Below are 143,269 nucleotides of genomic sequence, written 5' to 3'. Positions count from 1 at the left end.
ATCATCAGACAAATCATAAAGAAAACTGTCTGTTCATATTCAATGGAATATTAGAAAACTGTCTGTTCATATTCAATGGAATATTATACAGACATTAAAAAGAATGAAATCATGTCATTTACAAGAAAACAGATGGCTCCTCCTGTTAAGTGAAATAAGCCATGCTTCTCATGTGTAAAATCTAGACTTTTTTAAAGGTCGTGAAATCAGAATACTCTCCAGAGACAGGAAGGAGACCAACAGGAGGGGGAAGGGGACCACAAGAGGGTGGGTACTGAGAGGATGGATATGATCAAAGTGTCTGGCATATATGCATAAGAATGTAATAATGAAACCCATTGTTTTGTACAATGAATGCACACTAATGAAAAAAAAAGAGATGTTAATGATTGATAGGGACACCTGGGAGGTGCCAGGCCACATGCATGAAACTCCCTGTACTCTGCTCAGTATTTTTTCTTGTAAAGACAGAATTGCTACAAAAACTAAAATTTATTATTAGGAAAAGACCCTCCATTCAAAACCTCCATTCCTGGAGCCTCAGCATCCTCGAGAGACTAGTTGGGCCTTTTCTTTCTTTAGATAGAGGAAGGACAGGATGATTGAGGCCCTATAAATACCTTAAGCTTTCAAAAATAAATAATTATAAGTGTGCTCATCCCAACAGTCCCAATACTCATTGAGCACCACCACGCTGCCCACCTGCATCTGCATCCTCTGGCTCCTGTGCCCACAGACCGGGCTGGAGCGACTCACAAGTTCACAGTTCTCTTTTCCTCCCTCCTCCTTCTTTTTCTGAGGCCACACAAAGGTGAAGGACTTCCTAGTGGTGGGAACCCCTGCTCATTACCTTCCCCCTCTACATTTCCGGGCCCAAGACTTTTTTCAACGGAGGTTAATCTGATTAGAGCAGAGGTGCTAATATCTTAAATGAATGCCATTAAGGAGCAGCAGATAACATCTGCATGTAAACCTGGCCTCTGAGAGGCCAGCAGCTGGAATGTCAAGCATCTGGCTGGCTCAGAGCTGGGGGAGGGGCTTATCCCAGGCTTCTGGGAGTCTCCTGCTGTCCCCACAATAATCCCTTCTTTAGAGCAGCAGTGTGCGGAGTGCAATGTGATTCAATAATGACTCTTTGGAGTGTTTCTGTGTTAGACACAGGGCTCTCTGCATCCATCATATCACTTCACTTTTCTGGTGACCCAGTAAGGGACTGTAGTCTCCATTCTGCAGGGGAGGTCTTTAACCTTGAGTTTGCTGAGAGACTCATTCAGGGGAAAAATTCAAACTTAGTTTGAATCTTGCTCTAATCCTTTTCCTTTCTAATCGGCACCCCACCCCCATCTCTCTCTCCCTCAGCGGAGGAGTTTATATGAGGTAGGGTTTCCATCACTGCTGGTGACAGCAGTGCTTGGGGCCCCGGTACAGCTATTCCTCTGCCAGACCTGGTCTCCTTCCTCTCCTCCCCTCTCTCACTTCCTGGCCCTGCATAGATAAATCACAAAGCAGAGAGCTTTAGCCCTCAAAGATCGTTACATGGAGCCACCCATCCTTGGGCGTCATGTGGGATCTGGTGGTTGGCTGAGTGAGGGGGGACATGGCCACACTCAAGAGCAAGACTGAGAATAACTCACCAGTACTTTCCACGCACACATGGATGGCCTGCAAGAGAACTGAGGCCAGAATGCTAGATATGATGGAGATGGAGTCCCTGCCCTCAGAAGCTCGGCACACACCGGGAAAGGAAGAAGAGGGCTGGAGAGGGGGAGAAGCGAGGCTACTGACTACTGACAAGGCTATTTGTTTTGTCCAAAGACCACCATGGATTCTGATGCTGAGCCCCTTTGGCTGACAACACAGACAGTCTTTCCACCACTGTGCTAGCTTTGAATATGGTAGACTTTTGTCAGTGCACACACGAGTCAGCCCTGTCCTTTACCCTACCAGAGTCAACTAAGCTTTGTGTTTCAATCTTCCACATTTGTGATCTTCCACATTGCTGTCCGCTGCCGGTCCAGGAAGAAATCGACCAACATACCATTTAATGCAGTCAGCTGTTCCATAAACAAAGGGATGCTTGGAACTGATGCTTGGAATTGGAAATCTATTCCTGTCCTTACTCAGTAATTTATTTGACCAGCGTATATTGATTGAGTCCTAACTTCGTGCCCGGGAATACTCCAAGCTGTGCAGAACAAGACAGATGACCGTCCTGTTTCAAACCTCTCTTTCCAGTTGGGTAGTAGACCCTATCTTGCTAAGTAGGTGGGACGTTTGTGTAATATGGAGTGACCTCAAGTGCTAGACAGATAAAGAGAGCTAGGTTAGAGAAAGGCAAGAACATTCTCTGAGAATATAAATCTGATAAAGAGAGCTATGGCTAACAGGTGCTCCAGCCTTGTCAACAACCCCTTTCCCACACAGCACTGTTGGATCATTTGAAAATAAGTTCAATGGAGCCAGGTGGTGGTGGCATACACCTTTACTCTCAGCAATCGGGAGGCAGAGGCAGGTGAATCTGAGTTTGAGGCCTGCCTGGTCTATAGAATGAGTTCCAGGACAGCTAGGGATACACAACACAGTGAAACCGTGTCTCAAAAAAACAAAGTGGGGGAAAAAGAAGAAAAGAAAAGAAGTTCAATGGCAAATCCAGATGCCAGGAGAAATGAAGGCTTTACAAGTGATCTAACCACAGCCACGATGGTGGGGCTCAGACTGTGAGTCCTCACACCCTCACGCTGTGCAGGGTGCAGTTTAAGAATTGGACATCAGCCCTGGTTCAAAACCTCTCTGTCACTTGTGAATTGTAGGAAGAGGGGACGTTTGGAAATTCATTTTAGTTTTCACTTTCTTTAGTTGGAATCCAGAGAGAATACATATCTATCTGAAAATGGAATCTTAAGTTGTGAAGTTTAAAAACAGAAAGTATTTGTGAAGGACTTGGACCCAACATTTGACACTCAACAAGCACTTCAAGTATATGGTGACCATGGCCACTTGTGTAAGAAAAAGAACACACTTAGAGGTGTCTCAGTAGGTATTTTTTCCTTAGGACTTGCTGTGTAACCAAGGATGACTTTAAGCAGAAGACCCTCTTGCCTCTAACTCCCAAGTGCTAGGGTTACAGGTATGCTCCAGCATGCCTGGTTTATGCTGTATAAGAGACTGAGCACAGGGCTATTGTCCACATCTATGTGTGCTACACTCATATGGGACTGGTGGAGCATAGTGTTTGTTGAACCCAACATTGCCATATGCTGTAAATCATGTGGTCTGCTACTTGTTAGTGTTAGTGTCACAAGTCATCAAGGAGTTTTTCACTCATAGCCTCTCACTGACCAAAATGTCATTCTGTGACAAAGGGGTATACTATTACTAATTTTTGTTACCAACAGTTGAAACTGACCAAGCATGTCACCTAACCTTGTTATCTGTCTGCCCAAGACAGATCAAACCTTTCTATCTTTTAGACTTTTCTGTTTCTCAAGTGTTCTCAGAGGAAGGGGATGGGAGCAATCCCCCAGCTGCATACCCTCTGCACTCAGCCTTTCAGAAGGTCACACTGGCTTCATGAGAGGAGCAGGCTCCTGGTCCACAGCTTCCTGCTGCCTCTAGTTTACTCAGTGTCCGGTATGAAAATCCTCCTCTTCTTTCTGAGCTTGGTGCAGACATTGCCACAGTGTCTTATGAGCAGACATGCCATGGCAGCTTCCCTTGGTCGATGCTGTGAGAAGTTCAGCTTTGGAAGACTTTTTTTTTTTTCTACCACAGATTATAGTCCATCAGGACCTTCTGAGTGCTATGAGCCTTTCAGGGGAGCTAGCCTGCTACTCTCAAGTCATGCCCTGGATGTTATTGATACAGTGTGGTCAAGAACTCATGGACCTTCAGCTTTTATATCAACCACAATACATAAATCCCAATGAGGGCCAATGCTAGGGAGTCTGCCTGGACCAGTCAGGGAAGGATTCACCACCTGTTTAGACGTACGATGGCCTCTAGGGATGTGGCTCGAGGGTAGAACTTGCCTGGCCTACATGAAGCTCTGGTTTGATTCCTGAGAAAATACATCAAACAACCTGGAAAAAAAACAAAAAGGGCTGGTCCAGGGGTCTACCTCTGAGGGCAGCTTCCAGTGAAGCCAACATGTGTCTCTCTTCTTTCCTTCTGTGGATCCTTAAATACAGAGGAATTCACTTGTTATCTTATCCTTGCCCCTACAGAGTCACTGGAAGTTGGATAATCTAGAGATGCCTTGAAAATGCCACCATGTAGTTGAATAAGTCACTCCCAATTGGGGAAACCTTAGACAGCAAAGTGCAGGGCTCTGTGGAAATATAGGTACCAGGAGCTGCTGGTTGCTCCCTCAGCATCCAGCTTCCTTTTTCTATTCAAATGATACCTGTGCAGTATGACCAATTAAGAACCCAACAAGAATTCTGCACCCCTGTGTTCTCCAGAAGACAGGAGTTCCAGCTAACCTGGACCACTATGATATGATAAAGTTTCTAGGGTGTGCCTTCCAGTAAAGCTCTTTGCTGGGAGGCACTGAATGCTCTGTGATGGCCAGAGCCTGAGGAAGTAGCCTTCATGCCAAGGTACACCAGAGGGAGGGCTCAGATCAGCCTTAGCAGCCTGCCTTTGGGCTTCTTGTTTCATGAGAGAAAATACCTGTTGTCATACTGGGTACATCCCATCTTGTTTAAACTACTGTTTGAGCAGAAATGCATGCTACCTCCAACTGGCATCATGTTTATGAAGAAACATGAGTCACCCAGGTGGGTAGATACGAGGGTGTGTGCAAGTTATCACAGGCAAGCTAGAGGAAACTAGCTTGAAGAGATTCTGGGGTGGAGGGGGATAGTGGAGGGATCAGCCTGGGGAGAAAGGACTCTTGAGAGAAAGCAGGACATATTTCTGCAACTGGAAGTCCAGTGTAGGCAGAGTTATGGGAGTCCACCAGAGAAGACCACTCAAGACTGTCTATAGCCAATTGTAGGTCTTTATTACAGCCAACTGTAACTACACTAGGTATCTGGGACCCAAGTGTAGCATGGAGCATTTAGAGCAAGGAGCTTTTAAAGGCAAAATTCACATTCTGTTATTTCACTCAGCAGCTGTACAGGGAGGTTTTGTACAAGCAAGCAGTTTCACAGAAGCTAAGCTAAGTGACTGGAAGGGGAGGTTTATACAAACAGGCAATTTAAGAGAGGCCAAGATAAATTAGCTGAGGCATCTGGACCATGGGTTCCTAGAATAAAGCTGGGTGATTTTCCATCAGGGAGGTAAAAGTTCTAGTTAATTGTAAAATGTCCTCAGCAAGACTGTAAGACAAGAGAAACTGCACTGTCTTGCCCTGTCACATTAGGATACCCAGCCTTGGCAGGTGTTGGTGAGAAATGGATGGGAAGGCAGACTGACTTGTGCGAGGCAGGCCTTGGTAGATTGTTAGGGATGTCGGACATTTTCCTGTGAGCGACAGGAAGCCAGAGGAGAGTGAAAAGCAGATAAAACCATGATTAATTTAGCACTTAGCTTCAGTTTTGTGAAACACTTATGGTCTTATTCCCAGGAATATGTCCCCTGATAACATTGAGGATGGAATAAAAGAACATATATAAGAACTTAAAAAACAAAGCATTACAGACACAAGGTATTGTGTTTTCTATAACTGATAATGAAGCTCTGTCTTCAACATCTCAAAACACCCATAACTGGGTTTTTTTAAGGCAAAAACCCTGGCTGGTAAGTTCCAACAGGCTAGGCTCAGCCACAGCCACGAAGAGTCCCAGAATGTCAATTAAAGATAACAACCATAGTGAAAAGCAGAAAGATATCTATTCTCTGCAGCCATATTAGGAAGATGAACCAACAGAGGCATCCTGTGACCCCCAAATCAGACCTGAGGGTAATTTTAAATAGAGGGCAAGCGGTATATGTAGCTATAAACACTCCTGGTTAAGGTGGTCCCAAGGGGCACTGCAAAGTGGTCTTAAGAAGTCATAACTAGGGGCTGGAGAGATGGCTCAATGGTTAAGAGCACCAACTGCACTTCCAGAGGACCCAGGTTCAATTTCCAGCACCCACATGGCAGCTCACAACTGTCTATAACTCCAGTTCCAGGGGACCTGACACCCTCATACAGACATACACACAGATACAAATACAATTCTCCAATACAGAATTGCCCTCGTGTATACCAACCCTCATTATCTATCCTGTGAGGTTTTGTTCTCTCTGGAATCCAAGGTGACTGAAGAGGACAATGACTTAGCTGTGTCTTCAGCCTTATAGGGATGGGTTAGGTTGATAGGGTGTAGCAGGAGTGTGAGCCCCTGTGAAGGAGTTGGATATACAGTGTGGACAAAGAAGCCAGGCTTTCGTAGGCTTGAGGCTACCCTGTGGACTTCAGCAAAAGCAGCAGCATCTGTGTGAAGATTCCCAACCCACCCAACACTGCAGCACCATGGCTCTGGTCTTAAGACATATTCTGAGGCAGGCAGGCTTTCCAAGGAGTTCCATGGAACTGGTGTGGCGGCTCTGCAATTCCTGCCTCAGGAGACTGTTTGCTGAGGACACAGGCTGTGAACCCTAAACAAATGATCCTGCATGAGGGAGCTGATCTCATCTTCTCCAGACAGAAAAGCCCACTGCCTTCTCCTGCCCCTTACTTTCCAGCAGATATAGCACAGTGTGGTTCTAGGGTGTGAAGGAAATGACCACCCTCAATCCTACATCCAGAATATACTGCACTGGGAAATGTTCACATAGGATCATGTGCTAAACACTTGGTCCCCGCTGGGTGGCGCTATTTGAGGTGTTGTGGAACCTTTAGTGAGACCTGACTACTAACAGGTGGTTCACTGGAGGTGAGTCTTTAAAGGTTATAGCCTGACCCTGTTTCTGGTCCTTATTTTTTGTTTGTTTGTTTTTTGTTTTTGTTTTGTTTTGGGGGTTTTGTTTTTGTTTTTGTTTTTTTGCTTCTCTGTCATCAAGATGTACAGAACCCCAGCTGCACACTCTTGCCACCACGACTTCCACCATCATGTCCCCTGAACCACGAGCCAGAAAAAAGCTTTCTTCCTTTAATTGCTTCTGTCTGGTTTTTGGTCACAGCAATGAGAAAAGTGGTTGACACTGGTTCTCACTTGAAGTTCCAACTATGGAGCTCTGCTATAACTTCTCCTGTTAACCTTCCTCTTGTTATACACGCTTCCTGTACATCAGCATTTGTGCATCGACTGCCCAATTGAATTATGAGCCACTTGGGTTTTAGTTGATTATAGGTATATTCAAGTTGTCAGCCAAGATCAGCTGTCACACACGCCCTGAGGCTTCAAGCAATTAGAATTTCATTAGGCTTCGTACAACTGGTTGGGAGGGGTGGCTGGATACTCGGCATCCCACGACGTTCTGTGCCCCTTATATAAAAGAAGGTCAAAGTTCAACAAGGCCAGCCATACTGATCGCTTACAAACAGGCACAGCTGATCTGATGAAGATGGAGGCAGTTTGGCTCCGAGGCTAGCCCTAAACAACAACACATTACTTCAAGTCTCACCACAGACATGCAAAGATGTTTATAGAAGAAATCATTTGCCTGTGGACACAACACCACAGTTCTCACTGCAAGGAAAATACGAGAGAATTTATTCTGAGCCAAATATGTGTGAGCATGTCCTGGGAGCATGGGTTCAAGCTGCTCCAAGTGACACATTCTGAACAGACTTGACCTTTTCATAGTCACAGAACAAAGACAGTCAATGCATTCACCACACATATTAGCAGAGACATCAGGTGGTCTGGTTAGTGGAAGGTAGAGGTCTACTAATAACGTATTTAATTAATACACTCTAAAGGTTTTATGTGACAGTCAAAAGGTCAGATGAAGAGGGAGCTGTAAAAAAGACTAAAGACATCCCAACACAGTCTTGGTTTCTGATCTGTGTCACACCTACTTTCCCCAGTCACAAAGCTCTAATCAGTCCCTAGAATCTTCAACTCAGGTATGGCTTTCCCAAGGCACTATGGTTATGTGCCCAAAGATACACACTGTTTTAAGAATGGAAGTAGAACCTGAACAATGGCCTAACATCAAAGACTAGTCCTCTGCTGGGCTGTCCTTTAATTCTATAGAGTATGCCTATATACTCAGGAATCTGTCTGCCCTTCATCCCATGGGAGTCAAATGCATGAACAGCCATGTTCTCAGACCAGCTTACACTGTTCCATATCATAAACCAATAGGTGACAGCCATCTGCAAGAAGATTCACTGAGTATGTTGGAGAGGGGGACCCTCCTCTCTGCACATGTATAGGAAGTCAGCAGTAGACACTTAGTGGATTTTCACCAGGGAGATTCCCTGGGAACTTCTTAAAAGAAACAGACAAAGATTAAAGGGATTTCTTGAGGCCTTTACGAAGGGTGGCCTTTGAGCATTCCCTTACAGAGAGCAGAGGCCCATCTTTCAAGTGACATTGTTTAGACAGTGACTCACCTCTGTGATGGAAGGGGTCCTAGGGTTGACTCTCCTTTGACTCTCCCACCATTGCATGCTCTTTAAATCACTGCAGAGGAGACAGCTTGGTGTCAGTGTGGGGAGGGGAGTAGAGAGAGAGGGCAGGGGTTCAGGTCTGCTGATCCATCAACCCCATCCTTTCTGCCTCTGGGCTGTTTACACGGCACTCCATCTAGGCTGCCTCAAATAACACTTGCTTTTCTTTAGGGGAGGCATTTTTTTCTTATACCAACATACAAAAAAGCTCCCCCATCCCTCTCCTCCAGGGCACACCTAAAAGATGGCATGGGGAAGAAGGGACTTCTGGCAGGTGAATCCAGTGCCCACAAAAAAGTGACTGCTTTCTCTTGAGGCTTTCCAAGGCATTTCCTATCATCACCATACTGCTTGTGAGTTTATCTCCAATAAATAAATATGGTGGGAGGTGAGTCTTGGGCCACCTCCAGGGGTGAGAACTACCAATGCAAAGCACAGGAGTGACAGACAAGGTGGTTGACAGGTGCAGATTCCATGACACTTCAAATAATCTCTAATCCCAGACACCAGGGGCCTGTCTAGGGAGTCTCTTAGGGAAGATGTCCTTCAAGATCTTACTCATGAATGAGAGCAGATTCAGGCACTTCACTTAGTGGCAACCAAGTCTGAGAATGTGCCATACAGAAAGGTGCATGCCTTAGAAATTCAACCTGACCAATAGGGACTACAGCACAAGTAAGCCAACTGGTCAACCCCATGCTACCACCATACCCGATCTTGGCTCTGTCCTCTGCACTAGCCACTCCTTCACTCACCAACCTCATCCCACCCCTTTCAAGAGTGTTTTGGGGTGGGAGTTGCACATGTACTTTAACATGACCTTGAAAAAAGCAGCTGAAGGGAGATCTACTGCCTGCCTTGAGAGAATGAGACTCTTACATAATTAAAGGCTCTGAATCCCTCATCACAGATGTAAATTCACTATTCTCATCACTATTATAAGTCAGTACTTAGGGAAACAGCTGTGCTGTAAACCCTTTAATATAACAGGAGCCTGTCTCCCTGAGGACATCTTGCCTTTGGGTAGCAACTGGTGTGGATAAATGGGAGATGCTTATAGGGACAGCTCTGGTCCTGTCTCACATGCCTGAAATAAGTGAGAATCTGGCTTCCAGGTTCCATCAGGCATCCTTTATGACCCTCTTTTGTGGGAGTCTGTGACCCTCCATGATCTCCCTTGGTTGGAAGACCCTTGGAATCCAAGGCAGTATCAAAGTTAGGTATCTGCTTTACTAAAAACAGCTCAGTGTCTGCCATAGTGCAATCAAAGTTGGGAGGGCAGTTTGATGACCAAAAAGATTTGCTTCTGATATGAGCCTATCTACTCTCAACACCAGCTCTAGCCAGGAGCTAGCAAAACAGAAGTGGGAGTCCAAGCTTGGTAGAGATGTGAATTTAATTCATACTACTCCACGATTCATCTTCCTACTTCCTAAATAAGAGCACCAAGGGCCAGACAGGGAAATCACCTGTGTGGCTGAGTCTGAAGACAGAGCTTCCACACAAGAACTGCCTGGGCCCTGCTTTCCTTTGCTGTATACTCCTTACATATCCATGGGAAACAGGCTACTCTACCCTAAGGATGCCAGCTGGTGGGTTATGATCCACAGGGCTTCTCTCCCCAATGTCCTCCTTTTGAACCCCACAAACTAGCAGGAATCTGTGCCCGGCAAATGAATTCCAATTTATCTTACACAATCAGTGTTGAAAGTCTACCACAGCTGATTCTTTCATCCATGTAGTTTGAGGAACATCTGATTCAGAGAGACACAGGATATAATCTCACTATGGACATCTGACAAAGCTACAGGAGATGCCACCCTGGGGCCACATGCTGCCACACCTCAAGTTCCCTGATCTTCAAGACTCCTTCTCCCTCTAAATGGTACCCCCTCTAAAGGTTAAGCAGGTGACAGGAGCCACCATTATAGCCAGAGCATTTAGATTAGAGAGGAAGTTTCCTCACAAATTACTGAATTCCTTAGTCACTAGGCAGTTTGCATAAAGTCTGCTCGAAAATATAAATCCTCACTCTCCTTAGAAGAGCCTCGAAGTAGACAAACTGAGGCCCTTTAGCTGGGAGGACTAAGGAGTCATAGCTTACCAAGTGAAGAAGGACTGAGATACAGTCTGAGGCCCCACATCACACTTGACCCAGGTCCTTGGCAGAGAGGCCAGATCAAAGCCTATAATGTTTCTGAAAGCAGTCAGTCCTTGTTGGCAAGGTAGAGGCCAAGGATCAATCACCCTTTGGCTCTGGAGAAGTACAAGGCATCATAGAGGAACACCAATTGGGAGGAAGACAGACTGATGAGTCTCACAGTCTCCAGACAAAACTTACATCAATCAATGAATGTCAAGGCATGTGAGATTGAAGTCAAAGCCACTGTGGGTGAATACAAGGGAAAAAAAATTACTCTCCCTCCATCTCTCCCTATGCATGGATTTTATTTTCACCATTTCTAGTCTGGCCCAACTACACGATGAAGGTGGTGAGGGTATATTATGCCATCCCACAGATAAGGAAGTTGGGGCTAGAAGTTGGGGGGCAGAGAGGCTGAAGGCACACATCTGGAAAGCTACACAGCTGGCTCTTCTGACCCCAGACACAGGTTAATGGCTTTCTTGCAGCAGTCCCACTTACAGTGTCCTTATCTGCTCTCTGCTGCTGTGACAAAATGCCATGATCAAAAAACCAACTTGCGAAGGAAAGACGGTATTTTGTTTAAACTTCCATGTCCATCATCTAGGGAAATAAGGGCAGGAGCTCAAGCAGGAACCTGGAGGCAAGACCTAAAGCAGAGACCATGGAACAACTTTGTTTACTGGCTTGCTCCAGGCTCACACTCAACTACCTTTTTTTATACCTCCAAGACCATTCACTCAAGGGTGGCCCCGCCCACATGGGCTGGACCCTCCCACATCCATCATTAATCAAGAAACCGCCCCCACAGACTTGCCTAGAGGCCAGTCTGATGGAGGTAATTCCTCGGCTGAGGTTCCCTCCTGCCAGATGGCTCTAGCTTGTGTCACCATGACAAAAAGGGAGCAACACATCTCAGCCACTGCACCCTTCATTTCCTTCAGTCATTGCTTGGGACATTGATGAGGCACGTTCGAAACAAAGGAAGCCACAGATTTTCTTCTTCCTCTTCCTCCTCCTGCTCTTCTTCTTCACCTCCATCCATCTTTTTCTCATTAACTCAATCATTTAGAATTCAGTCATGGTTCTCTGCCCTTCCTAAAGAGGGCCCCACCTGTAAACTAGACTCCCAGTTTCTACCCATTTAGTGCCTAAGAGTTAGGATTAAAAGTCCAAACCGGCACTCGGGAGGCAGAGGCAGGCGGATCTCTGTGAGTTCGAGGCCAGCCTGGTCTACAGCGCTAGATCCAGGAAAGGCGCAAAGCTACACAGAGAAACCCTGTCTCGAAAAAACCAAAAAAAAAAAAAAAGTCCAAACCGGACTCAACCATGGAGTCCAAGAGTGGCAAGTGCTGCCAGGGGAATAAATACATCAGGGGCCAGCACATCAGGACCTGCCAGGGCTGGGGACTGCAATTTTAAATTGTGTGTACAAGGGAGGCCTGTTGAGAAGGCATGTGAGCAAAGACCTGACCAAGAAGGTATAGCGTGGCATGTGATAGCCAGGACAGCTCATTTCAGAATCAGGGACAAAGACAAAGGCTCCTGGGTAGGGATGCTGTCTTGTCGGGTAATGCCAAAGATAAATTTGTTTTGTAAAAAATATTTGTTGGGTTAAGCTGTCTAATATTTTCAATGCCAAAAAAAAAAAGAGGAACAAACTTAAAAACTTACAATTGGCATGTGAGCGAAAGTCAGGGTCAGGGGTTCCCTGAGATCTACAGCACTGCTAGAGTGGGTAGGGGAGCTAGCGAGGGTGGCAGAGGCAGGCATTGCATGTGTTAAATCTCGGGGGGGGGGGTGCTGCTGGTGGTGGTGGGCTTTTTTTTTTTTTTTTTTTTTTAAGATTTATTTATTTATTATGTATACAGCATGTATGTCTGCAGGCCAGAAGAGGGCACCAGATCTCATTACAGATGGTTGTGAGCCACCATGTGGTTGCTGGGAATTGAACTCAGGACCTCTGGAAGAGCAGTCAGTGCTCTTAACCTCTGAGCCATCTCTCCAGCCCGGTGGTGGGCTTTTTAAACATTTATTTAGTGTGTGTTCACAGATATATGTGTGCATGTTCTTGTCTCTTGTAGGAAATCAGGAAGTTCATTGGCACCTGCTCCATTTGGTCTCCAAAAAAATTCTACCACAGGTGTGTTATCCCCATTTGCCTTAGTTTTCAGACTGTTTATTTTTAAGACACGGTCTCAAGTAGTCCAGGCTGGCTTGAACTCAGAGCCCCTTAAACTCCTGATCTTCCTGCCTCCTACACCCATGCACTCACACACACACCAAAACAAAAATACACCACCAACAACAACAACCAAATAACTGGCTTCCTATTGTCAGAATGATGTCAGAAGATGAACCTAGTGTCTCCCTTGGGTCACTGCTCTGCTCTTTAGCTTTGTAAGCTGTGGCACCTGGGGCTCATCGCTCCCACCCTGCAGATCCCCGTCACCTGGCATCCTATACCGTGAGGCCAAAACACCTGCTCTTCTCTTTGCAAAATGTTCTGCCTGTAAGGGCCCTCAAACCTCAGGAATATTACATCAGCATCCCTTTCTGTCCTCACTATCTCAGACCTCAGTGAGAAAGGACCCATGTGGCCAGCATGCCAGGCCACGGCCTTGGGAGTGCAGTTCTCCCTCTGGTGACTAAGCCCGGTGACTAGATCCTGCTTGCCCTCCTGGCTCTTTCTGCAGGGGGTTTTCCCAGGAATCACCTGCTTGCTGGGAGATACTCAAGGGGGGAGGGTGTGGCCACCTCCTACAGAAAGTTTAAAGATTAGTGGGACTGACTCAGTCTGCCTCTTATTATTGTCCTGGACCTGCGTCACTAAAAAGGTCAATGATGGAACAGAACCCAAGACTGAATTTGTTTATTCCAAATTTGCTGATTACTCTTCATTAATTTAATTATATTTCTCTCTATGGGTTTTAATTGGATCTGTAATTGCCTTTTCATTGCTTACCATCAGTAGAATTATATCCAGCATGGCAGTTGACTTAGACCCTTCTGTGATACAGCTCTATGCCTAGCCATTCACCCTATCCACAAAGATAAATAAACAGCAATATCCCGGCGACCACAGCTGGCCTCCTCACTGGCTCCTCCCACCGAGCATCCTTGCAGTTCTGTGGTTAGTGTCTGAGGGTCCCACTTTGGATTGCTAGGACTTTCTTCCCGGCTAGTCCCACCCTCATGCTCTAAACTACCTGCTCTGCTGTTCCCTCGAGCAGCAAGTGTATATACAGGCAAAGGAGGAGAGCTAGAGAGACTTCATTCTGCTCTCCTCCACGAGCCCCCGAGCTCTTGACTTGTGGAAAACTGAGCCCCAGAAGCAGAGAGTGAGAAGTAGAAGCTGGAGGTTAGGCGATGTCACGATTAGGTTCTAATGGGGAATCTGGAGCATGTCTTTATTAATGGTGCTTATCACTTTCATATGGTTATTTTAAAACTAAAGAACAGATCAAGAAAATGATTATTAGGTAATAATTAAGGAAAATACTGTTGAGATATAGAGGGAAGTTGGCAAAATATAAATGAATGTACAGATCAAATACAGTAAAATACTGAAGGCCTTACGTGATGCTTAATCAAGTCAAATGTATTGTTGGAATATTGGGGGGATTACAGCTCAATAATAAGGTGTTTGCTAGTGTGTTTGTGAATGTACACACACATACAGAGAGAGAGTGGGGGGGGGGAGAATTGAAATAGTTATCTTCTTCTTTTTTTTTTTTTTTTTTTTTTTTTTTTTTTTTTTTTTGGTTTTTCGAGACGGGGTTTCTCTGTGCAGTTTTGGTGCCTGTCCTAGATCTTGCTCATAGCCCAGGCTGACCTTGAACTCACAGAGATCCGTCTGACTCTGCCTCGCAAGTGCTGGGATTAAAGGTGTGCACCACCACCGCCCGGCTCTTCTTCTAAACTTCAGTGTTTCAGTGCTGGAGGCATGGAACCAGTGCTCAGGGTGAGCACTCTTCCACTGAGCCATGTCCCTAAACTCCCAGTGGTAAACCCCAGCCCCACAATGGCAGATCCAGTTCACTTTGAAGCTACATGCCCTGTGCTCTGGTTTGAATGTGGAATGTTCCCCATGAGCTCATGTGTTTGACCACAGGCCTCTAGCCGGTTGTGCTGTTTTGGAAGGTCGTGGCATGTGTAGGAGGTGGAGCCTCACTGGATGAAGTGGGTCTCTGGGGGGTCAGCCTTGAGGTTTCATAGCCTAGCCCCGCTTCCTGTCCTCTCTCTACTTCCGGAATGTGGCTGCAATGTGACCAGTGGCCTCACGCCACTGTTGCCAGGCCTTCCCTGTCGTGATGGACCACATCCCTTCTTAAGTCAAAATAAGCCCTGGCTTTCCCAAGTTGCTCTGGTCAGGCTTTTTGTCTGTTTGTTTGTTTGTTTTTGTTTTTGTTTGTTTGGTTGGTTGGTTTTTCCAGACAGGGTTTCTCTGTGTGGCTTTGGAGTCTTTCCTGGAACTCACTCTGTAGAGCCCAAGCTGGCCTCAAAATCACAGAGATCTGCCTGGCTCTGCCTCCCGAGTACTGGGATTAAAGGCATGTGTCACCATGCCTGGCTGTTTCCAATGTGGCCTTGAACTCACAGAGATCCGTCTGACTCTGCCTCGCAAGTGCTGGGATTAAAGGCGTGCGCCACCACCGCCTGGCTTCTGGTCAGGAATTTTGCCATAGCAAAAAGAAAAGTAACCAACACACCCATCCACATTACTATTGCCATTTTACACAACTATTTCAGCCCCATGAGGAGGCAAGATAATGTACGTGTGGAGCTGTCCCAGACAATACTGCTTCTTACCACTCCTTCTCTCGAAAAGGCCCACGGAGCACCCCTGTGCATCCTGCCACAGCAGATCGCTGCATTGGGCCCTGGAGAGGCCACAGGGCTAGCTAGGGCTAAGTGTAGACTGTTCCAATCCTCTCAAGCCAGCAAAACAGCAGCAGATGAAGGCTAACTGTCTCTTTTAACGGGCTAGAATGTTAATGCTGTTTCCAAAACTCACCTATTAAAATGAGGAGTTGACTGGGAGGAAACACACACTTACAAAGTCATAGCTGATAAACAGAAAATCCATTTATGTTATTATACACTTAGAAGATGAGCCCTGACCTGCTGGGTAGAGACAAGTAATTGTAAAGAAACTGCTCCTAATGGAGACCGGCACAGGCTCCAACACCATTCCAGCACTTACCGGGCCTCCTCATGGCTCCGGAACGTGTAATAAGGTGCACTTGCCCGATTTATTTAATAAAAGTAATTCCTGCTCATTATTCCTCTTATTATCATTGGTGGTGATAATGACAGGATGTTTGAACATGTTGCTTTTGCTCTGGGACTGGCCAGGGGGGTTAGTTTTTACCCTACTGTTGGTGACTCATCTAATAGTGAAGACCAGTGAACTAACTGGTAGGCGTGGGGTGGACGGGAACAGTGCCTCCTGGACAGGTAGTGGGGCGTCAGGGCTACAGGCGTGTTCCATCACCATCGATGTCACACCTCAGCAGCGTAGTCCTCTCAGCTCCCCTGAGGTGTGGGGGCCAGAAAACATAGATGGATCACGCATGCTCCCACACAGGTTACCATCTGTGCTACTGAACTTGTCCCTGGTATTACAAAGTTCCCAGACAGCCTCTTTCTGTGCCCTGCAGGCTCCATGGTGGCTTCTTCACTAGATTTTGAAGAGAACAAGTTGACAGATCCAGCCACAACAGAGAAGGCAAATTTCTTGTTTAGGGCATTGTCATAGAGAGAGGAAAAGGTGGCAAGACCCTTGGGTGTTGGAAGCTAATACTCTCCCTGTAGGAACAGACTTGAGCTTTCTTGATCTAAATACTATAACTGGGGCTAGGGAAGCGGCTTGGTGGTAGGGTACTAGGATGTACAAGGCTCTGGGCTCCATTCTCAGCACCAGCTGAATGAATGAGTGAATGATCCCACAGTACCCAAGAGTGGACAGCCAACCCTCCTACCTGACACACATCTCCTCACCTGACACACATCTCCTCACCTGACACACATCTCCTCACTTCTCCTCACTTCTCTGATAGGACACCTGTGCAAATGTCCTCATCTTGAACAAAAGGGGCCCAACACTGGAATGGGTTGGAGAAAAGTAGACTCTATCCTTGGTCTGGTTTTGTAACTCATGCTGGTACTAGGGATGGGTCGTGTGGGTCGAATTTTCCTCAGCTGTAGGAGTGTGCACACTGATACCAAGCACACAGTCGTGTGAAGACAGGCTAGTGCAGCGCTTTGTGCTAAGCTGCTAACATACAGCACACCATGCATTCAGCTACAGATGGTGGCTGCCTTTGTGCCGCCCTGGGCCACACCTGCTGCCACTGTGTTTCTCATTACTGTTCCATTGACATGGGCACTAAGGGCTCTCATTACCCTTCACTCTTACTCCTGAGAAATTCTCCTTTCCACATTCTATGGATGGCAGAACATGAGTGTATTGGAGGCAGGTGTGGTAGTGCACATCTTTAGTCCGAGGACTCAAGAGACACAGGCAGGCTGATCTTAAAACCAGTCTGGTCAACACAGCAAGTTCCAGGCCAGCTAGGGCCACACAGAGCAGCCCTGTCTTTAAAAAAAAAAAAAAAAGCATCAGAATATTCTTGTTTATTTCCTTCCAAGGAACTTAAAGATTGGTCTGACCTAAAATATAATTTCACTATGTCTAATAATGGCACAGAAAACAAGTATAATTATTCCCATTAGATGGTGAAACAGAGGCTCAGAGAGGTTGAAGGAATTACTGAAAACCACACAATGAGCCAAAGCTCTTACTCAGGTTGTCCTGGATGGGTACACCCCAGAACACTGCTCATTATTGTTGGGTCGCTCAACAAAACAGTTCTCTCTGGAGTTGAGCCTTATTGCTCGGCACAACGTTGATGCTTTCTACAGTTTATAAAGCACTTATAACCCCCTCCCTAACCTCACACAGTATTACCACCTGCATCACGGGTAGTACTGCCATTGTCATCAACTTGTCCTTGAGGAAACTGACATTTTGAAAAGCTCCATGACCTTCCCAAGGTCATGGTGTTCTGTAGTTGGGATCGTGGCAGTTCTCATGTGTTAGAGACTTGGTTCTTCAGGGAGGCACTGTTGGGAGATGGTGAAACCGTTAAGAAGTGAAGCCTGGTAGAAGTATTTTAGGTCATTGGGGGGTGTCCTTGGAGGATTGAGGGACCCTTCAAGCCCCTCCTATCTTTCATTCCTTGACTCTGTACATGGTGAGATTTGTTCTAGACATACCCACTCTATGTGCTGCCTCACCACTCATGGGACCTCTGAAACCACGACCACAAAGCTCTCTTTTTCTCTGAGTTGATAATCTCAGGTGTTGATCATAGTGTTGGGAAGCTGTCTGCTTAGTTGGATTTGTTTGTTTGTTGTATTTTGAGACAGGGCCTCTCTGGCTGTCCTGGAACTAGCTCTATCGACCAGGCTGGCCTCGAACTCACAGAGAGCTGCTTGCCTCGATCTCCTGAGTGCTAGGATTGAAGACGTGTACCACCACTACCTGGCTTAGTTTTTATTGTCAACTTGACACTACCTAGGGAAAAGGGAACCTCAAGTGAAGAATTGCTTCAATTAGATTGACATGCTGTTATGTCTATGGAGCATTGTTTTGATTGACGATTGACATAAGAAGGCCCACACCATTGTGGGCAGCACCATACCTAGGCAGGTGGGTCTGGGTCATACAAGAAAGCTAGCTGAGGGGCTGGAGAGTTGGTTCAGTGGTTCAGATTGTTGGTCTTGCAGAGAACCCAAATTCCTTTCCTGGAACCCATGTAGGGGCTCACAATTATTTTCTAGTTTTTAAAAATTAAAAAAAAATACATTTTATTCACAACTATCCTTAACTTGGGTTCCAGGGGGTCTAACATCCCCTTCTGACCTCTGCAGGCATGAAAACTAGAATATGAAGCCATTAAATAGAGCCCCGGTCAGTGTGGCTCCACATAATGTCCTTGTTGCTGTTATTGTGTTGATACTATAGCCCAGCTGACCTGTGTTGGGGAATATTTGTATGTTGTCTGAAAATGTGTCATGGTGATTGGTTTAGTAAAGAGCTGGATGGCCAATAGCTAGGCAAGAAGAGGTTAGGCATGACTTCTGGGGACAGAGAGGAAAAAGAAAGGCAGAATTGCCAGCCAGACATGGAGTGGAAACAGGAGGTGCAAAAATGGAAGACAGGTAAAAGCTACATGGTAGAACATAGATTAATAAAAAACATGAGTTAATTTAAGTTATAAGAGCTAGTGGGCAAGGCAGGCGGATCTCTGTGAGTTTGAAGCCAGCCTGAGCTACAGAGTGAGTTCCAGGAAAGGCTCAAAAACTACACAGAGAAACCCTGTCTTAAAAAAACAAAAAAAGGGGGGAGCTAGTGGGTCAAGCCTAAGCTAAGGCTGAGCTTTTATAATCAATAATAAGTCTCCATGTAGTTATTTGTGAGCTGGTGACCTGAAGGAAAGTCCAATTACAGACCTGAAATCTGTTATGTAGCCCAGGCTTGCCTCAAACTTAAGATGCTTCTCCTGCTACAGTCTCCAAAGCATCAGTGTTATAGGCATGAGCCACAATGTCCAGCTTCCAAATGCTGTTCTATCACTGGATTTCCTGAACATGTAAAGATTGTATGAGTAGTTTGCTCCAAGTCTGCTTTCTCCAGCCCCACAGTCCTCACTCACTGCCCCTGAGGCTGTTTTTCATCCTGTTGTTTCTGGTGCTCAGAGTCTTGCTCACAGTTGTTCCTTCCTCAGTTAACACCTTCTTTCCAGGCCTCCAAGGACCAGGTATCCTTGGTCTTCAACTTTACCTGTATAGTCTTGACACTCTGCAGGCCAGAGATGTGAGCCTTGCATTTATAGGTTTCTATTTTATCACCTGGCTTTAAAACTCAACCACCCAGGGAGGATAATCCAAGGTTTACAAGCCCTGAAGCTTATGTAGTTGGGAGACCATGTACAGCAAAGAAAGAACACAGTTAAGTGAGGGCTTGGAGGAAAGCCCATGGAGTGAGAGTTCTTTGGTTTCACACCATCACAGCAGAAAGGATGAAGCTGTGACTCCCTCTCTATGCATATGAAGATCCAAGTCCGGTCTGGTCACCCCTCTGTAAGTCCATCTGGGCTTGATGTGGAGCGTTGGTTCCACAGACTTAGCTCCCTTGACTCTCAGGGCATTAGAGTCACAGAGCCTTGTCTCCACTGTACATGTCAACTCCACCCTGCTGAATTGTTTGTGGCTTAACTTGTACTTCTTTCAGCACAGGAGTCTTGGTGATGGAACCCAAGACTTTGTGTATGCTAGGTAAGCACTCTTCCACTGAGGTACACCCCCAGCCTAGGAACCCAGCTTTCTATTTCGTGAAAGAACCCCCACTGAGCCCAACCCAATGCTGAGTTTGTGAATGTTTTATGGATGCATAGATGTTTGAACAAATGAATGAATAAAGAGTGCCCATTCAATTGCTGCTTGTGGAATTTATGGAGAAAATTTAATGGTCCTTATAATGACCATTTATTGGTTGCCTGTTATGATGCAGTCAACCCTCCTGCCTCACTGGTGTTCACAGCAGCCTTGCAGAGTGGGTGTCATTATCTCTAATTGATAGCTGAGGAAATGGAGGCTCTTAATGGTTAAGTCATTTGCCCAAGGTCAAGTAGTCAGTCAGGGGCAGGGCCAGATCCATTCCTTTTCACTTGAAACTCTATCTTAGAGACAAAGAACAGGACCCCTCCCCAACGGGGGAAATGCAGCCTGGACCTGCTCTCCGTGTGCCTCAACTGTGAGTGAGGAGGTGCAGAGAGTCCCTACTGCCCCCACAGGCCTCCTCCTGTCTCCCCTGTTGCCAAGGAACTTTAAACATGCCCTATCCATGCAACTCACTAGCCAGATGGGTACAGACAGTGAGCAAAGTCCTTCCAGTGGGTCTGCAATGGGCAGTAGGATTAGCCAAAAGTCAGCTTGGCAAGTAGAATAAGCTGGCTGAAGGATCTGGAGTGTTGATGGTAACACTTAGGAAGCCTGCCTGGGCCAGAGCAGAGGGAGGAGGCACCTCAGATGCCTTCGCTTTCTACCAGACACTGTTGCAGATAGGGAGAAGAATGATGCCCTTTGTGGTCTCTTTGGACCAACAAGACTCTGTGATCATAGAGGAATGTGAGGATGGATGCCAGCTTCCCACCGAGGGCGCGTAATGACAAAGTCTCTCTTGGGCAATTTTTAGTTGATGAAAATATGATGGTGCTTTAAAGAGGTTTCAAGAGCCTGGGGCGGAAGATGCTTTGATAACAGACGAAGAGGTGCTCAAAGGCCCACACCTCCCGATCTCCTTGAAGTCTGTCAGAGCAATTCCCATTTTACAGAGAGAAAACTGGAGGCTGGCATCTTGGAAACTAAAAATTCAGGGTTTATTCTGTATTTGGCCTGATATGGGATCTCACTGAGTACAAGAAGTGTCTAGAAAGCAGTCATGTGGAATCTCACCTTGTGCACTGTAATTCAATTGAAAGAGTTGTTTTTTTTTTTTTTTAGAATGTCTCCTCATCACCTGACATGATTGCACTCAGCCCACTCCCCTTTCCTAAGTCCTTGAATTCTGAGGCCCAAAGACTATTGAATCAACACAGTGGCAAATCACTTCTAACCTGGGAAGAGCAGCAAGATGAAAAGAGTCTTCTGCTCGGGGTAGGCTAGGCACAACTTCTCTACTCTATCGAGGCTGTGGTTCTGAATTCCAGGGTCTAGAATTCTTCAAGTCAATCTATCCTTAGAAGCTAGGCTTGGAGCACTAGACACAAATGCACTTTGAGTTTCCTCTGACACAGGTGGGGAGCAGGTGGGTGGGGAATACCGCCCCTTTGCTCAGATTCCACAGTGCACAGTTAAGAGGCAACTGCCATCACACAGCAAGGGTGCTGAGGGCCTGGTTTCTGACCAACTGATCCAATGGACTACACCATCCATGGCTTCACAGACAGACACCAGTCCAGGCTTCTGAGAATCACTTGTCTGATCCCTAATACAAAGAGGACCAGGATACCTAAGGACTCTGGCTAATTCCGGCTCATTTCTTGCCCATTCTACTCTTAGCCACATCTTCTTGTGCTCTCCACATTCCTCCCCCGTGCCCACAAGAAAGGGCAAAGGTTTCTCTGTGTAGCCCTGGCTGTACCGGAACTCACTCTGTGGATCAGGCTAGCCTCAAACTCATAGATTTACCTGCTTCTGTCTCACAAGTGCTGGGATTAAAGGCATGTGTCACCACCACCCATCTGCCCTCCACGCTCTTCAGAAGACTTTTCTGAACTCTGTGAAAGATCTCAAACATCTCCAAGGTCTGTAGCTTTGGCCTGGATAGGTTTAGCTTCTTAAGGCTAGAAAGTCTTTGCATATCCTTCGATTCATTTCCTTGTCTCTGGGTGGCCACATCTGGAGCCTTCCAGGTCACTCAGCTACTTTCTTGCTTCTATATCCACATCTGAAAGGCCATGTGAATCTTTTCGTCAAACCAACTAGCCATCTCCAAGTCTCATTATATCCCATGGTATTCCATCCCATGGTAGCTTGGAGCAGACATAAGTAGTGACTCAGTGGCTCACATTTTCCTCCCTGGTTTAGTAGGCTCAAAAAGCTCAATCCTTTTGACTGCAGATGAGCCATTTCTCCTGGTCCCTTGGAGAATTACTTCCTCCAAGTCCACCAGCCCTGGTTGTATGTTCTGCTCTTTCAACAGTCGCTTGTAAGGTCTTACTAAATCCTCTGAGCAGGTGGTTCATTTTTCCCAACAACGTCTATTCACCTGAAGGAAGAAGGCCAGGCCTTAGTTTCCAGCCATTCGTGATGCCTACCACTGAGCCCAGCAAACAGTGACAATCCCCACAGCTGAGTTAGGAGTGCCTGCTCTGACCCAGACTCTGTCAAAGGAATCTTAAATAAATTAGTTTAGCTTGACAAGAATCCGAGGGGGCAGGGGACAACCCAGGTCTGACTCTGGCTTCATGTAACACCATGCCAACTTTCCCTCTTAGGCATGTTCCCACCATGGTTTCACTGATACTGTTTGATGCAGCCAAGGGGCTTCGTCAGCACCAAGCAGATGCCTGCACCGTGTTGCCTGAACATTTAGCTTCTGAGCCTGTGAACCGAACAAACTATTTTTTCCTTTATACAGATCTAGCCTTGGGTATTTCCTGCAGGAACAGATGGATGGGTGGCTGTAGTTGAATTTTTGGGTCCTGCCCGGCCCACAGTTAGGACAAATTTCTCTCATCTGCCAGTCCCGAAGTTGCTCAGACCCAACCAAGTAAACACATAGAGACTTATATTACTTATGAACTGTATGGCCGTGGCAGGCTTTTTGTTATTTAGTTTTTATATTTTAAATTAAGTTATTTTTATTAATCTGTAAGTTGTCATGTGGCTTGTGGCTTACCGGTATCTTTGTATGTTTTTTTTTTTTTTTTTTTTTTTTTTTTTTTTCGTTTTTCGAGACAGGGTTTCTCTGTGTAGCTTTGCGCCTTTCCTGGGACTCGCTTGGTAGCCCAGGCTGGCCTCGAACTCACAGAGATCCACCTGGCTCTGCCTCCCGAGTGCTGGGATTAAAGGCGTGCGCCACCACCGCCCGGCCTTGTATGTTGTTTTTTATCATGGTGGCTGGCAGCATTTTTTTTTTTACTCCAGTCTTTTACTTTTCAGAATTCTTCTCTCTTTGTGTTCCACCTATACTTTTTGTCTGGCAATCAGTGTTTTACTTATTAACCAATTAGAGCAACACATTTAACCTACAGAACATCCCACAGCAGGTGGCTGTAAGCATTTATACACCCTGAGCAGTAGATGGCTGGCTGGTGAGCCCCAGGAACCCTCTAGTCTCCTTGTCCTCAGTGCGGGGATTGCAAGCCCACACCACCACACCGGTGCAGTTATTGAATACAGTTTCTGCGGACAGAACTCAAATTCCATGCTGGTGCGGAAGGCACTTACCCAGTTACGCCATGCCCCAGCCTTTGGTTTTCTTTTTAACACTAGAGCAAACAGAGAAGTCCCTCCTCCTGCCAATCCTGCCATCTCCTTACTCATCCAAGTTACAGACGCATGGAGATGGGTTTTGGTTCCCTGTCTTACTCTATTGGTCCATGCATTCACATGATGACATTGCCATGCTGTCTAAATTTCTCAGTGGGTATGACAGTGGTCTTTCCAGTTTCTGCTTGCCCCTCAACCCATCAAGGACACTGTTTCGCTCTAGAATCTTATATACTTATGATGGGTTTCCTTTCTCCTCAACCTACCCAAGTCAAGGTCTCATACTTGCCTGTCTGTCTGTAGATCTGTCTGTTTTTCAAGATGGTAATCATGCAGCCCATGCTGGCCTCAGACTATGTATCCAAGACTAGACTTAAATTATTATTATTATTACTATTATAATTAGTTTATGTGTATGAATGTTCACCTGCATGTGTGTGTGCATACCACAAGCATGTCTGGTACCCATGGAAATTCATTGGATCTCCTAGAGCTTGAGCTACAGATGGGTGTAAACCACCATGCAGGGGCTTAGAATGGAACCCAGGTATTCTGCAAAGGCAACAAGTACTCTTAGGCACTGAGCGGTCTCTCCGGCCCCAGGCCTTGAACCCTCGACTCTCCTACCTCCACCTCCTCGGTGCTGGGGTGACAAGTATGCACTGCCTTGCTTAGCCACGTTCTGATGCTAGTCACCCTCAGTCTGCACACAGCAGGAGTTGGCAGGCCATGAACCAGATTTCAACAGGTGACACTCATTTTGCCTGGCTTATTCTCCAGTGGCTGGTGCCCAGGAAACAATACCTGTGTTCCTGCCGCCTGGCACTATCACCAGTGATTTCCGTTGCCTTTGTACACTCTCAATGTGTAGAGTCCCAACTATGTAGAGTCTCCTTCTACAGTCTCATTATAACCCAAAGACACATTGCAACAGAAACAGGGGAGCCACAGCCTTCAGGGCTTCCCTGACTTGCTGATGCCTCCCTATCTGACCCAGCTCGAGCTATAGAACCGACTCTCAGAGCTATGCTTGGCTCTTTGTAAACCCACTGGTAATGTCTGGGCTTAATGAACACTCCCCAGAGGGATTTGTAGATACACATGGGAAACAGAGCTCTGAGTGATGCTAAAGTTAAAAGCTGAGTTGTTTTCAACTCAGCAACCAAGGTATCTTAAAGTTAATGCAGGGTTGGGACCCATAAAAAGAGGTCATGGGACAAGAGTCTTTAGATAGGGGTTCCCAGTTGCCTGGAGGGACTGCTACACTCAGGGTAGGGTGGGGGTAACCAGTGAAAACCATTCTATGTCATGGAAGAGCCAAGGAGTTTCTAGAAACAGTGGTGTCTGACCTTCAATGTGTTGTTTTTTTTCCTTTCCTGTGCCACCAGCCAGTCATCCCAACCCTTGGGAAAGTCTGGTGAGCACAATAGCCTTGTGTTAGTGATGCTCTAGGGTGGGGGTTGGGGGCAGCTCTGAACTCCAGACAAGAGAGGGATGGGGAGAAACAGCTGCTCCGGGGCACTGGTGGGGTGGGGAGCGGAGCAAGATGTGAGAATCAAGATTTCTATAAGGGTAAAATTTAGGAGACAAATGTGGCCTTGAGAATAGAGAGCCCCAGCGGATTCCTGGGAAGCTGACAGGGCTTCACACACCACTCTGGGCTTGGCCCTGGGATGATGTTCGGCCTGGATCATTTGACTGTGAAGGCCAGAGAGTGGTACCAGAGGAGTTGGCATGGATGAGGTGGCCACAAGCATTTATGATGCCTCCTTGAGTCTGGTCTGAGCCCCGCCCCCAGGTCCCAGTTGCTTTTTTGAGAGAAGTGGAGGCAGTTGAGTTGGTAGATAGATAGATAGATAGATAGATAGATAGATAGATAGATAGATAGCTGTGCCACCACTTCCAGATTGATGGAGACTTTTGTTCGTTTTTGTCTCTCTGCTGTTACACGCAACACCATAATCAACACTAATGTACGAGGATCTAAGCTCCTGCTTTTGATTAGAAGTGGAACTGGCAGGTCCGTAATAATTGTTACTGTTTGAATGCGAAGTGCAACCCCCTCCAATCCTATCTCATGTATTCAGTATGTGCCCCCATGTTGATAATACTCTTTGGAGCGGTTCTGGAAATTTGGAAGGTGGTGGCCTGTCAAGGGTAGACCATCTCCAGTCACTTGCTGGATCACTCTCTCCCTGTCCTGGCCCACCATGACAGAACTGCCCTGCTACTCTGTCTCCCCGACCACAATGGACTGAACACGCTGTTTCTGTGAACCATAAGAAGCCTTGCCTCCCGTAAGTGATCTGTGCCAGCTAATCTGGTCAAACAGTAGGAAAACAACACTGCAGGCCCTCGGTATTCGGCTTTTGGGGGAACCACGTAGTGACATGTCTCCATAGCAACAGTACCATTCTAGTCTAGAGCAGTGCCCAAGTCTCCCAGTTCTCTACCACCTCCAATATCAGTGGTTTTCAGTGTGGGGTTGTTGTTCTCCACAACAGCTGTTACAAGGGGGCAAAGCAGCTCAAGGGCCAGTGCCGTCGAGCATCTCTGCAAGTGTTTGCTGACCCTCTGTCTATACTGACCCTCTGTCTATACTGACCCTCTGTCTATACTGACCCTCTGTCTATACTGACCCTCTGTCTATACTGACCCTCTGTCTATACTCCTCGGACCCTTGGCTAAGCTTTACATTTGTCTTTACTTATGGTTGTGTGTATGACATTGGGGGTGGTGTATGTCCACGGCACACTTGTAGAAGTCGGAGGACAGCGTTGTGGACTCAGGCTCTCCTTCCACCCTTGTGTGGGCTCTGGAGATTGAACTCAGATAGGGTTGTGTGGCAAGTGCTTTCAGCCGCTTGTGCCAACTTGTTGGCACATTGTCAAGTTTTTGATGGAGCTGTTTGATTGTTTGCCATTGAGCTGTGGGTGTTCTTTACATACTCTAGATAGTAAGTCTCTATTGGATGTATCATTTCCTAGTTTTCTCCAATTCTGTGTGATTTTTAAATTTCTCAGAAAAATTTTTAATTATGTGCTTGCAGATATGACTGTGTGCAGGTGCCTATGGGTGCCAGAAGACGGTGCTAGAGCCCCCAGAGTTGGAGTTACAGGTAGTTGTGAGCTGCATGATGGGGACACTGGAAACCAAACGTGGGTCCTCTGCAAGAACACAGATGGGCCATTGAGACAGCTCTTAATCACTGGCCTTCTTTCCAGCCCTGTGTGTGGTTTTGTTTTGTAGTTTCATCCTCTTGAAAATGTGTTTTGATATACAAAAGCTTTTAATTTGTATATATCAGTTTATCTTTTCTTAAAATTATGCTTTCAGGGTCAAAAATCACTGCTAAAACCAATGTCATAGAATGTCCTTTGGTATTTCCTCCAAAAAGATTTTTTATTTTTCACTTTTATGTTTTGGTTGCCTGGGTCCTTATGAGTCAGTCTATAGGAAGTTAGTGAGTTTTCCTGCTTTAAAATGGTTACAATCTTAATAGGGCTCATCTGAATCTCTGGTTTGATTTGGGCAATCTCTTCATATTAACAATATTATCTCCCAGTCTATGAATGTGGCATGCCTTCCATTTTTCATGTCTTCTTTAAGATCTGTCAGTGATATTTTCTAGTTTTTATGTAAAGATCATTCAGATGTTTAAGTGAATTTATCCTTACCTTTCAGTTGCTATGGATTGCTGAGTTATCTTGGAAGATTGTTAACTTTATGGAACGGAACTGTTTTTGTGAGTTGGCTAAGTTTGGTTGTTGACTGTAACATTTTCTAGTGGACTATCACACCGTATATAAACAGTTACAAAAAAAATCATCTTTTTCTCCTTTTTTGGGTAGAGCTTCCAATATTGTAAAGAGGACATATATATGTGTCATGTTCCCAATCCAAAGAATGAATTTCTTGTTTTAGCAGACATAGGATTTTCTTTCCACCCTCCCATCAGAAATGGAACTTAAAACTTAAAATTCATCTAGAAAAAAATTGGGGTGAAAATTCACAATAACAAGTAAAGGACTAATGTTAGATTTTCCCCTTGGGATAATCTTTAGACTGTTAGGTCTTGTAGGAAGCTTGAGAATCATTTCATCTAAAAGCCCAGAAGGTAATGCTGCTTGTTTAAGTACACAAAGCCAACTGGATAAGAAGCCAGGACTAAACCAGAGTTTCATCAAATGATATTTACATTAAAACACACACACACACACACACACACACACACACACACACACACACACACACACACAAATAAATGAATGTAAAACACAGGACCTTGCAGCTCTGTAGCTGAGAGAAGGTTGTAAGAGAAGGGGAGAAGAACAGAGCAGGGTGACGGAAAGGAGAGCTTGACTGGTCCTCACACCTCACAGTTTGGTAAGCCTGCACCCAGAAACGAATTCAAGTACACAATCTCTACCTATAAGATCTCAACTTCATTCATTCATTCATTCACTCCGAAAATATAGAGACCTACTATGTGCCTGGTGCTGGGAACCCAACACAGGGAGACTGGCAAGGCTCCTGATCTCGGGGGCTAGCATGCTGGGGCAGCTTACTCCCAACCCCATCTTTGATGCTATTTTTTTTTTAATTCTCCATGGGATGAAGCTAGACATGGGAATGGTCAGCTGAGGCCAGAGAGCCTTGCTAAGGGCAGACCATGGGAAGACAAGCGATGGGAGCTGACAATGACTCTGGGGAGTCCTTCAGGGATGAAAAGTCTTTGATGTCCCCCAAAGTTAGCAGAGAGTCAGTGCTGAGGAGTGACTGGGAGGGTGGGAATGGGGTGGGGTGGGGTGGGGGAGCCCTTTGGCTCTGTCTCCACATTAGGAAGTGTTACAGATCCTTCTCTAGCCCTGAGCCCTCTACTAATTTTCAGCCTTGGCTGGAAAACCGGCTTGTTTTTCAAAAAGGCCTAGTATGGCCTGAAGGGCAAGAAAACTAGGCTGGGTTGCAGAGTCCAGTCCTCTGTGAGACAAGCACAGAATCTCAGGCTGGCCACAGCCTTGGGTTATGTCTTTCTTTCTTTTTTTTTTTTTTGGTTTTTCGAGACAGGGTTTCTCTGTGTAGCTTTGCGCCTTTCCTGGAACTCACTTTGTAGACCAGGCTGGCCTCGAACTCACAGAGATCCGCCTGGCTCTGCCTCCCAAGTGCTGGGATTAAAGGCGTGCGCCACCACCGCCCGGCGGGTTATGTCTTTCTTATGACTAGATTGCCCCGCTCTGCCTGCCTCTGCCTCCTACTCTACCCCCAGCCTCAGCCTTGGGAGAGACTTTCCACCTTGGGGTTCAAGGGAAGGCCAGAGGCCGGAGGTAGACGACGTGGGTTTTAGCCTTATCTCTTTGTTTAGCTTATTTTATGTCCCTGGGATGGGGAGGTCACTTTATAGTTCTTTTATTTTTGTTTGTTTTTGTGTGTATGAATGCTTTTCCTGCACATATGTTTGTCTCGTGTATGCCTGGTGCCTGCTGTGGAGGTCAGAAGAGGACATCAGAGTTACAGGAGGTTATCGGCCGCCATATGGATGCTGGGAATTGAACCTGGTTCCTCTGCAGGAGCAGCCAGTGTCCTTAACTGCTGAGCCATTGTTCCAGTACACTTTATAGTTCTTTATAGTTCCTGCCCTGAGCTCTTTTGTATGAAAGAGGAGAAGTGATATTGGTTATGGTGTTTAATTTTGTTTGTCTACTTGGCTGGATTGAAAGACACCTTGACAGTCTCTAGGATGTGCTTCTGTATCTATCAGGGTGTTTCCCGAGATGATTGGTCCATGGGTTGTGGGCTCAGTGGGGGGAGTCTCAACCTAAATGTGAGTGGCACCATCTGGATGGCACCAGCAGGAGGGGAAAGGGATGCCTACTTGCACCCCAAGCTTGATTCCCCTGGAGCAGGTGTCTTGGCCCCTGCCTTCACTCATGGACATCCCACTTCAGCTTCATCAGCCTTTGAATGTGGTGACTCTCTGGAGAGTGTGGTCTTGTACCCAGTGACTCTCTAGAGAGTGTGGTCTTGTACCCAGTGATTCTCTAGAGAAAGAGTGTGGTCTTGTACTCAGTGACTCTCTAGAGAGTGTGGTCTTGTACCCAGTGACTCTCTAGAGAGTGTGGTCTTGTACCCAGTGACTCTCTAGAGAGTGTGGTCTTGTACCCAGTGACTCTCTAGAGAGTGTGGTCTTGTACCCAGTGACTCTCTAGAGAGTGTGGTCTTGTACCCAGTGACTCTCTGGAGAGTGTGGTCTTGTACCCAGTGACTCTCTAGAGAAAGAGTGTGGTCTTGTACCCAGTGACTCTCTAGAGAAAGAGTGTGGTCTTGTACCCAGTGACTCTCTAGAGAGTGTGTGTGGTCTTGTACCCAGTGACTCTCTGGAGAGTGTGGTCTTGTACCCAGTGACTCTCTAGAGAAAGAGTGTGGTCTTGTACCCAGTGACTCTCTAGAGAAAGAGTGTGGTCTTGTACCCAGTGACTCTCTAGAGAGTGTGGTCTTGTACCCAGTGACTCTCTAGAGAGTGTGGTCTTGTACCCAGTGACTCTCTCTCTCGAGAGTGTGGTCTTGTACCCAGTGACTCTCTCTCTCTCGAGACTGTGGTCTTGTACCCAGTGACTCTCTCTCTAGAGAGTGTGGTCTTATACCCAGTGACTCTCTGGAGAGTGTGGTCTTGTACCCAGTGACTCTCTAGAGAGTGTGGTCTTGTACCCAGTGACTCTCTAGAGAGTGTGGTCTTGTACCCAGTGACTCTCTGGAGAGTGTGGTCTTGTACCCAGTGACTCTCTAGAGAGTGTGGTCTTGTACCCAGTGACTCTCTGGAGAGTGTGGTCTTGTACCCAGTGACTCTCTCTCTAGAGAGTGTGGTCTTGTACCCAGTGACTCTCTAGAGAGATCCTAAGTCTTCAGCCTTAGTTTGAGGTGGCATCCTGGGTCCCTTTTATTCTCAGGATCCCAGTTTCTTGTACAGAAGAGTTGGTTTTCTTGTTCTAGAGCCTGCAGACAGCCATCATGGGGATAGCCCGGCATCTGACTGTGAAAGCCATTCTAGGAAGCTTCTTTACTATGATCCTTATAGTTTTGTTCCCCTAGAGAACGGAAGTACTTTACAGTAGGCATCAAAACTCCAAATCTCAGTGGCTTCAGATGAGGGAAATTTTTCATTCAAGTCCACCTGACGTTAATGATGGGAGGTGCTCAAAGGAATGTGCTCACCTAGGAGCTTATCACATTTGTGCTATCCAAGTGGAAACATCCGGAAGGACACAGAAGTATGAACCTGGACTTAGGAGAAACATTGGGTTGGACACTCTGATGGTTAATCTTTTTGTTTGTTTGTTTGTTTGTTTGTTTTATTTTGTTTTGAGACAAGTTTTCTCTGTGTAACAGTCCTGACTGTCTTGGAACCTACTTTGTAAACCAGGTTCGCCTGGAACTCACAAAAATCCACTTGCCTCTGCTTTCCAAGTGCCGGGATTAAAGTCATATGCCAATACACCATGCTCTGATTTGTAGCTGAAGTTTTCCTGTGTCCCGGCTGGCTGGCAGCTTGGGACAAATCTCTCACTTGCCAGTCCTGCAGCCACTCAGATCCAAGTAAACACACAGAGACTTATATTAATTATAACTGATCGGCCGTTAGCTCAGGCCTACCACTGATCAGCTCTTACACTTAAACTCAGCCCATTTCTATTAATCTATATGTCGCCACATTTTCTGTGGCTTTACCTGTGTGCCATTACATGCTGCTCCCTGGAGGGTGGGCTGGCACCTCCTCACTCAGCCTTCCTCTTCCCAGAATTCTCCTTATCTGCTTATCCTGCCTATACTTCCTGCCTGGCTACTAGCCAATCAGAGTTTTATTAAACCAGTGTACAAAGGCACTATCCCACAGCATCTGATGGTTAATTTGATTGTCACTTGAGAGGATTTGGACTCACCAGGAGACATCTCTGAATGTGCTTGTAGAAAGGTTTCCAGGGAGGTTTAGCTGAGGAAGGAAAGGCACCAAAATACAGGCAGCACCATTCTGTGTGCTGAAGTCCTGGACTGGATAAAAAGGAGAGCAGGGGTTGATGAGCAGCATCGTCTCTGCTTCTTGACTGTGAATGCAGCGGAACCAGACACTCTTCCACTTCCGTCTCGATGCTTCCCTACCGTGACAGACTGTACCTCTTCAAACCATGAACCAGAAGAAACCCTCCTCCCTCAAGCTGCTTCTGCCAGATGATTTATCACAGTAATGAGAAAAGTAACAAACACAGAGTCAGACCCAGACAACCTTGGGATCAAACACAACTGCTCACATGCACTGTGGTCACGTCTGCAGAGGCCACCAGATCCCGCCCAGCCCCAGACCACGACCCCCACTAATACATAAATCTTCATTAGTCCAGGATAATCACAGACAACCACATTTTTGCCAGTGTTTAAGCACTAGACAATGACCTGGCAGGAGAAACTAGAAGGACATTCTAAAACAGATATCTTCACTCTTAAAAGGAGAAGCTTCCTTTGGTCCACTTCTACTCGCGGCTCTGTGAGGAGGCATGACCTGAAGTTGTTGCAGCCATCTTGTGACCATGAGACAACAAGCCCAAGAATGAAACCCAAGCTGCTAAAGATGGCAGGAAGGCAGAGTGCAAACCAGGTCACCATGATACCACCACACCACCAACTGATGTTCTTGTTTAAGCCATCTTTCTTTCTTTTCCTTCCTTCCTTCCTTCATTTCTTCCTTCCTTCCTCCCTCCCTCCCTCTCTCTCTCTCTCTCTCTCTCTCTCTCTCTCTCTCTCTTTCTTTCTTTTTTTTTTTTTTTGGTTTTTCAAGACAGGGTTTCTCAGTGTAGCCTTGGCTATACTCTGTAGACCAGGTTGGCCTCGAACTGACTGAGATTCACCTGCCTCTGCCTCCCCAGTGCTGGGATTAAAGGCATGCCCCGAATTTCAGACAATCTTACCCATTACTCTAAGACTTGCTGCAGAACCTACAGTTAGTCTAACTGAGATTTACCTATCTGAGCTTTCTCACAGTACCCAGCAGAGATACCATCACCCCCTAAACAGCAGGAAACAATTCTAAGAAAATGATGCCCCTTCTCCCTAAGGTTTCATATTTCTCAGGGTTATGGATGGTGGTTATAGGGTTGGGGGTGGAAGAAAATATTAAACTCAGTATTCTCCTTAAGAAAAGAAAAAGTGTCTCAAAAAAAAAAAAAGAGAAAAGAAGAAATGGAATGGATAGGTATAAGATATTATGGTATATTATTGTACTAGTAAACAAATTTAGTAAAATAGCAGCCTTAAATAATTTGCACTGTAATTTGCACTGTTATGGATTCTTATATGTTGATACAAATGTAAACTATTTTTATATTCCTGTTTAAGATAATTTGTATTGATGCAAATACAGAACTATATTTTTTATAATGTACATATATTTCTACTATTATTTGAAATATTTGTATATTGATGCAATGTAAATTTATATGTCATACTTTATGTATGTTCTACTTCTGTTTAGGATATTCGGTATATTGATTTATATTTAAGATTATTGTCATATTGCATATTGCACTATACATTCCTACCTCTGTTATAAATATCTTGTGTATTGTCACAATTTTGAAGTCATCGTTCTTTACCATACACTTGCTTATAGACTGTTTACCTTGTTTACATGAAGACTTAGTCCTTAGGTTATTTAGGTAGATAAGACTTACAGATTTATAGTCACCTATGCTTGTCATCTCTATAGTTACATTAGTTAGGTTATCCAGATTTACAGATACATAGGTCGGATGGACAGGTAACCTTCAAACACTTCATAGACCTAGAGAATATGGCATTTAAATAACTTAGAATTCTGTTGACCTGAGACACAATTGCTCCTGGCAGCACCAATTTGATCCTGAGAGAATGTTGGGCTTCTAAGACATTTCCATTTGGAAGTTTGTCTTCTTGGCACAAAATGGCCTACTGGGCAAAGAACTGCCCTTGCCTCAACTGCTGACAGTATGAATGTTGTCCTTTCTGGACAAGCGAGACACAAGGAAAAGTGACTACTGAACTCTGCCAAGACAGGGTAAGATGGTCTTTCAGAATTCCTGCTTCTGAAAATGGTCTGTCAGATACTCTAGGCCTGTAGCCAATTTGTATGCACCAACAATGCTGAGAAACATTAGGTGACTGTCCAGGCTACCAGCTGTCTCTGTTTACTCTTGCAGGATTCCCAAAAGTTGCTTGCATCCATCTTCCATTTCTCAGGTATCATTATATTCCTCCTCAGGTCTTTGATGGGATTGAAGACTAGCAGTTATAGTTACAACTTAATACTTAATATGTTCTATCTAAGATAATATATATATATTCGGTAACTGTCATGCCTACAAGGCTGAGAGAGGACCCTGAAGACCCAAGATTCGGATGTGCCGCCTCTCTTGGTTCCTGGACCCTGGACGCTGGAGGTAGACGGAGCAGAGTTCTCCAGAGAACACTGCTGGACTGCGCTACGTCTTTCCCAGACCCTGCAACCTACCTATCCCTTCATTTGTAAGTTATGCCACTAAATAAACCTCCCTTTTAACTATGTGGAGTGGCCTTAATAATTTCACCAATATCTGCCACTGCCCAGCATTTAACCCATTTTCTGCTGCTACAAGTATCTACTCCAGTCACCATTGTATTAGTTACTTCAGCGCTGTGAGGAAACACGGCTAAAAGCAACTTGGGGGTTACTTGGCTTACAGGTTACAGTCTGTTATCAGGGGAAGCCAAGGCAGGCACCAGGAGGTGGGAACTAGGGCAGAGACCCTGGAGGAGCATGGCTTACTGACTCGCTCTCCAGGCTCACGCCCAAATACCTTTTTCATTTCTTCCAGGGGTGTGATGGTCCACACTGGGGATCCTCCCACACCAATCAAGAAAATGGGCCCCTAGGACCTGCCCATGAGCCAGTCTTCAGTCAAGGTTCCCTCTTCCCAGGTCACTCTAATTTGTGCCAAGAAGATAAACTCTAACCAGCGACGGTGACTAATAATAACCATGCAGGGGAAGCATGTAGAATGTACCAGAATGGGCCAACTGAGGTAAGAAGCAGCAGCAAAGCCTAACAGCGTGGAGCGAGAGAAGAAACGGGAAAGAGCAAAGGAGAAAGGCAGGGCCAGGGAGAGAATTAGAACTGACTGCGTCAGGCAGGGAAGGGAATGAAGCTGGTCAACAAGAAGGGCCTGGAGAGCAGAAGGAAAGTGTGGTGAAATCACACTGAGTTCTGCGACAATGGAGTGGTGCAGGGGCACGTGTGATGTGACTGTGTTCATTCCTCAGTCCCTTGTGGCCACTCTAGGGTCACGAGGATGACCCGAGAGCTGCCCGCTTGGTGCTTGCGGGGCGGTGGAGTGCACAGAAGGTGCCCCGTTGTCGGACCCGGTTCCAGACACCTGGTTCTGCCCCTATCTCCTGCAGACAGGACATGAGACAGCTCCCTTTATCACTTGGAGAAAGCCACTTCACTGTGCTCTTGTTCCCAACCCAGGGAGCAGCCCCGGCTTCCTTCTCTCCCATCGTCCTTCCACGCTCCCGGCTGCTCTGCTATGTCGTTGATGCTGAGCATCCTCACCGTTGACCCCAAGGTTCCCTGATCATGGGGGCCCTTCTTCTTCCTCCCGTCATCTCTTCCTACACTTAGAGATGGACACCTCTTCCACGAAGCCCTCCCCAGCCTGCCAGGCAGAGACTATTGCTAGCCCTTCGCCTCCCGCCGCCGGCTTGACTCCAGCAGCTGTTTGTGTGAGCGCTGAGGAGGAAGTGTTAGAGTATGGTCCGGGAAGATGAATCCGTAGACCCCGTCATAAATAAGCCCACTCCATGAATGGGGCCCAGAGCCTGCAGCACCTGTGAGACAGACTGCAGAGGCAGGCACGGTGGGAAGAGGACTGAGGTGACCTCCCCTCCACCCCAGCTCAGCCCCTCTTCCTTTCTCCCATGGTTCCAGAGGAGATAACCTTGACAAAGCTGGCTGGGGAAGTCCCAGACACCGTCTGTGCCCGGCCCTCTCCGGTCGGTCGAGCTGTGTACTGCCACCTCCTGAGTACGGGTGAGCTCACAGACACACACCCCCCACACACACCATCCCCACTCTGTCTCTGTCCCTCCTGCTGGCCTCTGTCCTGGGCTCCAGGCCCAGGGTCTGGCCACTCCATCCCGTCTCCCTTTCTCCTGCTCTATCTGCCATTGTTTCTTTCTCTGTCTGCCTGGCTGGCTCAGATGCTGTCCTTGCCCTTTTTGCCTCTCTTCCGCACTCCCAGTCTCCTTGACTAAAGCGAAGAGCCTGCCAAGAACACAGAAGCCTTCCCAGAGCCAAATACCCCCAGAGCGGACGAGGCTGGAGGGTGCACTGTTCTGTAGAGAACCCACAAATGGGCTGCAGACCGGGCTAGAACTCGGAGGGAACATCCATCAGGATCAGAGAAACTTGGGCTGTGGTCTTAAACTGGTGGCTTCAATGCTGTGATCACGTACCCTTATCAGTTAAAAAAAAAAAAGACTCAGCTGAGCATGGTGTCTCACATCTTTAATCCCAGTACTCAGCGATGGAAGGTTCGTCACAAGTTCAAAGCCAGCCTGGTCTACATAGGGAGTTCCAGACCAGTTGGGGCTATGTGGTGAGACCCTGTCTCAAAAGAGCAAGTCCAAACCAAACAGACAGACAGAGAACCATCTCAATACATGCATAGCTAGCTACATATTTATAAAACTATCATTGTGGCAGTGTGCTAGCTGCCACCCAACGGCCCAATTCCCTTCTTCACATCGTAATTACCCCCAAATGTCACACACAGTGAACAACGCATGTTCCACAGCCTCCACCAGAGGCTATTCGAATGAGGTTCTGGACAGCGGGGGGTGAGCAGAAATAGGATGTGAATGCTTGAATCTGCCCTTCTAGCTGGGCCCTGCTTCTGGAGCGTATGCATTGATGACAAGCCACCTCCAACTCTGTAGAGGAGGCCAAATCCAGCAACAGAGGGAGAATAAGAGAGGAGGAGCTTGAGTCCCTGGGTGACTGATGGAGCAAAGACTTCACAGTAGCCTGGTCACAGGCGTCTGGACACTTCTGTCTGACTCGGGTCCCGCTTTCACACCCCCAGCCTGTGTTTTAGCTCTTCTGCCTCTTTACAAGAGTATCATCCGCAGCACAGAGCACAGGGAAAGACTGACCATGCCAAAGGCAGCACTGGGCTGTGGACGCGGCTCAGTGGTTAAAGCACTTGTTGAAGTTCAGATCCCTAGAACACACCGAACTGTGGGATGGCCATGACAGCCCACCTGCAACCCCAGTGCTCAGAAGATGGAAATGGGATGCCTGAGCAAGTTGGTTCTGGTGAGGTCTGAGTTGACTTGAGAGACCTAACCTCAGTGATTTCTAACATGAACCTTGGGCCTCCACAACATCCATAAGCCTGTGCATGTGCACCCACACAAGTGCAAACGTGCATGCTCACCCACCCACACATGTGACCATGCATACATGTACCTACATCAGACACACACACAGATGAGAGAGATTTAAAAAATAAAGAATGGTATTTTGTGACATTTTGTTTTACAGTAAGTTTCTGTTTACAAGGTTTTAAGGATAGTCCAGGGGATTCCCATATGTCCTGAACCCAGTTTTCTCTGTTAACTCCTCCTGTAACTGTGGTATATTGTTACAATTAATGAACCAGTGTCCATATACTCATAACGAAAGCCCTTGTCTTACGGCTATATTCTTTAAATAGTTATTTAACTGGACATGGCGGCTCTTCCTTGTAATCCCAGATTTTGGGAGGCTGAGGCAGGACTGCTGTGAGTTCAAGGCCAGCCTGGGTCACAGTGAAACTTGTCTCAAAATCAAATCAAGAAGGAATCAGTAGAAGCTTGCTTTTCCCCCTCCAGCCTCCATGCATGTTGATCACCCTCCATGGCATGTTCGGAGACCATGGTTTTGATGATCAAGCCCTGTACCGAGTCTTAATGGTCTGCTTAGAGCTACAGAGCACAAGGTTGAGACACTATGGGGCGGGGGGTATGGGGTGAAAGGAGGGTGAACTTCCACATGCCAGTCCAAAGTATCTGATTCCTGAGCAGGTGCAGGGGGCTGGAGTGGCTGGTGTCACCAGGGAGGGGCACAGAAAGCTTCTTGGAAGGGATGCTGGGGAAGGCAGGTGTCGCTAAGAGGCAGCTGGTGTGGAGCCTGTCTGGCTTGTCCGAGGTGGAGTCTAGCACATGTACCTAATCGAGGCTGCCAGGAAAGAAGGAAGGCAAGAGGTGGGTGGCAAGACTCGACTCTAATGGGCCGAGAAGCATCATGGAACAAGGCTCAGGGGCAGGATGATGGGCCCTCAACATCTGCTCTGAGACCTGGGTACTTTCCTAGTGTAGAGCTCTTCTCTGTTCTCAAAGCCGACCATTCTGTCTGCCCTGCAGGACTCTGTGTGGGGTTTTCCTTGATGCCTGGGAGCCTGTGGATCTGGAGGACAGCCATCATGTTGGAGAAAACTCACAAGAACCCTTGTCTTGCCAGGCCAGACCATGCAGTCAGAGCTCTTGGGAGAATCCAGACCTCAACCGCCCCTTCCTGTTAGCTTCATTCACATCCTGATTCCTGGCAAAGAGCAATCCTGGGAGTTCCTGCTGCCCCTGCAGGGGATGCCTGCGGCTGAGTGAGACCTCTGGAACCGGGCTGGATCTCTAACATCACCTTTGCAGCATCTCTGGAATCCTCACTCTAAGCACACACCACACCCCAAACAGCCGTGACTTGATACTCTTGGACATGACACTTCTTATTTCCACTCCTGTGCTCAAATCCTGTGCTCAAATCTTCCTATGCATAGGAATGCCATCCTCCTACCTCTCCTCATCAGTGTCCTCATGTCCCCCCAGTTTGGAATCAAGTCTTATCTTCTACAACCGTTATTGACTCCTCCCCACCTGCCCGGAGGTGATGATGATCCCCTATATATTCTCCAATGTCATGTCCTTATTGGTTTTGTATAAGTTTGTATGCCCCAGGAGACCTCATGTTGTGAGGGCACCATGGATGCTGACCTCTGTATTTTCCCTCTCCTTCAGCCAGGTTTCACCTGCCACATCTGATTCCCACGAAACCTGCTGTGATAGGGAAAAATGGTCAGCAGCACTCTGTTGGGGCTGGAAGAGTGACTGTGTATGGCAGTTCACTTTTGGAATGAGAACAGTTCCAAATGGACATCTTTCCTCTAGTTTGATGAGACCACTGACACACAGGGAAGTGCTGTTGGATCTTGGAAGCCAGGAGACTAAGTAGGGACCATATAAATTGGTTTTTCAGTCTGTGGAAGCTTTTAGATCAAGGAAGAGGGAGCTGCTTAAATATCAGGCTGGTGAGACAGGGCTGAGGTCCCAGAGGTCTAAATGTGAAAACAGAGTAAAGATCTCACAGGTGGCTTGTGGCTTGATGGATGCTGGAGAGAGAGACAGAGACAGAGACAGAGACACAGAGAGACACAGAGCACAAAGAGAGGCAGAGAGAGAGAGAGAGACCAAGTCATCAGCCTCTTCCCTCTCCCTCTCATTCTGTATGGCACCACCCTGCTTTCTCCTGTGCTCACAAAAGATAGGCAGTAATGACAGAGTACAGGGCCTTCCATGGGCATCAGACCTTCCCTTTGTGGAGTCTTTGAAATCCCTTAAAGACAGAGCCCAAGTCTACTGAACTTCATCTTTAATCTAGGTGGGACTAAAACACAGAAAGCCACCACACTTGATAAGGCATCTCTGACAGAACACTGAGTGTCTGGAACTGTTTCCCCCATGGGAAAGTCTCCTTGTAGCAGCAGATCAGGAGGACTTTTGTCACACTCAGGGGCTCAGTCCAGGATCGGTGCCTCTCACCTGTTTACCCCTTCTTCCTTGGAATGGTCTCTAGAGATGTTCCCTCGCCCCCTCACCACCCTAGAGAAAGTTTCAGAACTTCAGCAGAGCTCATTCCCATCAACAGCCTTCTCCCACTGAGCTCCATGGTACCCACCCCCACCCCCCATTTCCTCAGAATACCACTGGGATCCTGGGATGGAAGGCTCTTGGCAGCTTCCCGGTTTTCCCAGGCAGCCCCTCATCCCCCGACTCTGAGCACTGGCAACCTTTGCCCCATGCAACCATGACCCGTGGGTCTGAAACCAGGCTCTCTCATTATCCAAAGGGGCGGTGCATAGGCTTCTGGGAAGTGGCTGGGCCCCTTGTTCTTGCTCCCATTCCTATGAATGACTTCCTGCAGACTTTGGGCAAAAACCATAGATGAACCTGAGTTGGCACTGTGGCTGCCCTGAGAAGATGCAATCACTGCTTCTGACGGAAGAACTGGCTCTCAAAACACAAACTCAGAAAGTACCCCAACCCACTTCTGTTTGTCTTTAGGGGACATGTGGTTTTGCTTTTAACTTATCCTGCAGCTGACTTTAATAGGTACTAAAGCCCACCTATCCCAGGCAGTGATGGAGAGAAGACGGTACTCCCCAAGACTCACTGTAGAGAAGTTGGGAAACATATCCCATCCAGGTGTGGTGGCACATGCCTCCAACCCCAGCATATGAGGATGAAAGCGAGGATGTAAGAGAGTCATGAGCAGAAGGGCAGCCTAGACTTTACACACACACACACACACACACACACACACACACACACACACACACACACACACGCGTTGGAAGGGACTTTCCAGGCCCCCTCAGCAGCTCTGAAAGTCCATGTAAGGATTCCCCCCAAGTGCTTCTGTGCAGCACTGACTCAGTGTGTCATCTCTGAATGTATCATTATCATTTTAATGACTTGTTTCCCTCATTGACATAAAAGCTAGAAGAAATGCGGGCCTTTACATCCCTGCTCATAAACTCTGCATTAATGACTCACTAGTTAGTTGTACTAACTAACCTGTGATGAATGCCCCAAGGTGAGTAGTTCAGATGATGTCTCCGACCTGGGGTTCAAGTCCTGACTCTCTAGCTGTGTGACCTACCTTCCCCGTAGAAGTGGGAGCAAGAGGTGCCTTGCCAAGAGAGGGTCTTTGTGCTTATCCAGAATGATTCCCCCAAATATCCCATGTGTAAAGTCAAAATAAGACATGGCCAATCTCAACTTCTGGGCAAAACTCTCCAGGATCCCAGAAACCAGCTCAGAACCTGTCGCCTCTTCCTGCTGAGGAAAGCCAAGTGCAGCCACCATCCCACTAGAGTGAGCATCCTCAGCTGGAAAACGAGCCAATAACAACTCATCATTATTTAAGCTAATAAGGTGGCTGTTTGAAGCCCCCATCCTCTGAAAAATCTATTTCGCACAGAGGTGAGCATCCAGTTCTATAAATGCAGATAATGACAAATAACTTGATCACTGCCCTGGAGAGGCTCACAGATCCACAGAGGAGACAGAGGACGTCATACAAGGACTGTCTGATCCAACTGAAGAGAGGAGAGCATGCAGCGGAGGACAGAGCATTCACTGTGACAGAGGAGGGAATGATGGCCGATGGTCATGCTCTGTTTCAGGGTATCCAGGGCAATTTCAGAGAGGAGCTTGAGCAAGCATGCAGGGCCTGAGTGTATAAGGAGGACCGATGCCTAAGCAGGCATGTGAGAGCCACAGATGGAAGGCTTACTCTGCCGTGGGGGCCAGGGGAAGGAACGGAGCATTGGAACTGTGCCGCTCCCTCAAGTTGCAGGAGTAGCTAGGACAGGAAAGTGGGAAGCAATAGGCAGTGAGGCTGCAAGATCCAGAAAGGCTGTGAGTTCTAGGGCGAGCAAAGCTTGGCTTCTCATCCTGATTCCTGACCAGCTGCTCCAGCAAGTCCCTTGACCTCCTCAAGGACCGCGTGGAAGGAACTTGTCACCATAGAAAGGATCATCCTGGCGCAGCAGCTCAGGCAAACAGTGCAGAGGGGCCCAGCCTCACTTGGAAACAGCAGGAATACAAAGCAAAGGAGAGAGGCACAGGTTCAGGCTCCTGAGCCTGGGGGCTAAGCAGAGGTTTCAGCTGGGTGAAGGATGGTGACAGGGATGGACAGTGGAGCCTTTACCTAGTAGAACTGTAAAGGGCTTTGGCATGAGAGTTAAAAGCAAAGGAGCATGCATAGTTACGTACACGACAGAAGCTCACAGTTGGTACTCTGGTTAACACTGAGTTTTCCATTGGGAAGAAACCTCATTCCTCTTCTCTGTCAGGGTGAGGAGGCTGAGGCTCTGGGATGGCGCGACTGTGATCACCTCAAACTCATGGCGTTGGAGACTTAGCCTCCAAGTTTGTATTTGGGGGTGTGGTCTTGCAGAGGGGATATGATTAGGATGGGGTGAGGTCCTGAGGGTCATCTCTTTGGCCTGAGCTAGCTAGCTGGCTCTCGAAATAAACCTCCATCCTCTATGAGGTGCCCAGCCTGGGACATTCCATCACAGCACCAAGAAGCAGACTATGAGCCAGGTTTGGGGTTCCTGCTTGTAATCTCAGCACTTGGGAGGCCGAGGCAAGAGGAGAGCCGTGCCTTTGAGGCCATCTCGGGTTGTACAAAGTGAGGTCCTGTCGAAGGAAGGAGGCAGAGGGCTAGAATAACACCAACAAAGAGACCAGACTAAACAGTCTTCCAAAATCATGGAAAAGGGAGAAAGGTCGAAACAAATACTGTAGTTATGCATGATGGTACGTGCTGAGGCAGGAGGACTGCAAGTTTGGGGCCCATATGGGCTCCATGGCAAGAGCCTGTCTCAAAGCCACGACAAAAGAAGCAAGGGCCACATGTCCAATAGGGAAAAGAAGCCACCATCACTAGTCCAATAGCTGTGTGTGGACACCTAGTTTTAAAACCATGCTGTGTGGTTGGAACTGGACTTAAAGTGTGTGCTACAGATGGTGACACGGGCCCCTTTATAAAAAGGCCACTTGAGGTTAGAAGCCAGGCCAGAGGGGGACAGGAGGATAAAGCCTTCCTGAGGGCTAACCAAGAGTGCGAAAGTGGCCACAGTCACCCCCCCAAGACTTCTCTGTGGCCTCATTCCTGGATGCCACCCTTTTGATTCAGGTGGTCAGGGAAAAGGGAGGCCTGAGCGAACAGAACACAGTAGGTGTTCACTGGAGAGACTGGAAAAGTCTCTGGAGAAGGAGCCCCACATGTACATCCAGGGGGCTAGAGGGAGAGGCACTGTGGGGATGAGAAGACAGGCTCTGGTATGGGTACGGCTTAACTTTGTACATCAGAAGTGCTGGGGTGACCCATGGTCTTGTCATAGAATGCTAGCAGGGTAAGGGGCCTCCTCCACAGAAGAGGCAGCCAGGGCCTGCCAGGCCCAACCCACTCCCTTCTGGTTTGGGTGGAGGGTGTGTACCTTCTGCCCTGCCTGATGGCCCCAGACCTCTCCGGCATCCCACCCACAGGCTTTCCAAACCTCATCCAGCCCCCCACGAATTGTCTAAGCCGGGAGCAGGCGGCTGCCCCTGGGCCCAGCGCAGGCTGGCTGGAGCAAGGCTCCGACCACCTCCAGCTCCCTACCCTGCAGCTGTCGCTCCCCCTCCATGCCCATGTGGCCCACACCATGTGGCACAGGGCTGCCCCCACCCCTAGCCAGCCTGGTTCAGTAGGCATGGATGGCTCCAGTTTCCACAGAAACTCTGCCCTTCCTGGGGCTTGGTGCAGGCCCGCCAAGAGGGTGGTGGGTGGTTTGTGTGGGCCGAAGGCTCAGCCGGCCATGTTCCACTCAGAGTTCCAACTGCTGCTGGCTTTGGAAGCCCCTCTCCTCCCACGCCTTCTGGCAGGGCACTGTCCCGACAACCGCAGAGGCAGAGCCTGGCAGCAGTCACAGCTACGTGTCCCTTTATCCTTGCAAACAACTTTCCAAACTTTATCTCATTTGGTTCTCTATGAAACAGGCAGACTAATTAAGATTAACCTTTTGGGGACCAAGGTATATCGTTCAACGGTAGTGCGCTTGCCTAGCACACATAAGGACCCTCCTCTCTCACCAAGAAAGCCACAGGAGGAGCCAAGAAGGGATGTGGTGTCCTGTGGTTGCTCAACTAGGGTGGACACCTCAGAAGCTTCCCCCAGCCACACTGTTGCCACTACCACATAACCCTAGCATATGTCCAGTGACTGGTGCAAAACGTGTCTTTAAGAGGCTGAAGACGGGGTTGGTGATTTAGTTCAGGGGTAGAGCGCTTGTCTAGCAAGCGCAAGGCCCTGGGTTCGATCCTCAGCTCCAGAAAAAAAAGATGCTGAACATGTAGCTCAGTGGTAGGGAAAATTGCCTACCATGTACACAGCCCTGGGGTCCATCCCCAGCACTGCAAAATTTAAGCAAATAACCAAAAACTGTAATAACAGAAATTCTTTTAAAAAAAAAAAGTCTTCATTATCAACAGGAAAACCCCACAAAGGAAGATGTTTTGTCTGTGACTTTCCACAAAGCCAACAAGAAGCTTCAAAACTAAGGTGAAGGACAGCCACGCATGGCGACACGTCTGTAACCCCAGAACTGGGAGGCAGAGATGCGAAGACCAGGAGTTCAAAGTCTTTTATAGCCATATATTGAGTTCCAGGCTAGCCTCAGCTATATGAGGCTCTACCTCAAATTTAAAAAAAAAAGATAAAAATAACCAAGATGAAGAAGAGCTGTCAATAACAGCTCAGCGGGTAAAGGTGCTTAACCCTCCGAAAGCCTAGTGATGGAGTTCGGTCTCCAGAAACCACGTAAAGGTAGAAGGAGAGGACCAACCCCACAGTCATCTATTGACCTCCACATATGCTGTGGCAAGCATACACACACACACACACACACACACACACACACACACACACACACACACAGAACTAATATAACAATAACAATTTTAAAGAGGATGGAGACATTCAGAAGACGGCGGAAGGTGTGATAGATGTGTGGGTGGCATGAAAGTCTCCAGCTTTTACTCCGTAGACCTCTTCATGGTCCTGGTAAAGACTTAGTGACCCTACCCTAGTCTGCTTGCAATGAGAAAAATCCTCCTGCACAGCCCATGGCCACCCACCCTGAGTAGACTGGGTACAAACTGTGGAAATGCCACTGCCTCCATGCAGCTGAGTCCCTAAATTCCCCCAGATACAACCTGTCTGAGCGATCATCTGCAAATCTCTAGGGTGGCTGGTACCTGGAGCATCTGTCCTGTCTCCGGACTCAGGTTGCTTCTCCTCCGGGATGTTTCAAAGGTCTCTTGTTTGGGTATGGGTGAAGGAGGGCAGGCATGGTGCCAATGCGCAGGAAATGAGCCCTGCCCCCATGCCTGTCATTTCCCTTTCTTCCCTCTCCTCTGCCCCTCCCCCTCCTCCCTCCGATGCCCCCACCCTTGAGACTTTGAGTCAGATATTTTCACTGCAGTGAGTATGTGTTTGATTTCTTCTGTGAGCCTCCGGGCTTCTCCTTGAGGTCCCAACAAGGCAAATCCTATAAGGAAGGATTTCACGGAGCTCTGAGGGTCTGAGGGCCGGGGGAACCTTTTCTCCCCTTCTCTCCGCTCTGACCTTTCTGTTCCCACATGAGGCAGAACCACGAAGGGGCTCAAGTTGGACTGAGCTGTCAGCAAACTTTAGCAAGTAGCGTGGGAATCGGATGGCATGAAATCGACACATTCAGAAAAACGTGTTTGCTTCAGGGGTTCACAGAAGGCTGGATGGTAATGAGGAAGTTCTTAAATGAAGCCTCCACCCTGAGCTGGATGTGGCAGCCCACACCTGTAATACTAGCACCCGAGAGGCTGAAGCAGGAGGATTGCTATGAGTTCTAGTGTGAAACACTGTCTTCAGAAAAAAAAAAAAAAAGTCAGATATGGTGGTCCATACCTTGGACCCCAGCTCTCAGGAAGTAGAAGCAAAGGATTGCCCACAAGTTCGGGGCTAACCTGGTCTACAAACCAAGTTCCAGGCTAGGGAACAGTAGGTTAGGGTTGGGATAGTAAGGTAGCTTAGCAGGTAAAAGTGATTGACTCCAAGTCTGACAACCTGAGTTCATCTTCCAGGACCTGCAATAGAGAAGGAAAGAACTCCCTCACTCAAGTTGACCCCGGACACATAAGCACACGAACACATACTTGAGCATGCACGTGTGCACACACACTTAAAAAGTTAATTTTTAAAATTCAAACGTAAATAAAGGAAAACATAAGGCAAGCTCCATTGGCTTAGGAGCTCCTATCTGGAAACTGGGAGGCAGAGAGCCAGGAATCCTCTGTGCAGCCCCCTTGCCATGTGCTCAGAGGTGTCGTTTTTTACCCAAGAAGCCAGGGAAGATCCAGACAATGGGGATTTGAGTTCTGACTCCTCCAGTAGCCAACACGCTTCAGTCACCTTGCACACAGACTTGGGAAGCCACTGCGGGCGAGCACCACGCTGTCTCCAGCTGTTTCTCCACTTGAAAGTCTAGGGTGGTGACACAGACTTTCACAGGACCGTGTTGCAGACAGGGAGCTGGGGACTCTGTCTCAGAGCCTGGGAGACTCCACTTCCAGAGTGGAGGGCGGGAGGCTCCAGTCTGGGCACTGGCGTCCCTCTGAAGGATGAGTCAAGAGGCAAGAGCCAGCTCCAGTGACACCCTGTGCCCTCCAACCAGGACAAACAGCAGATGGGAAAGCAAGGCTGGGACTTTGATGCCTGAGCAGGGCCATCTTCAGACCAACTTTCCCAGGCCCGGCGAATAGGGAGGCTGAAGAAAGAAGCGGGGTCTCCTAGACTCCGAGACAGTCCCCAGCAGGCCCAGCTCAGAAAGGGCACAGCCTTCAAGATTCACAAGGATTGCGATTGTTTGAAATCATCCTAACATTTCATCTTCCCAAGACCTTGTTCATTTACCAGGGTTCTTAAACCCCTTTTGTTCACAGGCTTGTGTGGAGCACAGAAAAGGGTCTATCTAATATCTGAGCCCAGCTGTTCGGCAACCGAAGGACTTGGGGGGAAGTCCTTTAAAAGGGGGAAGAGGGGAAATACGAGGACGCAGCCTGGGGATGTGGCAGGCGCCGCCGCCTGAAGGCCTCACAGGCCCCAGCTGCCTCGCAAGACTGTGCTGTTTGGGGAGTGTGAGAAAAAGAATCAGCTGGCTGACAGCAAGGCCTCTGCCAGGTCCTGCGAATGCACAGCCCAGGCAGAGCCTGAGAGCTGGCCTCCTCCTGACTGTGGGGTTCCTGGCAGCGGCACCCCAGGCCCTGCCAAGCCCCTAAAAATGTCTGAAGTAGGTGTGACGCCTTGAGGAGCTCTTATGAAGAGCTAGTGTGGTGGGAGGTGGGGGTGAGGGAGGGGGAGGACGGGGGGGGGGGGGAGGATAGGGGGGTGAGAGTCCAAGGTGGGGTCTAGTGGAAAACTTTGTCCATCCCAGGGCACAGGAGACCAGCAAGCCTTTTCTAAAGAGGGCATTGATTGCTGTGAAAACACAGGACAGTTTTCAGGGCCAGCAGGGCCCGGCCAACATGGGGACCATGCAGTGCAGGCCACTGGCCGTGAGGGATGAGGACAGACTGGTCCAGAGTCTAGCCTGTCTTCTCAGCTCTGGGTTAGACCTGTGGGAGTGCACAGGCACAGGTATAGGAAAACATATGTGTGTTTATGAAGTGTCTAAAGTAGAAAAGGCTTTAAATGTCATTTTACGTCACACTTAGAGACAATCTCAAACATCACAATGTTTCGACAGCAGCGCTTCTGTATTACAGAAATGGTGACCTTCTGAACAAGAAGTGCTTGAGTGTAATACGAGTGCTGTGTGACCTTCAGAGAATTATTCAGCCTCTCTGTGCCAAGGACTTCCCATCTGTGTGATGAGACTAGAGGTCCTTCATAGCAGCGTTATGAAGGCCACGTGAGCTGTGATTGATGAAGTATTTAGGAAAGGCTTGGAACTTAACCAGTCCCAAATATTAGAAGCTATAATTTTAAAAGGCGGGGTCCGTAATGAAATTTTGTAGCCATAGAGGAGCCAAGTCAGGAAACTTGGATGGTCTCGGCTTGGCCATGACTGGGTCTTGTAACACCAACTCAGTGTCCTCTGTTAGAGGTAAATGATACTTGTTCCCACTATGAGACATGCACATTCTAGGCAAGGAAACTTTGGAAGTACAGTCACTTAGAAGCCGGCCATGTAAGGGACTCATGTACACGTGCTCACCTGCAGTACCAGAAACCAGAGGCTAAGGCAAAAAGATTGCCTTAGGCTAGAGGCCAGCCTGGGCTGCAGTGTGAAACCCTGTCTCAAAATCAGCAGCAGCAAAGGCACTTCTGAACGCCATCCACAAATATCCTTGATTTGCAGCTCCGTGCATTCGACAGGCATTCTGAGACCAACACTTGGACTTCGAACACCAGCTACTCCTCCTACTTGGTAAGCTGTGTGTGCAGACAGACAGACAGAGAGGAGAGGAGGGGAGACAGGGAGAGTAGGCGGGGAGGCTCCATCAGGGCAAGTCAACGAGATTGAAGAACTATTTCAATCTATTGAAGAACTATTTCTCATCGTAGCTAGCCATTGACCCTGCATGTGGAGCAGCCAGAGACAAACTCCAGCGTTTGGGTCGGCTTTAAAGGCATCTGGGCTGGAAAGGAACCAGGATTCAGAATAGATGACCTTGGGGGCCAAGTGAGGGAGCATGGATGTGGGGACTCACTCCTGTAATCCTATCCCAGCACTTGGAGGCTGAGGCAGGAGGACTGCTGTAAGTTTGAGGCCAGCCTGGGCTACAAAGTAAGATCTATCCAAAATCAAACAAACAAACAAAAACCCCCACAACAATCGAGACAGAAAAAAAAAATGGGGCTGGAGAAATGGTTCAGTGGTTAGAGAGCTGGCTGACAGGACCTAGAGTTGAGTCCCAGCACCCACATATCAAGGTGGGCACCTCAGAAATGTTAGTTCTCTGGCTCCAAGGGATGCCATGCTGTCTTCTGGCCTCTGCCTATGCACCTGAACACACCCACTCACACATAGACACAATCACACAGACACACTCATACACAGACACACTCATACACAGACACACACACAGACACACTCACATACAGATACACTCGCACACAGACACACTCACACACAGACACACTCACACAGACACACTCACAGACACACTCACATACAGATACACACACACAGACACACTCACACAGACACACTCACAGACACACTCACATACAGATACACTCGCACACAGACACACTCGCACACAGACACACTCACACACAGACACACTCACATACAGATACACTCGCACACAGATACACTCACACACAGACACACTTACATACAGATACATTCACACACAGACTCACACACAGACACACACACTCACACACAGACACACTTACACACAGACACACTCACAGATACACTCACACACAGACACACACATAGATACACTCACAACACTCACACACACACACACACACACACACACACACACTCTCTCTCTCTCTCAAAAATAAAAAAATCTAAATTTTTAATGAAAAAGCACAAAATGGGGGGTGGGTACCAAGTAGGTAGGAAACCTGAGAGTGCAGAGAACGTGGAAACTGGACTGTGGGCTGCAGACAAACTGCTCCAGTTCTTTATGGCATCCCCATCCTTATCTCAAGAAGGTGAGACTCAAATGCCTTTTGACATTCACATGATGTGACGGGGGGATTTCCAGGGGCCAAGTATGTCTTGACAGACTTTCTGGACAGATTATCACTTCTGAGGGATGAACTCATTCCAATGCACCAGTAGTTCACCCTTGTTATGGAACCAGTTGGAGAGAAGCCCCATGCTAAGCAGAATGCCTGTCTGAGCTGTGTCTTTTTCCTGCTATTTGTATGGAGCCTCAGATTTTAGTTTTCATGGTAAAAGACCAACCAAGATAAATGCATTCAGAGCTTGGAAATTTCTCCCAAACTCTACTCTCATGAACTGTGTGTGGATTTGTGGAGAGCATAACCAGTCCATCATATTTCTTTTAGCCAAGGCAGGAGATTCCTCTTGAAGTGGGAGTCTCTTTAGTACAGAGTAAGACAGGCAGCCTTCCTCAGGGTACTGCAGATCTGAGGTCACCAAAGCAATAGCTCTTGCCATTGGGACTGGACGGATGGACACAGTTGGAAAAATCAAGTTGAACACTGATGCTTTGGGACCTTCCAGCAATGAAATCTCAGTACCAGTGGGTGCATTGTCCTGTGCATTGGAGGACAGCACAAAGAGGAGCTCCATCAATAATGTTAATGGGCTCCATCAGTAAATCACGGTTTCATTGAAATGGGTTGTCTCTCAGTATTCCACAGCACCGACTGCTTCTCAAGACTTGGGGCTGGGCATGAAGGCATTCATCCGTAGTCCCAGCTTTCATGAAGAGGTGGCCGGAGGAGCACTTGAACCTGGGAGTTCAAGGCTAGACTGGACATCATAGACTCTGTATGAGAAAAGGGACAGCCTCCCTGGCACTGAAATCACAGGCATGTGTCACCACACCCAGCTAGCCCAGCTAGCCTCAGTTTCTTTCTTCATAAAATGGAAATTGTGATTTAAAAAAAAAAAGGCTCACCACAAAGCTAGGAGAATGCAAGGATTAGTGTGAGCTGCTTGCTGTAGCACTAGGGAGGTGGAGGGGTCAATACATTCTGATCATTATCATCCACCTTGGGTCTCCAAGTCCCAATGTACAGCTGATGTACATGGGTATTTACCTATTAGTGGTTGGGGGTCAGGAGGAGGGGCAGGTCCTGGTCTGTGTCCTGGAAGGCCTCTGTGCACTGGCCAGCATCACTGACAGGTGCTGTCCTGCTGAGAGGTCTCTGTAGTCCCCAGTTTGCGGGTCACGTTCCCCTCCTATCACCACCCTCCCTCTGCATGGACAGTGAACACTCTGGCGTTGTTGCTCCCAGCCATTGACTTCTCCTTGGCCTGTGATTGGCACCCCGAGATTCCAGAGCAATCCAGGCATCCCAGCTATGTCAGCGTGACTCAGCCAGTGCGTGTCTGACATCCACATGGCCCTGTAGAGGGTTGGCTCCTAAGGAAGGTTATTTGGAACAGGGCTGAATGCTTGATGGCTGCCTGTTCTCTTTATCGGGTCAAGCTATTAAAGGTGCTTCTGATGTTTTGTAGAATTAATGAGATAAATAGAGTGTGGAAATCTGTCCATTGGTGAGAAGATGCTTATGGACATGGATAAAGTAACCAATGAAAGTAGGTGGGTCCTTCCCACTCCTGCAAAACCTTGAGTTTCTTCCACCCAAATCCAAAACAAAAACAGTTCCCCTAAAAGAAGCCTTGATGCTGTCATGGTAACAGCTCCAGCAAAACTTGGGGCTGCTGGGAAACCTCAATGGACTCAAAGCAGGGAGCTACCCGACCCATCCTTAAATTCTCTACCCCACCTTCAGCACCCATCTCATGGACACTTCTTTTTCAGATAAACCTAAGTCTCTCCAGGGTGCTTGTAAAGTTCAACCTTCCCACATCCCTCTGTTTCCATGGACCTCAAGGTGTTGTGCTGATGAGGTTCTTGGGTGTCTGAGCACACTGTATGCTTTTCCACTTTCGTTCCTGGTCTTGCTCAGCTTTCCCTCAAAACATCTTCCATTTCTCCCCTCATCCAGCCAAATGGTCCCACTGAGCTCAGTGCAGTGCCAGCACACTGCCATGCAGACAGACAGACAACCTGTCCCCTGAAGTCTAGTTTCAGGTGACACCTCCTTATGCAGGCTTCTTAGTCACCCACTCACTTGGACCCCTCAGTCTCCCTCTTCCTGTCTCCCCACAGCATCTAGTGTGCTGGTCAGTTTTGTGTCAACTTGACACAAGTTAAAGTCATGAGAGGAGGGAGCCTCAATCAAGAAGATGCCTCCCTAAGATCAGGCTATAGGCAGGCCTATAGAACATCTTCTTCTTCTTCTTTTTTTTTTTTTTTTTTTTTTTTTCGAGACAGGGTTTCTCTGTGTAGCTTTGCGCCTTTCCTGGGACTCACTTGGTAGCCCAGGCTGGCCTCGAACTCACAGAGATCCGCCTGGCTCTGCCTCCCAAGTGCTGGGATTAAAGGCGTGCGCCACCACCGCCCGGCTAGAACATCTTCTTAATTAGTGATTGATTGGCCCACTGAGGTGGTGCCATCCCTGGGCTGGTGGTTCTGGGGTCTAAAAGAAAGCAGGCTGAGCAAGCCATGGGGAACAAGCCAGTAAGCAGCACCCCTCCATGGCCTCTGCATCGGCCCCTGCCTCCAGGTTCCTGCCCTGCTTGACTTCCTGTCCTGACTTCCTTCAATGATGAACAGTAATAATAAAATGTGAGCCAAATAAAAACCTTTCCTTCCCAACTTACTTTTTGATCATGGTGTTTCATCATAGCAAGAGAAACCCTAACTAAGATATCCAGTCACATTCTATTTCCCTCTACATGATACTAAAGTCACAATTACGTATTTGCTATCTTTACTCCCCTACGGACTGTAAAGCTTTTGGAGACAGGTAGTGATGGCCAATCATGGCTGATTTGACTGGATTTAAAATCACCTAGGAAACACACTTCCGGGTTGTATCTGTGAGGGTGTTTCCGTAAAGGTTTAACTGTGAAGAGAAGACCTGCCCTGAATGTGATGGCCTGTCTCACGGGCTGTGGTCCTGGACCAAATGAAAGGATAAAGCAGAAAGTGGGCTTATGCTAGAGCTCCTATCTCTGCTTCCTGGTCCTCCAAGAAGTGAGCAAGCAGCCCCACCCTGCTGCCACCATGTTCTTCCAGCCATGATGGACTGTCCCCTCAAACTGTGAGCACAAATTAACCCTGTGATGCTTTAACCAGGCTCTTTAAGCAAAGAGAAAAGTAACTAATCCACGACCTGAAGGTGTTCACGTTCTCTCTTGGACCATTTAATAAGTTGAATAAAGACCATGAGCTCTTTCTCTACCCACAGACCCTCAGATGCACAAGGAAGCAAGTGCTGGAGGCTTGTTGGAATTGTATTTATAAAAAAAAAAAAATCAGAGTGAGGGCCCTCAAATGTCTATGAAATCCAAGAACTTGTTATGTGGGAGGGCCCCCAACTGTCCACAAAATCCAAGAAGTTGTTACGTGGGAGGGCCCCCAACTGTCCACCAAGTCCAAGAAGTTGCTATGACACTTTCTCAATATTGAGAAACATCCCACACGGAATGAACGAAACACAGAAAGATGTCAAGAGCTATTGCTCACTTCGAAATGCCAATTTGCAGAATACATTTGGCAAGATCTCCTTTAGGTTTTTAAACTCTTATACTCAAAAACCAAGAGCCATACAGGTCCCTCTGATGTGATTGAGAAAGCAGTGGGTTATCTGAAAATGTTGGGAGAGTAAGATATCATCAAGAGTGAATCACACATACCTTAAGCATTTTATTTGAAGTTAATGTACATTTATTTACCAACTTCTTGATGCTAAGCCAAAGCCTATTTTTAAGTCTGGGCCGACTGATTAGAGCCCTAGATCATCTTTCATGTGTAAGCCACATTCATGAGGCATTGTGTAAGAGTTATAGTTTAATTTTCTTTAAAGCAGAATTACTTGAATATATGGAGATAACAATTGTTTACTCTTATAACCCAGGCTGGCCTTGAACTCATTACGTAGAGAAAGATGACCTTAAACTCATGATGGCACATATGACTGGATCTTATATTACAACATGTGAAAGCTGCATAATCTGCCTAGGTTTAATAACCTCTCTAGATACCAGTCTTAGTTACAGTTTTCCTCACTGTGACCAAAACACCCAAAAGAAATAGTCTAAAGGGGCTGGGCATGGTGACCCATACCTTTAATTGCAGCACCCAGATTTCAGACTATCACAGTGGGGAGCACGGGGTAAAGTGGTTCTGTCCGTGGCAGCAGCAACACATGGCAGAGGCTGTTCACACAGTGCAAACCAGGAAGCAGTGTGCTCAGGGTGGAACCAGAGCTGAATAAAACCTTCAAAGGCCCTAGTGACCCACTTCCGTCAGCCAGACCCCACCTCGGTGGCTCCATAACCCTCCAAGTAGTGACACAAACTGGGGATCAAGTATTCAGAACGTATCTGGAGGGAGGGCATTTGAGCCTGAAAGCATAACAGCACTGATTCCTAATCCTAGACATGGGGCAAAGTAACAGCATTCATAGGGACCAGGGGGTGTTTCTTAATGGGACAACACATACTTAACATGTAGAAGGCTGTAACAAGAATTTTAAAAGGTGTTATAATAAAAAACCTAGAGCCAGATATTGGGGTGAAAGCTGAAAGATCAGAGAAACAGAACAAGCCAGCCACGTTCTTACCTCTACAAAATCCTCAGCCTCAAAAGAGAGACTTCCTATTTATTCATGTCTTATATACCTTTCTGTGCCCTGACATCTTACTTCCTGGGATGAAAGGCATCTATGCTTCCCAAGCAAAGGCATGAGATCTCAAGTGCTGGCATTAAAGGTGTGTGCCACCACTGCCTGGCTCTGTTTATCTCTTGTAGCCCAGTGTGGTCTTGTACTCACAAAATTCGTGTTACAGAGGTTTGGGGTTCTAATTCCTGGTCCAAAGATATGGTGTGGGGTGGCGGTAGTGGTGGTGGTGATGGTGGTGGTGATGTGTGTGTGTGTGTGTTTACAGTGTGTGTGGTGTGTGTATGGGGGGATGTTGGTGGTGTGTAGTGGTGTGTGTGTGTGTGTGTGTGTGTCTGCATCTACAGGCATGTCATGCCCACAGGTGGCCGAGAGGAGAAAGATGGTGCACACATACAATGCATGATGTGTTGTAAGGCTGATCTACTGTGGATTTAACTTTGTCACCACAGAACAGTGGGAAGATAAAGCAGCAGTCGTGAGCCACCAGACCTCAGGCACCTCCTCTTTCTTCCTCAAGGATGCTCCAACTCCACAGGCTCCAGGGGGAAAGGGCCCTTGCCATACCATCTAAGAACAGGAGAACATGCTGGGCGGTGTGTCTGCAGGCAAGGGCAGCACGTCCCAGCTTAGCTGGCTAGTTTCTGCTCCCAAGGCTCTTGTGAGCTAAAGGGGAAGGGTTGGATCTACATGGGAAAGTATTCACAGAAATGGGGATGATGATACATACAGAGGATCAATCTTCAGTTGCAATGTATCTTTCAATCCTAACACAGTAGCTGAAGCCACCCTAATATTTCTTCAGCTCAGCCAGGGAAATTCTACATGTGGGGACCGTAGGAGACACTTAAGTGAGCCTTGGGTTCCAGCACCTCTGGCTTTCTCATCTCTGCCTCACGGCATGGAGTAGGCCCACTTTGTTTTCGTACTGGCTTCCTTCTAGTTAAAAAGGAAAGTGGTTTGGGAATTCCAGGCCTCCCATGGGAATTGCACCATCGAAACCCTGCAAGCCTCTTTGGAAGAGTCAGGTTCACAGACTAAACTCTGACTGTAGCTCTGTGGTAAGACAGAAGGGATTCCGTTGACCAGCTTGGGCCAGTGTGAACTGGCTCCTTCATCTGTGGAGGCCTGCTTCCCTGGGCTCTGTGCTACCTTTCTTTTTTATTTGTTTTTCCAGAGTTTCTCTGTGTAACCCTGGCTGCCCTGGAACTCACAGAGATCCTCCTGCTTCTGCCTCCCAAGTGCTGGGATCAAAAACTAACGCCCAACTCATGCTGTGTTTCTTTATATAGATTATCACACTGATCACCAAAAGCCTATGTGCTGAGAGAGGTGCTACTGAGTGTCTTTTCTTTATGACTGAGGAAACTCTGACCCAGAGAGGTTAAGCAACTTTACTAAGCATAGCTTTATAACATTTATCCAGAGTCAGCCAAGGCATCGGTCCCAGGGAAGGTCCTGACATGTTGAGCAGACTCTGAGGGGCTTGAGCTGGTCCCTGAGCAAGGGAAGCATGAGACCAACGGGGCTCCAAGGAGGGGATCATGGTGCAGCAGAAATGACAATATTGGGAACAGACTAAGTTTTCTGCGGATGGTTGTTACAGAGGTGAGGCGTTGCCCCCAAAGGCTTGTTTACAAGATGATGATGCTATTTTGGAAGGTTCTGGAAACTTTAGGAGCCAAGGAAGCCACTGAGAGCATGGTCCCTCTTCGCTTCCTGTGTGCCATGAGGTATGTAAATAGCCCCCTGCTCCAAAGGCTCCCATCACCCTGACGTTCTCCTGGCCAACCATGAGCCAAAATGAACCTTCCCCTTTTAAGTTATTCCATCCATTTGTTCCCACAGAAACACTAAGTCCAGAGGTGAGTTAAGACATCAGTGGAGTGAATCAGAGGCCTGTGGAAGAAACAAAAGAGCAAAATGGGCTGAGGATTGGATCCTGGGGAGCAATAAAAGTTGAGCCAAATCCCAGAGAAGTAGGAAATACAGGGAAAGCAAAGCCATGAATGCTCAAAGATGACACTTTTAGGAAGGATCCTCTGGCTCCTTTCCCACTAACAGTTCCAGAAATGAGAGAGGACTGCTACAGGCTTCCTAAGAACACAACAATAAAGACGGCTCTTTGCTGTTGCCCCCTCCAACTGGATGGGACGGTGGAGCCATAATGAGCACCTACAGCATTACTTAGATTCCCCTCACACCCTGAGCCTGGGTTCAGTCCCTTTAATGGCTCCTGTGGCCCTGACAGATGTGTGCAGACAAACAGGGGATGGTGGAGATGCTCACTTGAAGATCTTGCCTTTATTGAAGACTTTGCCACGTGCTGGAAGGTGTTTTCCCAAGAGAAGTGCTCTAGAACCCGGGCCTGGGGCTCCTTGCTGCCGGGATCCAGTTTCTGCATGTCTGAGACTCATCTACCTGCCAGTCTGGACTCAGCTGGAAAGGAAGCATGTGGTCAGATCCCGGCAACTGCTTCACACCTGTTCCACTTCCAGCTCAAACAAATGGCACCAGGCCCCAGGGCTCACACTGTTGTGAACAGAACTTCCTCTGCACAGTCCAGAGGTGGGCCCCATGTTCACTGATCCACTCTAAGACCTGAACCCCTTCCTTGCCCCACCCTCAAGAGATCAGTTATTTCCCCAGTTATCTGGGATCTTTCTTACCAGAAAGACAAGCCTCCTGCTTCAGAAGACTTTCCAAATGAAGCTGCTGTTATTGGTTCCAAAAGGAACACTGGCAACGGTATTATTCCCCAATTGCTAGAACATTCTTGGGAAGAGATAAAGGGAGAATATTTAGTTTCTGGATGAGAGTGTAAGTGGACATTTCCTGTCCTGACTGCCTGGTCCCAAATAACCACTCAGAGGCTTAATATTACTTATAAATGCACAGCCGATAGCTCAGGCTTGTTACTAGCTAACTCACACATTTAAATTAACCCCTATTTCTATTTATGCTTTGCCACGTAGCTGTGCCTTTGTTAGCATGGTACATTCATCTCCTGTTCTCTCCGCATCTAGCTGACAACTCCTGATCTTCTCCTTCCCATCATCTTTAGTTTGGGCACCCCACCTATAGTTCCTGCCTGGCTACTGGCCAATCAGCATTTTATTAAACCAATTTGAGTGAGAAGTCTTTACAGTGTACAAGAGGATTATTCCACAGCATGGGAGTCACCCACTTGATCTCTTTCGTCCCTCCAGAACCTGTCCCTCTTCTTACCTATCTATGATGAGGGTACCACTCATGAAGGTCTAGATGGGTGAGTTTTTCAGAAAAGTGGCACTCTGCACACCACAGGGACCAGCCATCCTTATCAAAGCGATCTCCAAATATGCAGCATCCACAGAGATGGTGTGGTGGTTTGAATAGAAATGGCCCCCATAGACTCATGTATTTAAATGCTTGGCCCATAGGGAGTGGCACTATCAGGAGGTGTGGCCTTGTTGGAGGAAGTGTGTCACTGTGGGGGTGGGCTCTGAGGTCTCCGATGCTCAAGCTAGGCCTAGTGTGGCATTCACTTCTGCTGCCTGTGGGTCAAGATGTGGAACTATCAGTTCCTTCTCTAGCATCTTGTCTAACTGTGCACTGCCATGCTCCCCACCGTGACGATAATGGACTAAACATGAACTGTAAGCCAGATCCAGTGAAATGTTTTCCTTTATAAGAGTTGCCATGGTCATGGTGTCTCTTCACAGCAATGAAATCCTAACCAAGACAGAAAACATCCCCACTGGAACACTTATGCTTAAACTCATCCAACATGAAGGTGAAGAGGGGGTCCAGCCCTTTGGCTCAGTAGCCAGTGCCAGCTCACATTCATCCATCTCCTCCTCAGAGACTGGCACATCTGCCCCTTTCTCCTCTTTCTGCTCTGCCTGGGGCTCCTGCTCTTCCTTCTAATGGGGTACCCTTTTTAGACAGGCTTGCTGCAAACTTTTTAGCATCAAGCTGCAAACTTCATGGCATTTTTCTCACTGTTTTCACTTCCTCCAAGACTAGCCTTACACCGGAGCTAGTTCGGATAGATGAGGAACCAGAAGTTGAAACTGGGAAACCCTAGTGAAAAAACAGTCGTATAGGGACTGGAGTGATGGCTAAGTGGTTAAGAGTGTTGGCTGCTTTTGTTGAGGACCTGAGCTGATTCCCAGCACCTCCGTCAAGCAAATTGGCAACCATCTGTAACTCCAGTTCCAGGGGACTCAATGTCTTCTTCTGGCCTTCAGGGGCACACACATTTACATGGACACACCTAAGCATATACACATGATTAAAAAACAAAAATAAAATTAAAAAACAAGAAGGTTCCAAGACTTGTTTATAGACCTGTAACAGGGTGGAGATGGCGTAGTATCAGACAGAGTCATCGTCTGCCTACCAAATAAGTCCTTGTCATCAAGTCAGCATCCACCCAGTAGCCCCAGGATTCCCTTCATTTCCTCCTTTGTATTGCCAGTAGCCTGTTTGTTGTGGTCCATGATGCCCAAGATGGGGAACACCAGAGAACTGTGTCATAACAACAAAGCTCACCCACAGCATCAGCTGAGCTGTGCCCATGGCTCCTCATTCTCATTCACACAATAGGCCATGGCACCACTCTCAAAGACACAAAATCCAGCATACCCTTAAATGCTGGAACTACGCCAACAGGGAATTTGTGGGAAACTTTAGGGGTGAAGTTGGTTTGGTCAAAGTGTAAGTGGGGTGTTGGGAAAAGCATTTAGACCTGAGCCCCACTAGACTTGTACTCAGCAGCGAGGAGGTCCTTGAAGGTCCTCTAGTTTTCGGAGTGTACATCCCAGCTGCCATGGAGACTGTGCAGGGAAGCTCTAAGTGCTCTGGGAGTTAGTTTTTAGCTTGTGACCACAATCTGAGGTAATAACTTAATGGCAGAGGGACTGGTTTTGGCTTCTGACTTCAGAGGTGCCTGTTCCTCATGCTAGGACGAGCAGAGCAGAACACGTGACATGACAGTGACAGGGAATAGGCGATAAAAGGGATTACAGGGAGGGGTCAGGGCAAGATGACCCACTTCCTCAACTAAACCTTGCTTCCTACACTTCACCACTTTCCCATAATGCCATCAATTTAGGAATCTCTGATGGACTCAATCCATTGCTGAGGTCAGAGCCTCTAGGATCATTATCCAAAAGACCATCAGCAGGCAACCAAATCCCCAATCCATCAAACTGTTGGGAAATTTCATAGTCAAAATACACTCCCATAGAGAGGTTCATAGGTAACGTATGTAGTACAATACCTCATAGACTATAGGTGCTCAATAGATACTATATGGAGTCATGAGTATTACTTCTCACTGTTATTGTTATTATTTGGTCCTGGGGGTGGATCGTGGACCTTTCACATGCTAGGCAAGCGCTCAACCACTGAGCTACATCCCCAAGGAGTCTTATTTTGAAGTGACTTATCCAAGAAGTTGATTACTGGTTCCAAAAGATGATCCAAACTTTCAATGTTCAACACAGCTCTTCTACTACTCTTAGCTTTTCTTATTCTGTGGCAAATTTGAGATAAAGTTGCCAATGCTAGGGCTGGAGAGATGGCTCAGCAGTTAGAAGCACCTGCTGCTCTTCCAAAAGACCTGAGCTCAGTTCCCAGCACCCATTAGTTTCCAGTATCCACGTAGGGTGGCTCACAACTGCCTGTAACTCCAGCTCCAGGAGACCTGACATCTTCTCCTAGATCCTTGTGCACATGAACACATGTGGCATGCACTACTTACATGCACACACTCATAAATAAAAAAATTAATCCTAAAGAATGTCAGTGTAACTAAAATTAGGGCTCTCTCTTTCTCTCTTTCTCTCTCTCTCTCTCTCTCTCTCTCTCTCTCTCTCTCTCTCTTTCTCTCTCTCTCCCTCCCTCACTCCCTCTCCCCTCCCTTCTCCTCCTCCTAGTAAAATACACAAAAGAAAAAAATCCAGTATCTTTTTCATGGATAAAATCTGGACAAAGATAATGGCCTTTGGCTAAGCAGGAGAGTGACTCAGCTAAGTCCCACCAAGCTAAGTATGGGACCCAGCCTGCTCATCCACAAAAGCAGAGATTTGAATAAGATCATCCCAGTTTCTTCCAGTCCTGAGATTCTGTGTCTCCTCTTCTAATCAATGCCACAGTAGTTCTCTTCACAGAAAAATGTAATTGTATCTTAGGAAAATGTCCATAGCGCCAGTGTAAGATGAAAATGGAAAGCAAGAAAAGATATGAGAGTTAGAGCTTCAAGCACTTGAAACCCGGCTGGTCATATAGTAGTTGGATTATGCAGTGTAAGTTCCAGAGAATAGAATAAAACCAAGGAATAAAAATAACAGGCAAGATTTTACAACACACAAAAATGCTTTTCCATCTAATTTGTAGCTTTCTGTTTCTGTGCATATATGTTTACAATTGCTAGGTCTTCCAAGATAATTTACCTTTCTATCATTGTAAAATGTTCTTTCTTATGGGTGCTGTGGGATGGTCTGTATGTCAAATGCTCTGATTGGTCAATAAATAAAACACTGATTGGCCAGTGGCCAGGCAGCAAGTATAGGTGGGACTAACAGAGAGGAGAATTGAGAGAACAGGAAGGTGGGGGGAGACACTGCCAGCCTCCACCATGACAAGCAGCATGTGAAGATGCCAGTAAGCCACGAGCCACGTGGCAAGTGGGCTGTCGGACTGCCGGGACTTGGCGGGACCCGGAAAGAAGCTCTCCAGCTACATATGGGAAAGTCTATTTTGTCTGGCATGAATATAGTCACTCCAGCTCTTCTCTGTTTGTATGTGTATGTTTTTATATTGTTTAACCTTTTTTTAAAAAATGATACTGGGAATTGAGCCCATAGTCTCATAAATACATTCTAGCACTGCCGAGCTACATTCCCAGTCTCCAATTTTTTATTTTAAACTTAATTTTTTTTGCCTCTAAAGCATGTCATATATGGAGCATGTTTTCTTTACTTATCTGTTTTCTTTTGACTTGAGTATTTAGTCCATTTACAGTTAATGTAATTATTACTAAGGCAGGATTTATGCTTGCCTTTTGTCCTATCAGTCTTGCAAATACTGAGATTTTTTTTTCTTCTCCCCCATCAGTGTTTTGTGTTTAACAGATACTATATGGCATTTGAATTATTTTATTGTTTAATTTTGTAGATATATTTTTAATTGTTTTCTTACTGAATATTCTTGGTATTACAATGAAGATCCTTCTAGAGTATAGCGTGAAGTGATTCCAGCTTAACATTAGCATTTAAGAACTTTACACCGCCGGGCGGTGGTGGCGCACGCCTTTAATCCCAGCACTCGGGAGGCAGAGGCAGGTGGATCTCTGTGAGTTCGAGGCCAGCCTGGGCTACCAAGCGAGTCCCAGGAAAGGCGCAAAGCTACACAGAGAAACCCTGTCTCGAAAAACGAAAAAAGAAAAAAAAAAAAAAAAAAAGAACTTTACACCAGTGCAACATGGTTCCTGTCTCCTCTGTGCTGTTAGTATACAAATTACATCTTTATACACCATACCATCAATGACATTTAATAAATATTAATTTTAAATAATAAGAAAAAGTTACATAAAAGAAAAAATCTACATATATATTTTACTTTTCAATACCTACATAGTTACATCTTGGTACTTTTGTTTATGTGTGTGGATTTGAGTGACTGTCTAGTGTCCTTTCATTAAAGACACAAGAGTTCTCAATATTTTCCCTCTTCCCACCTTCCCACCTTCCTGTGCTAGACATTTAACACAGCACTTTCTTGTGTGCCAACTATGTATACTATCATTGATCCACGCTTCCAGCTTCCATTCAGTATTTTATGTAGGGAGATCTGCTAGCAACAAAAAATAGAATCTGTCAGTTTTTGTTTATCTGAAAACACCTTACTGTCTCCTTTACTCTTTATTTGTATATGTGTTTGTGTGTGGTGTGTGAGTTCAGGCACATGAGGGCACAGTTGTGTGAGCAAGTGTCTGTTTGTGTGTACGTGTGTGGAGACCAGAAATTGCTGTCTGGTGTCTTCCTTGATCTCTCCCCACCGTCTATGCTGAGGTAGGATCTCTGACTTGGTACCCCTGCCCACCCCCTCACCTCACCCCCACACCAGGGTACTGTTGGTACTGTGCATTTCCTTAATCGACTTTCCTCTACTGATTGGGTGAAGTCTAGGTTCTTGACCATCTACTCTACTCCGAAGTTCATCTGCTTTCTTTGTGTGCAGGTAATGCTCAGATGGGCCATTCTTTAAAGAGTCTAAGCCAGTATGTCTCCCAACTTTTGCTGAGGGACTTCATGTGTCTGTTGCAGCAGGCTTTTAGCAATCTGGTATGCTGTTTAAGGTCCTGGCTTCACTGTCATTGTGTCCTCCGCTGAAAAGGTGAGTACCTTCTCAAGCTTTGCCACAGCATATATAGAACCGTGCCTGATGACCTGATTTTGATCCCAGGACACACACAACGGAAGGTGAGAACCAACTCCCACAAGTTTCCTCTGACATACACACAGATACCTTGGCATGCACTCCCCCAACACATGCACGCAACAAATGTAAAATATTGTGTAATAAATAAATGTAAAAACAAATAAATAAAATAAAATGTTTAATCTAAGCTATAGCAGCTCATCCCACAGATTTGCTTTTTAATAATAATAATAATAATAATAAAGTCTCCCTTCGTATCAGTCCTAACTGGTGTTACCTGGGCAGTTGAAATTTTAACATCAGCCAATGACTATTTTGGACAAATGCATTGGTCCAGGGCTGTTTGCAGAGACCAAGAGCTGAATGAGACCAAATAACGAAAGCCTCTAGAATGGAGCTCTTCCGGAGAACTGCCAGACAAAGTCAGTGGCTTTAAAAAAGTTTGGAGAGGGGACAAGACAAAGGCAACCCCACACAGAGAGGCGACAGTCACGGGCAGTGGGGTAAACACCGTGAAAGCAGAAGTGAGCAGTGAGAAGTAGGCACGGTCCACCAGGGAGGGTGACTCATTGGTAGAACAGATGCAGGAAGAAAGGAGAGAGATGAGAAAATTGTGGCAACACTGGTTAAATAAAGATGGCCTCTGTGAAGCCTGAACTTCCGAGTTTTCAGGAGGAGGTGGGCGGCCCTGCCTGCTCTGGTGCTGCTGGGAGGAAAGATGGGAGAGACCCAGGGCCAGACATCTGCTGGAACTGGCCTCCAAAGGGCTAGTGCTTGCTTGGTTTGGATTGTTTGCACACAACCTATATAATTCTTCTTTAAAAAAGTGTTGCTTCTTTGCCTTACATGCTGCAAAACAGATCCCTCTCTAAAAAACGTCAATACCATAGAAACATTAGTGAAATGTGATGGTATCATCAAATACCATGATTTCTATGAATCATGAGTTTAATGTTACTCCCCCCAAAAAAAATTCATTAAAATAAATATCGTGTCATTGAAATACAAAATGTTTCTCCACAAACAACTCACCTTACTTCTGAGAACACTGGAGGGGATGTGTAAGGTTCTCTATACTACTAGAATGGTGGGGGGGGGGCGGTTTCCCATCCCTTCTACTGAAGATAGGGGGCATCCCTCAGTACCTGTCAGTGAAGAGTGTGTGCTCAAGACTCTGTAAAGGACTAGTTTGAAATTAAACCATGTGGACCGTGGTCACTGGAACTCCCTCCATAGACCAGGCTGGCTTCAAACTCACAGAGATCTGCCTGCCTCTGCCTCCTGAGTGCTGGGATTAAAGGCGTGCACCACCACCACCCAGCAGAAGTACGACCTTTATTTTAAGCTTTAAAACAAATGTATATATTTTTCCTCAACATAATATTTTTATTAATTATTTGGGAATTTCGTACAACGCACCCCTATCTCACTTGCTTCCCATTCACCCAGGTCCACCCTCCACCCCTGTGCCTCCCTCTCTCTGCCGCCCCCCCAATAAAAAAAACACCAAGTACAATTTGTGGTACCCATATTCTCAGTGGAGCATGGTCAAAGAACCAGTGGCCAGCTCCTTAAAGAAAACTGAGTCCCTCCCCACCCCACCCCTACTAGAAGCCGTCGACTGTGAAGAGCTACACTTCAGCATCTTTCTCAATTTCTAAGGACCCTCTTCAGTGACTTCTGTTTGGATTGCTTCTTTGGGGGACGGGTGTTGTCACAGAAACCTTCAATGTCTCTATCCTTGGTTATGTATGCAGTCATCGATACCACTACAAAAGAAGCTTCATTGCCCATAGCAGTCAGTAGCAGCACTGATCACGGGCTCCCACATCAACGGGGATGGATCACAGACATCAGCATGGCCTCCAGAGGCAGCATGCATCACAGACGTCACTATGGACCCCGGACACCAGCATGCCCTCCAGCCGCAGCACAGACCACAGGAGTCTTTCAGGGAGACTTACTCCAGAAAATGAGACATTCCATATCTCAGATATCTTGTTGCTCAGAGTCAGGATAATCGTGCTGTTGGGCATCGTGTTTGGGGGCAGGGCTTCAAGCTTCAGGCTGCTGCACTCAGGTACTGGCCGCCCTGCCAGCGCCCCCCGGGTATGACCATTTTGCTCTCAGTTCCGGTATCACTGTGGCCCCTCCTCCCCCAAGCAGGGTGAGCAGAGAGAGTGGCAGCGGGCAGCACTGGCTTAGTGCATGGGGACGGATGAGGCAGGCCCAGCGGTGACCCAGGCCTCCTGGCAGGCCAGGACTGGTCCTACTTACCGATGACACGCTCCTTTGTCGGCCACAGCAGCACTCCCACAGCTGTAGCCGATGCTGCATTCTTCTAGCTCAGCTTCTCTGCTGAGCGTGCTGCTCCATCTCTTTCCCCGCCCCTTTTTATTTTATTTTGTATTTATTTATTTATTTATTTATTTTGGTTTTTTGAGACAGGGTTTCTCTGTGTAGCTTTGCGCCTTTCCTGGAACTCGCTTTGTAGACCAGGCTGGCCTCGAACTCACAGAGATCCACCTGCCTCTGCCTCCCGAGTGCTGGGATTAAAGGCGTGCGCCACCACCGCCCGGCTCCCCGCCCCTTTTTAAAGGCATCTTCCTGCAAGACCCGCCTTATTTTAGCTGTTCTGGAGCACTGCAGCACTCTGCAGCCTCCTCCTCCTCCTCCACGGCGTCTCCCTGCTAAGCCTCCATCAGAAGTATGGCTCTTAACAGGCCCCCAGTTCTGTTCCCTGGGGCAGCTGCACACCGATGACGGACGACGACCCATAGTGGAGTTTAACCCGTTTATAATGAACAAGTAGGTACGATCTTAGGTTTCATTTACGAAACCAGCCCGGACAAAATGGCAGAATCATTCCTCTCTTCATAGTAGTGTATTCAGTGGTACTGGAGGCTGAGTTGCTCAAGGAACCCTGGGCCAGGGAGGCAACGATGGCAGCTCATGCTTTTCTGCCATTGTCTTCATGGTCTGTGGGTTCCAAGCATTGTCCCAGCTTCCTCCTTTTCACCAGCTGCACATTAGGAAGGGGACACACTAAGAGGACACCAGGGAAGACACAGGCAAGGCTGATGGACATCTTTCTGATGTCCACAGAAAGAAAAGAGGAGGGCTTGAATGGACAGCACCCACAGGGGAATGTCTTGTTCTGCCATGTTTTCACGACGAAAGGCAGCATCTGGGCATAAAAACTGTCAGGAAGAGCCTGTGGGATGATGTCGCAGTGAGTGAAGACGCTTTCTGCCCAGTCTGACGGCCTGTGTTCAGTCTCCAGGGCTCGCTCACATGGGGGAAGGAGAGAGCTGACGCCCACAAGTTGTTCTTGGATCTCCACTCATGTGCCATGGCAAGTGCATGCAGACATTCACGCTCACATGCGCACACACAAAATAAATAAATAAGTCGTGTGTGTGTGTGTGTGTGTGTGTGTGTGTGTGTGTGTGTGTGTGTGTGTGGTGGTACGTCTTTAATCCCAGCACTCGGGAGGCAGAGGCAGGCGGATCTCTGTGAGTTCCAGGCCAGTTTGGCCTACAGAGTGAGTTCCAGGACAGCCAGGGATACACAGAGAAAACTTTTCTCGAAAAACAAAGCCAAAAATAAATAAGTAAGTGTAATTAAAGCATTTTTCTCGGCTGGGAGGTGGTGGTACATGCCTTTACTCTCAGCACTCAGGAGGCAGAGACAGGCAGATCTCTGTGAGATCGAGGACAGCCTGGTCTACAAAGCAAGATCCAGGAAAGGCTCCAAAGCTACACAGAGAAACCCTGTCTCAAAAAAAAACAAAAAAACAAAAAACAAACAACAACAACAAAAAATGAAAACAAAAACAAACAAAAAAAACATTTTTCTCAATTGTCAGGAAGTTGGAGGTTTCTATCTCTGGATAGCTGTGTGACCTTTAATGAGCCACTCGCTGTTGGAATTCGTGGCCATTGGCCACTCCCCCAGCTACATGCGCTGACAAAAAACCATTAGTCATCCCAGGGCCTTACATTCCACGTAATCCGTGTGCTGTGTGATTGAGTATTTGCGACCAGTGTGATCATGCAATCCTTATGCATGTGTGGCATAGCTCCATAAGCCCATGTGCGCATGTGCAGGGGGAATCCATAAAAAGCGAATCACAGTCTCCTCCCCCCTTCGTCTTCTTCCCCCTTCTCCTCTGTCCTCTCTCTCTGCACATGTCTTTCAAACAGGCCTGATCACATCCTTTCCTGTCCCTCCCTTCTCCTAATAAAACTCTCATAGTGGGTTTTGTTGTGCCTTGTGACTTTTCCTCTAAGGGTAAACAGTGCCGCCGCATGAAACCAACATTCCCCTGCCTCAGTGTCTGAATGTTAACTGTTCTTGGGAAGAGGCTACAAAGCAAGGAGCTGGGGGTTCATCATGCAGTAAGCAGATGCACGCTCGCATTCTAACGCTGGCTTTGTAGGAAGTGTCACTGGGAGGCTCAGGCCACTTGGCCAATGCCACCACCAGGCCCGCTGTGGAGCCTGGGCTGCTGCTGCCATTCACCCTGCTCGCCCTGCTTGGAGGAGGAGAGCATGGGTTCACAGCACTGCCTGCATGATCATGCCCAGGGCACCAAGAGCAGGGTAGGGTTCAGCAGCCTGGAGCTTGAACAGGTACTACCCCTCCCCCTGAACAGGCCATCCAACCACATAATCAAGTTGGTCCCAAGTCGCACAGAGCTGTAGCTTGGGTGAGATCTAAGGCTCCTGAGGCTGAGGCCCCTTTATGACTGACGTCTTTGTCCCTACATGGGTGTTACTGGGAGAATTTAGACCAGAAGGATGTTCTTAGATTATTAGGGGCACATCCTCAAAAGAGATTGTGAGGTTCATATTCATATCCTCACATTCTCTCCCCCCACCACTTCCTCTATGGCAGTGTAAGCCCTTCCACACACACTAGGCTCCCGAGGCCATGTTGCCACTAGCAAAGGCAATTCTAATGGGGCTACCTAATCTGGGACTCTGAATGTCCAAAACCATGCGCTGAACAGCCCCTTCTCTACGTTCAAAGCAAGCTGCCTCTAGCATTTTGTTACAGTAATGAAGACCGAATTAACTACAGTGGCAGATTGGGAATTAGCTGACCTCTCCTGAACCCTGGGCCAACACTCTTTCCATGATTCTGTGAACTCAAAAAAAATTATGGAGAACTGTCTAGAAACTATACCAAATACAATGATTTATCTATCACATGTCTCTCTTTTTTAATAGCCACACTTTGAATGGGACATGGCAACACATAATTTCGTAATTCTAGGGACAGGTATCTTTTTGGCTTTCACTAGAGTGCAGAAAACCCAAACAAATGGAGTTTCTGATACAGTCAAAGATTCAAAATGAATGAGGAAAAAAATGGGAACCAGCAGTTTCCACTGCACGCTGCTAGTTACTAAGGTTTGTCAGAAAGCAAGAAGGATCTGGTCTAAAATTGCAACTTGGAGTGGGGTGGGAGCACGAATGTGTCCATTCTTTTGTAACCAATGGACCTGATGCTATGTGAGTTCCATGCAGTTCAAAATGAGCCTCATTTAAAGAGGCTCACAAGGATTATGAACCGCCCATCACTTCATCACCTGGAAGAGGATCGTTAGTTCAGAAGCCACTTCAAACCAGGTGTGTGTGCTCTGACAGGTTCTGTCCGAATTAGCCAGGATTTCCTGAAACATCCTGGAGTATCATATATTCCATATATTCTCATATTCCATATATCTTTAAGCTTTGATTTTATTTATTCTAGTTGACAATTTACACCATTGTCCATCGTCCATCAGTTGAAAACAGGTGAAAATGAATTAAAATAGCCCAGATGCCAAATGAGGTAAATGTCTTCTAATTAGCAAGGGAGTGAGAACCTTACTACCATTTAAAATCTTTATATAAAAGATAGAATACACAAAAGATGTTGTGTGTGTGTTAGAACCCTGTTTTGACAGTGATGATAAGAAAGCCAAGGGCACTCCCAGAGATGTGGAACTGAAGAGGAACTTAAAGACCACTTATTATGGTCCGCTGATTCTGTGGATGACCGAACTCAGTCTTTTGGGATTACAGACACCAAGTCTGGTCACAGTACTAGTCAAGGGCATACCAGGGACAAGAATAGGAGACCTCTGGCTTCCAGGCTAGCATGGTTTCATTTGCAACGACAAGGTGCCAATGATAAGGAGTGCATTCTGGTTGCATGCAAGTTACTAAGACTATCTACAGGGCTAGGGAGATGGCTCAGTGGTCCTTCCAGAGGACCTGAGTTCAATTCCCTGCACCTACATGACAGCTTATACAACTGTCTGTAAACTCTGGTTTCAGGGGCTCTGACATCCTCAGACAGATATACATGCAGGCAAAACACCAATGTATGCGGGGCGGTGGTGGTGTATGCCTTTAATTCCAGCACTCAGGAGGCAGAGTCAAGTGGATCTCTGTGGATTTGAGGCCAGCCTGGGCTACAGAGTGAGTTCCAGGAAAGGCACCAAAGCTACACAGAGAAACCCTGTCTTGAAAAACAAAAACAAAAACAAAAAACAAAACCACCAATGCACATGAAATAAAAAATAAATAAACTTCTAAAAAGACTGTCTACTGTAGATTTGGCTCTGTCAGGATAAGCTACTTTAACTTCAAATCATGCCCCCCCCAAAAAAAAAAGAACTGACACACTGATCCCTGTTCTGTCAGCTGCCAAGAGAAGCGGATCCTCTGAGACACACAGCCACTCACAGAAACAGATGCTCACAGAACGAGGGGCCAAGGACAGAGATCTATCTTGAACTAGTTTCAAAGGACTCAGACAACGAACTAGTTTCCAGTCTCCCATTTTGGTCCTTGCTGTCCCCCTAATAGATTACAAATTAAAAGTATAGCTAAGAACAGGTTTCCAGAGTGGAATCTTTTAAAACTCTGTGTAACCCAGGCAATAGTTACTGGACCCAGTCTGAAGAGAAGATGCTACATCTCCCTGCTATGAGCTACTCAGGTCAGCACAGTATCTCATTCTAAGCCCTTTGACCTACAGCTTCATTCTTATTTATTTGTATTTATTTAGGGTCTCGTGCATCTCACACTGGCCTGAAACTCCCTATGTAGCCAGGAATAACCACGGACTCCTGGTCCTCCTTCCTATACCTCCCAAGTGCTAGGATTATAGGCATGTACCCTTATGCCTAATTCTACTGGGTGTTGGGGATCGAACCCAGGGTTCCTGTATGTCAGAAAAACACTCCAGGAAACAGAACTACCTCCCACCCAGATCTTATTATTTTAGAATGCCAGTCATTTATCTCACATATTAATTCTTTCCCACACTTAATCACTAGAGAATGTGCTTCTTGGGATCAGGAGCTCATGAATCAGTTCTTTTTCCTTCATATCTCCCAACACATTTATTGAGTGTCTAGCAGCTATCTGTCTGTTCTGTCACCGAGTCCAGCTTTCGGAAGGACGCAATCATGAGCAAATAAACGAAGTACAAAAGCCAGATGCATGGAAATCGCAGCACAGTCTACTCATCCACTAAGACCACTCAAGTTTTACCTTACAAATCCAAACCATGCCCCTGACATGCCCCGCTGTATCTACACATAGATGTCGATGCTAGCAGTCCAGCATACATGCAATCCCTCAGCATGAATAACCCTGACGGATGTTGTATAGAGTTTCAACAGTAAACTCCTGAACACAGAGGCATATTTGATGACTGCCCAAAACCTCAGGAGGTCCAGCCTTAAGAAGACCTCATCTAATCTATGGTTCAGCACAATGGGTGCCTAAAACTGAGTCTTTAGCTGAGTGAAAAACACAGTCTGCAGTCTTCAGTGACTGGAGGGGAGGTCTGACTCTGGTTTCTCAAGGTAAGTATGGTTTTCATTTCAACTGTAGCAAATTTCATGAGCGTTTCATTCCCGACTCAGAGCATTTGCTAGATGACATAAAATCGCTGTTAATGACACCACAAAAAGTGATTATGTGAATGTCTCTTTACCGAAGCAAGTAAATTGGAGCCTTATTCAGTATTCTGCTAAGGAAATTTTAAATTAAACACATTAGCTTATTCTCCAAAGAAAAGAGAAGAATTTTTTTTTCAGAAGGGCAGAGGGGGTAGGAAAGCCAGTTCTTCATCCGGGTTTATCATCGGACAACCAGGATCACATGCCGCCCCTGCCAACTAAAGGTCCCCAATCAAATGATGTCATCGAAAGCCCCCCACACACAGTGGCCTGCAGATTTGAGTTCGGATGGAAGCTTCTGCCCTCAAAAAACATTATTTTGGGTTTGTTTTGGGTTTGTTATTATTATTTTTTTAAACAATGAGGTTTCACGGTTCTGAAACAATTGGTGGCCATGGGATGCTAAGTGTAAGACATTTCACATGAAGCCTCCTGTAAATGAACCCAAACCCTTTGCTTCACAACATCCTTTTTGATACCAGGGTAGGGCTTGGGTCCTGATGCTGGCCTTCCCCCATGGTACTGACAGGCTGCTCTCAAGTAAATGGAAACATATATGGGCATGATGAAGGAACAAGGGTCTAGAAACAAGGCAAAGAAATTTTCTTATTCACTTTAAATTCTGTATGACTTCTTCCTCCACCCCCGCCCCCCCCCCTTTCATCTAGGTAGTGGGTGACTTAGTTTCAAAAAATGTGAGAACGGAATGGTTTTAATGTTATGTCCCTGAATAAAAACCTAGTCATCTGACAATAATTTTGAAAAAAAGAAGAAAGTGAGGATTCTCAATGCAATACTGAGACTCACTACTGTCCTTCATCACCATGACTGACAGGAGTGCCACACATGGAGGCTTGGAGAACACCTCAACAAATTACCAAGAGTCATTTGATTGGCAGCTGATGGGACTACCATGAAGAGTGTGATTTGAGACAGCTGAGAGCAGAAACAACTTCGATTTTCTTTCTTTTTTTTTGCTTTAATTTCATCCTCCATATAAACTCCTCTGCTCCAGAGTTCTTTGTACAGCACACAGACACTCACTGTGTCAAGGGCATGCAAAAGCAGGTTCTCAGACTTCATGCTGAGCAAAGAGGACATACATTCCTCATAGGGGTCCAAGCTAGTATGGGCTGTTTAGCACCCTGACACGAGCTGCACCCCCCCAGGGCTGTTCTAAAGCACAGTGTCTCCTCGAAAGGTGCACATTTTGAAGAATGTAAAACTTGGAAAACCACCAGTTTCACAATGCCAAACTCTTTCTTTTTCTTTTCTTTTTTGCCAGCAAAACCTTATCAAGAAAATAATTTTAGAAATAAATTTCATCCTGCCTCTAGAAAAAAGGAGGAAACAGTTAAGAGCTAAAGAAAAAAAATCATTTCTCCATTTTAAAAAAATGAATTAATTGTGGAAAAGTTGGAGAATGAATCTGGTATGCTGTGGGATTGTGCATAAATTGTGCTAACAAATGCTAACAGTCCTTACATTTAATGACTGAAAAAATATGATAGAAAATAGAGAATATTGATGAGAATGTTTTATAAGGCTGCAACTTGGCTGATACATGACTCACCAAAGCAATCAAATCAAAAGTTTTCAACCACACTAAGAAAGTGTTTTTTAGAGGAGAAAAAAAAATGTTTGAATTTGAACAAAAGTAAAATGTTTTGAAAACAAATACAATTGACTTCTGCTTTAAAAAAATTCTGGTAGGGGCAGTGTTAAAGCTGTACAGAGAATGCCCACAATTTAAAGTGTCAAATGAAGGTGAAGTAAAATGTAAAGGATATTTGTCTTTTAGGTTCTTAAAACACTTCCTTCAGCTCTTTTCTTTAAAAATTGTTTAATAATTTATTGCTTTCCTACCTTGTACATACAAGGCAAATGTTCATCACATCAGTCATCTAAAAGAAGCCATTCTTCAATAAAGGTCCCTCACACTGAACCTCAAAAGCAATTATTAACATTTTTATTAATTATAATTCCACCCCCTCCCCAGAAGAAACAAAACGAAGCTGTTTGGGTCAGACTAGTAATCATTAAACGAAAAAGAACTAAATAATAAGTTAAAAATAGAGAGAATGTGTTCAAATGGAGCAAGAAAGCATTGCTCATAACCACTCTGTCGTCTTCAAAATAGAAACCTTTCCAACCTTCGCCTCTGATTCAAACTGAAAACTCCCCTACTTTTGAAACAAATAATTCCACATCAAGTCCATTTCAAAGAGGTCCTTGGCTCCTCCCACAAGCCCCTTTACCTCAGTAAAGTTGAAAAAAAAAAGTCAGAGCCAGGTGGTATTTTTCTCCCCAACACCCCCACTATAGCTCCTTGAATGTGAGCATCAACTCATCCTAATTACTGTGGGTTCAAAAGATAATGACACATTTTAGCTCTCGTGTCTCTGAACTGAAAGATTAGAAAGATTTTGCCTAAATTCAGGGGAAATGAAGTTGCGTGGGCTCACCCTGCAGCTTTCAACCCCTGCAGGTCTCTCTATAAGGTTCTCCACAAATACGGATGCCATGTGGGTCTCCAGTGAGTGGGCGGGGAGTGGCCCTGCACTTTCGCTCATCTCTATGTGCTTCTCACGGGCGTGTTTATAGATAGGTTAGCTGTGGGTGCAGCAAAATCCGTGGGTGAATGTTTCCACGCTTCCGTGTGCCACCGTCCACAGTAACCAATTCAAAGGATGTTTAAATGGAATGTGGAGTGAGGCAGAGAGGAATCGGTCGCGCGTGGAAAAATCCCGCGTGTGAAAGTAAACACAGGGCTCTGCTCCCAAAGAGCAGAAAGACACAAGTTCGTCTTCCCGGGTGGAGACAGGCTTAGGAAGCCCCGGGCTGGCAGTTGCCAGCAGCAATCTCGATACTCGGTCGGATCTCAGGGACTAGAAGAACTGGACCGCAAACCAAAGAAACTAGCTTTTTCTGGAGCAAAGATCGGATCTCGATTTCAAAGTAAAAAAAAATAAAAAATAAAAATAAGTGTGGAAGGTGGTGGGGAGAGTCTTTGGGAGTGGAGGATGGCTGGGAGCATGGAGCCGAGCTTTGCGGCCGGGGTGCAACTCTGACCGCCGCACCCAGCGAGTGCTTAAGGACCTGGGACCCTGTCCGCGGCTGGGCGGCCACCGGGCTACCGGCCGCGCCGCCCCCCTCCCCCGCCGTTTCCTCTCGCTCTCCCAGCCCCTTCCCCCACATGTGGGTGACGTCAAAATTCCGCGAAAAAGCCGCGTGGTGGCTCCCCAACCAGAGGCGTGGTTCCGTCTCTCCGCTGTCCCCTCCCGGGGGCGCCCCGGGGAGGAACCAGGACCCCCGACGCCGCCGAACAGACGTCCCCCCCCCCACCCCCCCCTAGATCTTACTAGCAAATTCACTTTTAAAAAGCAAATGCGTTTCCAGGGCTATTTTCGGCCGGGTGAGGCGTGTCCTGAAGCTGAATCAGACAGGAAGACGGGGAAGTTTGGGTCTTTAATTTTTTTTTTTTCCTTCCAAAGGAGAGGTGCGAGGTGGGTGAGCCAAATGCAGGCTGGCTTCTGAACACTCTCGGCTCATGTACCGCCACAAGGATCCTACCCAGGTCCACGCAGAAACCCACCCGAGGGTCGCTGGAGTGCGCAGGACTGGTGACAGTGCTCATCAGGTCTGCTCTCGGGGAGGGTCGGGGTCTGCTTTCACACCTCGAGTCACTTGGTCTCGGTGTGCGAGCCTCCAGTCCTGGGTCCTTGCACCCTCTTTCCCGGGCTCTCCACTTCCCAACTTTTCCACACCCACCCCCCTTCGCACATTTTAAACCTGTTTTTTTATGTCTCCCCCCACTCCTCTTACTGAGCCTTTTCTCGCCTAGTTCTACATGAAGCAGCCATCGAGTGATGGAGCTTTGATTAACTGACCACCCATTTGTCTGTGGAGTAACCCAAGCACAGCTCTACTCCTTGGGGGAGTCAGGGAGGAGGCGATGACCCCCATTCCTGGACCAGAATGTCGAGGTAGCAGGATTCGAACCAAGGACTCCCCAGCTTGTGGCCGACCGCAGGATCACCTGGCTGGCTGGCATCCGCCAGGTGAGCTTATTAGAATGTGTGCCTAGGTGGCAGGTTCCTGCAGAAATATGCCTATAAACACCCAACACCCTGCTGCACCTTACACCTACAGGCTTTGTACACTTTCCAACCGAAACTGCTACATGCAAGAGGGAGGGGGTGGGGGGGGCACGTCCTGGAGGGACTAAAAAGTCCAGTAAAACTCGCGTTTGGTTCAGGTTTATCACGGATCCTACCCAGTAAAGGATCTCTCCACCGTCAGGGGTTAAGAAGTGGGAGGAGGTGACCTCTTATTCTTTCTGCACGCCCTCCCAGCAGAGCAACTCTTCTGAACACTCAAGTCCACATGCAAGAAAAATAGGTACATTTGCCCCTACGGCGGTATGCCCTTTCCCGCGTGTTAGCTGGAGCACTTTTTGTACAAACACACAAACAAAGCCCGCAAAAACAAGAAATTAAGATTTTTTTTTTTTTTTTAGCACGTGGTCAGAGTGGCGACCGAAAGAGAGAACGCAGTTTCCAGTCCCAACCTCTCAGAGACACGCTGCCAACCTCCGCACCCTCTCACGCAGCACCCCACGTGCTGGGGACGGATTTGGTGCGAGGTTCACCTTCGGGAACCCTCGGTAGTCGGAGGGGGAGGTGGATGGGGCGCCGAAGGAGAGAGCCTCTCAGGCGGGAAGCACTCTGACTTGCCAGTCTCCAGACGGTGGGGCCTCTGTTCCGAGACCCTCTCCTCCCCTCCTCCGCGGCCCTCCCCGCCGCAGGCCACCTCTCCCACCCCAGGATCCCCTCCCCGCTGGAATTTCACTGCAAAGCCAAGTGTGGGGGAGGGAAGAGGCGAGGGGCCCTCCGCTGGCTCTGGAGACGGGAGGACCCGCCACCCAGACTTTGTCCTCCGGGTGGGCGAGCCCCCGAAGACGACCACCCGCCTCTTCTCCGCCCCCGAGCTCCGGATGCTGTCTTCACTGGTGGGGCAGAGGAGACCCTGCAGGGCTGGCCTTCGAGGGATGTGGAGAGACTGGATGTCCTCCAAGTCCTCCATCGGGGTAGATGGATACCTCAGTACACCTATGTCGCCCCGTACTTGGCTCCCCTGTGCAGGAGCTCTGTCAGATCCGTCCCTCCGAGGTGGCCCTGGGGAAGTTTTTAGTCATTGCTTTGTGAGGTCTTAAAATGTAAATTCACGTATCTGTCCGGGATGTCACCATAAACTTTCTATTCGGGAAGCCTGTGATTTAAATCAACAGGTGATGGACAGTGCACACTAGCCAAGTGTCATCTTGGGCGCGGGACCGTTTCTTTTTGAGTTTGGGTTTTTCAATGAGGGTTTTTTTTTTTTTTCTTCCCGAAAGCTAATGGCTTCCACTGCAATTAGACATTTTCCTCGCCCGCCCCTTCCCTCCCCTTTCTTTACACACAGTAGATTGGATACTAATTCCCGCTGCCATTGATAAGGTCCGAGGCACCCGGGCCCCTCCGCAGCCCCAAGCCCGCCCGGGTCCCGGCTCTCTCCCGCCCTCCTCGGGCTTCCTTTTGATGTAGCGGGGAAGGCGTCCTACTTTAAAAAAAAAAAAAAAAAAAAAAGTAATCTGCCCGGTAACAATCAGCGCGCAGTAGCAGGAGCCCCAGAGCTATTGGCTATGCAAATAGAGGGAGGGGAGACGGCGCCCCAAACTCTTACTCACCCTTTTAAAGTGATATCCCCCTCCCCCCCGCCCACCCCTTCCGCCCCACCCTCGTTTAAAGGGGCTGGCCGGGCCGGAGTTAATCGCTTGCACCTCGGCTTTATTGCCCCCTCCCCTCTTGCGCTCTCCCTTTCACCTCCCTTCCCCGGCCTTTCTGGGAGCCCACGGGTGCAGCTCCCCCAGCGCGCCACCCCCCAGCCTCTGCTAGCTGTAGGCGCCCCTGCTCGGGCCCCCGTTCTCAGGGTAGGAGGGACTCAGTGGCTCTCGTTGTGCCCAGAGAGCCGCAACCCACGCCATGCTATCTGCACGTGCCAGCGTGGCCGCCCTGCCGGGGGGCCCTGAGTCCTTGCCCCTTCCTCCCCAAGAGGACTATGCTGAAAAGCATAGTGGGAGGGGGAAGGAGGTGAGGAAGCGCCCCCGTGTCCCCTCTACAAACAGCCTTGACCACAGGATGCGCCAGAGCACATGTCAGAGGCGACCCAAAGTCCGCGCTGACGAGTGAGGCGCGAGCCCCCGCGGGGTCTGAGATTGAGGGGTGCAGGACCCAGGAACCCCCGGAAGGGTGGCCTCGCTGCGCACGGAGAGCCAAACCTAAACCCTCCCTCTTCCCCTCCCTGGCCCCTCCCGAGCCATTTCCTAGAAAGCTGTATCAGTGTGGCCACGCTAGGCGCAGACACCTAGGGCTGGCTCGTCCGCCCCTGCAGGGGCGAGGAAGCGGGTTTTTCCTGCGTGGCCGAGGGCCGTGGAGAACCAGCTGCTAGCCCTGCCCCCGGCCTGCGGCGGGCCCGAGCGGCTAGCCGCGTCGCCCAATGGCGCCCCCAAGAACACGAGGATATTGCACGAGGGTCACACTCTAACCAGGCCTGAGAAGCAGCCCCCTCCTTCCAGCACCCACCCTTTCCTCCTCTTCCTCTCCACAGACGTGGCTCTGGGCCGGGAAACAGCTCGAAAGTTATCAGGAGCCTGAGTTCAGGGGCGTTATAACCTTTATCCCTGGGTATGCAAAGTTGCAATTTTCTCAAATCAGCCTTCTCTTATTCTCCAGTTAGGGGATCTACTTCTGAGTTGTCTGAGCTCATCCACATGTTCACTCAGTCTACCTTCTACCGCTGGGCCGTGAATAGTGGGCAGTAATTCCGATCACATTGCAAGCCGCCAAAGTTAGAGGGCAAACCCCCTCCCCATGGTATGGCTACAGAATGTAAGAAAGGATAGAGAATCAATAGGAATCGGTGGGTTTTGTGGGTTCCCCTATCCGGGGCCCCTAGCAGCGGGGCTGGATTGAGGGAGAGGGCCTTGGAGAACTGGGGGGGGGGGGGGGGGGGGGGGGGGCGGGGGCGGGGAATCGTGTTTGAAGTTTGGTCGGGCCAGCTGCTGTGCTCCTTAATAACAAGAGGGAAGGGGGGGGGGGGGTAGGGAAGGGAAAGGGAGGGAGAGATTGAAAGGAGGGGAGGGACGCCAGGGGAGAGGAGGAAAGGGGAGGAGGAACCCGAGAGGGGGAGGAGACCTAACTGCCCTGCCAGCTTGCGTCACTGCCTCAGAGAGAGGAGAGCGAGCTGGGGAGAGCGAGCTGGGGAGAGCGAGGCAGTCGAGTGAAGGACCGGTGCGAGTCACACAGCCCTTGAGGCTCTGCTCGCCCACCTTCCACTCTGCCTGCCCCCCCCCCCACCTCTCTCTTTTCCTCTCTCTCTTCCACTGTTTCCCTCTGAAATCTCGAATTTAGCCAAAGGAAGGAGGTAAGGGGAGCGCCCCCCTCCCTCCAAAATCGAATAAAACTTTCACAGTTGGGACCCGAGTGGTCGCCGGCTGGCCATGGAGCTGCTTTGCTGCGAGGTGGACCCGGTCCGCAGGGCTGTGCCGGACCGCAACCTGCTGGAAGACCGCGTCCTGCAGAACCTGTTGACCATCGAGGAGCGCTACCTCCCGCAGTGCTCCTATTTCAAGTGCGTGCAGAAGGACATCCAGCCGTACATGCGCAGGATGGTGGCCACCTGGATGCTAGAGGTAGGTGTGCTGGCGACGCTCTCAGGGAGAGGCAGTCCTACCAGCTTCACCCCCCCCCCGCACCCCCCAACACGCAGGGATCTTAAAACTGAGCGGGGACTACCCCTGCGCTGGCCTCCCTGCGCTCGTGCGCGAGGTGGCCCCGCACCCTTGGACGAGACGCAATTCTGCCCCCTGCTAGATTAACTGGGGGGAGAAAACGTGGGTGAGGCAACGATCGGGGGGGGGGGGCATCCCGCTAACGTGTGTCTGCATGTGGCTTCCTCGTCCTCCCATCCCCATCCTGACCTGTTTTGTGGAACCGCTGCCTTCAGTGAGGCCCCTGAAGGGTGTAGGGACCTGAAAATCCACACCAACAGTGGGAGACAGACGCCCGCCCCCCCCCCCCCCCCCGCAACGCACACACCCCCGAGGCTGGGGCAATGCCACCCTTGGCCTCGGGTCCCTTGCGTGTGGTCGGGACTTCCGCGTTGGCAGTTTGGAGGGGGGAGTACGGAGGAGAGAAACAGGGAATTCAGGAGAGCCCCGGAAGTCACACAGGGAAAACGTGCGTTTTAGGGGATTCTGAAAGAACCGCTGCTTTAGTCTTGCTCGCAATCTTTGAGGAGAGAGGAGGGTGCCCACGTATGCACAGCTCTGGACCTGCCGCGCTTTCGCCATGTTGCTTTGCAAACTCCAGTTGCAAGGACTGGGAACATTCGCCGGCTCCCCCAAGCACCCCATGATCGTGGTCACCCTCTTTCTGGTCGTGCCCTCTCTCCCAGCCCCCAGATCACCAAGGTTACTTACAGTTTGACTGCTTCTTCAGCGCGCAGATTTGGGTGGGGTAGGAAGCGAGGGAGGAGGTGTGTGTAGAGCGGGCTAGGGGACACCCCCAGATGAGATATCAGAGTCCCGCGTGCCTCCTGGAGAGGGGTTCCCCGATTACCTCTCCCCCAGCTCCCGGCTGGGTACAGCCTTCTTAGCTACTGCCCTTGTGGGCCGCAGCCGGACACTCCGCAAGTTTCCGCACGGGGATCCAGAGCCCCTGGGGTGGAGATAACGACCTTAGTGACACCCGAAACCTCTATTCCGGGGAGCCTGGAGCCTCTCTGGGGTTTTCAGGCCCAAAGGAAGTTTCTAGGCTTTCCCCTCGATTTTTAATAATTTTTTTTCGAAGCGGTCCCCCCTGCTCCGGCTCCAGCTGCGGCGGCTGCGGCGCGCTTCCTCCTCCTCCCTCCCCCTCTCTTCTCCACCCTCCCCCCCAACAGAGGCCCCTGGGCGGCCGAGACCACCCTGGACAATTTTTTCAATTGTCGGGAATGATAGAATAGGGTCTGGGGATCCGAATGAGACCAAGAAGTAGACCCTTGGAGCTTCCAGAATATTTTTATTGATTTTTTGAAAAGATGACGAAATCCAAAAAAGAGAGTGAGTGAGTTAGAGAGCGGAGAAGTGAGGAGGCAGAGGGAGCGGCAGGCGGCGGCTGCTCTGGGCTTTGCCTGGGGGTTTGGGGGGGGACTTCAGTTAACCACTTTTTTCAGCTCTGGGGGAATATCTGAGTCCCAAGGGTTCTTCGGATTTACCCCAGTGTTCTCACCTCTGTTCTAAATGCCCTTTCTATTCCCCTCCCCCTCTCCACAAAAAAAATTTAAAAAAAATTTTTTTTGGTTGCCACGGGTTATACTTTTCTTTTCCTCAGTTTCTGATGCTACTTTTTCACTGTCGTCTCGGACCCTTTCCCACTCCGGTTGTAGGTCTGTGAGGAACAGAAGTGTGAAGAGGAAGTCTTTCCTTTGGCCATGAATTATCTGGACCGCTTCTTGGCCGGAGTCCCGACTCCTAAGACCCATCTTCAGCTCCTGGGCGCAGTGTGCATGTTCCTAGCCTCTAAGCTCAAAGAGACCATCCCGCTGACTGCGGAAAAGCTGTGTATTTACACCGACAACTCCGTGAAGCCCCAGGAGCTGCTGGTAATGCTGCTCTCCTTGCTCCTGACTCTGCCCCTCCCCCAACCCCATGCACCAACCCCAAGTCCATCTTAGGATTCAGAATTGCCCAGGACTACTGGATCCTTTACACTAACCAGGTGACTCAGTAGGAGATAGCTAGTCTTCTCATGTCAGGGAGTGAACAAAGCTCAGTACCTCATGAAAATTTGTGAGGATGAAATTCAGTTGAGAATTTGAGTGAGTGTTGGGGGTGAGGGTGGGGAGGGATAGACTATTTTAGTTAATGATTTTAATTAAGGTCTATATTTCCACTGAACCTTGAGAACAGTCTGATTTCTCACATGCTACCTGTGTTGTGTCTCCTAAGAGCCTGGAGGTGTCGCAGGTAATGTCTTACAGATCAATAAAATCTCACAATATCCACATACATACAGTAGCTGATCACTAAGTGTCAATATATCAACTTTGACTTAAAGTCGTGGCCTTCTATTGGTGGACTCTAGAGCATGAGTCCTTAGCTCCAGAAGGGACTGTGACTGATACAATTCCCAGAGGGCCCTGTTTTGCTCGAATTTTCTGCCAAAAAGGTTTTCCCCACCACCCATCTTTTTTTTTTTTAAACCCTCCTGCCCCTTCCCTTCACATTGCAACCACACACTGAAGGTTCTGCAGCTCTGTTTTGCATTTTCTGGGGTCCACCTTCAGTGGTTTGCACACCTTTCTCTTGCACTGGTAGAAGAGGACCACCCCCTCTGCCTACTCCCCTTTGCTGGCATGGCCTGGGCCTGCACAAAGTCTTCCAAGGCTAAGAATGGCTTCTTGAACTGAGCCCTTTGTGAGGAGCCTTCCTTTCTGGGCTTGTGCTGCCACCTAGTGGCAGACATGTGCAAGTTTGGGGGAGGAATTGCCGAGAATGCAGAGGGGCATGAATGACTTCACCTTTGAACCACTGCCAGATTTCAGCTGCTTCTGGTTTGGGCTGAGAGGCCCCTAAAGGTGCTTTCTTCTGGAAGATCTGCTTCTTTTAATAATGATGCCAGAGGACGAGTTTATGTTCACATTGCCCTAGAAGAAGGAAGGGCTGGGATTCAAGCCTTCTCTGGTTTTTTCGTAGTTAAGCGGGTTTTTATCCCAACTTTCTGCAAAAAGCCAGGGCAGTCTTGAAAGCTTATGAATTAAAAAAAAAAAAAAAAGCCGGGTGGTGGTGGCGCACGCCTTTAATCCCAGCACTCGGGAGGCAGAGCCAGGCGGATCTCTGTGAGTTCGAGGCCAGCCTGGGCTACCAAGTGAGTTCCAGGAGAGGCGCAAAGCTACACAGAGAGACCCTGTCTCGAAAAACCAAAAAAAAAAATAAAAAAATAAAAAAAGATTAGAATTGGAGACCAGCTTGTTTTTCTCCCAAAACACATGAAAAAGAATCTTCCATGTGGCTGATGTACTGGAAGATTTGAGGTATTTTTCAAGACACCCTAATATTTCCAGGACCAGTGATGCTAACTTTAAGTCTTTCCAAATAAATAAAGCATGTCAGCTTCCCACCTCCTAGCCAGAAGTCACAGGGTCTGGAAGAGCCTTCCTATGTCATGGATGAAGAGAGCTTGCTCCAGGGCACACCATAGCTAGCTGGTGCTTTGTAGCCTGTCGGTGAGCTTTGCAGATGGAGCCGGGTGAGCTGAGGAGTCAGGTCATGGCCAGGCAACAGCTGCCTCGTGTGTTTCTGAAGAGGACTGGTTGGCAGTGGCAGTTTCCTTTTTAATAAACCCCACATTCAGGGTGGGGGGAAAAGTAAAACAAAAACAAAAGAAACAAGGCCTTACATAATTCAAGCTCGCCTGAAACCTCCATTCTGCTTCAGAGAGGTGGAATCCCAGGCACACACCCCTCAGGTGCACATTTTCTTGTGGTTTTATTTTATTTAGTCCAGTTCATTTGAACAGAATTCCCCTATTTATTTCACAAAAAAGAGACACAAGGCTGTTTACTGGTGTGACTGCAGTAAGAGGCCCATACAAGGGACGGTTGCCGTGTCCCAGTTACGTGGGCTGAAGGAGTTTTAGGACCCTGTTTCAGGACCTCCACCTTGTCTGAAATCATTGTCGGCCACATGGGTTGCAAGTGACCACCTTGGGCCTCTTAGTCATGAAGACAAAGGCCAGTGAAGCTTTAGGGAAAGCACCAAGTGTCATATCCCCAAGACTTCTCCATGCTGTGTCAAAGGGGAAAGTGTTAACAGCAGAGAGAAAGATACTTCCTCTCACAAGTAAAGGCCAGCTAATTGGCTGCCAATGAGCTGGGCCAAGGAAGCTTATTTCGTTCCTAATCTGCAAGTAACGTTTTTTTTTTTTTTCATGAGAAGTAAAGAGACTATTAGTCCTATGATAGAGACATACCCAATAAATTATTGCCACAGTGCCACCGTGACCTTGACTAGATCTTGCTATAGGTCCAACTTTCTGGGTGGGCAAGCATCAGCACTTGTGGACATCAGGGTCCTGTGGGTAGGGTTGGGAAGAAAACTGAAGGAAGTCGGATCTTGGCAATGGTTACCTGGCCTCTCATTATCTTCAGTGGAGCCTGACATTTTCATGACAAGAAGAGCTGTGAGCGACTGCAAAGCATGAAGGGCATGGTGACAAATGAGGCCCCCCTTAGGATCGTGATCCGACAGCTGAGCCTTAATGAGCGTCATTAAAGCTGGTCTGGAACGCAGCCCCTAGCCCAGACCTGGAGTCCGCCTATGGATGTTTAGACTCTGCCCTCTTCCTCCCGCCCTTTGCAGGAGTGGGAACTGGTGGTGCTGGGCAAGCTGAAGTGGAACCTGGCTGCAGTCACCCCTCACGACTTCATTGAGCACATCCTGCGCAAGCTCCCCCAGCAGAAGGAGAAGCTGTCTCTGATCCGCAAGCACGCGCAGACCTTCATCGCTCTGTGTGCTACCGGTGAGAGGGAGCTCAGGGACTCACACTGAGGGTGGGAGGAGGTCCTACCAACTCCTGCCACTTTGGGTGTCCTGGGCAAGTGGGCCTGAGTTAGCCAGTCTGGGGTTTCCGTTCTGGCTTGTTCCCTCTTTATCAGAACTCGAATATTTTCTTTCCCTGCTTCACTCATAAATGCTTTATGGGGACAGGTGTGGTCAGGGGAAAGAAATTAGTGCCTGCTAAAATATTGTTTATGATGTCTAAAGTGCTCTTTGAAGGTTATATATACTGCTCACTGGTTGTGTTCAGATCTTTAATCCTTTGAGGAAAAGGACAGTTTGGAGATAAGCCCGAGAGGGAACGTAAGGTAGGTAGGGCAAATATAGGTTGAAGGAACGCGACAAGATAAATCTGCGGCCGCCCTGATGAGAGAGAAAGAATTCCTGTTCACTAATTCATTTCTTGCCTTCTGGTGGCTCCCTCGGCTGATGAGGGAGCAAACCTTTTGAGCAAAGATTGGTTTTCCAAGCTCTGGAAAAGATTTTGATACATAGCTGTCACTGGCCCACACCTGGGTAGAAGCCACTGGAAGTGTGGTTCTCAGTCTGTGTGGGTCTCAGCCCCCACAGGGGTCACTTCTCAGATATCCTGCATGTCAGATGTTTACATTACGATTCATAACAGTAGCTAAATTGCAGTTGTGAAGTAGCAACAAAATAGTTTTAAGGTGGGGGGTGGGGAGGTCACCACAACATGAGGAACTGTCTTAAAGGATCACAGCATTAGGAAGGTTGAGAACCCTGCTCTAGGAGCTTGGGAGTCCAGGGGAGATGTGTCAGGAGTTCTCTCCTCAGGGTCAGAAGGTAAAGAATAGCCATGAGTGGGGTGCAGCTCAGTTCACCAGGGGTTCTTGAACTGTGGAGGTGTGATAGGGAGTCGGGGTGGAGTGTAACATTTTACTCCTTGTAACGGGTTAATTATGTGTTTGTGTACTGAACAATAGGGCCTGTGCTTTGTTCGAAGTTAAAAGGTCAGACAGACTTCGTTACTTATCACTGAGTGACCTTGCACAGGCCCTTTCACCTCTCTGGAGTTCAACTCTATCTGCAAAACAAGCTTTTGGATACATCATTTCTCTAGCCTTTGCAGAATGCATAGGAAAACTAAAACCCACAGCGAGACATGCCCTGTGCTTTATAAGGCGCATGTACAGTACTAATTGTGAAAGTACTCCAACAATAGTGAGCCCCAGTCTGAGACTTGAACTTCTTCACTTAAGGTGGATACGACTTTTCCTGCTACTAGACACGGGCTCCGACTGGCTTGTGTGTGGGATTCCACCTCCCACTTTTAGGGGTGTGTGTGTGTGTGTGTGTGTGTGTGTGTGTGTGTGTGTGTGTGTGTGTATGTTTCCTGTGGCTGGTTTAGTCCAGCCCTTGGGGACCTGCATCAGCCCTTATGGCACATGTGCCCCAGTTCCTTTGTGTAGTTACCTGTCCTTGCAGCAGCTGGGGGCTGGGGGGAGTGCACACAGAAGCCTCAGTCTTGGCTCCACCTTGGACAGCAGTCCTCCTCTGTTCCCTGCTCTTCCCTGCCGACTGGCCTGGGCTCTAGAGGTCAGCCTCACAGTGACACTGCTCTTTTGTCACCCAGGAACTCAGTCCCTTTCCTCTCTTGCGATGATTCAGTGTGTATGTGTGTGGGGGGGGGGGGGCGTGAGACAACCTCTTCTCTCTGGCCCTAGGACAGCTGACCCCCTGACCTCAATTCCCCCACCACCCAGCTGCCAAAGGCCACAGTCCTACTTTGACCTTGACTACCAGGTCTTTGGGGGGGAGAGTGTCCACCACTTCTTTCTCCCTGATCTTGCACTGGGGTGAGGGGGTGATAGGTGGAATTACCCAGGCTCCGATAGATTCTCCCAATCCTGTATAGACCACAGGCCCATTCTCTATTCTTGGGGATCCCATCCCCCACTCTTGGCTGTCTTGTCCAGATCCTTGGGGCAGCTGCCAACTTTGGGGCCAAAATGGGGAGCCTGGGATTCAGGGACTGAGGACAGAGGTCCACTGGGAGGTGGAGGCAGTCAGGAAGACTGCCTTTTGGGGGCCTCAGCCTGGCTTTAGCCAAGAAGTGGGAAGGAAAGGGGGGAGTGTACCTCCAGTCAGGTCAGAGCTGTGTGCCAAGTCCCAAGCCTGAGGCGCAGACCTGGTGAAAGTGAGGAAAAGAACCGCAAGCCTCCTGGGTGTGGAAAGGGTAGGCCTGACCACAGGGCCCTCGTCTCTCCCCTGGGCTGCACTTGGACCCCTGCAAGTGGATAAACTTTGGAACCCTGCTGGTGATGGCGGGGTGGGGCCTGGGGGTGGAGGGCAGCAAGCAGGCCGGCAGTCGGTAAACACCAAGGCCTGCTGCTCTTGAGTGACAGCTTCAGGGAGCCACGATCTAGTGGACCCGAGAAATGGCAGGACCCTCAAATAGCAGACGCAGAGTGACTCAAGGACCAAAGACAGGAGGCGCCTGCCCCCTCAGCCACAGCTGGTGCTCCCTGTCGCCCGTCACTCTAGCTCCAGTCCTGGAGCGGAGGAAGCGCCTGCAGCCAGGGTCTTGGGGGTTCACCATGGCACAGGAAGGGGGCAGTCCTGAAGAGATGGTGGGTAGCCAGCCCTGGGGCGATGTTGCTAGTTTATGGGAAAAGCCAGTTGTGAAACAGCTGCTGGCAGTTACTCTGAGGGATGTACTAAGCGTATGTGTGTGTGAAAGGGGAAGGGAGCGTGGGGAGTCCAGGGGCCGAGGGAGGGAAGATGGCTGACCAGCAGCAGTCTGCCTTTATGGGACTCTTGGTTAAGGTTGGTGGCAAGGCAGAGAGGTGCCTTCCTCCCCTGTTCAGTTTACAGTGGCTTCTGGGAGCGAGGCGGCCTGAGACTACCTGGTTATTGCTCTCCCAGTTGGTCTTGGTGGAGGAGTCTGAGTGGTGTGAGAGATTTTTCATAACTCCAGCTCCTGCCCAGAATGCATGGCTTCAGGGAAGGCAGAAGTGGGCTCTGCAGCAGGAACAAGAAGGCCCCCCTGAGATGACCAGGTTCTCACTTGGGCACCAGCAACCTTAGCATGCTTAGCATGTAACATCAGTGGCATTGAGTTTAAACTTGGTGCAGGTACCCCAGATTCCCTGCACCCACTTCTTTTGGCACTGGGAGCCCACCTGTGACTGCTGTACCCAATTGCCTGTGTTAACCCCACCTCCACCCAAAGTTTTTGCCTAGGGGTCACCCAGTCTTCTAAAGGCGCTTATTGATTTCCAGCCCCAAATTGTAGCCAGACTGTGGTGGCCCTGAAAAGTCTGGGGACTTGACTCTTGTTCTAGAATGCAATCCAAGCCTCTCTGGTAGCCAGGAAGGAAGGGTGAAACCCACATATCCACCCGGGGGCCTCTGAACTGCCCCCAGAGGGCAGTCATGGGGTCAAAAGGAGGAAGTAGCATGTTGAACTGGAGTTCTGTGAGTGATACTGGTTATCTCACATCCCGTCTGGCCATGAGATGAATGGGTGCTTTTCTCCTCCCACCCAAGCTAACAAGTCAGTAACTAACAGTTACTGCCCTTGCACCTTAAGGACGGGTTGTGCTGAATCCTTTCTGGGGGTGGCAGATGAGTGTGTGCCGAATGACATCACGAGTGTCGCTGACTGGCCAATGAGCACCCTGGGTCTGAACTTGAACCACCCTCACTACAGGTTAAGGAAGAGGAAGAAGCAGAGAAAACAGTTTTTCTGGGTTTCCTCAGCCTCAAAAAAAAAAAAAAAAAAAAAAAAAAAAAAAAAAACGCCGCTCCCCCTAGTGGTGAGTGAGAGTAGAGCAGCCCCGGGGAGGCTTTGTTAGTCAGCACTACTCAGGCTCATACTTGACTCAGCGTCAAGCTCTTTGAGCAGGACCATTCACAGCCTCCCAGATTTAGACTCCGTTAGCGTAGAACAGTCTGGCCAGTGAAATCTCATCAAAAAGTGCAGATTCCACGTTGCTGGATATGGAGTACTTCCCCGGGTCCTTGCTCGGATTTGGGAGCCACTCCAGACACCCAGCTGCTTCTGCGGCATCCTTGGGATCTGGTGCCACAGTCTCCGGCTGACCCTGCGGAGGTGGGGCCTGTGGAGTTGGAGTTGGGCTTCTGATGAAGGGCCCTGCTTTTGTGTTTTCCTTCACTGTGTGGGAGGTAACTCTGAGGGTTGTTCTAAACCCAGACTGGATCGGAGTGCAAAGGCGTCCCTAGTCAGAGGTCCAGCACCCCTAGTGAGTGACACTGAACGAATCACCTGACGCCTCAAGATTTCCATTCACCTGGTATGTGTCCTTGGCCTACACCCACCAGGAGGGAGTGAGGAGGCCAGGTCTGGGGCTCCTCACATGGGCGTTGCTCCTGGGCTCTAGGTGAACCACATCAGAATAAATGTGGACTGCATGGCAAAGGTAACTACTGACTCAACAGCTGACTAGGCAGTCCCAGGGGGGAGAGCAGTGGAGGGTGAGGATTGGGATCGAGAGTGACTGACATCTGTCATTTGTGGTTTACTAGGAGCCAGGTTCCATGCCTGGGTTAACAGCATAGGCTATTATAGTCAGTCCTCAGAATAGCACTGTGAAGAAGCTAAATTAGTACTTAAACTTTCTTTTTCTTTTTCAAGACAGGGTTTCTCTGTGTAGCCTTGGCTGTCCTGGAACTGGCTCTGTAGACCAGGCAGGCTTTGAACTCAGAATTCTACCTGCTTCTGCCTCCCAAGTGCTGGGATGAAAGGTGTGCACCACCACTTTGCCAAGCAAATGACTAACCCTTCTTAGGTCAGAAAAGTTTCTTTTGAAGATATCCGTGTAGTGTATGTGAAGCCAAGCATAAGACACCACACTGGTGCCGGGCGGCAGTGGCGCACGCCTTTAATCCCAGCACTCGGGAGGCAGAGCCAGGCAGATCTCTGTGAGTTCCAGGCCAGCCTGATCTACAGAGCGAGATCCAGGACAGGCTCCAAAACTACACAGAGAAACCCTGTCTTGAAAAACCAAAAAAAAAAGGAAAAAGAAAAAGAAAAGACACCATACTGGGATGTATTGCTGTGTAATAAATTGGCTACCCAGCCATACAAAACTGCTGCTTCTTGGGAACACCTGTTTTTCCACAATGTGGGTTTTGGGGGTGACTAGTCATGCATGTTGGAGCACGGTATAAAGAGTCAGTCAGACTCTGCCCAAGGAGGACTCCCCTCAGGACTTTATTAGGGAAAGGGAAAAGGTAGAACCTTCCCTCATAAAGGTCTTGTATCTGTACCCCAGGTCAATATATCCCTTCCGGCTCCACGTGCTAACCTTGAGTTGGTTTTGTTAGCAGTGTGGCTGCAAAGGTCTACGGGGATGATGCACATGCCTCCTGATCTGGAGTCTGGGCACAAGAAAAGGAACATTGGGGACAATTCCCTGCCCTGTCACTGCCAGGTGCTCTCACCCAGGGCCTTGATGGGCCCAGGGCCATGGGCTGACTGCCTCTTCTGTACTGTGAATGTCACAGAGGGGAGCTAACAAGGTGATTGGACAGAGAAACAGCCTCCTGTGGCCCGTATGGGAGAGACCTACAGCAGAGCAAGAGGCGAGGAGGTTGGCTTCGTCACACCAGTTAGGCAGATAGAAAAGACACAGGCAGGGCTTGGCGGCCAGCGGGAGTTGGGTGAAACCCCATAATATATGGGCCTCAAGGAGAAAATGGTGAATGGAAGAAAGCCAAGGAGAGAGACAGACAGACGGCCAGGCCTACCCAGTGTTCCTGGGATTGAGCCCAGGTGGGAGGGGACGTGTGCATGGTTCGCTGATTCGTAGAGTGTCTAAGAACAGTGGGGATTCAATGCTGAGGCACCGTGTTCTCTGTTGAAAAAGCCTCACAGTGCCACGCTGCTGCAGAAGGGCATTGCATTGGGAGAAGGGAAGAGCCTAGGTTGCTCTGAGCATTCGTGTTCAGCCCAGTAGTCCCATATGATCTGAAGTGTCCCTCTGTGCTTTGCCTTCTGTCCCCACTGGATGTATTGGTGTCCTTGCTGCAACTGGTGATCATACACTGGAAAGTGGGCCCCATTTCACAACTGCTACTAGACTGAGTGATGGCACTGTTACCTCTTTAGTTTGTGAGCCCAAGGCAGGGGCAAGGACAAGATCAACTTGACAATTCCCAGGTGTCCTTCCACCCATAAGGTCATTTTCCATGGTCGATATGCGTGTTAAACAGACATCACGTTCATGTTCAATGCATGCATCTTAGCAGTTGGCAGGTCCGGCAGTTAATGGATCATAGTCAGGAAGCCCCTTAGAGAATCACTCAGTAGGAACTAAGTTTAGGTCCCAAGTTGCCAATACTACTTAAGGTGAATAACAGTATGATTGGAACGCAAATGTTAGTCTTTGGTATTTGAGTAAAGTTCTGTCCTCTGTCCTAATGTTCTGAAGATCCTTAACATATGGTTAGAAGTTGAGAATTAAGGGAATTTGGACCAACTCACCTCATCTCCTACATTACTGCTTCTGTATTTAGTTTATATGCATACACATGTGAGCATGCACTCATACACACACACACACACACACACACACACACACACACACACACACACATACACACTTAGGAGTGTTTTGCCTGCATGTATGTATGTGTGCTATGCACATGCCTGGGGCCTGTGGAAGTCAGAAGAGGACATCAGATCCCTTGGGACTGGAGATACAGTTCATGTGGATGCTGAAGTCGAACTTGGGTCTTCTGCGGGAGCAATAAGCTGAGTCAACTCTCTAGCCCCTCCGTAGTATTTCTTTATGCTTAGCCAGAGACTAGGGCAAGGTCCTGTTGGGAATATCATTCTTCGCCGAAGTCCTCATGATTGCCCATCTCCTTGTGCTTTGCCCTCCCTCCTTCAAACGTCAAAAGCCCATAGTTATCCCACCTGCAGGGTAGATGGAGTGCTGACCTGTACAGTTACATGCCTCCTTGACTCTGTTCCACCATCTCCCGGGGAAGATGCCACATTTTATTCACCTCACTGGCCAGGCCAGAGCAAAGAACATGGTACCTGGCATGTACTGACTTCTTGAACGATTGTGGGGCATAGACTCCCCAGGACGTGGAGCCTTTGGTGGCTTGCTGTGTGCACTCAGATAAGTGACCTTGCTCTCTGGCCTTGGTGTCCCTTTTAAGATTGAGAATGCCCGTAGCTGGCAAAAGAGCTTCCTGTGGAAGGAGTCAAGGGAGAGAGTGGGTGTGGAGCCAGGGATGCCAGGCCAGTGGCCTCACACCTTCTGATCTGCGAGCATCTGCGAGCATCTGCAGGCTGGCAAGCTCAGGCCCCATTTGGCATCTGGGATTAACTTTCAGCCTCTCTCCTTCTTTCCAGACTTCAAGTTTGCCATGTACCCACCCTCGATGATCGCAACCGGAAGTGTGGGAGCAGCCATCTGTGGGCTTCAGCAGGATGAAGAAGCAAACACACTCACATGTGATGCACTGACCGAACTGCTGGCCAAGATCACCCACACTGATGTGGTAGGTACCCACCACCTTGGCTGAAACCCGATGTCTCTCCTCAAGTCCCGGGAAAGATGGTTGGTTTATGATGGTGGGTCAAAGTTTTTTTTTTTTTTTTTTCCTTTTCTTTTCTTCTTGGTGTTTGTCTTTGAAGATCAGCATTTAAGGCGGTGTAAGCTCTAGCAGAGTGACGCCTCCCCATCAAGGTGTGTGTGTGTGTGTTCCTGAGGATTGGGCTCTGGGCATGCCAGGCCATCACTCTACCACTGAGCCATATCATCATCTCTTCTCTAACTTTCATTGAGAGACAATCTCACAAAGTTGCCCAGGCTGGCCTTGAACTTGTGATCCTCCTCCCTCCGCCTCCCTGGTAGCTGCGATGGCAGGTGTGCACCACTAACTACCTCCTGCTTCCTCTTGTGGGTTTGAAAGCCTGTGTGTGCCTTAAAATACAGATGGACCTCAGCAGACTGATGGGAGGGGAGGGACGTTGACTGGTTTTCCTCTGTGGTATGGGGTTCATGTCCATTTATGTACACGTTGTCAGGCCTCTGCTCTGCCATGGAGAGCCTCCAGTTCTGCTACTCCCCTCTGAGGAGGTAAGGCTCAAAGGGGACAGCTAAAGCTGGGCCGTGGCCGCAGTGGAGAGAGCACATTCAAGATGTGGCCCTGCGTGCATGCTGTCAAGCTTTCCACCATCCTGTCTCTGGCTTTGCTTTTGATCAAAGCGGTGACGGATGACCAGGCACACAAAGATCAAGTACGACACAAATTCAAGGAACTATTATTAGCTTTAGACTTTTTCCATTCTCTGTGGATGGCCCCAAGTCTGCTGCTGGCTGCCAGAATTCAGAGCTCTTAAACAAGAGAGGTTTTGAGATGGACCAGGATTCCATAAGGTCCTGGTTTCAGTGCCTAGGACATAATAGTTGGAGAGGGTTCCATCTGGGATGGTTCACAGAGCCCAGATAGACAGTTCCCTGCATTTTCCCCAGGCAACAGAGAGGGTAAAGGAGGCAACCCGGAGGTAAGACAGGTAGTAGTGGAGCTGGGTCTTCACGCCTCTGTGCTCTGACTCCACCCTGGAGACTGTTCACCGCTGGGGCTCCCAGGAACCTGGTATTTGCAAAAGGCATTTGGTTGAAAGGCCGGGCTGGCTCTCAGGTCCTGGTGCTTCACCATGGAGAGGCTCAGGAATTAGAGTGCCCTGTGAAGGAATTTACTGGGTTCAAGGGTCGTGTCATGTGATACACAGGCCTGTGGCTGGTGTCTCCCCAGGGTATGCTGAGCAGCGGCTGTTTAAAGTCAGGGAGCTCAAGGCCACCCATCAACTTACCTGTATCGGGCCTTGACCACTAGCTCAGAGAGCTGGCAGGCCTTGAAGAGCTTGATAGAACTAAGCCTAGGCTCTTCTCTGAACCAGTTTTCAGATGGGCTATGTTAAATGTTGGTGCCAAAATGTGTGCTTTTCAGGAAGGGTTCCAAAATATAGATTGCAAGGCTCTCTGTCTCTAACCCCAGCACAGTGTGAAGAATACCTTTCTAATTCTCCAAGAGAAGTGTGTGTGTGTAGAGGGGCTCACCCCTTTCTTTCCTCTTCCTAATGTCTCCTGTTAAGGTTCCCTTTATAGCTAGGATGCTAGCCAATTGCAAACAAGTCTTTCTTCAACTTCTGAACACACACAGAAAATGCCTAGAACAGGGCTTGGGGATTTAGCTCAGTGGTAGAGCGCTTGCCTAGCAAGCGCAAGGCCCCTGGGTTTGGTCCTCAGCTCCGGGGGGAAAAAAAAAGAAAACGCCTCCAACAGCGGTTTGACCCTCAGATGTCACTGCATTTTCAACATGATTTGCCTCCCTCTCTTGCCCGCTCCTTACTGTTACATATGGACAGAAACTGCTCGTATGGGCTACCACTGAGACTCTCCGTCTGTGCCCTGATTCACGTTGACTGCACACCAACCTGTCATTTCATACTTGAGATGCCACCTTCCCCTCTCAGAAAGCATGTAGCTAGTCAAGAAGTCCAAGTTTGCATGCGTGCATGTGTGTGTGTGTGTGTGTGTGTGTGTGTGTGTGTGTGTGTGTGTAACACATGCCACAACTCGCATGTGGAGGCCAAAGAACAACCTGCTTTGGTAGTTGACTCTTCTTCCACCATGTGGGTCCTGTGCATTGAACTTGGGGTCACCAGGCTTGGTGATAAGCACCTTTACCCACTGAGCCATCTCACTGGCCCTGGCACTTTGTTTCTGCAAGGGACCCGTGTTTTGTCTTAATTTGGGGGTACAAGTCCATGCTTGATGCTTACAGTAGGCCCAAGAACAGACCTTGCAGTATTCAGATCCAAGCATGGACATAGGAACTAACGAGATCGACCTCACCTGTCCAGGTAAATGGCTGGTGCCTCAGTAAGTTCCATGCGATGTGTACCACTGACCCCTGAAGCTCACTCATCTGCTTCCCAGAAGTGTTTTCAGTGGGAAGGTTGGTGTGCCCGCAGCTTCCCAGTGCTGAATGTCCTTCCCCCATCAGCATGTGCTCTCTCTGAAGAGCTCAATTCCAGAGTGAAGGTCAATAAGGCTGCCATTTGGAATGCACTGGTGTTCAGAGGGAGAATTCTGCTTTCATGACCTCTGTTCACCATTTTGTGAATGAAGAAGTGGTGTGCTTGGATCACCCCCCCCCCCATTCATTTCTGGAAGCACTTAGAATGCCCAGTTGTTGCAGACTGCTGCATTAGAAAGTAGAAATGGGCAAAGCCTGGTCCCTAGGCACCATGCTAGAAGCTGGAATAGGCAGATGGAGCATAGAAAATCACTTGGCGATTAATCAAGAAATGTAAAGTAAGGGCTGGAGATGATTCAGTCGTTAAGAGCACGGGCTGCTCTTCCAGAGCACCAGGATTTGATTCTCAGCTCCCATGTGACAGCTCACAACAGTTTGTAACTCACACATGTGGTGCACAGACACATAGGCAGGCAAAACTCCGATGCACATAAAATAGATGAATTCAGTTTAAAAAGAGGGAAGTAAACCATGGAGCATCCTCACAAGATCTTGGATTAACAAATGCTAGCATGTTCCGAACTTTAAATGACGGAACTCATGAGACCGATTGTAATTTGAGCCAAATGACGTTTGTAAAACATGTCCTTGGACTAGAGAAACAAAATGTCATATGACCATGTGATGGGATATTGTGGATCCCTTCAAAAGAAACATCAGCCTGGGGTTAAGCTTAAAAACACTGTGCTAAGTAAAATAAGCCAGACACAGGTCGTATATGAAGAAGCTGGAGAGGTCAAATTGATAGAAACAAAAAGAGTAACTGAGGTTCCCAGGACCTGGGACGAGGAAAGAAAAGGGAGTCAATGGTAAATGCATATAGAGCTTCAGATTGGATATGCAGCATCCTGGGCATCACACACAGTATGGATGTGCATAGCACTAAAATACACTAAAAGTGACTGATTTTATGTCATAATACTTTAACCATATATATGGGTATATCTGGGTATATATATGCATATATGAATATAAACACATATGCATTATATATATACATATATGGATATATATACACATGCATTATGTGTACAAATACATATGAAACATCCCGGACTACCCCTGTGAAATGCCAGCAGGTGTATTGGACTGTCCCATGGATAAGTTAAACCAACACCCAGGACCACATTTTCCCCTTGTGACAGATAGCTGACCAGAGCTCCTGAGTTCACCTTGTTCGTTACAATCTGTTCAGACCTACCATGTTCTACTCTCACCGTAAGTGGCAACTCACGGATGGTCTGAGGTCAAGGTTGAAAGTAGGTCCTCTTGACTCATCGGCCACCTCTGGACTGCATTCCACAGCTCACTGGCAGCAGATAGCTGGGATTGCAGGGACCCACTCAGCTCTGAGAAAATGGGTCTTTGTTTTTCCATCTTGTTGCCAAAATAAACCGGAATGCTTCTTTCCAAAGAGAAATCTGAGTGAGAAGCCTGACAGTTTTACAGGGAGAGAAGTCTCAGAGGGTGGTGTATTTTCGGTACTTTTTACTTCCAGCTACAAGTTAAGAGTTGCTAAAAACAGCCCCTAGCCAGGGGGGCAGGCTCGCTCTCAGGGAACTTCTACCTACCCAGGCTTCCGTTGCCAAGGGTAAGTCTGAGAGCAGGGATGGGCCATCCCAGGTCCCTGGAGAATCCGGTTCCTTTTCTGTCCCTCCACAGTGTGATCATACTTTGGCCCAGCGTTTACCTCACTGTTCAGTTGACTGTGCGGTCTCTTGAATACGACCCAACTAGACGTGGCTTTGTATCCTAAGCCTCTGGCAGTCACGGGGTAGTGAGGCTGGGGAAAGGGAGGGAAGGAAGGAGGAAGGAAGGAACGAAGGACAAAGGACAAGCAGATGGGTTTCAAGTGCGTCTCTCATTCATTCAGGACTTTTGGAAAGGTTTACCATCTATCTAGATCTACCTGTCTATATGTGTATGTGTGTAATTGAACGTTAGTTACATGTCAGAAGATTTATCTTAGTGCAAGCCATTTAATCTTCACACTCAGTCACACACTTCACGAATTATAGAGTGGAATTTAGGGCTGGTATGAGGCTCAGTGGTAGGATCCTTGCCTAACATGGGCAAGGCTCTGGGTTCAATCTCCAACATTTCCAGAAAGGAAAAAAAAAATGAATTGAGGCTTCCATGCTCTAAAGATATGAGGAAGTTTCTAGAAGATATTTAATAAAACAAATACAGGCTCTAGTAGCACAACCAGCTCTACCTGGGTCACATCAGAACTCCTTGCCATGTTTTCAAGAACTGCCCAGAGTTAATTCTAGAATTTAGGGTTGTCTTGGCATTTTATGATACTGCTTGTAATTGTAAAACTGTATAACTTCAGTGCAAACGGCTCGTTTGGGGCCCCGGGTTTTCTGTGGGGTCCCTGGCATCTCTTCTGTTCCCCCTGAGCTCGAAACTTGGTGTTTTCTCAAGCCATCTCTGTGACCCATGTCATCTTCAGTGGGCTTCATAGGGTCAGGAATTCTGGGAAGCATGGTTGGAAGGCGGGCTGGGGGCGGGGGGGGGGGCTAGAGCTGGGGGCTGCCTGCCTCCCTCCCTCCCTCATTTCTTGTCAGCCTCATTTGGTACGCAAGGAAACGGGCCAAACAGCCTGCGAAGAAAGGAAGCATGAGATAGTTTCCTAAGTTGTCTCTGCCTGAGTTGGCCGCGGGTCTGGGGCTCATTCAGCCCTTTGTCCCCCTGTTGAGTGCAGTGCGTGTGTAGTGACAATGGATTGATGCAGTAACACTGAGGGCTGATGGTTGGAGTTCCGTGGGCCCATTCATGGAGGCGGTGGAGGGTGCAGGGCAGGGAGCTCGAGCCAGCAAGTGGAGGAAGTCGGGGGCCGAGTAACGAGCTGGAGATCACAGCCGCTGCTGTCAGGGCTCTGAAGATGGGGGGCCGGGGCAGAGCAGGGAGGGGGCCGTCATCAGAGGAGTTGGAGGGGTGCCCGACCTCCAGCGCAGTGGAGTGCCACCTGTCCGGCTGACAGACTAGCATTATAGCTTTCCTTTTAATCAGCTTAATTTGGGGCATCTTAACACAATGCCTGCTGCTTTGGGAGGCCGCCGCAAAGCCGAGGTCCTGGAGTTCCCGCTTGTCACAGGGATGTAGCATCTTTTCATCAGGGGCCTTGTTGTCATCACCCCTACACACGCGCGCGCACGCACACTCGGCCTGGGTCTTCCTTTCTGGAGACTCTCTGTCCATTATGCCCTTCCTTGCATCCTGAAAGAAGCAGGGCCGTTGGAAAGAGAGAGTTCTCAAACTGGCGACTTGTGTGGATTTTCTGCCGCCATTCAGGGACAAGCCACACCATTCCCCAGCTCCAGTTCCCAGTTTGGTCTCTGTAGGCCTCTTACAGCTCCACATTTGCTGATACTCTGATTATTTATTAAGATATCATTTGTGAGTCCTGTCCCTTTGGAATTGCTCTGAACTCCACACTTCTCTCCTGCGGCCTCCTGGCACAAGCTGTGTGGCTGGGTTGGAGGCGGGGCTCTTCTGTCTTTCTAAGTCACCACCTACCCCCCACCCCGGCAGCTAATAATCTGCTTATTGTAGATCACGACTCCCCTGCAACGGTGTCTTCTTTGCTTTCCGCCAGCTCGTAGGAAGCTCATTTGCCCTGTGAGGCCCAACAAGGGCTCCTACAAAGAAGCGGAGGGAGGATCTTCCTATACCAGGACTGTTGACGTTGGAAGGGTACAGTGCAGATTTCTCCACCTGCAGGAAGTGGTGTATTCTCCATGGTTTCTGCAGGGCAGGCTCTTGCCCTTGAGATTTTTCACCTGCCTGAGCCAGGACTGAGGGACCCTACCTAGTTAAAAGTAGAAATGATAACGGACATCTTGGGGGGAAGTGGGAACTGATGGCTAGTCGAGCAGAGAGCGCAGACTGGGTGAGCGAGCAGGTGGAGTTCCCGCTGTCCTTCCTCGGTTAACCACATTAGTCCTTGTTCTCTTCTCCAAGTGAAAGGGATCAAAGGTCAGGGGTCACCTAGTCGGTAATGACTTGGTTTTCAATTAACATTGGAAAGGAGAGTGTACATTTTATATGAAAATCTTGGGATCTTCATCCATTGCTTAGACTAGCCTGTGAGCCTGCCCTTGGCTGAAAGGTGTGTCACATCACACTTGAATCATTTTGAGCCTTTGGCTCTGAAAGTCCTGTAGAAGTGCCTGCCAGATGTCCTGTCTTCCCTGTGGGGTTTCTCTACAGGGTTTTAAAGGGTTGTCCCTTTAAAGTCTCAGGCAGCTAGAAGGGAAGGCTTAGTAGGAAGAGTCGGGAAACTGCCCATCCTAAAGCCAAGTCCTTAAGCTCTCTGCAAGCTGATCTCCTCGGAGGACCATCTGGTGCGATTCATACACTGGTACCATGGAGATGTACATTGGTCATAATGATAGGGTAGATGTGCCAACCCAGATGATCTTGCCCACAGATCAGGATGATCCTCGGCATATGAGTTCCTCATTTGGCATTGTTGAAATTGGCTTGGTGACTCCCGGTGCTGGGCCACACTCTCTCTAGGACCAAACCTGTGGTACATCCTTGTCTTAAATAACTGCTGATCCACACCTTCCTTTAAAGAAACCTAAGATGGGCATGTTTGTGTGCCTGCAGTCCCAGCTACTCAGAAGGCTGAGGCAGGAGGATCGCTTGATTAAAGTCGGCCTGAGAAACATCCAATCTCAAAGTCCAAAGGATTCTTTCAGGTTCCAGGACAGATAGAGCCATTATCACACACACATAGTAAACAATGATTATTTATTGATCTGCTGCTTAGCAGTTCATTTTTACAGATGGAGAAACAGAGATTGGAGTTGACTAACAGAGCTGTGCTCTGCCAGTATGGAGTGAGCAGCAAACTCCACCCTCCTTTTTCCCATCCTGCTCAGGTTCAGGGAACATTTCACCTCTGACCTTTGCTCTTGGTCTGCTGTCGCTCCTCATCTCCAAGCTGTAGTTTGAAATGTGGAGCGGATGAGAGATAGGAAAGGAAAAATGGATGGAGGTGGGAGGGAATGGAAACTTCGCTCCTTGGTAGCTAATGCCAACTTTATTTTAGGTCTTTGGAAAATAAAGATAATGCTTTTGTGCTTGGAAAAATAGCAGCCTCTAGGTGGTGAGATTTGCACAGTGAAATAAACAGAGGGGAAGTGTGTATTAAGCTGTGGGCAGGCAGGGGGAGCCTCAGGTTAGCACAGTTTCTATATGCATAGACTGCTTCGTAGTGCAGGGAGGCAGAGCCAAGAGGCTAAGGGGGAAATCCCTTCTAGAAGCAGAAGTCTCCAAGCTTCTGGCTTGAGCCATAGTCCCATCCCAGTGACAGCATGACTTGCCCTCACATTCCATGTCTCCCAGCTAATAGAAGCTTCTGCCTGGGACAGCTCGCTCTGGACTTTCCCTACCAAATATAGACTAATAAAGGCAACAGTGCAAATTCTTGCTTATTCCCAAATTGGACAAGCTCAAGCGTCCTGAGGTTTGTAAACATTCTGCATTGTGTTTTTGTGAAAAGAGTTCAAGGGTGGTAAATGAACAGAAAATGCGGAGAGTTTTAGTTTCTGAACACTTTGAACAGTTAGGCATCCCCCTTGTTACCTATTCATTGGTTGCTGGCTTGGTTAACAGTGTGGCACCTTGTAGGAACCAGGTCCTTCTGCGCCACCTCCAACCTTTCCCAGACAGAAAACCTTCAGTTGGCCCCTTAATGTCCAGGCAAGGGCTTTTTTTTTTTTTTTTTTTTTTTTTTTTTTAAGCTGGATCACTCTCTGGTCCATATGTTTTAGAATAAGAAATGCCCGGGTTTCAGCTGAAATGTCAGCTCCTATTGGCTCACTCTGGGATGGACTTCTAGCTCGTTGCCAGATGGTGCTGATGCTGCTGGCTCACGTACCCCACTTCATGTACTGACCTTCCATGGCATTTGAGAACATCTCTCCTCCCCTTCGCATTTACTTCTACAGAGAAATGAGTACAGGGTGATGTGAGTTGGATTGTGTCTGTCTCTAGGAGACGTTTTGTTGCAAGTGCATATGCTAATAGCTCCCGTCTGGACCTCCCTCCTCCAGGATTGTCTCAAAGCCTGCCAGGAGCAAATCGAGGCCGTGCTGCTCAACAGCCTGCAGCATTTCCGTCAAGAGCAGCACAATGGATCCAAGTCTGTGGAAGATCTGGACCAAGCCACCACACCTACAGATGTTCGGGATGTTGACCTGTGAGGATGCCGTTCGGGGCCTGCAAGAGAGAGGCGTGTTTTGTCATCAGCTCGCTCCTTCTCTCTCTAGTGATATTTTGCTCTTTGTGTTTTAGGATGAAACTTTAAAAAAAAAAAAATTCTGCCCCCACCTAGGTCATATTTAAAGATCTTTTAGAAGTGAGAGGAAAAGGCCCTATAATTGAAATGCATGTGGTGCCTGCTCAAAGTACAGCGAAGTACCCTTGTATATGCAAACAGCTGTTGTTTGATGATGTAAAAGTCATAGTCAGATGCTTACAGGAAAACTCGCAGACTAGCTCGAGATTATGTACACCTGCAATATGGGAACAAATTAGAGGAGACTGTCTTTTGTGCTTGTGAACTAGTACATATGCCCCTTTTCGTAGAATTGGAAGGAGTTGTGGATGCCAGAAAGGCATGACTAGATTGCAATGCAGTGAACCCAAGAAGGAATCAGAAGCAAGCAGGGACATGCTGGAGAGGTTGTACAGAACTACCTGTCCACGTGACTGAACCATTTTGGATGTAAGAAGCGCCTTGACGCCTCACCACGTGTTACCAAGACTTAGCATGGCGAGGTCTCTATGTTGTATACTCTCACTGTCTACAGTAGCTGCTATCTAAGGGATATGTCTTTTGCCAGTTGGACACAGGTGATTGGTTCCTAAGTCTCATATTTGGTGAGTTTGTGCTTCTTCCTCCAAACATGGTTCACTGTAGATGTATCCTACTGTTACTTAATGGAGGGAATTAGTTATGGGCCATGACCAAAATTCATCTAAATGGGAGCAGATGGAGACCACAAGCAGAATTCAAAACTAAGCTTTCCTATGTAACAGAAGAGGCAGAGGTGATCTTTAATCCCTTATTAGGAAAAACGACATCTTAGCTTCTGGTGCTGACTGGCATGTCTGGTCCACAGTTTGATGCTGTTATAAACCATTCCATTAGAAAAGCACTTTGAAAAATTGTTCCGGGGTGGGGTGGGGGTGGGGTAGATGGGATGGTTTATGCAATCGTGTTGAATACTCCTTCCTTCTTTGCCCCTCCCCTTCCTGTCCCCTTCCGGTTACTGCTCATTTCTGGAGTCTGATGTTCTGGTACCTAGCTCTGGTGTCCCTACCAGGACTAAGAGATCCTTCTGCTGACATTCCCATCCCAGCCTAAAAACAAAGGTCTAAACCATTCTGATGGCATAGAAGGATTGATCCCCGTCTGTATTTTTCTACTTTGAACATGGAAAAACATCAGGGTGTGGCATTTTATTCCCTTTTCCATTTTTCTGTTCGTTTGTTAATTTTACTGCCAAGATATAGTATTCATTGTACTTGAATTATTCCTCTCCCACTTCTTTGAGGCAGTCAGTAAACAGAAGTTGGAGCCACAGCTGTTGATTGACAGGTAATGAAGCTATTTGTTAGAATACTTGCCTTTTTTTTTTTCTTTTTTTTGAGAAAAGATCAGAACAGGGCTGCTTTGAAGAATTAAGTTCATACACAGGCTCCGCCTTGTTTCATAGTATGAGGGTTGAAGATGGAGAAACATCTAAGGGTCTCTTATCTTTTGTTTTTCTTTTGTTCTGTTTATTATTATTTTTCGCTGCTAAGCTGAGGTCGTTCATTCTCTATTCACATTAACAGTACCTAGCTGTAATGTTTCACGGTGTGCTGCTATTTTAGAAACATTGTTATAATATATTATTTTACTGCTTAAATTTCAAGTCCTGAAGTAGATGGTTGAGATGAGTTCTTTGTACTGGAAAAGCTTTTCCTTGGTTCGTTTTCTTCTGGTAGCATATTGAGTTCTATTTCATTTTGTTTGGTTCCTTTCTTTCATGGTTCTTCTTCCCCCTCCTCTGATCACATTCTTCAAAGTATTCTTTACCTCAGGTTTACTGGACAAAATCAATAATGATAACAATGTACGTTTTTGTTTTCATAATACCTCACAGCTACACAGTTTCTGTTGGGATGGCCGCTAGTAGGAGGCACAGGGCGGAGGGCAGGCAGAAGCTGGGCAGCCTCATAGATAGAAGGCGGAAGGGATCTGACCCCAGGGTCTCAGGCACAGGGATCTTTTCTGTCTCGAAGGTCACCAGGCTCCCCCTTGACCCAGGCTCCCTCCTCGTGATAAAAGAGCACGTGGAAGGGCTCCTCCACACAAGGCAGACACAGGCAGTGGACTAGGGAAGCCTGATTTGCATGCAGTCACCAGGATCAGTAATCAAGAATTCTGGCAGACAGTTAGGAGACACCCACCCCACCCCCATCTTGTAGCCCATTCAGAAACAGGACTTTCTTCTTCATAGGTCCCTTCATCATGAAAGTTGACCAGTTTACTTCTCCTTGGCACTGACACCCCAACTTAGGATGGTCTTCAAAGTCTTCCTAGGACTGAGTCTTGGGTGCTGAGTCTGCAGCATACATTTCTCACCCCTGTCCTCCACAGTGGCAGGCAAGTGCTATGCAGGGCCAGGGTGTCTGTTGGTGGCATTGAATGGCTTCAGGTTTTAAATCCCATTGAGTGGGCCAGATAAGAAGCACAGGTTGAATGAGTTTGGGACGCATGTTGAAAGGGAGTGAGAGGCCGTTCCACTGGCCTCAAGTGTATTTAGGAAGGATCAGGACTCGGTGAGTTAGCAGGACCCTAAAATTCTAGGGAGCTTGTGGTGGGACGGTGGGTGATGACTTAGGAAGTATGAGGGGGAAAAGGAGCAGCCTGCAGCTAGCCAGTGTTTATCCAGCGCTCACATTGCACAGCACACTCTTCTGGTCTTTAAGAGCCTGACAGACACAGTCCCTTGAGTTCTTGGGCAACTGGGGTGCCTGATGAGTTACACAAGGCACACATGACCTTGGAGTTTAACAGAAACACAGAATGAAGGAAGCGGACGCACCAGGGAAGAAGCAGGCTACTGTCTGCCTCTCGAGTCCTCTTGTCTCAGATGGAGAAGACACTTCCTGTCTGCCATCCTCAGAGCCTGTGTGAAGGTGTGCGGAGTGGCTCTTCTGTCTGCTCTTCGCTTACACAAGGAAAGGGAGCCTGGATTCCTTGGTGCCCAATGCCCTCTGCTTAGATCTGAGTCTCCTTGGTAGTATTTTTGTCCCAGAGGGGTATAAATCACCCCATGGATTCCAGCTTGCTCCCCCTGTCCCCTTCACATTATACAAAAGGGATTGCAGACTCTGGTCTTTTTCTGCCTTATTAATGAACTTTTCTTTGTTTTGTTTTGTTTTTTTTCTTTGTCATCATTGTTGTTTGTACTTTCTCCATCCGTGGGGGCTAAGATGTTCCCCCAGCTTGCCAAATTTTGATCCTTCCCTGTTTTTACCAAATCCTAGCGGGGAGGAAACCCTAGTATGCCAAAAATAATATGCTAAGCATTAGATTCAGAACAGTTCCTAATAGCCAGGCAGCCTGCGAGAGGATGAAGGCTGACCATCTGCCAGGGCTGAGTAGAGAGCTCCTTCTTTCTAGAAGGGACAGCTTTTAGAGGTTGCTTTGGTTTGAACTGTCCCCAGGATGCCATCGAAGAGCAGGGCACATCTTGGAGGCAGCCAGCCTTGAGGTGTGTGCCTACCAAGACAGACTCCTCTCTAGCAGCTAGCCAGGTTGGGGGTATATGTAGCTGCCTTGGATCCCATCCTGTTGCTAGTAAGATAAGCAACCCCTCAGAGGGAGCTTAGTAGCTTTCTTATAGTCTAGCTCTTTGGGGACCTGCCAATCTGTGCCTTGAGAGCTGTAGTACCAACAGACTAGGATTAGATGGCTTTCACAAAGAGGGCAGATGAGCTTTCTCTGCATGGGCTATGGGGACAGGACTGGGAAGATCACGCTTGTACCTTATGTCCTGCAAGTATCGATTGTCTAGTTCAAGAGGGTATGCTGGTGGTATGGAAACTGGAGGTAGCAATAAGAAGTCTAAGTAAGCCAGCTGACTTCGAAGCCCAAAGGATTCCTCTTTGCTTATCTTAGACAGTCCAGCCTTGGGAATAGCTTTAAAAGGGAAATTAATACCGAGACAGTGAAGTCCCCTTAAGTCAACAAGCCCCTCCATAGGTACACATTGCACACAGGCTTTTGTCGGTGCAGACTCCGGGGGTGGGGGGTTGTGAACAGCTGCAGCACACTCATCCATTTGTACTCAATCGGGTAGGAAGATCCAGGAGGTGTGACTTCCTTACCCCACGTGGCCTTTGACGATTCTAGAGTCTCAACAGCACAGAAGAGGCGCTTGGAGCCAGAACCTGTGCCCCTCTGCTTTTAAACCTGGCTGGGCTATCAGACCCATTCTTGGCTCTAGTTTTAAGACGCCAACAACAAATACACACACTTGATGGAGCTGCAGATCCACCACTTGGCCTGCAGCCCACTTGTGGGGGAGAAGTGCCTTACTGACCGTAGCCGTTACAGTAGCCACTCAATTTTAACAGGTGCCTATCTTTGCAGACACACACACACACACACACACACACACACACACACACACACACACATTAAAAAGGTCTCTTAATTTTCGTTGGCTGTCATTTTTTTTTTCCGAGACAGGGTTTCTTTATGTAGCTTTGGAGCCTGCCCTGGAACTCACTCTGTAGCCCAGGCTGGCCTCGAACTCAGAGACCCACCTGCCTCTGCCTCCCGAGTGCTGGGATCAAAGGCGTGCGCCGCTGCCGCCACCACCACCCGGCTGGCTGTCATTCTTATGCTGATCATCTTGTATGTCCCCAGCAAGTCACCAGGCTGTCGAATTGTCTCCATTATGTTTATTATCCTTCTGCCGTGTACCTCAGATCTATCAGTTATGATCTCTTGTCTTGGATTATTTTTTTCTTTTTTCTTTTTTAATTTGCTTTAAGAGTGTGATGCCATATCAAATCAATGTTATTCTCTCACAGTGTACTCTATAACAGGTGTGGGTGGTTTTTATGGTTGGGATACTAGAAAATGCTAAAGTAGCATGATCAGTGTGAACAAAAAAAAGGTCTGTAGAAAATTTTGGGGAAACACATTGTATTGACTATGATGGTGGTGACATAGTCAGCTGTTAAGTTTTAAGTGATTAAAAAAAATAACTTGTTCTTCTGACTAGTTTGAAGTTGGATTTGAGGATGGAGTTGTAAGTGGTTTTGAATGCAATTAGGTTATGCTATTTGGACAATAAACTCACCTTGATCTAAAATGTCTGGCCATTGTTGACTTATTTCCAGACAGGTGGTCCTGAGCCTGGAATACACCTGTCCTGACTCAGAACTCTGCTGGCAACAGTTGGTAACGATATAAAATACAAATCATAAGCCAGAAGTGAAACCACATCCATGTCTTTACAATGCGGAATTGTTGACCCCCGTCCTCCTTTGGACCACAAATATAACTGGATACAAGTAGAAATATCCCAGTCTCTTCATGAGGTGGCTGAGTCACTCCTGTTAAGATTGGGTTTCCATGACAGCCCCTGGCTTTTGCTAAATACTCACTCCTCACTCTCTTGGCTATGAGTGTGTGTCTTATGGTGTGGGTGCCAGAAACCCACAGTGCCATCTCCAAATTTTGAGGTGTCTCCATGGATCCCCACCCTCAGCCAGGTGACTTTCGCCTCATGTTCCTAGAAGTTCCCATACAAAACCTGACCTTCTCTTCATCTCATGCGAGTCCTAGTCCTCAAATGCCCCAGTGAAGGCTGGTGAGGTAAGGGCCTGGCAGATGGGATAGCCAGTTATCACCTTAACACAAATGATTTCTAGGTCCTGGTCCTCACCACTCTTAGGTATCACGGTACTCTCCAAGCCAGCTAGGAGAGTAACGTCCTAGGAACGATGGGCATGTAGAGCACAAAGCCTTAACAACTGTTTTGATGTTACCATAGAAATTCATTTTCCCTGTCATTGCCGCCTCTTTCAAAGGAAGACTATTTCCCAGTTTCTTTCTGACCTGAGTTGTAAACAGTAAGATTAAAACTGGTCATTGGACAAGTCTCGGTTCAGATGTTCCTTACTGATGTCTAGAACTTACATTTACATGTGGTCTAGCCCAAATCCCACTGCTATAACAAAAGACTTGAGTCTGGGTTCTGAAGAAGAGAAAACGGACCTCTGTGAGTATGTGCTCACCACTGACTGAGGGCTGCCTTTGCTGTCAGGTACCACATGGTAAGACAGCAAGCAGTCCAGTTCGGGCCTCCTGAAGAGCCCTACACTCAGGATTTAATTAGATTCCAAAATTTCCCCATGGCCCACATCTCCAAATAGCACAAATGTATCAATTTGGGAATTTAAGTTTTTAACCCAGGAATTTTATGGAGACACACTAAACTCACAACAGTGTGATGGCTGCAAGGATGCTCCAAATTCTCTTCTGTCCCATTTCCCTTGACACGTACTCTTTCCTAGAGATACGCAGGGATAATGGTCTTAGGTCTGTTGACATCTGGGGGCTTCTACAGTCTTATGTTAGCACTCATAACCATCCTTGGAATTCACTTCTGCATGCCCCATGGTGAGGTGAGTTCCCCCTCCCGCCTCTCCCGTCTGCCGCTCAGAGGTCCTGGTGCCGTGTCTGCCCATGGCTCTCTATTCCATGGGCCATCCAGTAGTGTAGTTGGCTTTCTTTCAGAACAACAGGTGTTTAGAGTGAGACAAGAGCCAACAAAGCAAGTGCAACGTTCTGCATAGCTCTTGGGAATGAGCTACGAACCACCCACTGCCACGAACACTCCAGACAGCTGCTGCTGGGGAAGCCTCCCATTGCCCCAAACAAGTTCATTGCAGCCAAACGACTGGAAAACCTCAGGCTTATGACCGAGGTGAAGACTAGAATCTCCATTCTTATCAGCAAGTGCTCTTGCATTCTTTCTTTAAAAAAAAAAAAAATTGCCAGGAGGTGGTGGCGCACGCTTTTAATCCCCGCGCTTGGGAGGCAGAGCCAGGCATATCTCTGTGAGTTCGAGGCCAGCCTGGTCTACAGAGCGAGATCCAGAACAGGCACCAAAGCTACACTGAGAAACCCTGTCTCGAAAAACAAAAACAAAACAAAAAATTAATTTATATTAATGTATATGGGATTTTGTCTGCACCACATACATGCAGTGCCTACAGAGGCCAGAAGAGGGCATATGTTCCCTGGAATTGGAGTTGCAGACGGTTGTGAGCCACCATGTGTGAGCTGAGAACCTAGCCCAGGTCCTCTGGAAGAGAAACCAGTGCGATCAACCACTGAGCCTTCTCTTCAGCTCCACGCTTTTGTATTTCTTTTTTGTTTTGTTTGTGTGTTTGTTTTTGAGTCAGGACCTTTATTATTTATCCCTGACTGTCCTGAAACTCACAATGTAGACCAGGTTGTCTTCAAACTCACAGCTTTGCCTGCCTCTGCCTCCCGGTACCGTGATGAAAGGTGTGTACTACTACACAAGGCTTGCTTTTGTATTTCAAAAACCTTTCTAGAGACCTGAAACTTTCATGAGTACATAGGGGTAACAGCAAAATGAGAACTGCAGTCCGCTTAGCAGTGGTCTTCCCCACATCCTTTCACGAAGCCGGTGTCCCAAAGCTTCATATTAGGCCATGTATTTTCCTTCTGGGGCTGTGGGGTAGACAATGGCAAAAATGCTGCTGGGGGGGGGGGGCTAGAAAGATGGCTCGGCAGTTAAGAGCACTTGCTGCTGCTATGAAGGATCAGGTTCGGTCACTTGCACCCACATTGGGTGGCTCACAACTGTCCTGGGGATACAACGCCCTCTTCTGGCCTCTGCAGGCACTGCACACATGGTGCACATACATACATGCAGGCACATATATACACACAAATAAGATAAGTAATAATAATAATAATAATAATAATAAATAAGCCAAGCAGTGGTGGCACACACCCTTAATCCCAGCACTCGGGAGGCAGAGGCGGATGAATCTCTGAGTTAGAGGCCAGCCTGGTCTGTAAAGTGAGTTCCAGGACAGCCAAGGCTACATAGAAAAACCCTGTCTCAAAAAACAAACAAACAAACAAAAAACAACCAGCATATATATATTTTCAGTGGACATGAGGGTCCAAGGCACCAGCATGAGTTGAGTGTCCATGGCCAGCACATGTGGAAGGCCTGCATCTGGCCTTCAGGAAGCCCCGTGAAGTCCTCCCAGGCTGTGTGACTTAAGAAGTTCTCCTTGGAGACAAAGCGCACAGGCCTGCATGCGACTAGGAGGTGGGTGGGTCAGCAACCGGGCTCGAATGTGGCACCGACTGGTGCTGGCAGGGGAGCCGGGCTGAGACCCGAGGGGTTTTCTCAGAGCTGTGAATAATAGAAGAAAACACTCGTTAGAATGTCTGTGACGCTTTGGAAACAGTAGAAGTGGACCTTGACTTTTTCCAAAAATAAAGGGATGGGAAGTGATTTTTTTTTTCTTTGCAGCGAAGGAGGAGATACTCAGGCAGCTTTCAGAGCACACAGCACAATGGACTTTAAACCCCATAAATGAGCGTGGCCCTGGAAAGTGGGATAAATTCAGCCACAAACACGGACTGAACAACCACCTACCTGTTTTCTCAGGAGGCCTGAAGGCCTGGGGTTGGAAGTTTCCAGATAAAAGACTGGCCGCTCGTGCATTCTGGGCTTTGAGGGCCTTTCTGGAGGTGGTAACCAAAGGCTTGAGCCACCAGAATTGACTGCCAGAGAGAAGAGTGTGACAAAGCCCATCTTACCTTCCTTCCCCCTCTACCTCATTATTGCCACCTCGTTACCCCTTCAAGACTTTGCTCACTAACGACACTGCTTCCGTCTCACTAGGAATGGCAAGTTACGCGCAACTCCCATCACTTGGTAGATTTGCAGGTATCACTTGTGTTTAAGTATGAGGCCCTTCCCATATTGTCCACAAGGGGGTGCTGGTGTCACAGATAGAACCAATTTACAAAAGCCACCCAGCATGGGTCTCTATAGAGACTAGGCTTTTAGCTCCTGGCCTAGGAGAGGGCAGCCTGCAGAGACCAACCTCAGGCCTGTCCCCCACACACAGGGCCTCACAGGCCCATGGACCAGTCTCTCCCTTTGGACCACAGATTCGTCATGCTCTTCAGTGCCTAGGCCAGAGGTGGCAAGCTGGCAGACCGAATCCGGCCTGCACATACAGTGAGACCGACTCCCACAGTCACTAAAATAAGATGAAAGATCTCTCTGGTGAAAGTCAAGGCCTTTGCTGCTCATTGGAAATCTAGGTCTTGGAGACCACAGACCTGCAAGGCAAGCAGGGTTGTAGGGGGGAGTCTGCTCAGCCCCTTCTCCCTCTTCTTACCCGCCCCCAAGCTGAGAAACCGTTTCTCTGTAGCTTAGGCTCTGCCCTTCCGTGGATGTGCAGCAGCATGGCCCAAGGTCTGATGAAGCGTTCTGAAGCCTTCTCGGAACATACTTCTAGTACCTGCCCCCTGACGCTGAGCACCAGCTCTCCTTCCCAGAAGATAAGAGGCCCCTGGATGAAGTTTTGGTCACCTCCCTTCTGCCTTTGGATTTTAGTCACCAGATAACCCCGGAGCAGGGCCAGAGTTTAGAAATTCTTTACAGACCCCAGGACGAGAGCAGGGCAATCCAAGCCCATGTACACTAAGCATGAGCTTTTCCCATTTTGATTTGGTGGGGGAGGGTCATTTTAATTTTATGTGTATGAGGGCTTTGTCTGCATGTATGTACGTGCACCACATGTGTGCCTGGTGCCCGAGGAGGTAAGAAGAGGCCATCAGATCCCCTGGGACTGGAGTTACAGATGGTTGTAAGCCACCAAGTGGGTCCTGGGAATTGAACTCAGGTCCTCTGCAAGAGCAACAAATACTCTTAACCTCTGAGCCAACTCTCCAGGGCCTTGAAGGTCATTTCTCTTTTGTGTATATGATTTTTGGGTTTGTTTATTTGTTTGTTTGCTTTGTTTTGACTGCAAATCTGCTGGGTATGGTAGCTTATGGAGGCAGAAGCAGGCCGATCCCTGTGAGTTAGAGCCCAACCTGGTCTTCATAGGGAGCTCCAGGCAAGCCAGGGCCGAATAGTGAGACTCTGACTAAAACTAAGTAAGTAAGTAAGTAAGTAAGTAAGTAATAAGTAAATAATATAATAATAATAATAATAATAATAATAATAATAATAATGCCGTTTGGCCATTGAGATGATTCAGCATCAAAATCACAACTCTCCAAGCCCTTTCACAGAGGTCTTTCTTGGTACTGCTGGTCCACTGCACAGATGAGGGCTGGTTACAGCAAGGGATGGCAGGGAACCCCTCCATCAACAAGTACGTGATTGGTGGCTCCTTTGCCAGTGACCAGGTTGATCTTTGTGGCTAGTGGCAGAGCCAGATGGGGAGTCCCAGTCCAACTGGGTTGGTAGAGAACACATAAGCTCCAGTGTGCTGCCTGCCCTGAAATCCCCTCCAGTCCTCTGCTAGCCAGGGAACCATGGGGACAATTGTGTGGTATTTTGCAGTAAACTCAGCTCTTTTTTTTTTCCACCTGTGAAACCAAGCTCCATAATAACAGTGCTTTCCTTGAAGAGTGCAGTCAGAATGGGGTTGACTCAATGTAAAGCTCAGAGTCTGCTCAGCCAGCATGTGAGCCTTGTTCGCTATCACCCTAGGCTAGAACAGCATGCAAAACAAGCCAACTAATGCAGTCTTTTTTAAAAAGATCATTTTGGGACTGACCTATGCGCTCTGCGTATGTTGCAGCTGTGTAGCTTGGTCCTCTTGGGCAACTCCTAACAGTGGGAGCAGGGTGTAAAAGGTCTTATAATAAAAAACAACCCAGAGCCAGATATTGGGGTGAAAGCTAAAAGATCAGAGAGCAAGCCACAGCCAACCTCACCTCGCCAACTCCTCAGCCGATCCTATTTCCACGAATCCTCAGACTGAGAGCCTCTGAGTCCTCACCCCTGAGGGTCTCAGTTGAACTGCTGCTTAGTTCCTGTCTCCTCACACCTTATACACTGTTCTCCACCCAGCCATGTCACTTCCTGGGATTAAAGGTGTGTGTGCTTCCCAAGCAAAGGCATGAGATCTCAAGTGCTGGGATTAAAGGCGTGTGTGCATTCTAAGCAAAGACATGAGATCTCAAGTGCTGGGATCAAAGGTGTGTGTCACCACTACCTGTCTCTCTTCCCAGTGTGACCTGAAACTCACAGAGATCCAGACGGATTTCTGTCTCCCGAATGATAGGATTAAAGGTGTGTGCCGCCACTGTCTGGCCTCTATGTCTAATCTAGTGGCTGGCTCTGTCCTCTGATCCTCAGATAAGTTTATTAGGGTACACAATATATTGGAGTACACAATATATCACCACACTCTTTTACAGGCTTTTGGGATCCTACTCCTCATACGGGTTGCCTTGCCCAGCCTTAATACATGGGGAGGTGCTCAGTCTTACTACAACTTGATATGCCATGCTTTGTTGATATCCATGGGAGACCTGCCCCTTTCCTAAACAGAAACCGAGGAGGAGTGGGTTGGGGGTTGGTTATGGGGGGCAGGGGACTGGGAGGAGAGGAGGGAGTCAAAACTTTGGATGGGATGTAAAATAGATGAATAAATAGAAAAAGAAGGTCATTCCACAGACAGGTACTTAGGTTTCCAACACATGTCACTAAGATAAGGGACTTTGAGACAATCACCATCTGAGTGTCTTGAGGACCTAAAGGAACTTACTTTCACAAGTGGAAAGTGCAGCTCAGTGGTAGAGCTCATGCCTGGTGTGCACAAGGCTCCGGGTTCCAGCCCCACCACTTAACAGGGAAGGTTGGGCATGGTGGCACCTTTAATCCCCAGACTTTGAAGTCAGAGGCAGGTAAGTCTCTGTGAATTCAAGGCCAGCTGGGTCTACATAGTGAGCTCCAGGCCAGCCAGGGCTACACAGAAAAACCCTATCTCAGAAACAAAGAAGGAGGAATTACCCTGTTCACAGCCTAAGATTCTTTTGGTGAATTTGACTTCGTTTTGGAGCTAAATTAAGAGTCATATTGTCCACTCACCTAAATATAATGGACCCCTACTAGTTGCTATCCTTGTCACGCCATGGAGGAGGGATTTATTGGGGCTTGTGGTGAGGGTGTCATCAGGGCCAGGAGGAGCCTGCAGAGTATGGGTGGTTGAATCAGGGAACTCCTTCAAGGCCCATCCCCGACAACCCCCTTCTGCTAGCTAGGGCACATTTCCCAAAGGTTCCATAACTGCCCAAAGAGCATCACCAGCTGGGGACCCAGTCTTCAGACACACAAACCTGTAGGGGACATTTTAAATTTAGCTAAGACAGTCTCTGCTTGGAGTCAGAAAAACAGATGTGGCCAACTTAAAATATCACGCACACTGCACTGTACAGGCTACTTGATTTAGATTTTGCCTGAGGATTGAGAGTGAGAATTTTAGTGCAGTGGATTGAATAGGCTAATATCCCCTGCTGAAGTCTTTGGTAGATAGAATGTCACCTTTCACAGGAACGACACCTAAGAACAAAGAAAGAACCTTTCAATTGAAAACACCTTCATAGGATATTCTTGAGAAGTAGTAGCCTTTTCCAGCAGGTGTGCTTTGTACCCCAGTTCATTGTCACAGTGATGTCTAGGTTCCTCCAGGATATGTGGTTTGCAAATGTGTGGCCACCATGCTCCCAAATTTCTTAACTTGGATTAGCTTTGCAATAATCTATTCTTTTCTTCAAACATTACCTTTTGGCCTGGGGAAGCTGCCTTTCTGCTCATTCAGTTCTATCCTCCTTTGCCAATTCAGGCTTGCTCAGCTCTGGCAATCTGGGTGGGGACGATGACCCAGGGTGGATTCCACTTGGTGCCTACAAAATCCCTATAGGATCAAAGACATTTACATACCTTATTGGCATAAGAAAATTCTTTAATTCTTTTGGCTGATATTTGTAGCCACTAGAGATGTTAACATGTGGGCTGGAGAGATGACTCTGCTGTTAAAGGCTAGGCTCACAACCCCAAATATAAGAAATGTTAACACCGATGGATTTTGGCCACTCTCCTCCAGCTTGGGCATCAGCTTACTTAAAAAGCAATCCTTAAACTAAGGTCTGCAGCACACCTATGGAGACACAGCAGAGCCTAAGCACCATGTATGATCTATCTGGGAGCCTGGGATGTTGAATGCTCTGCATCCAGTACCACCTTGCAAAAAAGCTCCCCTCTTTCAGACAGATGTTCCCAAGGCAACAGTGTCTTCCTGCCACAGTAAGCAACAGCCATCCAGAAGCTGATCTTGTGGCCATGTATGGGAAAGAAGGTTTAGACTCATCGGCAGGACTAAAACACAGCCCGCAGACTCAGTCCAAGTGACACAAGCCACAGTCTGCTCGCCTTCTTCATTCTGGTCCCTCAAAAGTGAGACTTGTCCCAAAGCTGCCAAGTGAGACAACCTACCCACCTTTCAATGAGGCCAGTCACTGTCATCAAGAAAACTCTGATTTTCAGATATTTAAGATACAAGTTAATAAGCAGGGCATAGTGTCACATGTCTTTAACCCCAGCACTCAGGAGGCAGAGGCAGGCAGACCTCTGAGTTCCAGGCCAGCCTGGTCTACAGAGTGAGTTCTGGGACAACCAGGGCTACACAGAGAAATTACCTCAAAAAAACAAAAACAAAAGAAAACAAAGGTAACAGTTAATGAAGTATTAATTACTGACCAAGATACAGCTGACATTGTATGGACTGTAGCCTCCAGTTAATAAAGCATTAATTACCGACCAAGATACAGCTGACATTGTATGGACTGTAGCCTCCAGTTAATAAAGCATTAATTACTGACCAAGATACAACTGAAGCCTCCAGTTGAAAATCAGTTGACTATTGGAGACAGTGCATCTTCTTGTTCTTTCCTTCTTTGTTGTTTTGCTCTGAGATAGGCTACTGCTGTGTAGCCCGGGCTAGCCTGGAACTATGTAGCCCAGGCTAGCCTTGAGTTCATGATTGTCTTGCCTCAGCCTCTCAAGTGGGATTACAGGCACACACCACAACCATGCCTGGCTTCCTAGACTGTGCACTTTTGGATGGACTATGTTGTGTCCCCCTTCCAAAATTCTTACGTTGAGATCTTTGCATTTAATGTAAGGCCTTTGAATGTCAGTTGGGTTAAGAGGGTAGCAGCCTCATGAATGAGATCATGGCCTTCATTAGGGGACCCCAGAGAGTCCTTCTGTTGGGGGATATTTGTACACTGTGTGAAGATGTATTGCTGTGAGTGGTGTAATTAAAAAGCTGAACTGTCAATAGCTAGGCAGGAGAGTATAGGTGGGACTTCTGGACAGAGAGAACTCTGGGAAGAAAAAAGGCAGAGTCACCAGCCAGACGAGGAGGAAGCAGGATGGGCAGTATAGAGAGATTCAGTAACGAACCTCATGGAAGAGCATAGACTAAAAAATATGGGTTAATGTAAGTTATAAGAACTAGTTAGAAACAAGCCTAAGCCAAGGCCAAGCTTGTATAATTAATAATAAGTCTCCATGTCATTATTTGCAAGCTGGCGGTCCCGATGAGAAAGTACTGCTACATCCTTCCTGCCCCTTCCCATCCTTGTGAGAGTACGGGCAGAAGCTGTCCTGCCTAGAGTCCCACCAGTGCCGACTCCTTAATCTCAGACATGCGCCCTCCTGAATTGTGAGAAATGAATGTGGATTGTGGAAGCCACCCGCCTAGCTGATAACCAGAGCTGATCAAGACTCACTGCTTGTGGAATCTGTATGCTAATTTATCAATATCTATATCACACGCACACTGATGCTAAACATGGTAAAAATGCTTCAGAGAAAACTGCAGACCTAGGGACTGCAGCTCTCTCTGTGACGCTGTTGCTACTCTTGAATGCAAAAGAAACATTCCACCACCCCCAACACTACTCGGGAGCTACGGATCAAACTGCCGTCCCAAGTCCCAAGTATCCTGCACTGCCACACATCTCTAGAATCTTGCTGACTCCCAGGGCTCCGTCTGGGGAAAGGCAATGGTTATTGCTTTACTCCCAAACACCCAAATTGTGTTACCTTTAAAATGTCACATCTTGGGGTTAGAGAGATGGTTCCAGGGTTCTGAAGTACCTGAGTACTTCAGAGGACCCAAGTTCAATCCCAAGCATCCACATGACAGTTCTCAACTGTCTCTAACTCCAGCTCCAGGGGATCCAATGTCCTCTTCTGGCTTCTTCTGGCCACCACACATGTGTAGCATATACTCATGTAAACATGTGGAAAATGAGTATGGTGGCAAACACCTTTAATCTTAGCGCTCAGAGACAAAGGCAGGTAGATCTCTCTGAGTTTCCTGCCAGCCAGGGCTACATAGCAAGATTCTGCCTCAAAAAATAAAAATCAATCAATCAATTAATTATTTAAAAAAAACCCTCACATCTCTGAGCTGGAAAGATGCCTCAGTTAGTAAAGTGTTTACCCCCAACCATAAGGACCTGAGTTTGATCCATGGATCCCACGTTAAGAAAAAAAAAACTGGGCATAGTGGTACACATTTGTAATCCACATGTTGCAGAGGCAGAGGCTTTAGAGCTCACGGGCCAGCCAACCTAGTCTAGCTGATGAGCTCCAGGCCAGGGACATGCCCTGTCTCAAAAACAAACAAGCGTCTGGAGAGATGGTTCAGTGGTTAAAAGCACTGGCTGCTCTTCTGGAAGACGATCTGTAACTGCAGTCCAGGGGTTCTGACGCCCTCTTCTGTCCCCTTCAGGCACCAGGAACAAAAATGACGCAAGGCACATCTACAGGCAAAAATATACATAAAATAATGATTTCTTTTAAAAAACATGCAGAGGCTCCTGGGGAATGACACTCAAGGTTGACCTGGCCGCCACATGCATGCTCTCACATGTACACACACACACACACACACACACACACACACACACACACACACCTGCCCATACACAGCAAGTCACACTCCCCACTCTGTCCCTGTTCCTCAGTGACCCACCAACGTACATGCTTTTTTCCTCTTTCCTCCAGCATTCTCTTCCTCCCTCACTTAGCCTGGGATCTCTCACAGACTCCTCACTGTGTCTGTAGACCCAGATTCTGTCACCCCCCCCCCCTTTTTTTGGGTCTCTCTACATAGCCCTGGCTGTCCTGGAACTCATTCTGTAGACCAGGCTGGCCTCGAACTCAGAGATCCACCTGCCTCTGCTTCCCAAGAGCTGGGATCAAGGGCATGTGCCACCACTGCCAGGCTAGGATTCCTTCTTATCTCCAACCAGCAGCAGAAAGACCGATTCTTTCCCTGAATCTTTTGTGCTCCTTTCCCTGCCTGCAAATCAAACACGGAGATGAAGGTCCCCAGATGTCGGGAACATCGCCTTCTCTAACGGACACACCGGGCTAAGGACTGGTGATGGTGACTGTGTTACAACCACCCAGCAATGTAGGTGGGACTAAGAGGTGAGCTCTGGGTTTACACACATTTCCATTTGTTGTCAGGCATTGTAAGGAGACCAGGGTTATGCTTAAGCTGTAAGAGCCGGGTTAGGCCCCACAGCTAACACACACTGTTTGAGCTTTGAATTTCTTCTTGTGCCTTTTAAGGTAGGAGAACTTGCTTGATTATCAGGAGGATTAAAGGAGGTAGTCTTTCTAAAGTTGGGGACATAAAAAACTTCCCCAGGAATCCAGATATGCTATCACACGCACTTAATTCCACTACTCAGGAGGCAGAGGTAGGCAGATCTCTGTGAGTTCAAGGCCAGCCTGGTCTACATAAGAAAGAGTTCTAGGACAGCCAGAGCTGTTACACAGAGAAACTCTGTCTCAGGGAAAAAAAAATAATAAATAAATAATAAATAAATAAAGGACTCAGCTAATCTTGAACATAAATAAACCCATGAAGCATGGGCTTACTTTTCTTCAACAGTGTCATAAACACAAATGTTATTTCCCCCAAAGATGAGGCCAGGCGGGGGGTGAAGAGGATGTTTCGAGGCCCTTTGGCAGAAACTCCTGATAACGTCAGCCATGCCCCTCAGCACTATGACTTTCATAATATCCTTTCATGCGGCTGCCATTCTTCCAGACAGCAGTGAACTTGGCTTCGGAGAGAGTTCTTTCCCCCATGAAGCGACAGGCTAAACGGCAAGGCATGAAAAGGGATTACTGGATGTGTGTCTTCAAACAACAGTGAGGTCCCCAGAAGCATGTCAGGCTGAGAAGGCGTCCTTCGAGCGGCCGTCGGTGAAAAGGCTGGAGATAGGAGCATCACTGGGAGCTCCTGGTGACAGATGTCAGGTGTTGGCAGACCAACTGCCAACACCAATCTTCCTCCACCCCCAGATATCAAGCTGATGGAGAGCCGGGCGCAGTGGGTCTGGCAGGCCCCTCATGCTTGGATCATTGGTCACATTATTATTTCTCAATGGCTGGATAAAACAGATGGTTTACCGTGCAGTCCTGATTCTCCGTTGGTTTCAGGATCTTATTCTTCCCTCAGGGTCCGGCATGCAATCAGTTATGACAGTGATGGAGCAAGAAGGTTCCTGCCAGTAAGTCCCAGCATCCCTCTTTATTATCCTGGAATAAACCACTGCAATCTCCAACTTCAAAACCCCAAAAAGATCTAGCAGTGCAACACAGTCGAAGATGCTTGTCCTATCACAGAACTGCAGTTCTCTGGCCCCCCAAAACCCCCACTCCCTACTTGAATGTCAATTGCCTGTTCATTTTGCTTTTTGATTTGGAGAGTGTCTTCCTAGCTACCCCAGGCCTGGAACTCTGAACCTATGCGTGTGTCCCGGGTTGGTCTCCAATCTGAGACTCCCCACCTCACACTCTGGAGCACTAGAATTATCTGTGGGTGTCACTGTGCCCAGCCTTGTCCTTTTCAGTCATAGACTTACAATCCTGCTTGTACTCAGATGAGTCCTTTAATGTAACAGATTGTTTTATAATTGGTATATAAAAACTGCACAGGGCCGGGCGGTGGTGGCGCACGCCTTTAATCCCAGCACTCGGGAGGCAGAGCCAGGCGGATCTCTGTGAGTTCGAGGCCAGCCTGGTCTACAGAGCGAGATCCAGGGAAGGCGCAAAGCTACACAGAGAAACCCTATCTCGAAAAACCAAAAAAAAAAAAAAAACTGCACAGAATGCCAGGTGTGGTGGCACATGCCTTTAATCTCAGCACTCAGGAGGCAGAGGCAGGTGGATCTCTGTGAGTTCAAGGCCAGCCTGGTCTACAGAGTGAGTTCCAGGACACTAGTGCTGTTACATAGAGATACCTTGTCTCAAAAAAATAAAAACAAAAACACTCCCCCAAAACAACAACAAAAACAAACCTGCACATATTTATGGGGTAATAGTTTTGTCTTCATTTACTGTGTAAGGACATGTCACGATAATTAGCCTGAAATTTGTATTTCTATCCATCAGTTACTTTAGATTCTACATGTTTCAGTGAATCTTCAGTAAGTCTTTGTTTAGATTAATAAAATGACTTCATTTAAAAGCTGTGAAGTGCTTGCCATGCAAACATGAGTACCTGAGTTTGGTCCCTAGCACCTATGTGAAAAGCCACTGAAGCGTGTGAATCCCAGGGCTAGGGAGTGCGTGCGGGTGGAGACAAGAGGATCCTGGGGCCTGTAGCCAGCCGGTCTAGATGAACCAGGGAGCTTCAAGTTCACTGAGAAATACTGGTTGTAGTATTAAGGCCACTCCACGTAGTTAAAAGGGAGGTTTATTTTGTGGAGTAACTCACAAGTAAAGGGATAGGTTACAGGGTCTGGGAAAGGTGTGGTGCAGTCCGGCGGTGTTCTCTGAAGAACTCTGCTCGGTCTGCCTCCAGATTCCAGGATCCAGGAACCAAGAGAGTTGGCACGTCCGGATCTTGGGTCTTAAGGGCTCCTGTCTCGGCCCCACCTTGTAGGCGTGACAGTTACCAAAGCCTCAATGGGGGTAGTACTTCCAGGTCAAAGTTGGAACAGCTACCCACTACAGAGAAACAAATAAACAAAGTGGAGAAGCAGGTGTGGTGACTTATGCTTTATTCCAGCAATCCAGAGACTGAGGCAGGTGGATTTCTAAGTTTGAGGCCAACCTGGTCTACAGAGCGAGTTTCAGGACAGGCTTCAAAGCTACAGAGAAACCCTGTCTCAAAACAACAACAACAACAACAAAATCTAAAAATAAGTAAATAAATAAAATGGAGGGTCATAAAAGTAAGAGAAGAAACTTTTTGGGAAGAAAAAAGGTTTCAAGCAGCTAGCTCTCCGGACCCCAAATAACGAGATATTACAAACACTAGTGCCTCGAGCTTTCCCTCACAGGTTCAGCCGGATTTAGTTTCCTGGAGCCCAACCTGGCATTGGAAAGGCCTCAGGGGGATCCACTGGGAATGAAGTTTGAGGGTCTGAACTAGTCCTGTGATGACTAGCTCTACAAGCCTAGACAAACCACCTTAGCTCCTTGTGAGGCCACATTTCTGTCTCTGTACTGAAGATCAGGAAGCCTACCTGTCCTGTCTTCCTCCCAGTTGCTACAAGGTCAAAGGCAATGATACATGGGGTGCAGTTTTGAATCAGTTTCATACATTTCTTATCTAAAATATAACTGGGGAATCACCCCAACACCTGGACTGTCAAATGCAAGGATTTAGCTAAGAATGCAAGAAGACAACACAATCCAGCATTAACATTGACCTGTGACATGTTTGAGTCTATAGTTAACCAGCCTGCCTGGCAAAAATAAGTAGATTATTATTACTATCATTAGTCTCAGTTAGGGTTCCTATTGCTGTGATGAAACACCACGACCAAAAGCAAATTGGGGAGGAAAGGGTTTATTCGGCTTTCACTTCCACATCTTAGTCCATCATTGAAGGAAGTCAGAGCAGGAACTCAAACAGGGAAGGAACCTGAAGGCAGGAGCTGAGGCAGACGCCGTGGAGGAGTGCTGCTTACAGGCTTGCTCATCTTGGCTCGCTCAGCCCAAGGATAGCACAACCCTTCTAATAGGCTGGGCCCTCCTCCATCAACCACTAATTAAGAAAATGTCATAAAGCCAAATTTTATGGAGGCATTTTCTTACCTGATGTCTCTTCCTTTCAGATAACAATAACTTGTGTCAAATTGACATAAAACTACCCATTACATTATTATTATCCATTATTATTTATTATTATTTCTTTGAGGCAGGGGATAATTGTGTAGCCCCAGTGTAGACGGGGCTGTCCTCAAACTCAAAAGATTCTCCTGCCTCTGCTTCCTGAGTGCTGGGGTTAATGTTGTGTGCCTCCACACTTGGCAAGAATGAATATATTCTAAAGAGACTCTCTGCCCTTCTCTTTGGTTATGAGATGGTTGAAACAATAGATCCCAAGAAAATAGGAATCTTCTCAGGAACCTCCTGCTGGAGGAAAAGAAGGCAGTCTGGGGAGGAATTTTCTCTGGGAGGAAAATTACTTTTTAGAGACACTCAGAGCTGAGACAATTCTCTGGGGGTGACTGGTCTTGGCTGTATGGCTTGGTTGTGCTTATCTCTTCACTTTCATTTATAGGGAAATTTTAGGATCCCACAGATGGACTGAGGTGAGGAAGGTGACTACACTGAATATCTCATTTCTCTGCCTTTGTATTTATTTGGCTCTTTCAATTGGCGTATAGAGTCTGGCTGTTTGGGGCACAGACTCTAACCCTCAACTCCGGTCACACCGTTATCCCCCATCTTCCTATCACTTGGCTGAAGACTATAGGCTTCAGTCTCAGGGTTTTGAAAACTTTCGTTTTTTTAGATTTATTTTTATTTTATGTGTATAGGTATTTTGCCTGCATGTATCTGTGCAAAACATGAGCAGGAGGCCAGGAGAGGGCGCCAGACACCCTGGAACTGGAGTTGCAGCTGCTCGGTAGCCTCCATGTGGGTACTGAGAATCGAACCTGGATGCTCTAGGTGAGCAATCAGTGCTCTTAACCGGCTGAGTGATGTCTCCAGCCGCTCTTGGAGGTTTTTATACAGAATCTAGGTAGCTGCATTTGTTTGCAAGGAAAGGACTTTATTCTAGTCACAGCAATAGAGACCACATTCATCACAATAGGGACTATCTTAAGGAGTGGTTGAATTCAACTCATTACAACGGATATCAGTGGTGACTTCTGGAGGACTGGATGGAAGAGTGACTTGATTATGAATGGAAGCAGCATTAGCGATTAACTGGCTTGGTAAGATCAGACTCAGCAAAGCAGAAGGCAAGAAAGGGGCCAGAGTAAAGTTTTGGGTTAAGAAGATGAGAGCGAAAGTGGGTTGCCGGGTTGGTCTAGATCTACACACCCAACCTGATTTTACTTGCCAGGTAAAGGATTACAGCTAACCCTCACAGGATGCAACCTCTGGCTCTGAACACAAAGTGAGAGAGTCATCGCTTTGGCACGCTATAATCCCTATACACTTTGCACGCCTTCCTCAAATCAGTTGTAGCAAAAAAAAAAAAAAAAAAAAAAAATCAAAGCGTCCTTATCTGCCCCCGGCGTAGACGGCGGTCTGGAGCTGGCAGGACTCCCAGGGCATTATCCTAGGGCGGGGCCCCGCGCACCTGCCAGGCGCCAATCATAGGCAGGCTTACAGGGGCGCAAGCGCCACTGGCCTGGGCGGGGTCTCTTCGGGTTCCAATCTCCGCTCCTATTGGTAGACTTGTAATGACGTTGTGACTGCTTCGACCAATGGCTACGGAGCCGGTCCGCAGGGCAGACGGAAGTAGTGCCGGCAAGGTGGCCCCGCAGTGCCGGCGCAGAGTGGTGCAGCCGAGCGGGGTCGTGGCTCCTGCGCCTTGGGTTCCCAGCCAAGATGCCGCGCTTCGCCTTGACCATCATCCGCCAGTGAGTATCGCAGTCCCCAGGAGCTTCTTGGCCCGGGTCTCTTCTGGTCCCTGCGTGCTCCAAGCCCAGGAGGGTGGGCTTCCCATGTACTTACCTTTGCGCCCGCTCAGGTCCACTTCCCTTCCTTTTCTCCGCACCACCCTGAGTGAGGAAGGCAGGTCTTAAATGTCAGCAGCCCTGCGTTTTCCCGGGAAAACTCGTGTGGAGAAGCACACGATCAAGGTTCCCAGCCACTGAGTGAGGACAAGACCCCGTCTACCGACTTCTCAGCGTGACCTTTCTGCTCCCTAATAGGTCGCAGAGTTTGCAGAATTGCTGGGTCACGCCTCATCTTTCCGATGCTGGTGGCCTTCTTCCCCACCCCACCCCTGTTTCTCTTCGCATCGGGGATACTTTTGAAATTTACTTCCCTTCGAAGGTTACAGTTCTGAGAGAGACGAGAGGGCCCCAGCCCTCCTCTCTGTCGACGGCATCACCCTGAACAAACGATTTTTGTTTTTTGGTTTTTTTATTTTGACAGATTACATGGAACAGAATCTGGCTTTAGGTCACTTACTGTTTTCCTTCTCCGCACGTGTTTGCCCCGTGAAGATGGGAGGTGCATTCGGGGTGGATAACGGGAGGGAATTTTCAGGGCAGAGAGACGTTGGTTAGGATTGGGGCTGGGGCTCCAGCTAGGAGCAGCCTCGTAGCCAGGCATCTGAGGACAGATTTAATCTTTCTGACCTGTGTCAGGATAAGCAGATTGGTGACTGCAATCTCTCTAATCTCGCTGGGTTACCGCGAGAATTAAATGGAGAAGATGGAGCGCATGGCAGCAGAGAGGAAGAAATATACCCGAGAATTAATAACTTGTTCTTCTGTAAGCAAAGCCCAGCTAGAATGCAGTTGATTCTCACCCGTGTAGACCAGGCTTATCAGAACCATCTTCTGGGTGAGCTCTGTGTTTGTCAAGGGACTGGGTTACCCTTTGCCTTCATAGGACTCATAGGAGCGCGCTCACAGCATCTAACCTCGTCAGACGCCTTCCTCTTCTTCAATGACGCCTTCTCTGCCCAGTTCCTCCTTTATAGGGAAATAATCTCAGGCATCATGTGGAGCTGGCCTTTAGGGTTCAGGGATTTTAATGACCAAATTAGAAATCTTCTTCCTCCATCTCTTCTGCATCACCATCTGTTTTCTAGAATGTTCTGGGAGGGTTCTTAACTTTCTTAGGGTAAAACAGCTTTATTGGGAGCACTGTCGGAACTTCAGCCCCCATTGCCCTCTTTTCAACCTGAGGAAGCCCCTTTGAAGTCATAGGAAGTCTGTGCTGGAGAAACCCCTCAGAAAGTACGGTGACCCCTATTTAAAACTCTTACTGGGCAGTATCTGTGTGAATAGGGAGCTTCTTATTTTGACATCTGTGATTCACAGGTGAGTAAGGGGAGTCAGACTCCAAGTAATTTGCTTAAGGTCACGTGGCAAGTTGGCTCGGTGAGATTTGAACCAGAGTAGATTAAACTGCTGTTCTCTGCCTCTCACTTACATTAAAGCCTGGTGTTTGATCGTCATTTGAATATCACCAGCTTCAGGGCTATTTTTTATCCTCCTGATATAATTTTAAGGGGTGGTAAGAGTAGTTTTATTTGAGAGCCGTGGTGGTACATGCCTGTAATCCCAGCAGTCAGGAGGCGGAGGCGTTCAAGGCCAACCTTATCTACATAGCAGTGCCAGGCCAGCCAGAGGTACATAGTGAGGTCCTGTCTCAAAAAAAGGAAAAAAAAAATTTTATTCTCCTTTAGACACAGGAAGATGGACATGTCAGAATAAAGACAGGGCTGTGGTTAGCTGCTTTCCTGTCATGGCCATCCCAGCTGTCCTCTCTCTGGTATAGTTGTGACAGCTAGAAGCCTCGTGGTTCAGGAACAGATATGCTTTCAAATTTGACTGCTAGTCGCCAGAGAGTTGCCTAACTGTATTGAACTGTACTATAATGCAAGAGAAATTTAAAGCAGTTTCCTTGTGACTATCCAAACCTTTCATGAAATTTTATGTTTATGTTAATTCGTTATGTTTTTAATTTTTTATTAATTAATTTATCTTATGTGTATAGGTGTTTTGTCTATGGGTAAGTCTGTGTAGCATGTGTGCACTTGGAGCCCACAGAGGCCAGAAGACAGCATCAGATCCCCTGGAATTGGAATTATGGACAATTGTTAGTTAGCCCTGCCGTGTGGATACCCGGAATTGAACCTGGGTCCTCTGGAAGAGCAGACAGTGCTCTTAGGCCCCGAGTCATCTCACCAGCTTCCAATTTTCTTCATATTTAGAAATGGAGGTGTGTTGTTTTTGGACTAGAACACCCTGGGTTCCAAACTTCACATCTCTCATTTGTATTGAACTGTAATTTCTCAGGACAGTTAGAGCATTGTAACCCCAGCACGAGGAGGCTGGTGTCAGTCTTCCTACACCATGGCCTCAGAGACTACCTTGATTCCCTTCAGCATTGTTTGTGTTGACAGTCACATGCAAAACCATTTCACTTCCGTTTTGAGCCAGCTCTTACAACTTTCAATATTTTTTTACAAACTGAACTTAATTTACTTCTTGTATTTTTTCCTCTCAAGCTAGCCTTTCAAATCTGTATTTGCAAATGAATTAATTGGTAAAAGGGAGTTAGGATCGAGTTACATTCATGACTGAGCATCAGGTGACATCAGGTGAGGCTGTAATTTACCTTCTCATACACGTGGGAGTAAACGTGTTGTGAAAACTCTGTATATGTGCTAATTTCCCACAATGATCGGCTTCTCTGTTGTGGCCAGCTGGCAGGTGTCTGTTGAATCTGAATCCTTTATAAGGGTCTAACAAGGGATTGAGCATGAAAACTTGTGCTAAGGAACTCACTTTTAAATAAGAGCAAGTGGTACAGCCTAAGTGGGGCCTGCCCTGTGTCTTGTGTGGGGCCCATCATGTCCCATGCAACCCCTACCCCCCCACCCCCACCCCCACCCCCCACGCGCACGCCCACAGAGCCTATAAATGGCTGGTCATGAGACTACAGTTCTTGGCATTAGTGTCTAGACTCCCGTGGAGCCGGGTGTTCTGTTTTAGAAATGGCTCACCCTGCAGAAGCTGAAAATGAGTGCTGTACTCCTGACTCCTTCCAAATACATCCCTCTGACCTTTCCGCAGCCTCTTCCTTCTCTCTGTCACAAGCCAAAGTCTGGGTCAGGGAAGTGGATCCCTAGCAAAGTGCTTGCTTAGCCTTGCCCACCCCATAAACTAACTTTAAACACCTGTCTCAAGGATTTATAGAAACCCTTTAAAGCTGCTAAAAGCTATAATACTAAATATTTACACAGGTTTTGGGGAGGCAATTCTATTTTGGGATACCTGGTCTTGGAATATTTATAAAGTGGCTTGAGTACAAAACTGCTGTCTAGCAACTAAAAGGGACCTGTGTGTGTGTGTGTGTGTGTGTGTGTGTGTGTGTGTGTGTGTGTGTGTCGGGGCATATGCACATTTGGAGGGTGGGACACTAAAAGAAGACTTCAGTAATTGAACCTGGAGCTAAGCTGGCAGCCAGCAAACTCCGGGGAATCCTCCTGTCTCTCCCCCACCCTCCAGCACTTGGGTTACAGGCACATACTCTGCCGTTTATGTGAGTGCCAGGACCTAAACTCAGTTCTTTCTGCTTACAAAGCACACACGCTTTCCTACTGAGCATCTCTCTCCAGCCCCAGCAGAGATCTTGATCAACCCACAGCTAAAGGAAGTGGTTCACTATATCACAACTATATGTTTTTTCTTTTTACTGAAAAAAAAAAATCACTAGATGGGGGCAGTACCTTTGCAAAACTATCGAGTCACTGGGAGTGTTTTCAGTGAGTGTTCAAAAGAATGGCCACTGCCACTGACTATAGAAAGATCTCAGACTTTCGGTGCCACTCCCGATTTTGGAGTGGCAAAACTAGCAGATTTCTCTCTCTCTCTCTCTCTCTCTCTCTCTCTCTCTCTCTCTCTCTCTCTCTCTCTCTCTCTCTCTCTCTGCATTTGTGTGTGTGTGTGTGTGTGTGTGCACTCTCCATCTTTTTAAAAAAACAAAGATTTTCTTATTTTTATTTCATGTGTTCTGCCTGTCTGAATGTCTGTGCCCCATGTGCATGCAGTTCCCACAGAGGCCAGAAGAGGGCAGCAGACCCCCCCCAGAACTGGAGTTACAGCTGGTTATGAGTCATTGTAGGTCTTCTGGAAAAGCAGCCAGTGCTCTTAACCACTGAGCTACTTCTCTGGCCCCTCCACCTAATTTTTTAAGACAGGGTCTTTCATTGATCCTGGAGTTTTTCTGATTGTGTTAGATTGGCTGGTCAGGGAGCCCCAGGAATCCTGCTGTCTCCAGCTCCCCAGTGCTGGGATTATGGGCCCACCCAGTTTTTTACAGGTATGGAGCCTAGGTACTCATGCTTGTATGGGGAGCAGTTTACTTATCATCTGAGTCATTTCCCTTGCCCCATCCTTGATTTTAAATGTATACAGTGAGGGTGCTTCTTTGGCTCTTGCTGGGAGTAATTGGGAAGATGGTACTTCGATTTAAAAGCAGTTCTGTTTTATTTCTTTAGTTTTTTGAGACAGATCTTTTGTAGCCCAGGCTGGCCTCAGAGGAAATGAGTAACTTTGAATGACCTCGAACTCCTGACCCTCCAATTACAGGCTTGTGTCACCAAGCCCAGCTTTTGGTTCTTTGAGAGTTTTGCTTTGTATCCTGAGATAGCCTGGAAATCAATATTTAGCCCAGGCTGGCCTTGAACTCAAGCAGTCTTCTTTCCATACCCTCTCAAGTGCTGGAATTAAAGGCATGAGTCACTAGGAGGCAGTTTCCCTTGACCTCAGAAGGATTATTAGTCTGAGAGAGGAAGTGAGCTAGGCCACAGTTCCTTTTTCTAGATTAGGAACGACAGTGTGCCCAGCCCTGCCTTTGTGCTCCTGAACTGTCAGCATGTTAGAGGGTAATGTCCTTTTCTGTGGCCATTTCTTAAGATGCTGCATGAACTTGGACTCTAGGAAGTCCTCTATTAATAGTAGTCCCTCAATAGTGGCAAACCAAGACCTAAATAGTTCTATACACAGTCATTTCATTTAGGTAATCGTGCATTTCTTTTTATGTCTACATGTTTAGAAACCAAACCAGTTCTCTGTTCTTATTCCTCTACCCACATGAGACCACACTGATTTACCTATTTGTATTGTAGTTACTTATTAATTTTGCAGTTCTGGGTATTGAACCCCAGGCCTTGCATGATAAGCAAGTATTCTACCACTGAGGTACATCCCTTACATTTTTCTTTTTGCTTAAAAAGCAAAACAAAACTTAATTTTGAGACAGATACTCACTGTGTAGCCCTGGCTGGAACTCACTATGTAGTCCAGGCTGGCCTTGAACTCACAAAGTTCCTCTTGCCTCTGCCTCCTGAGTGCTGGAATTAAAGGCGTGCGCCACCGTGCCTGGATCTATTACTTTTTTAATGTATTCTTTCAGTGTTTCTTTATGTGAATCCAGGTATTTCCTGTTTCATTTCTGAGAAGTTGGCACTTTACTGTTATTTCAGCCTTGCCCTGTAGTCCTTTACTGTGGAGGTTCTCTTCCCACACAAGTTTTGTGGTTTTTGTTTTTTTAATGTATGTGAGTATTTTGCCTGTATATATGTACGTATCACATGTGTGCCTGATAACTGTTGAGGTCAGAAGAGAGGGAATTGGATCCTCTGGGACTGAGTATTTGAGAGCCACCATGTGGGTGCTGGGGATGGAACCCTGGTCCTCTGCAAGAGCATCAACTCCTTTTATCCCCTGAGTCATCTCTCTAGTTCCTCTTCAAGTCTTTCAGACAGAATCTCTGTTCTGTGTTTGTTTGTAAGGAAGGAACTTTGCTCAAGGTCACTGCGTGATGTGGAGGCCAGAGATGGACATTAGGTGTCTTCGATTATTGCTCTCCACCTTAAGTTTTGAGGCAGGGTCTCTTCCGACTTGGCCAGCCAGCCCCCCGGATCCCTCTGTCTCCACTCTCCAGTACGCATGTCGCCATGCCCAACTTTTTCCGTAGTGCAAGGCCCCCACCTCAGTCCTTATGCTTGTGTGGTAATTAATCACTTTGCCAGCCGAGCCATCCCCCAGCCTCATTTGGTGACTTGTTGTAAGTTTACCTTGCCATCTAGGCTTGCCCTGTGGCTCCCTCTCACCTCCCTCTTCCAGCCTCAGTTTACCCAGTTATTTCCTGGAAATGGTTCCATTCCTGTTGGTCTTCTGATTGCTTTCAGATTGGGATTGTTTTGAGTTTTTAATTCCTAAAAGTGTAGCCATGCCTCAGTCGGGTGCACCGTCCATAGGCAAGGTGGCTCTAGCCCCCTCACAATGTGACTGCCTCAGCTCGAGAGCCTGAGTCAATTCTGTGTATGTGACAAGGGCCCTAGCATTTCTTTCTCTTGCCATTGTCACACCCAGTCATGTGCTCCTCCAGGGCAGGAACCCACAGACTGCCATCCTGGTGGCAGTCAGTCCTGCTGCCCTGAAGTAGTCTTGATCAACCAATATACTTACTTTTAACAAGGATACCTTCTAAAACTAATGTGTACACACCTGCCCTTTGAATAGCTTTTTCTTCCAGCAGTTCATTTAACATTGGTCTCCTGAGCCATGTACATTTGCTTTAAGGGATGTCTTGACTTGGAATTCCTCAGTTGGGATAGATGATTGGAAAGAAAATATTTAGATTTGAAAGTTTAAGGTTTGTTATGAACATCATTACAAAATTTTTTGTTTTCTTTCCTCTTTTCAAAAATAATTTGGTAATGGTATTTTCTTTCTTTTTTATTTTAGTGGCGAAACAAGATTTAATAAGGAGAAAATCATTCAAGGTTAGTCTAATCAGATTGTTGCCCACATAGCTCCCCTTCAGTGTTAATGTGATGTGTGAACTAATCAGATTTGTTAGGGGAGGACCGGGAAGGGGTTAAACTGGACTGGGGTTAGGGATGAGGGTACCATGGTAACCACAGACTTGGACCAAAACAGTAGGTCACCAGGAGGAACAGAAGTCTCTGAAGTGGACATGGTATGCAGGGGCTTCTCCAGTAGTCTATGCAGACCTCCAAGGGGCCCAGTCACTGATTGAAAAGTCATGTTGAAATACCACAGTTGAGATTTAACTTGCTTAAAGCCAGGTGACGAGTGCCAGTAATCCCTGCAGGTAGGTGCCTGAAGCAGGAGGATCTCTGTGAATTTGAGGAGTTCAAGACTGGTTTAGGTAGTAAAAAATTATTTCATATTAGGAAATGACATTTATAAGCTAGTATTAACAGTTTCTAAACAGTTCACTGATTTCTGTACTAACAATGAAGTTCACTATGTTCTGCTGTGGTCCCTGTCTTCTTATTGCGTGCTGGGCTCTTGTATTCTGTGCTAAGATCCAATAGTCTGGCCTTTTAAGGAGCATCTTGGCGAACTTCTAGGCAGATACTCTTTCTATGCTGTGGTTGATTCTAAAAGCTTTTGGGTTTAGTTTTGGGGTAGGAACTTCTGGGCCGTGCAGAAGTTGGTTTTCCTCCTCAGTGTGTCTGGCTCCCTTCTGGAGATGAACTAGTTGTGTGTCTTTGCTTCTAAGTGCAGTGTGTGCCCACCTGAGTTGTCCTGGGGCCTGGGTCCCTCACCACCCTGACCCTCGCCACCCTGGCTGCTCATTTGCTCAAAGCTGAGCCCTCGGGAACATGAATAACCATGATTGCATTCACATTCACTTTTAGGCTGTCTGTCTCCCGACTTTGTGAGTTGGATGCTCAGTTTTCTCCCCCTCCTCCCCCTTTTAAAAATAAACAAAGCCCCACACAGTCCTTATGGGGCTGTTGAGATAGCTTAGTGGTTGAGAATGGGTATTGCTTTTTTCAGAGAACTCCAATTTGGTTCCCAGCACCCATTCTGGGTGCCTTACAACCACCTTTAACTCCAGCTCCAGGGGATCTGACACCCTCTTCTGGCCTCTACGGGCACTGCAGTCACATGCGCATACCCCACACAGACCCACATCATTTACAAAAATAGTAAAAAGAAGTCTTTAAACACAGTCTTTCTCCGCAGCAGTCTGTGAACCCTTACCCTGCCTCCTGGTGTATTTAGACTTTTTATTTTTTTCCTTCTGCTCCTGCTTCCCCCTCTTTTTCTAGTCTGTCTTCTTCTTTGCTTTACTTTTCCTTCTTCCTGACTGCATCTGTTCGTCCCTAGCCTCCTCCTACCCTCGGGCTGAAAATCTTCTCATACAGACCTTTGGATTTTTTGTGCTTCGGACCTCTGTGTTCAGCCTAGGCTGCTGTAGCAGGTTACCGTAGACTGGGTGGCTCAAAACACATTCTCTCTCTCTCTCTCTTTTTTCTCTTCACACACTCTGAAGGTCACAAGTCCAGTCTAAGACCAGGGTGCCTGTGCCAGTTTTTTGTTGCCAATGTGACATAAACTAGAGTCATCTGGGAAGAGACACCCTCAGTCGAGATTGCCACCCTCAGGTTGACCTGTGGGCATGTCTGTGGGGGCATTTTCTTGATTAATGATTGATGTGGAGGGCCCAGCCCACTATGGGTGGTGCCTTCATGGAGCAGGTGGGCCTGAGTGGTATAAGGAAGCAGCAAGCCGGGAAGCAGCATTCTTTTTGTGGCCTCTGATTCAGTTCCCTCTTCCAGGTTTCTGCTTTCAGGTCCTGCCCTGACTTTCCTCAGTGATAGTCTGTAACCTGGGGGCTATAAGATGAAATAAACTCTGACCCCCCACCCCAAGTTGCTTTTGGTCAGTGTTTTTGTCTCAGCAATAGAAACCTAACTAAGACAGTACCTCGGTTAATCTGGAACAGCCCGCCTCCCACTTCGCAGACTGTGGTCCTCTGGTGTTTTGTCCAGTGGAGAGAGAGTAGAACCTTGTCTCATCTCACAATCACTGGGACCATATCACGGGTCCCACCCTAACACCCTCCATCATCACTTTGGGGGTTAGGGTTTCAACAGACCACCATTAGAGGGACAAAAACATCCCTTCTAGCATCTAGTGTCATAGTAACATCTCCTCCATCTTGGAAAAATACATTGCGTTTAGGGTGATCTGGTAACTTAGTCCTCCTTAATTTTTTTTTTTTTTACATTATTGTATTTATTTGTTCATTTCCATTTACATGTGTCTTTCGTTTCCTTGGTGCTCATTCCTTTTTCACGTCAGACCTTCCTTCATTCTGTGAGGCACATTCTCTGAGAGGCCCTGTAGTGTGCGTAGGTGGCCGATGGACGGAAAAGACGGTCTCAGTCAGCGCACACTTGGACTGACAGTTCCCTCGGCGCCCAGAGGATACCCTCTCTCTGCTTTGTCCTGTTGAGCTGAGCTCGTAGCTCAGGAGCAAGGCTCTTAGGCTGGCAGGTGCCGGAGCCTGGTCTCATTCTCAGCACTGGAGGATCGGCACAGTTGGTAAAGGGGGGTTTTCATCGGTTGTGGATGTTAACATGGATTATCATCTTGACAGGATCTAAAATTGTGGAACTGACCGTCAGGGAACCCCTGATTGCCTGGAAGGGATTATCTGGCTGGGAAGACCCATCCTGAAAGTGGGCAGCTCCATTCCATGTCCCCTGATGACGGGAGCAACTCCTAATTGGTCACAGTGTAACCAGCTGCGTCCTCGGTCCTCCCGCATGGCTCCCCTACCATTGTGGACTATCCTCTTGAACTCTGAGCCAGAATGACCCCCCTTTATTGTTTTATTTTATGAGTGGGAGTGGCTTGCCTACACATAAGTCTATTAAGCACATGTTTTTAGTGCCCTTGGAGACCAGGAGAGGGCATTGGATTCTCTGGAGCTATAGTTATAGATGGTTGCCTGGAAGAGCAACGGATGCTCTGACCTGCTTAGCCATCTCTCCAGCCCCTCCCTCCCTTCCTTAAATTGCTTCGTCAGAGCATTGAGTAAGTGGCCAACAGCTCCCATCTCGTTCTAGGCTGGCTGTTTAGATCTTCTTATTGATTCTGCTGTCCTTCATTTTCTCTCAGTGTATCTAGAAGGATTTTTTAAAGATTTATTTGCTTTTGTTTATACGTATACGTAAGTGTTTTGCCTACATGTATGTACGTGCACCACATTCAGGGCCCCAGAAGGCCAGAAGAAGGAGTCGGGACCTATAAAGCAGGCAGCTGTTGGTCACCAGCCAGTGCTAACCACTGAGTGATCTCCCAGCCCAGGAGTTTCCCTTTTTCATTTATCCGGCTTCCTGTCCACTGTGTTTTCCTCATCTCCAGACTTGCCCCTCCCCGCAGCTTCAGAAAGCAATCTATCGCTGTCTCTACATGTTTAACACCCCCCCCACCCCCCCAACACCCCCAACCCCCCTCACCCCCCACCGCCCCCCGCCACACACACACTTTCTCTCCTCATCCTCTGAAATTCCAGTTACATGTATGCTGTAGACTAATGCTTGTGTCCCTCCAAATCCCTGTGTTGAAAGACTGTCACATTATTTTTGTTTATCAGTTATTCTGAATCTGTCTTTCTTTCTAATCTCTACTGCTCATTTTAACATCTGAAATCTTAGTGGTTCTAAATCCCTTGGAGGGTGTTCCCCCTAGCCTTCATTCATGAGGGGTGTGTGTGTGTGTGTGTGTGTGTGTGTGTGTGTGTGTGTGTGTGTGAGAGAGAGAGAGAGAGAGAGAGAGAGAGAGAGAGAGAGAGTGTGCTCGAGCATGTTGAATCTTTGTGTTGACCTTTCGTTTGCTTTAAGTGAGTGAGAGCTTGTTACCCCTTATTGAGAGTGATTTTCTTTGAGGGGATGTTGTGTTTGATTTTTCTCCTGACCTGAGACTCCATTAGCCTCCCTCCAGGGTCTGTTTGGTTTTCCAGCTCTCGGTTGCACACGGCAGCTCCCATCCCCTGCCTGCCAGCATGTGCTGATAACATCATGCCTCCATCTTCTCCTCAGAGGTTTAGCTCGGAGGCTTGCTTCACCTCCTGGAGGCCAGCAACGGACAACACGAGCCGTGTAGTTCCCTGTAGGAGGACGACGGTCCTCTACCGCCTGCTTGGCTGCAACGGCTTCGTAGGGTTTCAATTTAAAAATCGGTTAAAGTCTGTTTTAGCTTTTTTTTTTACCCCCCGAGACAGGGTTTCTCTGTGTAGCTTTGCACCTTTCCTGGAACTCACTCTGTAGCCCAGGCTGGCCTCGAACTCACAGAGATCCGCCTGGCTCTGCCTCCCGAGTGCTGGGATTAAAGGCGTGCGCCACCACCACCTGGCTGGCTTTTCTTTTTTGAGACAGCACTACCCTGTAGTCCAGGCTGGCCTGCAGCTTACTGTGTAGGCCAGGAAGGCCTCTAATTCACTGCAATTCTCCTGCCTCAGCCTCACGAGTGCTGAGGTGGTAGGTGTGAGGCATCCTGTCTGGTTTTCCACCATCCCCCCCCCCCCAGGGGTGAGACAGAAAGAAGAGGAGGGAGGAAGAGAGGTCACACCCATCAGTGCCGACCGACCCTTTAGACGACACCGTCGCCTGACGCAGCCCGCAGGAGCACAGCCTGCTTGGTGCAGCACATCCGGTGGAGAAATGGACAGGCATAAACGAGGGAGGAGCCCAGATGGCTCAGAACCCAGACGGCTCAGTACCCCAGGTGGCTCAGTACTCCAGACAGCTCAGTACTCCAGACGGCTCAGTACCCCAGATGATGGCTCAGTACCCCAGATGATGGCTCAGTACCCCAGATGGCTCAGTACCCCAGGTGGCTCAGTACTCCAGACGGCTCAGTACCCCAGATGATGACTCAGTACCCCAGATGGCTCAGTACCCCAGGTGACTCAGTACCCCAGATGATGGCTCAGTACTCCAGATGGCTCAGTACCCCAGATGGCTAGTACCCCAGATGGCTCAGTACAACGGAATTCCCATGAGACCAGCAGCCTTGGGAAAACATATGAGTAGGCGCGTCTTTGTCGAGTTATGGCCCCATGTCATGGTGTTTAGAATCAGTTTTCTAAGAAGTCAGGTGGTCTGGTACCCAAGAAAATGACATAGTGTCACAGTAATCACCGTAGCTTCTGTCTCTTCCCTGTGACTTCACTTAGATATGTTTTTTGTGGTTCTGTCCCACCACAGGCCAAGGAGTAGACGAGCCCCTTTCCGAGACTGGGTTTAGGCAAGCAGCCACCACTGGTCGGTTTCTGAACAACGTGCAGTTTACACACGCTTTCTCCAGCGATCTCACGAGGACTAAGCAGGTGAGTTCAGGCTAAGTGTCTAGGCCAGAAGCTCAGCGATAGTGAGCTTGAAAAACCCGCTTCCAAAGCCCCGTGAGAGGACTCAGTGGGTACAGGTGCCTGCTACCAAGCCTGATGACTCAAGTTCAGTTCCTGGGACCCACGTGAGAGAAGGCACAAACTGACTTTCAAGTTGTGCTCTGACCTCCACATGCATGCCACAATGCACACATGCCCATACACACTCACACAAAACGAATGAAATACCAAAACTACAAGGCATATGGAGGGGAGAGGGGCGGGGGTCTTAAACGATTTCTGGTATCTCATGTCCATCAAAACCAGTTAGACATAAAAAAGGAAATGAACAAAATCGGGCAAAATAACACAGCACACCCAGCCTCGGGAGTTAGCAGATGCAGACTTCATTATTTCTATATTTTGAAACAGTGTATTGTTGTGTAGCCCAGACTGGCCTTGAACTTGCCATTCCCCTGCCTTGGCTTCCTAAGTGCTCAGATATCAAGCCTGGGTTGCCATGTCCATCATCAGCTAAAGAACGTCAAATATTCCCTTATGCCTTGGGGGAAGAGAACCGAGAGACAGAGCAGAGAACCTGATGCAAATAAACAGAATGGGTGCAAATGGGCGAGACTGAGGCTTAAGGGATCCGTGACAGCTTCTCAGAGAGTTAGAACCGGAGTGGGGAGTGAGAAGATGGCCCAGTGGGTCAAGGGCTTGCCAGGTAAAAGATGGGTATGTTGTAGCAGCTACCAGCAGTCCCAGCAACTGGGAGACGGGGAGAACCCTGGAGCAGGCTGGCTAACTAGGTCAGTCAGAACTGGTGAACTCTGGGGCTAGCAAGAGACTGACTCCGTAAGTAAAGTGCAGAGTGATCCAGGAGCATACTCCAGGTCAACTCAGGGCCTCCAGGAGCACACTAGCCCAAATGTGCATACACACATGCATATCACACACACACACACACACACACACACACACACACACACACACACACACACGAAGAGCCATGAGGAAGGTTGGCATATCTTTTCTGTAAGGAGCCAATAATGGTGGTGTCTGTGACAGCGCTTTATTTCTGTTCAGACTGATATGGTTTGAATGCGGTTGCACAGGAAATGGTCGTGTGGTTGGGTTCTAATAAATCTTTATTTATAAAAACAGGTGATAGTCTGAATTGGCCCTGTGGACTAGATGTACAAAGCAGTAAACACCAGAGTCAGGCGTGAAGAGAACCCCGGGTATCAATGTGTGCTGGGCAGGTGCTCTGGGCAGCCAGAGAAATAGTTTTTGCACAAGAAAACTATAGCTAGTAATTTATAAAAACTAAGTGGCATGCTTTTGAAACTTCATGGTAACCCATTCTTATTAAAAGGAAGAAGAAAGAAAGAAACATTTTTCTTTTGGTTTTCAGACCATACATGGCATTTTGGAGCAAAGCAGATTTTGCAAAGACATGACTGTGAAGTATGACTCCAGACTTCGAGAAAGGGTAACTTGCTTCACCTTCTGCAGATTTCAGTGAGCTACAGCACAGATGCTGTCCTCTTGGGAAGTTATTTTTTTTAAAGATTGTTTTATTTATTATGCATACAGTGCTCTGCCTGCATGTATGCCTGCAGGCCAGAAGAGGGCATCAGATCTCATTACAGATGGTTGTGAGCCACCATGTGGGTGCTGGGAATTGAACTCAGGACCTCTGGAAGAGCAGCCTGTGCTCTTAACCTCTGAGCCATCTCTCCAGCCTGGGAAGTTATTTTTAATTGATATATTGTATGTATGGATGTTTTACCTGCATATATATATATATATATATATATATATATATACACACACACACAGGCATGCCTGGTTTTCAAGGAGACTAGAAAAGGATGTTGGATCTCCTGAGACTAGAGTTGTGAGCTGCCATGTGGGTGCTGGGAATTGAACCAGGGTCCTCTGGAAGAGCAGCTAGTGCTCTTCACCTCTGAGCTACCTCTCTAGCTCTTTCATGGGAATTTAGAATCAACTAATGTCTGTTAAGGATCTGTGTAGCTAGGCATAGTAACACACATCTGTAATCCCATCACTTGGAAAGTGAAGGCAGGAGGATGATGCACTTGAGGCCAGCCTGAGCTACACAGACCCTATCTCAAAAAAAAAAAAAAAAAAAAAAAAGCCAAGATCTAGAGATAATAGGTCAGTGGTAGAGTACTTGGCTAGAATGTTTGAGGCCCTGGGTTTAATTCTCAGACGGGAGGGAGGAACGAGGAGAAGGTGGTGGGGGTGGGGGTCTGCTCAGCTGTCATGTCATGCTGCATATTACGTAGAGCACCTTATTGAACGGTGTGAGGTGAGTGTGTCTTGAGTTACAGAAGAAAATCACACTGGGGAATTTTAAGGGCAAAGTGTTCTCCCTCCCTCTCCTACTCAGTGTGTATACCAGAAACGAGTCTTCGTAAAGCTGAGATTTAAATTTAGGGCAAGGCCCATGGAGATTTCCAACCTGAGATCCGAGCCTAGGTCTCGTGGAGTGTTAGTATTTTTTTATGCCCTACAATACCGACTCCAAGCTCGGTAACATCCCTCTCAGCTCCGGGTCCTTCTGATCCTGGGTAGAAACGGAACAGAATGGTGAGAGCATTCCAAAAGACCTGCCCCTCTCAGCTTGCATGCGTTCGCTCTCTGTGGTTCAAGATCCATACCAGCTTCTGCCAGAAGGAAGTTCCTGCTCTGTGCCTGAGAACTGCTGCTGAAAACGTGGTCAGGCATGACTCTGGTGGGTAGGCAGAGTGGTAGGGGTGGGTAGCCCCGCACACATTTTTCTCCCTTCTCAGAATTGAGCAAATCTCCCATTTGTCCGGTAAAGCCCCGCCATCTGCTTGGGCTAGCCTTGAGACGTTCTTCCCCACAGCCGCTTGGACAGAGTACCCCAGCTTGAGGATTCTACTGTGTTCAAGGGCGTGGGCCTCTGCTGGATGCAGCCCTACTAGCAAATCAGAGGAGATGGGGTCATAAATAAGTGAAGGAAGCTGAGCTTCTTCCTGGACAGTTTTAATTTCCACAGGCCTTTCCTGTTATGTGTAAGCAGCACTTTTGTCTAACTGGACTATTGCAGAAGTATGGGGTCGTAGAAGGCAAGCCGCTAAGCGAGATGCGGGCCATGGCCAAAGCCGCTGGCGAAGAGTGTCCCATGTTTACTCCACCCGGAGGAGAGACATTAGAGCAGGTATGTAGCCCGCATCTGGGTTGCCACACCGCTGGCACGTCAGTGAACTTGCCAGTGACCGAGTCACTGAATTCTGACAGATTTTGTACCCTAGCTCTTTGTGACTGACAGCCAAGTGGTTTGCAAGCTTTGAAGACAACTGTTTGTCTTCCCCCCTCCCCCTTTTCCGAGTTACCCTGTCTGTCCGAGCCACTGTGAGCCAGCAGCCATCACTGGTGATAGAGACAGCCTCTTAAATGATACTAAGAAAAACTTAGCATGAGGTGGTGGTGTAGGCAGTGTTGGCACAGACAGGGGAGGGGGGGCACCAGTGACTCAAGCTCTGCCTCTGGACCCCCGAGTTCTGGTCTCCAGGCTGTGTGGCCAGCCCTTTGCCCACTGAGGCATTCCCCAGCCCTCCTCTTCCCTTTCTCTTAATGTCTTCAGCAACTAGTGATTTTTTTTTCTGCAAGTCCCATAGAAACCTTAGGATTTTATCGGCAAGCTGTATTTCAGGCTCCTGTGTTAAGGACACCATTAGCTTCGCTTCATTTCCTCTTTTACTTCTTCCCTTGTAGGTGAAAATGCGTGCAAAGGATTTCTTTGATTTTATTTGTCAGCTGATCCTGGGCGAGACAGGCCAGAGAGAGGGCTGCTTCCCCGGAGCTCCAGGCAGCCGTCTGGAGAGCTGTTTGGCGGAGGTCTTCCCTGTAGGAAAACGTGGCAGTTTGGAGTTGTGCCCTGATGGTGGCACCTCTGGTTTAGTAGCCAGCCTCTTAGTTGTGAGCCATGGAGCTTACATGAGAAGCCTCTTTGGCTACCTTCTGAGTGACCTCAAATGCTCATTGCCAGCAGCACTCGGCAAATTAGAACTCTCGTCAGTCACTCCCAATACTGGGATTAGCGTCTTTTTCGTAGACTGTGAGGAAGGATGCGAACCAGCAATTCAGTGTATTTGCATGAACTTCCATGAGCATCTAAATGGAGTGACCGAGAAGCGTTAACCTACACTCTGAGGCCTCTGCAGGGAGTGCCTTGGACTATTGCATTTGTGTCCTCTGCCCCTGCTGTTTTAGAAGCAGTTAAGAATCCATGTGATAAAGCCCCACTGGGGCCCTGGCTGTATCAGATGGTACCACTACCCACATCCACCCAAAATCAACCTGGTTTTTTTTTCTGAGTGCACTTGCCATTTTCTACAGTATTTTGCCACTCTGTTCCATTATGTTTCTTAATTATTAACGTATGGGGACATTCAGCATTGCACATTAGGGGATTAGTAGCCTTCTTCCCACAGTCTGTATTTCATTGATCTTTTTGATGTCTAGATGATGGCGTTGGCTTTTGAAGATAACTGTGTGCTTTTTCAGTAGCGTATCAAGTGCTGGCAGGAAAGAACGGTTTGTATAATTCACTGTATTTGCAGTGACAGTGTTGGAGTCCAGAGTCCTCTAAACTGAAACTTCTGTCTTCAGTGTGTGTAACATGACATGACAAAACACTAAAGCATCTTTCATAGAAATCAGATCTTGGGTCTTTTTGTTTTTTGTTTTTTATTTTTCATTTTTAAAGGCCCAAAATAAAGATGAAGGACTGGAGGGACAGACCAATGGTTAAGAGTACTTCCTGTTCTCCCAGAGGACCCCAGTTCAGATCTCATTACTCATATTGGGCAGCTCACAATTGCCTATAACTCCAGCACCAGGAGGTCAATGCCCCATCCTGGCCTCTGTGAGCACCAGCACACACACACACACACACACACACACACACACACACACACACACACACACACACACACACACACAAATAAAGACAATAAAAAACACACGTTAGGGAGCCTCTGGGCAGAAGACAAAAGCAACTTTCCAGGCAGACCAGGAAAAAAAAAGATTATCCCTTGCTTTACATCCACTCTGCATGTGCAGACTTTCCAGTTAAGGAATGATCTAAAGAAAATAAACCCAGACTAGTATTGAGAAGAGGTGCTGAAAAACGGTGTCCGGAAGGAACAGATGAAGTAGCCTCCTTTCCCCCAGATGGCGCTAGAGGAAAGGGATTTTGCTTGCCCTTCAGGAGTCCTTATCGGAGGAAATGATTAGCTGCTGAAAATTCGAGGCTCAAGTCATAATATCAGGGAGAGGAATTAGGTGGGGAAATGTAATTGTAATTCTGGACTCTGCTCTAGAGGAATCTGACCAGAAACAGCTAGTGGGATTGAGTGCTTAGTGAACAGTAGGTATCAAACATGAGATGCTTAGGAAAAACAAAGTTCCCCTGCAAAGGAACACACGAGTCAAGGCTGGCCACAACCTGATTGTAAAGCACTCGATCCTTCCCCTGTCTGGACACTTTGTAGAGCTGGTGCCAACACTATAGATACTGGTGACCAAAAACTAAGGGTTTATTTGGGACTCCAAATGCGTGTGTACCCTGAACAAAAGCATTCCTGACATCATGAGTCCAGAATGTGGCCCTGTTCCAAGAAACTCAAGGAGTGATTCAGGAGGGTGCAGAAAAGTTGTCCTATTGGTGACAAAGAACTTCAGCTTAAAAGTCACCTTAGCATTTGGGGCAAGAATTGCCTCAGGAGACTTCAGTCGAGCCCAAGGCTGTGGGGTTTGGTCCTATACCCACTCCTGGAGAGGTGTTTGTTTGTTTGTTTGTTTTTGTCTTGGCCTCGAGCGTCCAGTGTCAGGTATGTGGTTCAGGGAGCAGTTCTGACGGCAAGGGTGGTGGGCTGGGTTCATCCGCAGTGTTACCCGAGACCGACCTGAGTCCCTGATGCTGCCCCAACAGTTACAGAAATAACTTCCTCTTACCAGGCTGTATTTCCCCACCCCTAAGTCTAGAAGATAACGTGTTACATCTTGAACATGCTGAAAGGAATAATAAAAAAAAAACTATAAAAATTGACAGAAAAAATGCACAATGGATAAGCTACCCCAAAGCAGTATCAAAATGTTATTTTGACCTGAAATCAGATGAGAAGACACCGAGAACCTCAGTATTAGCCAAAAAAACAGGACAATTTTCAAAGCTCATCCTTACCACCTTCCCACCCGCCCAGAGACGAATTGCACATCTTGATACTTGCTGAGCTGTGTCCTAGCCATCTCCAGTGCCTTGAGACCTAGCCCTATTCAGCTATATAGTTTTGTTACAAGGATTCTTTTTTAGCAATTTCAGGTTTATGGAAAAATCAGGCAGAAAATAGGAAGTTGACCTACACATCCTCCGTCCAGTTTATTACCAAAGTCTTACACACCTAGTGTGTGTAAAGGGGTCTGTGTCTGAATGAAGTGTTCTGCATGTCAGTGTTGAGCTACCAGGTCCATGGCTGCGTGGCTCTCACGTCCCAGGAGGAGTGCTGAGTGTCCAGTGAAGGCTGCCTTCCCACTCCTTTGTCATCTGCCTTGCAAACAAGTTCAGTGTTCACACGATCCTGGGTGTGCCCAGCACTACCAGAGTTTTCTGCCCGAGTTGGGCCTGGCGTGAATTTGAGAACTAGAGGAAAATGTGATAAAAACCCCGAGGGATTCGGAAGTGTCGTGTGGGCCTAGGTTCCATCCTCAGCCCTGGGAAAAGAAGACCACACAGGTGGGTGGGACCCTGCCCTTTAAGAACGAGAAGCCCAATGGTCAGTGGGTAGAAACCCCCCTTGCCTGCCCCAGGGCTGCGCAGGCACAGGTTACCACATTAAGTTCTCGGGTTCTTTACTTTACCCGGTGTGTATGAGGTAGCAGTTTTGTTCTGACACCTTTCAACTATACATAAATACCCAACTGTCTGTGTTCTCCATTGGACCCATATTGTTTGGGACACTATTTATTTGGGAATGTACAGATCTATTTAATTGTAACCACTATTCTATTGAATAAATAAAGTACCTTTTGTTTATCATGGGTGTTTAGGTCTGTTCAGTATTCTGTAGGCACGGTTTCACAGGGAAGTCTTGCAGGCGGGTCGTGAGACAGTCTCATGATGTATGTCAGGTTGGTCTCAAACTCAGCATGTTCCTGTCTTACCTTCCCCAATGCTGGAATTACAGGTGTGCACCTCCGCACTACCCAGGAAGTCTCACTGTATCATTCTTGTGCAGGGTCTTGGGGTTCCAGATCCTGTCTGACCTCAGTGGCACCCTGAACCCATGTTACTCGCCCATCCCACTGTCAGTGTCCAATGTACTTGATTTACAGTTTTATGCCAACACTTGATGCTGTCCGCCTTAGTTTTAGTAATCCGACAACTGAAACCCAGGGTTGCATGCTAAGAAATTCCTCCAGCTGCTGAGAAGCCCACACACTTCGTTTTTTCCTCACACATGTATGGACAATTCCCCTCAATGGTGACCCTCTGCTTTATAGTCCCTGCTTGGTTTTCTCGGCTGTCTCAATGAGTTACAGAAGTAACTTGATGACCCTGTTACAGACACACAGATCTTCCAGTTGCTTGTGCATTTTTTTCTTTTAAAAAAAAAGTTTGTTTTTTTAATGTTAAGTGAGTGTTTTGCCTTCATGTGTGTATGCGCACCATGTGCATGTCTGGTGTCCATGGAGGTTAGAAGATGTCCTCTGGAACTGGACTTAAGGACAACTGTGAATCACCATGTGGGTGCTGGGAGCCAAACTTGGGTTTTCTACAAGAGCAGTGCGTGCTCTTAACTGGTGTGCCGTCTTCCACCCCCTCTTTTGTTTGTTCAAAGATTTATTTTGTGTGTATGAGTGTTTGCCTGCATGTATGTGTACTGTGTGTGTTCCTAGTTCTCACAGAGGCCAGAAGGGGGCTCCAGATCCCCGCCCCCACCCCCAGGAACTGGAGTTAAGGATGGTCGTTAGTCACCTTGTGGGTGCTGGAAACAAAACCCAGCACAGTTAAGAACAAGTCCTCTTAGCTGCTGAGCCGTCTCTCCAGCCCCCTGTGCATTTTTTAATGTAAGTGTAATTTTCAAGTTAGTCCAAAATGTTTGGTCTTTGTTTTAGAAGAGGCTAATATATTTTGTATTGCATACATTTGCATATATGCACATTTACATGTACACATGATCAAATCTGTAAGTTAAATGCCTTTTTTTGTGTCTCTCCACTCTGTTAATGTAAGTCATAGCTTAAGTGAAGGGTCTTCCTAGGTGAGTGTCCCCAGGTTTAATGATGAAGCTAGCTACATGAGGACAGATGGGACACTCACCAGTCTGAAAAATGGATAGGACTCTGCTGGTTTTGTGTTAATGTGACAGAATACCCGAACCAATCAACTTAGAAAGAAAAAAAGCTTCCTTTTGGCTTATCCATTTAATCCATGGCCAAGTAGCCCTACGGTTTGGAACCTATAGTGAGGCAACAGTTCATGGCAGGGAATGGGCAGAGTGGAACTTCTGTCCTCAAGCTGAGAAGTCAAACATGAAAGCAAGGCCCTGGAGTCCACCATCCCTTCAAAGACACCACTCCAATGACCTAAAACCTCCTAAAGTCTTGCCACCTCCTACTAGGGGCTTCAGAGATGTTGAAATCTAAACTATAGCAGACTCCAGCAACCTTTCCTGTTTCATGCAAGGATTGCATAAAAATATCCCATCACTGTAAGGATGGCACTTGGATAAAGCGCAGTTTATGAGATGCCACATCCTCTGTCTTCCTGAAGGATCTCCAAGCAGGTCACTAACAAGTCCCCAGGCTCAAAAGCCAGAGCAGCTGAGCTGCCTGGAAGAGGCACTCTCCAAACCAATGAGCTGCCTGCAGGCTGTGCAGTGAGCTCCAGGTTTCCAGCTTTCCATGCTGGCTTTGGTGACAAGCTGTCTAAGCCATTTCTACTCCTGTAAGGAACCCCAGTAAACTCATCGGTTCACCAAGCTGGACTTTGAACTGCTGTCAACTCCCTTTCCCTCTCTGGAGTGGATAGACATTTGTTCGCGTCTCCCCAGGAGAAGTGTCACCCAGCAGTCCCACTGTCACACCTCACAGGACAGTAACTGTGTTAAGAACATATTCTCTTGGTTTATTTTTCTAGCTTAAACATAGCCTCTCCCCCCCATGCGTTGAAGGCCTGGTGCTAGTGGAAGGTGGTGCCATTTCAGGGGCAGGGCTTACTGAGACGTCCTTAGGTAATTGGGGATGTGCACACTAGTCAGACCTCGGCCTCTTTTCCCTTACCAGCCTGAAAGTAAGTGGTTTTGCTCTGCCACGGGCTCCCACCACAATGTGCTGACTTGTCTACCATAAAAGAAGTGGTTCTCTGGGTTGTGGACTAGAACTTCCAAAGTATGGTTCCAGCCTTTTATCTTCATAAATAATCATGCTACGTATTTGTTAATAGTGATGGAAAACTCATATGATATAGTATCTGGTTAATGAGATTTCAGTGTGGTTATGCCAGTATGTCTTTTTCAAACTAAAAATCTTCCAAGGAATCACTTGCTTCATCAGAAACCCAATATTGATATAATTTCATCATTTTTGATCCATTAAAATTGTTGAATATGCTTATAAATGGAAGAAATTTTGACTCTGAAAATCTTTTTCCTTTCCCCATTCTGTTCTCTCCAGATTTTCCAAATGCCT

The 143,269-nt window shown here is 47.7% G+C and overlaps 2 protein-coding genes, 1 long non-coding RNA gene and 1 pseudogene across 3 annotated transcripts; 3 read left to right on the top strand and 1 right to left on the bottom strand.

Annotated features, from left to right (window-relative positions):
* Positions 1 to 56,916: 56,916 nt before the first annotated feature.
* LOC128099759 (elongation factor 1-gamma-like) lies at positions 56,917 to 64,902 on the bottom strand (annotated as a pseudogene).
* Positions 64,903 to 73,901: 8,999 nt separating this feature from the next.
* On the top strand, positions 73,902 to 74,923 carry LOC128098732 (uncharacterized). Its single transcript, XR_008214314.1, has 3 exons — positions 73,902 to 74,171; positions 74,376 to 74,592; positions 74,790 to 74,923. It is a non-coding gene; the product is annotated as an uncharacterized LOC128098732 (long non-coding RNA).
* A 2,884-nt stretch (positions 74,924 to 77,807) lies between these two features.
* Positions 77,808 to 104,614, top strand: Ccnd2 (cyclin D2). The gene is made up of 5 exons (XM_052720120.1): positions 77,808 to 78,263; positions 80,000 to 80,215; positions 82,974 to 83,133; positions 90,523 to 90,671; positions 99,287 to 104,614. The coding sequence occupies exons 1-5, from the start codon at positions 78,072 to 78,074 to the stop codon at positions 99,434 to 99,436; spliced, it is 867 nt and encodes a 288-aa protein (XP_052576080.1). The 5' UTR covers positions 77,808 to 78,071; the 3' UTR covers positions 99,437 to 104,614.
* A 16,495-nt stretch (positions 104,615 to 121,109) lies between these two features.
* Tigar (TP53 induced glycolysis regulatory phosphatase) lies at positions 121,110 to 140,612 on the top strand. Its single transcript, XM_052720483.1, has 6 exons — positions 121,110 to 121,254; positions 128,113 to 128,150; positions 133,401 to 133,522; positions 134,937 to 135,014; positions 136,623 to 136,733; positions 137,291 to 140,612. Exons 1-6 carry the CDS (start codon positions 121,223 to 121,225, stop codon positions 137,714 to 137,716), a joined length of 807 nt encoding a protein of 268 aa, XP_052576443.1. The 5' UTR covers positions 121,110 to 121,222; the 3' UTR covers positions 137,717 to 140,612.
* Positions 140,613 to 143,269: the final 2,657 nt, after the last annotated feature.

The sequence above is a fragment of the Peromyscus californicus genome, unplaced genomic scaffold (genome assembly GCF_007827085.1).
Source record: "Peromyscus californicus insignis strain IS unplaced genomic scaffold, ASM782708v3 Scaffold_6__1_contigs__length_162567912, whole genome shotgun sequence".
Taxonomy (NCBI): Eukaryota; Metazoa; Chordata; class Mammalia; order Rodentia; family Cricetidae; genus Peromyscus; species Peromyscus californicus.
The sequence above is the reverse complement of the archived record's forward strand: the minus strand, read 5'-3'. Positions and strand labels throughout refer to the sequence as shown.

Bases quoted from the DNA above. Each gene is read 5' to 3' on its own strand.
- Ccnd2 (XM_052720120.1), top strand. From the start codon at position 78,072: ATGGAGCTGCTTTGCTGCGAGGTGGACCCGGTCCGCAGGGCTGTGCCG. The intron at 80,216-82,973 runs GTAATGCTGCTC...CGCCCTTTGCAG, and splicing joins TGAAGCCCCAGGAGCTGCTG to GAGTGGGAACTGGTGGTGCT. The intron at 90,672-99,286 runs GTAGGTACCCAC...TCCCTCCTCCAG, and splicing joins AGATCACCCACACTGATGTG to GATTGTCTCAAAGCCTGCCA.
- Tigar (XM_052720483.1), top strand. From the start codon at position 121,223: ATGCCGCGCTTCGCCTTGACCATCATCCGCCA. The intron at 128,151-133,400 runs GTTAGTCTAATC...GTCCCACCACAG, and splicing joins TAAGGAGAAAATCATTCAAG to GCCAAGGAGTAGACGAGCCC. The intron at 136,734-137,290 runs GTATGTAGCCCG...CTTCCCTTGTAG, and splicing joins GAGGAGAGACATTAGAGCAG to GTGAAAATGCGTGCAAAGGA.